General features: G+C 35.1%; 1 protein-coding gene across 3 annotated transcripts; it reads left to right on the top strand.

The window, feature by feature from the left end:
- Positions 1-65171: 65171 nt before the first annotated feature.
- LOC131035003 (very-long-chain aldehyde decarbonylase CER3) lies at positions 65172-113060 on the top strand. Of its 3 annotated transcripts, XM_057966638.1 has the most exons (11): positions 65172-65328; positions 65520-65737; positions 66713-66948; positions 67098-67317; positions 68186-68313; positions 68467-68729; positions 68925-69032; positions 70176-70382; positions 70475-70585; positions 112488-112661; positions 112744-113060. In XM_057966638.1, the coding sequence occupies exons 1-11, from the start codon at positions 65269-65271 to the stop codon at positions 112915-112917; spliced, it is 1899 nt and encodes a 632-aa protein (XP_057822621.1). In that variant the 5' UTR covers positions 65172-65268; the 3' UTR covers positions 112918-113060. The 3 variants fall into 3 exon arrangements, with proteins under 3 accessions (XP_057822621.1, XP_057822622.1, XP_059075930.1); XM_057966639.2 differs by lacking the exons at positions 112488-112661; positions 112744-113060 and adding an exon at positions 71182-71391 and having other exon boundaries at positions 65183-65328; XM_059219947.1 differs by lacking the exons at positions 65172-65328; positions 65520-65737 and adding an exon at positions 66339-66453.
- Positions 113061-144179: the final 31119 nt, after the last annotated feature.

Raw genomic sequence — 144179 nt, 5'->3', positions numbered from 1 at the left:
TCAACAAACTATCTTTATAGAGGGATGTACTACGCTGATAATATGACTATTTAAAATGACACTATAATGATCCTACTCAATGTACCCTTTTGGATTGCTCACTATCAGCCGGTTGAAACAAAACTTTCTCATCCACCATGTTCTCTAAATGTTGAAATAGGGTTTAATCTCTTGTCATAATCATCTATTTTTCTGTGCTCTTTGAAGGCTCCTCCTTACTCACTACTATATCCTCGTACTTATCATTTGTTGCTCTGTTTTGAATGGCCTTTACCAGTCAATCTTATATCTATCTATGCTTTTTTTTTTTTGCATTGAAATGACTATTCAAACTCCTCATTAGTTTAAATATAGTGAAAATACATTGAAATAATGTAGTGACTTCTTGATGAAAACACAGTAAAAATCTCTATGTAAGAATTTGTCAGAAGTAGCCAAGGTCAAGAGCTCAATGAATAGCACAATAAGAGAGACAAAATATTGATAAGAATACACTATATTCTAATCAAGATGCTAACATACAATGTAAGATTAGCCTGCTTATAAAGGAAAGGCCATATGGATATGTGAGCACATGAACATCACATGTGGCTCAATGACAAATAAGGGTATGTGAGGGTAGGTAGCAGAAATAATAAAATATTCCACAAGAGGTGGATCACCCATCGAAGGTGGAATGTAACAACAAAATAAGACCACAAAAGGTGGAATTTCTCCTGCATGCATCATCCCTATGTGCACACTTCCCTAAGTGTCTCATATGCAACCTACTATGAAATACATTATCCTAAGTCAACTTAAGTAAAATGTACTTATGAGATATAATTTACACCAACACCCCCCGTTAAGTTCAACTTAGGGGAATGTAGACTCAAGCTAATAATGCAAGATGGGTCTCAGATACGAGCCATGTTAGGTACCCATGTACAAATGTAATGCAATCTCTCACAAATGGAGAAAGAGAGAAAAATCCAATGAGAAAAAACTCCCCCCTAAAAGAGAGATGAAAATACAAAAGGACTCTCAAAGAAGAATGAGAAGGACAAAACCCCATGTGAGGAAAATGTCCCCCCCATAAGAGAGAAGAAGAGAGACCATAAAGTCCCTCCTCAATGTAGAATTTGCACCAATGGTAGATGTGTGAAAAAATATTTTGTTTAATCCATTTATAGGAATATATATCACACATACTTAATGAAACATTTGTTAGGAACCGGGAAGGACAACTGAGAGGAGGGGGGGGGGGGGTGTGAATCAGTTTTCAATAAATTATAACCCAAAACCAATTATTTCAACTTAAAACTTAGTGTCGATAAAATAGATTAATAGTTATAGTATTACTAGTACAACTTAATGCATGAAACAGAAAGCAAACATCCACACCACATGACACCGAGATTTTGACATGGAAACCCTGTAAGGGGAAAAACCATGGTGGGAAACCTTACCCACAATCAGATGATACTACTGCAGATAGTAAGTGAATACAATAATAGGGTCTGCAAATGTAAAAAGGCCAACCACCTAGAGCTTACTGCTCAATCACAAAATAGGAGTCACACTGACTACAATTGGATGGTTAAATCCAATAACATTGTACTGCTTCAGTATAGCATCTATAATGCTAGAATCAGTACCGGTTTAAGCTCTGATCATGAGTGTCAAACACCTTCATAACCTTTCCTTCAACCTTCAGATAATATCTGCGTGATTCGCACAAGGATCTGCTTAATTTCGCTCTTCACAATGATCTTCAATATTCACACGCACTCACACATACACTCATACCTCTTCCAGATAAGATCTTACAATTATTTATACAAAACCTAAGACCTCATGATTAGATCGGCTCCCTAAAGATATTACATTTAAAAAATAAGTCTTGATGCAATACAATATGTCGGCCTCAATACATTTACACATTATCCAATCAATAAATCATTTCCAAAATGTGTCATGCTGATCTAGAACATGATATCTTGTACCGGTTCATAACCTAGACCTATCTCTCGATTCAGGCAAATATGTGAACCTAGTCCAAGAAGAAAAACACCAAATGTAAACATCCAATCCATGTCTTTGACATAGCCAAATTATCTCCAAATGATAGCAATTCATCATCAACTTCCTGAGCTTCCAATGAAATATTTAAGTTGTCGGTGAAACAACAAACCAATATAACCAGAGTACCAAATCAACAATGTAGACCTCCAGAAAGATAAGTGTTGACATCAATGACAAAACCAATTCAACACATGATGAAGTCATCCAGAATATTGACTATCTCCCCCTTTGGCATTGATGGCAACACTAGATGGAAAAACATCTGAGCGCCAAAAACAGAATGCCAAATACCAACAATCTCCCAAAATAGATCAATACAAAGTTTTGTACCAAAAACAAAAACAATATAACCAAAACCAAAATATATCTCTCCAAGAACAATGTTTTTCCATAGACATCTCTCCCCCTTTGACATCAAATGCCAAAGTAGTCAAGAATCAAAATTAGAACATAACATACAACTAACTACTCCTCTTGAGCAATAGCTCTCCTTCATCAAAATAGGAAAAAGATTTTTCTGTTAGTCCCTACCGGTTTGATGCCAATCTTCATCATTCAAGTCTCTATCGGTGGGGTGATTACCCCAAGCTTCTCTCTGAGATATTCAAATGTTTCCTTAGGCAAAGGATTTGTAAAAATATTTGCAATTTGCTCTTTAATATTCACACAAACCAATCTCACTTCATTTGCTTCAACATTTTCTTTTAGAAAATTATACTTAATAGAAGCATGCTTTGTTTTACAATGAAATATCAGATTCTTTGATATATCTATTGTTGTTGAATTATCATAGTAAATAATTACTGGTTCTTTTCATTTTACCTTGATAACCTTCAACATTTGTTTGATCCATAATACTTGAGTGCAATTAGTTGTTGCTGCAATAATTCTGCTTCTTGTTGATCCATGAAGTTAATCTTCTGCCAAGAAAGAATGCACCGCTAGTGGTACTCTTTCTATCATCCACATCTCCTGCCCAATTTGCATCTGTATATGCACATAATTCAAAATTGTCATCCTTAGGATACCATAAACCAAGATTTGTTGTGCCTTGTAGGTACCGGAAAATCCTTTTTACTGCAGTTTTATGATTTTCTTTAGGATTGCTTTGAAATCTTGAAACAATACACACTGCATTTATTACATCAGGTCTGGTTTGTGTCAAATATAGTAACCCTCCAGTCATATATTTGTACCTTGTCAGATTTATAGGAGTTGAATCATCCTTTAATGTCAATTTATCAGTTGTAGTCATAGGAGTGCTTACCAGTTTGGAGTTTTCCATTCCAAATTTCTTCAAGAGTTCCTTTGAGTATTTTGTTTGACATATGAATATACCTTTATTTGTTTGAGAAATCTGCAAACCTAGAAATTTTTTTATCTCTCCAATCATGGACATTTCAAATTCTTCCTGCATCTTGTTAGCAAAGTCTTTACATAACCCTTCTTCTCCTCCAAAAATAATATCATCCACAAATACTTCAATAACCAAAATATCATCATTGGTGATTTTAAAATAAAAATTACTATCAGCATTACCTTTTGTGTATCCAAGCTTTAGAAGATATTTATCCAGTCTAGCATACCAAGCTCTGGGAGCTTGCTTCAATCCATATAAAGATTTCCTTAACCTGCAAACCATATCCTTATCATCTGTTAATGAAAATCCATCAGGTTGTTCAATGTAAACTTCCTCTTCAAGATCTCCATTCAAAAATGCACATTTTACATCCATCTCATAAACCTTATAATTTTTGTGAGTTGCAAATGCAAGAAATAGTCTTACTGCTTCAATTTTGGCTACCAGTGCAAAGGTTTCATTATAATAAATTCCTTCTTTCTGAGAATAACCTTTACAAACTAATCTTTCTTTGTCTTTGATTACTTCACCATCTTCATTAAGTTTATTTCTAAATACCCATTTAGTTCCAATTACATTTTTGTCTTTAGGTCAGGGAACTAATGTCCAAGTATTATTCTTTTCAATCTGTTCTAATTCATCTTCCATTGCTTTTATCCAATGTTTATCTTGACAGGCTTCAACAACTGATGCTGGTTCAACTTGAGAAATTAAACATACCTCTTCATTTGCCAATCTTCCTCTTGTCATAACACCTTGATTTTTATTTCCAATTATCTGAATGATTCAATCTTACATAATTGGGTTTATTCTGATTTCCACTTATAGGTTGTTGTTCTTCAGTCATAGTTGAGTTTTCTGATGATGTCGGTGTGACTGGTTCTTCATTATATTCTGGTGCAATCTGTCAGTTCATTTATAATCATTTCTATTGCCGGTTCAAAACCTATAGATCTTGAATCTCCTCTAAAATGTTCATCTATCTTCACATTAGTACTTCCAATGATTTTCTTTAATCTTTTATTATAACATCTATATTCCTTGCTTCTAGTTGAATAACCCATAAATATTCCTTCATCACTTCTAGGATCAAATTTTCCAATAGACTCATCTATCCTAATATAGTATTTGCTTCCAAATATTCTGAAATATTTAAGAGTAGGAATATGACTGAACCATAGTTCATAAGGGGTCTTACCAGTTTCACCTTTGATGTGAACTCTGTTGAAACTATAAACCATTGTATTCACTGCTTCTCTCTAGTACATATGAGGTAGATTTGCTTCCATCATCATGGTTCTTGTTGCATCCAGTATAGTTATGTTCTTCCTTTCCACAACTCCATTTTGTTGGGGTGTCTAGGGTGCTGATAGTTGTCTTTTGATTCCATTCTTTTCACAATATGCATTGAATTCCCTAGATGTAAATCCTCCTCAATCAGATCTTGAATATTTGATTTTCTTGTCAGTTTCATTCTCTGCCATTGCCTTGTATATCTTGAATCTCCCAAAAGCTTTTGATTTTCCCTTGAGAAAAGTAACCCAACACATTCTAGAATAATCATCAATTATTAGCATAAAGTATCTATCACCCTAAAGACTCCTTGTTCTTGCTGGACCAAATAAATCAGTATGAATTAAATCAAGAATATTATTGGATTTCTCATAAATTCTCTTAAATGTTGTTCTAACTTGCTTTCCCATTTGACATTCATTGCATACCGGGTTATGAGGTTTCACAATCTTTGGTAAATCCCTTACTTCCTTGGTTGAACTGATCTTTACAATGCAATCAAAATTCACATGATAGAGTCTTTTATGCCATAACCAACTTTCATGAATCTGAGCAATCAAACATGTCTTGTCACTGGTATTCAAATGAAAGATATTACCTTTAGTCTGATTACCGGTTGCAATCTCCAATCTAGTTTTGTTCATGATTTTACATTTTCCATTCTTGAATTGTAGTTGAAATCCTTTTTACACTAACTGACCAACACTCAAAATATTATTCTTTAAACCTTCAACATAATAAACATTTTCAGTATTGTGCTTACCATCCAAAGATATAGTGCCTCTTCCTTTGATTAAACAAGCTTTGTCATCTCCAAATCTTACTAGACCTCCATGACATTCCCAAAATGATAAGAATTTTCTTTTATCACCAGTCATATGATGCGAGTAACCACTATCAATGATCCATTCATCCTTTTCTTCAATTTTTTCTTCTAATGCCCGCTCTACTGGTTTGACAATAGGTGTCGGTTGATCTTCTTTTAATGCAAAAAATGCCCATCCACTATCTACTGGATATTCATTAGAGTCATCTGTAACACCTTCATTTGCATAGTAACATGACTTATCTCTATTTTTCTTAAATCTGTATCTCTGATATTCAGGGTTAGGTTTATATGTTATTTTGCCTCCTCTCTTAGTCTTGAATGTCTATTAGGACACCTAGACGCCATATGACCAACTTTATTGCAATTAAAATATTTGAAAGGTGATTTACCTTCATACTTACTTCCTATTGGACCTTTAGGCATCTTCCTTGCAAATAGTGCTTCAAGTTCTTCATTTTCTATTTTGATATCTTCAAGTTCTTTTGCATAAAGTGTTTTCCAATCAGATTTGTTAGATGATGATGATGATTCTTTGAAGGCTATATCAGTTTTGACTGTATCAATAAGATCAAATTCTTCAAGCTCAAATGCTGAAAGTTTTCCAACCAAAGTATCTCTAGATACTGATGTATTAGGAATTGTTCTCAACTCATTAATAGCTGTCACTTTCATTTTGTAAGCCAGTGGCAAAGCTCTTAAAACTTTAGAAACAATTTCATCTTCACTTAAAGATCCTCCACAACATTGTATTCCTAAAATAATTTCATTAACTCTTTCCATAAATGCAGAAATTCTTTCATCCTCTTCCATTTTTAAATTTTCATACCTGACCTGGTAACATTCCAATTTTGCAATTTTGACAATGGAATATCCTTCATTCAATGTTTCCAGTTTATCCCAAATAGATTTTGTAGTAGATCTTTCTTATAATCCCATGATTTTTTGATCTGATAATGCGCTTAGAAGTGCTTCTCTATTGCTTTGCAATCATTCTCCAAGTCTTTAGCCAAGGTCAGTGGATTAGGGTTATTCAGAGTAGGAGCAACATACCCATTCTTTGTAACATCCCATATATCTCTTCCAATTAAGTTCGGATGTGTTTCCATTCTGATCTTCCATATACCATAGTTAGTTCCATCAAGTTTGGGACTGTCCTTCCTAAAGATATTTGCTGCCATAGGATCTCCTCAAGTTGTTAGGCTTCTGCAAAAAGAGGACTAAGCTCTGATACCAATTGTTAGGAACTGGGAAGGACAACTGAGAGGGGGGGTGAATTAGTTGTCAATAAATTATAACCCAAAACTAATTATTTCAACTTAAAACTCAGTGTTGATAAAACAAATTAACAATTATAGTATTACCGGTACAACTTAATGCATGAAACACAAAGAAAAAAACATCCACAACACATGACATAGAGAATTTGATGTGGAAACCCTATAAGGGGAAAAACCACGGTAGGAAACCTTACCCACAATCAGATGATACTATTGCAAATAGTAAGTGAATACAATAATGGGGGACCTATACATGCAGAAAGGCCAACCGCTTAGAGCTCACTCCTCAATCACAAAATAGGAGTCACACTGACTACAATTGGATGGTTAAATCCAATAACATTTTACTGCTTCGGTATAGCATCTACAATTCTGGATTCAATACTGGTTTAAGCTTTGATCATGAGTGCCAAACACCTTCATAATCTTTCCTTCAACCTTCAGATAATATCTACGTGATTCGCACAAGGATCTGCTTAATTTCGCTCTTCACAATGATCTTCAATATTTGCACACACTCACACATACAATCATTCCTCTTCCAGATAATATCTTACAATTATTTATACAAAACCTAAGACCTCATGATTAGTTTGGCTCCCTAAAGATATTATATTTACAAAATAAGTCTTGATGCAGTACAATATGTCGGCCTCAATACATTTAGACATTATCCAATCAATAAACCATTTCCAAAATGTGTCGTGCTAATCTGGAACATGATATCTTGTACTGGTCCATAACCTAGACCTATCTGCTGGTTAAGGAAAATATGTGGACCCGATTATTCCAATAAGAAAAACACCAAATGTAAACATCCAATCCATGTCTTTGACATAGCCAAATGATCTCCAGATGATAACAAGTCATCATCAACTTCCTGAGCTGCTGGTGAAACAACAAACCAATATAACTAGAGTACCAAATCAATAATGTAGACCTCCAGAAAGATAAGCGTTGACATCAATGACAAAACCAATGCAACACATGATGAAGTCATCCATAATACCAACAACATTGTATTGAGGAAACAAAATAAAACTATCAAAACACTCCCAATGTCATCTCATCGCTCCCTAGTCTTGAGGACTTTGCCGGTTCAATTTGATGGCTCTCAGACGCATGATTTTAACAAAGTGACAACTCAAGAAATGGGAATAGATTATGCAAAGTATGATCTACAAGCTGATGCAATATCTATTTTAATGAAAATCTACATTATGATTTAAGCTACTATGAAAGCCATGTAATAACAATGATATTATGCTACTATGCTATGATGCAATGATACTAAGCTATGATTGAGAAAATGCAGGAAATGATTACTAGAATGCTAAATTTTTCAAATGCTAAGGGTCCCTCTCCTAGCCAAAAGAGGGGGTATTTATAGGATTTCCATGACCAAAGGTGAGGTGGCAAGAATCAACGGTGCAAATTAAGTCTAGAGAAATTGATGGTCAAGATCGAAGAAGTTGGAAATAGGTTAAGGAGATGGACACTTGTCATTCCTAAGGAGACAAGTGGCAAATAATATCCAACCATATGGGGCAATTGGCATGGAGATGAGAGACATGTGGTATAAGTGCCACATGTCTCTAAGAAAGGGTAGACACTCAAAAGATGATTAGGATAAGAGGTTGGAGGGGATAGGATTTGTTAAACCCTTAGTTGTATTGGGTGGGTTAGGTTAGCATGCAGTTAGGAGAAGGAGTCATGTGCTTAAATTCGAATTTTAAATTCAAATTTAATGAGAGGGAATTTAAATACACAAACTAATTAATTTGCAGATTAATTGGAAAATGGAAGAAGATTATCAAAGTGGGAAGAATAAGAATTAATATATAATATAAATAAATTATTGAATTTATTTATATAGCAGAGGAATAAAGGTCATTAATTAAATATTTTTCGTATTTAATTAATTCAATTCAGACCAATTTCTAGTGTATATAGTAGAAGCTTGAAACTAAATGAAGAACCTTCTCCATGATCGTCGAACAACGTTCCTCCCCTTAGGAAGAAACAAAACCAAAGGTGAATCCATGAAGTTTCCCCAATCATGAAGGGAAGATGTAGGAAAAAAACTCAAGATGTAGGGAGTCTCTGAAAATTTCTCAAGTTTCCCCATGTCAATGCTGAAAGTTACCCCCTCCAAATCAAGTGTAGAGATCCACACTGCTAAAAAAGGCAATCCAAGATCTAGTGGAGATGAATGTAGAACATGATATAAAGACTCACATGTTTCCTCTAAGGATAAAGAGACCTCCTCCAAGTGCTGTACATAAGAATCCACAATCATGTCAACCTCAAAAGAATGATCATGTAGAGAATGTGTTGGAAACAATGCATCAAACTGAGAGGGGGGTGAATTAGTTTACTAAAAAACTTACTGCAACTTAAACCACAAATAAGATCTCATAATTAACAGTTTAAAACATGAAACAACACCACATAAATAACACACATAACACCAAGATTTTTGATGTGGAAAACCCGGTTAAGGTAAAAACCATGATGGGGACCTACCCACAATGAGATAATATCCTATTAGGAATAAATGAAATATTACAATGTTGAATGCACGTGCATTTAGGCAAACTTCCTAGAGATCATTGCTCAACCAAGAAACCCAGAAAGGGCTACAACCCTTAGGGAAGGCTCGCTACCTTATAGAAAGTCTCATTCACTTACAAAAGCATTCAGACAACAATCTAGATTACATGAACTGTGAAAATAACATCTTCATATACCTAGGTACAGTTCTGGTTAAGCTCATTGTCAAATCTTCTCTACAATACACTTCTTCGCACAAATTTCCTGCTACTGAATGATTGATACAATATTCACAAATAACATGATATCTCTCAATGATTATTAGACTCATTTATACAAGTCATCAACTTGCATTTCAAGGTCGACTAAACCCTTAATACAAATTACAAAATAATAACCTCACATGCTACAACAATGCATGCGGACCAAAATAATGTCGGCTAAGACATAGTCTGGACCTAAGAAACCACCACAAATATGAAACACCTCCAAGAATTATGCCTCGATCATCCACAACATGTTACAACATCATGAATGTCTCATAACGTGAAGAACATAACCGGACAAGGAAAATATTCAATAACACACACAATAATCAATGCAAACCACCAATACACATAGAACACGATCAAGAAACATTCACAAGGAACATGAATTTCACCACATTAATAGCAACAACTTGGATCACTAGAATCATCATCATCTCACTACCGGAGCTCAAGATTACCAACATAACTGACTGTCAACCTTAAAGATTCGCTTGTGGATTTCTGAATCTTGAACCAATCAAACTGAGGACACACATCAACGTCCATAATACATCCCACACATCTACAACTGGAGCAATACAGAGCACAAACTAGAATACTGAATAACATAAACAACTGAATAACATCCTCAACATCGGACCTCATAACTTAATCAAAAAATCATACAGACCTTTGCAAATGGGAATGAACCATCTATAGACAACATACCAAAAACCCTTTAATCTACATCAGCTCATCTACAACACACAGGCTAAACCAACTCATTCAACCAAACTACAACACTTGAATACACAAAAGAATATGTTGACATCAATGACAACACATTATTACAACAAATTTCTCAACAATCTCCCCCTTTGGCATTGATGGAAACATATGAATGTGAAAAAGAATCAATGCAAACAAATAAATCAACTCACAACAATCTCCCTTAAAATCACAAGGATCAACTCCCCCTTTGACAAGCAACTCAAATCACAAATCCCAAAATGCTTCAGGGTTTTTCACATGCTCTTCTCCCCCTTTGACATCAATGACAAAGGCTAAGGAATTAGGATTCTCTCCACACAAATCTTTACATCCGAACCAACATTGACTACTTCCCCTGAGTAGTAGCCTCACTCATCAATCCGGATCACAAAATATCTCTATGAAGTTCACCGAACTGATGCAAATCCATGCATCTTAGTTCTCATCGAGAGGGGAAATCACCCCTAACTTTTCTCTGAGATACTCAAAAGTATCTTTAAGCAAAGGATTCGTAAAGATGTTTGTCATCCATTCCTTTGTAGATACATACTCCAATTTGACTACTTTCTCATTCACCTTCTCTCTCAAGAAATGAAACTTGATTGATATATGCTTTGTTTTGGAATGCAACACCAGAATCTTTGAAATATTAATAACACTTGAATTATCACAGTATATAGAAATACTCTCATCATAAATAACTTCGATATCCTTCAACATCTTCTTCATCCAAATCACCTGAGTACAATTGCTAGCAGCAACAATGTATTCAGCCTCTGCAGTAGATAAAGAAATAACATTATGCTTCTTACTTTTCCAAGAGACCAACTTTTTACAAAAAAATAATGCACCACCAATAGTACTCTTCTGGTCATCAACATCACCTACCCAATCAGTACCTATAAAAGTGCTCAAGGTAAAGTCATCATTCTTAGAATACCACAAACCAAAATCAACTATCCCTTTCAAATATTTGAATATCCTTTTTATAGAAGTAACATGAGATTCCTTAGGATCAACTTGAAATATAGCAACATGACACACAATATTCATTATATTAGGTCTATTCTGAGTCAAATACAACAATCCACTATTCATAGATCTATATTTGGTTTGGTTAGCTTTCAGAGAATCATCATCATTGTCAACTTACATCTGGTCACCATAGGTGTACCAACTAGTTTAGAGTCCTCAAAACCAAATTTCTTCAAGAATTCCTTCACATACTTGGACTGAGATATGAAAATACCTTTATCCAATTGATTAATTTGCAATCCCAGAAATAATGTCATTTCACCAATCATAGACATCTCAAATTCATTTTACATCTCCTTAGCAAATTTCTTACATAGCTAGTCATTTCCTCCAAAGATAATGTCATCAATAAAAATTTCAACAATCAAAATATCATTCTGATCAACCTTGAAATAAAAATTACTGTCATCAATACCTTTATTGAATCCAAGCTTCATCAAATACTTATCCAATCTGGCATACCAGGCTCTTGGGGCTTGCTTCAATCCATTCAATGCTTTCTTCAACTGGCAAACCATGTCCTTTTCATCTATTAGCTGAAATCTATCCAGTTGCTCAATGCAGACTCTTCTTCCAACTCACCATTAAGAAAGGCTGATTTGACATCCATCTGATATACCTTGAAATCTTTGTGAGCAACATAGACAAGAAATAATATATCAGCTTCAATTCTAGCTACCAAAGCAAAGGTCTCCTCATAATCAATTCCTTCCACCTGTGAGTAACCCTTACAAACAAGTCTTTCTTTATTCCTAATAACTTCACCCTGTTCATTCAAATTATTCCAGAATACTCATTTAGTTCCAATTACATTTTTATCCTTAGGTCTAGGAACAAGAATCCATGTATCATTTTTCTCAATCTAATTCAATTCTTCTTCCATATCTTTAATCCAGTTTTCATCTTTACATGCTTCATCAACATTTTTAAGCTCAATCTTAGAAATTAAACAAATTTCTTCAGCAAGTCTTCTCCTAGTTATCACACCTTTATTCTTATCACCAATAATCTGATTTTTTGAATGATTCAACCTCACATACTTGGGAGTTTCAGGATTTTCTTGAATTTTAGGCTCTTGAACTCTTTCTTCTGCACCTTTCTCTTCATTCTCTGACTTTTCAGAATCACTTTGAACTTGACTTTGGGTCTGTCCTTGTTTTCCTTTATCTGAATTGCCATCCTGATCATCAAAATCATATCCGCAAGATCTGATCTATCTTACATTACCTTCATCAACCTTCACAATAGCACTTTCAAATATCTTTCTCAATATTTTATTATAACACCAGTAGGCCTTACTTCTAGTAGAATAACCAAGAAAAATTCCTTCATCACATCTAGCATCAAACTTTCCAAGATCTTCATCTCTTTTGATATAGCATCTACTTCCAAAAAATTTGAAATATCTAATAGTAGGGGCATGACCAAACCACAACTCATAAGGAATCTTACTAATATCACCTTTGACATTTACCTAGTTAAGAGTGTATACTACATTACTCACAACTTCTCTCCAATACACATGCACAACATTTTCTTCAATCATCATGGTTCTAGCAGCTTCTTGAATTGTTCTATTCTTTCTCTCTACAACACCATTCTATTGTGGTTTGCTAGGAGCAGATAAATGTCTCTTCACTCCATACTCTTCACAATATGCATTAAACTCACCAGAAGTGAATTCTCCACCTCTGTCAGATCTCAGATGCTTCAGCTTCAATCTAGTCTCAGTTTCAACCATAGATTTTAAAATATTGAACTTGTCCAATGCTTGAGACTTCTCCCTTAAGAAGATAACCCACATCATTCTTGAATAATCAACAACATGAAATACCTGTCACCCTCCAAGCTTCTCACTCTACAAGGACCATACACATCAGTATGTACAAGATCCAACAATCTATTAAAATTATATTATTTTCTCTTATAAGTAACTCTTGTTCACTTACCTAATTAACATTCCTTACATACTGGATTAGAAGGATTTATTAGCTTCAGTAGATCTCTCATTTCTTGAGTAGAACCTATCTTAAACATGCAATCAAAATTTAAATGACACATTATTCTATGTCATAACCAACTTTCATCAATTTGAGCAATCAAACAACTTTTACCACCAGCATTGAAGTGAAAGATACTACCTTTAGTCTTTGTACTTGATGCAATCTCAGTTCTAGAGCTACTCAAGATCTTACATTTTCCATTGTTTAATTCCAAGTTATATCCCTTATCAACCATCTGACCGACACATCATCAGTATTGTTCTTACCATCAAGAGAAATAGAAACTCTACCATAGATTACACACGCTTTGTCATCACCAAATCTTACCATACCACCATCATACTTTTCCAAATTTACAAATTTACTCTTATCACCTGTCATATGATGAGAGAAACCACTGTCAATTACCCATTCATATTTCTCCTCATTAATGTAGCTTGTAGAATCTGTAGTTACAGGATCATCTTCCTTGAGAGAAATGAACACAAATTCATCTCCTGAAATTCCCTAATCTGACTCATCATTTGTCACACCTTCACTGGACACCTTGATGCAAAATGTCCTATCTTATTACATGAAAAGCATTTAAGAGGTAACTTTCCTTCATACTTACTGACACCTTTAGGCAATCTTCTAGAAATAAATGCTTCATACTCCTCAAGCTCTCTTTCTTCATCTTCCATCTCTTTCTCATATCTGGATACTCCGGTAGAAATTTCTCCCAGATCATATCTCTGCTTCCCAGAAACAATAGCTTTGAATGTAGATTCAGTCTTAGGAAGAGAGTCTCCAAACTCACTTAGCTCAAAAGTAACAAGTTTACCAATCAGCATGTCTCTTGTTACATTTGTCACAGTCTGGATCTCATCAATAGAAGCAACTTTATGTTTGTAAGAAGAGGCAAGGATCTCAATACTTTAGCAACAATCTTAGATTCTTCTAATACTCCACCAACACATCTGATTCCACACATAAACTCTTTCACATTCTGCATAAAAAGAAGTAATATTCTCATCTTCACTCATCTTCAAGTTCTCATATTTTCCCTTCAAGCTCTGCAACTTAGCAATCTTCACATTACTATCACATTCATGCAAGGTCTCCAATTTTATCTAGATCTCATGAGCAATCTCTAAGTCCCATCACATTAGTCATATTAGAATCTGACAAGACACTTAACAATGATTCCTTAGCTCTAATGTTGTGTTCTGATTCCTTTATTTCATCCGGAGTAGTAGGACCATTCTGATGAACAATATATACATTCTTAGTAATCTTCTAGTACTATTCTTTGATGCATCTCAAATGACATTGCATCTGGCTTTTCCAGGGAATGTAGTTCATTCCATCAAATCTCGGATTGTCCTTCTTGAAAGAAAAGTTTGGCATCCTGGATCTCCTTAAGCAGTCAAGATTCTTCTAGAGGATCTAGCTTTGATACCAATTGTTGGCAACAATGGGGAAAACTAAGAGGGGAGTGAATCAGTTTGCTCAAAAATTTACTGCAACTTAAACCACAAAGCAAATCTAATAATCAACAGTTTAAAGCCTGAAACAACACCACATCAGTAACACACATAACACCAAGATTTTTGACGTGGAAAACCCAGTTAAGGGAAAAACCATGGTGTGAACCTACCCACAATGAGATAATACCCTATTAGGAGTAAATGAAATAATACAATGGGGATTGCACATGCATTCAGGCACACTTCCTAGAGCTAATTGCTCAAACAAGAAACCCAAAAAGAGCTACAGCCCTTAGGGAACGCTCACTGCCTTACATGAAGTCTCACTCACTTACAAAAATATTCAAACAACAATCCGGATTACATGAACTATGAAAATAGCATCTCCATATGCCTCGGTATAGTTTCAGTTAAGCTCACTATTAAATCTTCTCTGCAACACACTTCTTCACACAACTTCCCTGCTACTCAATGATTGATACAATATTCACACATAGCATGATATCTCTCAATGATAATTACATTCATTTATACAAGTCATCAACCTATATTTCAAGGTCAACTAAACCCTTAATACAAATTACAAAATAATAACCTCACTCGCTACAACAATGCATGCAGACCAAAACAATGTTGGCTAAGACATAGTCTAGAACTAATAAACCACCACAAATATGAAACACCTCCAAGAATTATGCCTCGATCATCTACAACATGCTACAACATCATGAATGTTGCATAACATGAAGAACATCACCAGATGAAAAATCTTCAATAACGTGCACAATAATCAATGTGGACCACCAATACACATAGAACACGATCTAGAAACATTCACAAGGAGCATGAATTGCACCATATCAACCGCAACAACTTAGATCACTAAAATCATCATCATCTCACTACCAGAGCTCAAGAACACCAACATAATTTACTGTCAACCTAAAAGATTCACTTGTGGATTTCCAAATCATGAACTAATTGAACTGAGGACACACATCAATGCCTATAATACATACCACACATCCGCAACTAAAGATATTATAATTCCAAAGCAATATAGAACACAAACCAGAATACCAAATAACATGAACAACTGCATAACATCCTCAACACTAGACCTCATAACTTAATGAAAACATCATGCAACCCTCTCCAAATGAGAATGAACCATCTAAAAACATCATACCGGAAACCCTTTAATCCACATCAACTCATCTGCGACACACAGGCTAAACCAAGTCATTCAACCAAACCATAACACTAGAATACAAAGAAGAATATGTTGACACCAATGACAATACATAATTCCAGCAAACCAATTCATGCAGAGGATCTTGGAAAAGCAATCACAACTCTAGGATCATGCTGATCCATCTATATTTTTACCATTACGAAAATTCATTAGAGGCATATTCCATCATACTTCAACAATCAATCAATCAAGAAAACACAAACTTGATCCAGGTATCAAATTTGCCAACTTGCTGTGCCTTTGGATAGACCTGTACACAGAGGTATATAAATATCTAACCAGATATAAAAAACACAATCCCTTTAGACAGAACCTAAATAGCTTTCTTACAAACAACATATCCCAAATTTAACCAAATCCAACGGTTAGATTAAAAGTTATGGTCTTTTCACCGAGACCCATTTATGTTGTCCCCAAATAATACATGTGCATGCCCAATCCATCTAGGGCATCAAATATCTTTCACAAAACAAAATCAAATGATTCCAAAATAATAGAACATGAAATATTTATGGATCTAGTTTCATAATATGTAATCCATTAAATTTTCAAATGGTTAAATCATTATATAATCACAAACCCTTGTCTGCAACTCCATTGAATATAGTTTAAAAACAGTTTTCACCAAAATCTTCATAACTTACACAAATATGCATAAAATGACTCAGACCAAAATGAAATGAAAGGTGATTCATATATCTTTCCAATGAATCTATTTTTAAGTCATAATTCTTCCCAATGAGTCTGTACCAAATGCTGCAACATGACTGTTCTCAGAAAATCTCAAATCTGCAAACAACCACTTTCACCAAAACTTTCATAACTTATTCATTTATTCATTAAACTACACCAAACCAAAAGAATGAGAAAGAGGATTCATTCCACTATCTAACCATTATAAATATACAGGGTTTCCAGGCCATACATGGTCGTACAAGGCCTGGAAACAACAACTTAACACAAAAACACCAATCAAAATGCAAGTTTTAAACACACCAATTTGTTTCAAAACTTTATCCTCCTTCTCTATTCTTCCAATAATGATTTGGTTCAACCAATAAAAAATATTTATAGACTCTTCGGTAGTTATAAACCATCCAACTACCTTTATGATCCTTCATCTTCACTTTTACAACTTTATGTGCAATTTTTGAACTTTTACATTTTTGCAAATGTTGCACTTTTGCAATTTTCTTGCAACTTTGACACTTTTTCCTAATGACTCCCCAAATTGTAAAAAATCTTATAGACTATTTGAAATATTTTACGTTGATTTTACCCTTCCATGGGTTATTTCAACAATCTTGACCTTATAGACCAAACTGGGACCTAAAGAGCAACTTTTAACAACTTTATGCAAATAATTACAATAATTGATCTTGTCTTTACAAATGGATTCATCATGAATCAATACATCATAAAAATGACCAAAATGACTTAAAACATCACTTTTCTCCTAGTGACCTCATGTTCTTGGGTGCTCCTGCACCATACTACCGACCTTGAAAGTTTTCCAAGTCTCTTGGAAATGTGAATGCAACAACCTCTTTGTCTTCTTATCATGCCTCTACATCCTTCTCTTTCCTTCAATCAAGACTCCCATTTATGGAGTTCATACTAGCTTCTCCTCAAGGTGCTGCTCCAAACATAAGTCCACCCTCAATTCTGCACCAAACTCACCAACTATCTTGCCTCACCCAGGAGTCCTTTCCTTGCCTCTCTCCCTGGGACTTTTGGCAACCCACTGGACCTCCTTCTCAGGCCCTTTGGACCATCTCCTATGGCCCCCTCTGGTAGACCTTCCCATCCACCCACTTGCAGCTAAGTGAACCTGCACCAAACCTACAAATAAGAAACTTTAATCACAAGAATCAAATAAACAATCTCATGGGCTAGGTCCTAGTGTGGATTGCCTCCTTCAGCGCTCTACCCACACACTCAGGCTCTTCTAGCTCTGATACCAATTTGATGTAGAGGATCTTGGAAAAACAATCACAACTCTAGGATCATGCTAATCCATCTATATTTTTACCATTATAAAAATTCATTAGAGGCATATTCCATCATCCTTCAACAATCAATCAATCAAGAAAACACAAACTTGATCCAGGTATCAAATTTGCCAACTTGTTGTGCCTTTGGATAGACCTCTACACAGAGGTATATAAATATCTAACCAGATATAAAAAAACACAATCCCTTTGGACAGAACCTGAATAGATTTCTTACAAACAACATATCCCAAATTTAGACAAATCCAACGGTTAGATTAAAAGTTATGGTCTTTTCACCGAGACCCATTTCTGTTGTCCCCAAACAAGACATATGCATGCCCAGTCTGTCTAGGGCATCAAATATCTTTCACAAAACAAAACCAAATGATTCCAAAATAATAGAACATGAAATATTTATGTATCTAGTTTCATAATATGTAATCCATTAAATTTTCAAATGGTTAAATCATTAGATAATCACAAACCCTTGTCTGCAACTCCATTGAATATAGTTTAAAAATAGTTTTCACCAAAATCTTCATAACTTACACAAATGTGCATAAAAATGACTCAGACCAAAATGAAATGAAAGTTGATTCATATATCTTTCTAATGAATCTATTTTGAGGTCATAATTCCTCCCAATGAGTCTGTACCAAATGCTGCAACATGACTGTTCTCAGGAAATCTCAAATCTACAAACAACCACTTTCACCAAAACTTTCATAACTTATTCATTTATTCATTAAACTACACCAAACCAAAAAAATGAGAAAGATGATTCATTCCACTATCTAACCATTACAAATATACATGGTTTCCAGGCCATACATGGTCGTACAAGTCCTGGAAACAACAACTTAACACAAAAATACCAATCAAAATGCAAGTTTTAAACACACCAATTTGTTTCAAAACTTTATCCTCCTTCTCTATTCTTCCAATAATGATTTGGTTTGACCAATACAACATATTTATAGACTCTTCGGTAGTTATAAACCATCCAACTACCTTTATGACCCTTCATCTTCCCTTTTACAACTTTATGTGCAATTTTTGAACTTTTACATTTTTGCAAATGTTGCACTTTTGCAATTTTCTTGCAACTTTGACACTTTTTCCTAATGACTCCCCAAATTGTAAAAAATCTTATAGACTATTTGAAATATTTTACGTTGATTTTACCCTTCCATGGGTTATTTCAACAATCTTGACCTTATAGACCAAACTAGGACCTAAAGAGCAACTTTTAACAACTTTATGCAAATAATTACAATAATTGATCTTGTCTTTACAAATGGATTCATCATGAATCAATACATCATAAAAATGATCAAAATGACTTAAAACATCACTTTTCTCCTAGTGACCTCATGTTATTGGGTGCTACTGCACCACCAATCAATAGAATGAACAAGAGGGTTAGAGTGTTCCCTCACAAAAACTGAAGAAGGATCATCTTCATCAAAGAGAAGATGAATATAATCAATTATGTCTCCCAAATCTGCAATGTAGGACTCCACAAACAAACCTGTAATATATGTCAAGTAGTCATCCCAAGGAACTAAAGCTGAAAGACAAGGAATATCCTACTGCACTGAATCACAAGAAGGCAAAACTAGAGAAACATTTGCATCATCACGTGCAATAGTAGATGTGTGTTAGTGAATAGATTTTGTCTTTCTTTTAATTGAATTAATTCAAAGCTCTGTTACCCTCTTTGTAAAACAAAAGTTCAACTAAATAGTTCGGTAAGTGTGACATACATCACTTCCCTCTGAATTTTAGATAGGTACAACTCCCTACATTAGTTATTCAGGGAATAATCTAACTAAATAGAATTGATATGCTTTTAACCTGAAAGCACGTAAGGTTGCCTACTTCATTCTTAGATGAGAGGCCAGTAATATACAAACTTTCTTCAAGATGCTTCACCACGAAAATCACAAGTAATCAAAGCAAAGTTCAATAACACTGATTTCAGCACTTCATAAAAACAAACAAGAGAAACAAAGTCTCTTTTCAACCAAAAATCTTTGTAAACAACACAGAAAGAAGCTCCAGATTAATAATAACATTCACCATCAGAAAGATAATTACAGACAATTTAACTGAATTAATATTTGAAAAGAAACATTACTCCATGGATTCAAACTCAAATATTTAAAACCTCAAAATGCATATGATCTTTATATATATATATATATATATATATATATATATATATATATATATATATATATATATATATATATATATATATATATATATATATATATATATATATTCCATGCAACAAAGACATAAAGATACACACATAAGTTCCTTCCAATTTCAGATTCAAGAAAAAACTGATCACTTCCTTCAGACAAACAAAATTTTCTAATCTCTAAGTCTACTATTCCAACCCCTTCTAAATCCTTTTCATCTAACTTATAGTAGTCTTTTTGAAGAACAGAGGAGGTCTCCCTGAAAACCTGACCTCCTCTGAAACAGTTATAAAACTAACAGAGTATTTAGGGGACAGATGTCCCGAAGTAATTGCAAGGCTTTTGAAAATATTTTAAAAATAAAAACAAAGCATAAGCATCAAATTATGCTTCATCTCCAGCGTCATCTCCTCTTCCACTTTTCCAGGCATCATGGGCGGTTGTAAGCTCCTAAATCATAGATTGACTTGGATTCTTCATGGCATTAGTTTTCGCCTTTGCAGCTTCCTTTTCCCACCTGTGTTTTACCATTTTCTCAGCATGTTTACGTAACTGATCATTGCCAATGAACGCCATGGATTCAATTCAGGCAATATGTGTTATATCTTCAGAAGTAAAGTTTCCTTTGGCCCTAATTTTATCCATGTGCAATTTAAATGCCTTTACTGCGTCCTGTGTGTTAAGCCCATAAAGGCCTAGTTGTCAATCATGATCTAGGTTAACCACCTTATTATCATTGACCAAGCTATATTGGAGTTCCTGGAGCTCGTAAACTGAGGCTTTGGCATCAAAGATTACAGCCTTGAATGTAATTACCCGCCACGCTATGGTTTTCTTCAACACAAAAAGTTGGCACTCATCAGTTACCAATTTTATTGAGTTTTTTGTTAAAAACTCGGTGGCTCCATATTTTTCTATCTTGGTGAACATGGGTAATACATTTTCCCACTTATGCTCCTCATTTTCCCATTGCATAACCTGATTTTGGATCTCTGCAATGAGGTTTTGAATTTCATCACATAGCTTCTTGGAATCTGTAATATATTTTTCGCCATCCTTGATCACCCCTTCAATCCATTTATCTACGGCCCCTGCGATGCTCTTGGCTCGTTGAACTTGATTCATCAGTTTCTTGTTCTCCGGTGAAGTGGGATCAAATTTTTCTGAAGCTTGCGATATAGGGAGTGCTCCAAAACAACCTAGGCTATCAATGAATTGGGCTAGAACCATGATGTGCTATTTTAGTTCCTTTTTCTCTTGTCCGTCTTTCTCTGACCTGGTGAGAATTTTCTTAGCCATCACCTAGAAAAGGTGGTTATCAGAGTCTCTACTCATGTTTCCCAGATCTACTTTAGTGACTTCAAAATCTTTTGCATTAATTTCTTTACTTTCATCCTTGGGTTTATAGAAAGCAATTTCAGAAACCCATCTCTCGGTCTTCTCATCAGCGTCCAACCTGGTGGTTGTTTTGAACTTCTTCTATTTAGGAACTTTTTCCATATATTGAACCACCATGTCTTGAATTGGGATAGACACTAGGATCAAGCTCCGTTTCTTACTTACTGAAGTAGTTAACCATTTGAGAGTTGTGCTTGAACTAGTTGTTCTTCCAGTTGCTTTAGGTGGTGGTGTCATGGCTACAGTGATTGCATGGGAATCCATGGTGTTGACAATATCACTATCAAGGTCCTCGACCTCAAAAATCAGAGGGTCGAGGGTCTTGTCCTTCACCTCTGTGTCTCTGACTAGGTCCATTTTCTTCTATGCACCACTCCGTGACCTTGTAAATCGAGGAGCAGGACAATTCAAAGAAGGATTAGGCTCGTGATTTGTGTGAGATGACTTCATATTTTTACCTGCATGAACAGGCATAGAAGTGGGGTTAGAAAAGATTTTTGGAGAACGTAGAGAAACCACATTATCTCTTGCAGGACTGATCCTGCTTGATTTCATTGCTCTTTTCTTATTAACCCAATCTGCAGTTCTCTCCAAGACTCTTTTTGTTCTGAGTTGTATATCATCATCTTCTTCCACATCCCAATTAATAGAGAATGTTTTAGGTTCAGTTTGATCTAGATACCCAGGTTCAAATAGCTTTAGATTATCTTCTTTGATCCCACTTATATCAATTTTCACCTGCAGTGAAACTATCTGTCCCAGAACCATTCTCATATTTTCTCTCCTGAACACTTCAAGTTCATCACAACAATCTTCCCAAAAGTCTTCCAAGTGTGAGATAGGAAGGTGCACCATCAAACCAAGGCCCCATGAAAAACCTTTATTATCAAAGCCATTCCTTCCTTGATAGAGTTTGAAATTAAAATTCTTCAAGTCAGCTCCTATGCTCAACACATCTGACATTGAACTACAAGATAAAGCACCTAATTGAACAGGGAAATGATCTTCCCATTTATTTTTGGGTTGGGCTTTCTTAATTACAGTAGACAACTGTCTACAAATCTCAACAAGGACAAAGCAACCTGAAAAAAAATGAGCAAGTCTGAAAGTTTCTTCTTCGAAACCACCTACCCTTATCTAACAGAAACGAGGAAATTGAACAAAGAAGCTACCATATCTTTTCACCAAGGCCTGGGCGTCTTCAGACATTCTTTTTGATTTGATGTTCTTCAATTCATAGCACAGGTCCCCCAGGAAAGCATTATGCACTCTCTTGAAATCTTGTAATGCATTATCTCTTTCCAGCATGGGGTAAAAGTCATATACAGAAACATCCCCTTCAACAGGTTGCCTAGGAATTCCCATTATCTCTTTGGTACATGCCAAACAATATATCAAATAAGAAGACATGAAGAAATTTTGTTTGAACTTATTTGCCATGCTCAGTTGTTCTCTCATAGAGTTAGCAATAAGCTCTGCCCAGTCAAGGAACTGCTTTCCCTCCAACACCAGTTGCACATAACAGTAAATCCAATCATCAAAGTTGTAGGCTTTAGCTGAACCTCTAACTCGGTGTAACAACAACATAAAATCATGAATATGGGGAAGCATGTGATTTTTATTGGGGTGTTTAGGTAGCCTAGAGCCACCTTTCTGAGGAATTATCAACCAATGCTTCGCTATATTGTTCCGATGTCCATTGTTGTCTGCATTGAACTCAGTGATTGATTGGGCAGGGGAAAAATTTGAGAACTTGTAATCTGGCAATTTGAAAATAGAAGAAATGACTTCCCTATTTATCGTGAGGAGGGTTTCACCATTGTCCCTCTTGATAGTTTTAGAAATAGGGTCATATCGCACAATGCATTCCCTAACTAATTCTAGGCAAGGAATAGCAGGTGATAAAGTTGTCGCCTCTATCAAGCCACTACTTAGAATTTCTAGACCAAAAGAACCATCAATACCTTTAAACGTCCTTTCCTTCAAGGCTTCCAAATTATCCCCTTTTAGGTTTGTGTCACTAACAATAGGTTTTTTACAAGCAAGACTGAAAATATTTCCGAAATGATGCAGAGTGGACTTCATAATTTATGACCAACAACCCTTATCTCTCCAAGAAATTTTATTATGAGAGAGAAAAACAGCTAAAAATCACTGAAGAAGATAGGAATCAAAACTCACCTTCATGGCTGGAACCAATCGAACGACTACCAGCAGACAAACCTTTGACTAGACACTCTGCAACAATGAAGAATAGGTTTCAACAATAAATCACTTCATACCTTATAAGAAATGAAGCGCCAAAAGCTCATTTAGTGCATTAATTTTGGCCATCAACTAAAATGAGCCGAGCATTGGGATTTGACATCACACATGTATATTGAATGCATGATAGCGCTCGGTGGGGTAACTGCCAATTCCCAAAAATGATTACTTGCCTTCAGAAATTGGCTAGTTGACGTCACCCGAGATATGGCCAGATCTTCATCACACTTAGCAATAAATGCACCATCATGTCGTTTAGTCTTTTCTATGGGATCCACCTGATTTGAAAATTCATGAACCATTTGAACTGACTTCATGAGGGTTCAGGTAGTTCAAAGCATATACTACGCCAAAGACATTTTCCTTTGGAAAAGGTTAACTTTGTTGATTGTCGTTGGTCCTTTGAACACCACTGAACTATTTGAACTAGGTTCAAACAGTTCACAGTCTGGAGAAAGAGTATATGAAATACCATCTGCGACCATGAAATAGAGCTGCTGCAAAACACTTGATATGAATGTTAGCCTGAAAATGTCCTAGACACAACTTAAAACCTGCGATACCTAAATGGACACTATGAACTCTTTTCAGGATGGTTCGAGGGATTCATGGGGTTCAAACCAACCATTAAATTATAATGCTAAGGATTTAGAAATGATTTATAGGAGGATTAGGAATTGAACCAACGAACTTTTAACAAGATTTTGGAAAAAGAGGGAGAAAAGGACTCAACTAAAAATTTTGCAAGGCGACTCACTCTTGTTATGAGGATGAATGACAAGGTAACATTGGCTCTGACTGGGGATTACATTTTGTGAAAAGTGCAAAGAACTCTAAATCTTTGGTTTTGCATAGCAAAATAGAAAGAGGACGAAAGGACACACACCAAAAAGACAAAAAAAACAACTAATCTACTATGTATAGGTACTCTTGATCATAGTTTTCAAAGTTTATAGAGCTTCAGGTCTTGCCCATTATAGGTATAGGGCACAACCATTCCATCAGGATAATTTAGTCTGAATGCATTTGGTCCCACTACTTCATGGATCTTGAACAGACCTTTCCACAATGAATCAAATTTTCCATGAGCACCCTTTGGTTCTCTTCTCTTGTCCCACAACAGTCTTCATCATCTTTTAGGAACCCCCTTGGTCGAGCCTTCATATCGAATATTTTCTTCACCCTGTTCTGATGTTCAGTAATTTTGTCCACTATCATCTCCCTTTCCTCTTCCAACTTCGTCAAATACATGACTCTCTTTTCTAGAGCATTTTGGAAGGAGTCCTCAATTACAATTTGAAGCTTCGCTGCTGCCAATTCTAGAGGTAAAGAAACCTTTGCACCAATTCCATACACTAGTTCATAAGGTGCCATTCCAATTTATCTTTTAGGGGTAATTCTATCTGCCCATAAGGCTTCATATAACTTTTTATGCCAGTTCTGAGTATTATCATCAACTAACTTCTTCATGATTGCTACCAGGTTCTTGTTGCTCGATTCTGCCAACCCATTACCTTACGGGAAGTAATCAGAGGAGTGTGAAAGATTAACTTGATGTTCATAATAGAACATGGTCAATTCTTCAGAGGAGAAATATGATGCATTATCAACGACAATCTTCTGAGGAACCCCAAAATGAACTAAAATACAATCTTTGAGAAAATTACATACTACCTCTGAGTTCGCCTTCTTAGTGGGAATAGCCTCCACCCACTTAGTAAAATAATATGTTGCTGTCAGAATATACATATGGCCAGCACTGGAATGAGGATTTATTGGGCCAACGAAATCAATACCCCATTGTTTGAAAGGTTCATCCACAACCACAGGTTTTAAAAGTAGAGCCGCCAACTGTGGTTTTCCAGAAAAGAGTTGACATTTTTCACATCCCTTAACATAGGTATATGCATCATGGAACATACCAAGCCAATAAAAACAATTTCTTAAAATCTTAAAAGCGGTTACTGAGGATGAGAAATGTCCACTGCATGCTTCATCATGATAAACTTCTAGAAGCTTCTGATGTTATGGCTTATCTACACATCTCAAATAGGTATCATCCAAGCCTTTTTTATACAAAACATCTTGCCAGATAACATACTTAGCTGTTTTTAATTTGAGATTCCTTTGTTCTTTAGTTGAAAAATGACTTGAGCAACTACCATAGGTCAAGTAATAAGCTACGTCAGAAAACCATGTATCTTGCAACCCAACAAACAGAGTCAATGGTAGCTCTTCATCTGTTTCCACCTTATTCTCTGCTATCAATTTGCATAAAACCTGTCCTTTAACCATCTTTGTAGGACGACTATCCAGATCATATTCCTGAATTTTGGTTACCCATGTCACTCTTTTGTTGAGCCCAACTTCCTGCTGAGTCAAAATACTTTTCACAGCAGAATTTGGAACAAACACCACAGAGTGAGAATGCAGAATATAATATCTGAATTGTTTTACAACTTTAACCACAGTAAAGGCTTGTTTTTATGAGAGTGAATACTTAAGCTCATGTTTCTTAAGAGGGACACTCATGAATGCTATGGGTGCTTCAGTCCCAGATTCATCTACCTGTAATAATATTCTTGACATTGTATGTACTGAGGCATAACAGTATATGATAAAATCCTTTTTAAAATCTGGGTTGATGAGGGTTGGTGCACTAGGAACTGAACTTTTAATCTTTTCAAAAGCTTCTTTGGATTCATCAATCCATTTAAAAGGGTACCTCTCACTCAACAAGCCGATGATATGCTTATTAGTTTCTACAAATTTAGGTACAAACCTTCTTAGGAAATTTACCTGACCTAAAAATGACCTTACTCCAATCCGAATTGAAGGCAGGCTGAGGTGTTGGATTGCATTGACAATTTTAGGATCAATCTTGATGCCTTCCTTCGAAACAATGTGCAACACTGATTTTTTTGGATTCAAGGAGATACCATGTTCTCGACAACGTTGTAGAATTGCCCTCAGATCTTTGAGATGATTCTTCCTTTCTTTAGAGAACATGGTCAAGTCATCTAGGTAAATTACAATAATCCTGTCATGAAAATCCCTAAAAGGAGAATCCATGGCCCTTTGAAAAGTTGCTTTGGCATTAATCAAACCAAAAGGCATACGATTATATGCAAACATTCCCCAAGGGGTGATAAATGTTGTCTTATGATGTTCATTTTCTGCAACACTAATTTGATTATAGCCTGAAAAGCCATCCAACATTGAAATCATTTCTGATCTAGCTATTGTCTGCAAAATATGGTCCATCTTGGGTAAAGCATAATTATCCTTAAGACTTGCTTGGTTCAGATTGCGTAAATCTAGACAAATCCAGATTTCCCCATTTTTCTTCCTTTCAAGTACTATATTGGCTACCCATGTGGAGTGATGGATTGGGTATATAATTCTGGCTTTTAACATTTTATCTACCTCTTTGAAAATTGCCTTTGCCACCATGGGATTGAAATTTCTCAGTTTTTGTCTAAAAGGAGAAACACCAGGCTTCAATGGAATTTGATCTTGAAATTGACCATTCCTAAATTCCTTCAAATCGTCATAACACCAAGAAAACACGTCAATGTATTCTTTCAATAACTCAGTGAGCATTCGCTTCTCCTCAGAAGAACAACATCTTCCGATTGTCAACATTCTAGGATTAGATTCATCACCAAGATTGATCTTTTCGCAACCCACCTTATTGTCATCATTAGGAATTTTCTTGCCAGTGAACACATCATTACGGGTGAAAAACCTCTCTAGAGTCACCAAACCTTTCAGGATTTTGTTCCCCTTAAGTTGAATGAAATTCTTATCAAAATCAATACCAGGATCTAGACAAAATTCTTTACAAACATCCTCAGAACCCTCAAAATATGATTGGACAAAAGAATGGGCACACTCTAAAAAATCTGAGCATCTGAGCATCTGCATCAAATACTTTCCAATGATACACATTGTCAAAAACACTAGGTCTGTAAATCATTTCAATTTTATAAGAATCATTCTTAAAGTCTGGGTATGGCAACAAGAGAGAAGCTGAAACAACCAATGAATCCACCCTAGTGTTCTACTCTCTTGGTATAGCTTCGGTTGAGAAAGCATCAAAAAAATCTCTCATCCCAAATTATGTTTCTATAATGTTTCAATCTATCATTTTTAACAGATTAAACATTTCTTACCTGTTTAACAATCAGCTCAGCATCACCTTTCACCTTAAGCAAATTTTATGCCCTTACATTTGGCTTCATTCAACCCTAAAAGTAATGCCTCATATTTCATAGTGTTATTTGTATTCTTGAAATCTAATTTGAAAGAAAAAGGAAAAACATTACCATTAGGCGAAAGAAGAACTACCCCTACTCCTAAACCAGAGTTGGCACAACTTCCATCGAACTCCATTTGCCACAGTTTATCTTGTTCATCAACTGCTTCTTCTAACTCTTTTTTATCAGGTGCAAGAATGAGATAATTTCCAAATTCACATTCTTGAAACAAAATCTGGGCTTTGGGATTATTAGAAGGAAAAACAATATATTTATTTTTGAGTTCAGGTTCAAGTTTGATCTTTTGTTTTCCTAATGGAATGATAGCCTCTGACTAGTCCATCTTGATCTCACCCCCTAGATCTCTACAGAAAGTCGTACTTAAAAGCATCCCATAACTTGCAGGAATGTCAGCAACCAAAATGGTCAGCTTTACCCTTTTATCAAGACACGCTGCAAGTACTGCTTGAGAATCCTTTACTTGCCCAATGAGAGGGACCTGCTTCCCATCCATTGAGTAACATCTCCCAAATGTCTTGGTAAGTGTTAAACCCAAAGCTCTAGCAACAGATGATGGCATTATGTTATCTGACAGCCCTGAATCTATAATACAATTACTAAGCTTCTGACCATTCAAGAGGAGAGAGATATAAAAAGGTTTGGGTTTCAGAGCTTCAGTGTTAAGCTTATCTTTAGCACTATGAGAGGCACAGGGATTAATCGAATCAGTGGGAGGGCTAGAAGCATATGTAGGTTTTTCAGCAGCAAACAAACCATTATCAACCATACACTCATGCACTGAGGACTCTGAGGTAGGATCTCCTTTTACATATTTGACCAAATTGTCTAATTCCCTTGGGTTCAGTTTCAAATATTCTACAGTGGAAATTTGAACAGTTGAGGATTTGCAAAATTCAATTATGTCAAAAGAGGGAGAGGGAGAAGAATTGTATTTACTTTCACTATTTCTTTGCAAAATCTTAACTTCAGGAGTTTTTGCATGAAAGGAAGAATAATTACTTGCAGGACCCTTACCCTTTAAATTAGTTCCAGGAGTAGGCTGGGGGGTTCATTGATTCCTTGTAAGGATTGCACATGTAGGGTCTTCAAGAGTTACCAAAATATTACCACCTCTTTCTGAATCTGATTCGTATTCAAGGTAAAATGATCCAAAGTCACCAGGTACTTCTTGAATCTTCTCTGCTTCAGTGAACTCCCCGAGTTCATCCTTTGTGCTTCCCATTTGGACATGCCTTATCATGTCAGGACAATAATTACCATCATGATCTGAAGTAAGGTGAAAAGAGCACATAGCACCTTTATCAAGAGGACCTTCTATTTTCAATCTTTGCAGGGTAGTAAGGAGTTGCAAAGTTCGCCCATAATTGTCTTGGTTTGGTAGTTTCCTACTTATATCTTGATAGGGTTGTGGGTAAGAACCTCCAGTTTTTAGAATTTGCCTCTTCAAGGCAATCATATCATTAACTAATCAATCTTTGGACAACTGGATCAGTCAAAGAAGTGGAAGCTTGAGATTGACCTTGAGGGATTTGCACATCTTTCCTCCACTTCCCTGTTGTTATTAAATCATCTTCGAGCTCTATAGCTTGGTTCTGTGCAGAATCAAGATCAGCTGGCCTATTTCTTTTGAGATGGAAACCAACATCATGAGGCATAGAGTTGATAAAGAAACATTGTTGGTTATTAGCAGTTGGTCTTTTAGCAAAGGGAATTTTATGAATAATTTTATTATACCTAGCCACATAATCTCTCATTGGCTCATGAATCTCTTTCTTCATTTGTGTGAGCTAAGCCAAAAGTGAGTGCTCATCATCAGCGCTCTTGAACCACTTATCGAAAGCAGTTTTCATTGTTAGCCAATTAGTTATAGATCTTGCCTATAGATGACTGAACCAATTTGTTTCTCCCTCTGTAAGAGTTTGAGCGAATAGCCTAACAACCACATCTTCGTGTTGCACTGCCAGTATCTCAGTCGCTACATTAAAAGATTTCAAATGTTCTTCAACTGAGATTTTCCCGTCTCCATTGAACTTAGGTAAAACATCCCTAGCCGCTTTTGGGAGAGGATTATGAGCAACAAGAGCAAGAGGCCCGACTACAACGCCCCATGGTGAGCCATGATTGAAACAAGGAAAATAGTTACAAGAGGAGGAGCTTGAATTCCAGAAAGCGTTAACGCTTGCCAATTGTTAGAAGAGAGAGATACTTTGGGAGTAGTTTTAGTAGGGGAAGAAGGTCTACTTTTATCCTTCCTCTTGGGAGTGACATTTGTAGAGAGTGATAACCATTGCAGTTTTTCGAAAAAGTTATCAAAAAGTCTCTCTCTCCTGTGTGATATAGTATAAGAACAAGAATCCAATGTTATTTCTTCTAGGGCCTCTGAACAACTCTTTCAATCACAACAACTTCTTGGGATATGGGAATCCTTCTCAAAAATTCACCTATTTCTTCTTCTCTTTCCAGTACCAGGCGATCTTGTTGATACTTTTGGTTATGAGTTCTAACTTTCCAAGCAACTCGTTAAGGTCAGCAATAATATCTTCCTAGGTGTCTTCAAAATGTAAGCCAGGTTGAAGCACAGGTTGAAGTATGCATTGTCGAGAAATTCTATCAGCAGGTAAAACCATGACTTACTCAGTTTTAACAAATATATAACATACTGATCTATTGAATGTTGACTTTCCCCAGCAGAGTCGCCAAAAATCTGTTAGTGAACAAATTTTGTCTTTCTTTTAATTGAATTAATTCAAAGCTCTGTTACCCTCTTTGAAAAACAAAAGTTCAACTAAACAGTTGGGTAAGTGTGACATACATCACTTCCCTCTGAATTTTAGATAGGTACAGCTCCCTCCATTAGTCATTCAGGGAATAATCTAACTAAATAAAATTGATATGCTTTTAACTTGAAAGCACGTAAGGTTGCCTACTTCATTCTTAGATGAGAGGTCGGTAATATGCAAACTTTCTTCAAGATGCTTCACCACGAAAATTAGAAGTAATCAAAGCAAAGTTCAATAACACTAATTTCAGCACTTCATAAAAACAAACAAGAGAAACAAAGTCTCTTTTCAACCAAAAATCTTTGTAAACAACACAGAAAGAAGCTCCAAATTAATAATAACATTCACCATCAGAAAGATAATTACAGACAATTTGACTAGATTAATATTTGAAAAGAAACATTACTCCATGGATTCAAACTCAAATATTTAAAACCTCAAAATGCATATGATCTTTATATATATATTCCATGCAACAAAGACATAAAGATACACACATAAGTTCCTTCCAATTTCATATTCAAGAAAAAACTGATCACTTCCTTCAAACAAACCCCTTCTAAATCCTTTTCATCTACTATTCTAACCCCTTCTAAATCATTTTCATCTAACTTATAGTAGTCTTTTTGAAGAATAGAGGAGGTCTCCCTGAAAACCTGACCTCCTCTGAAACAGTTATAAAACTAACAGAGTATTTAGGGGACAAATGTCCCCAAGTAATTTCAAGGCTTTTGAAAAGATTTTAAAAATAAAAACAAAGCATAAGCATCAAATTATGCTTCATCTCCAGCATCATCTCCTCTTCCACTTTTCCAGGCATCATGGGTGGTTGTAAGCTCCTAAATCATAGACTGACTTGGATTCTTCATGGCATTAGTTTTCGCCTTTGCAGCTTCCTTTTCCCACCTGTGTTTTACCATTTTCTCGGCATGTTTACGTAACTGATCATTGCCAATGAACGCCATGGATTCAATTCAAGCAATATGTGTTATATCTTCAGAAGTAAAGTTTCCTCTGGCCCTAATTTTATCCATGTGCAATTTAAATGCCTTTACTACATCCTGTGTGTTCAACCCATAAAGGCCTAGTTGTCAACCATGATCTAGGTTAACCACCTTATTATCATTGACCAAGCTATATTGGAGTTCCTGGAGCTCGTAAACTAAGGCTTTGGCATCAAAGATTACAGCCTTGAATGTAATTACCCGCCACGCTATGGTTTTCTTCAACACAAAAAGTTGGCACTCATCAGTTACCAATTTTATTGAGTTTTTTGTTAAAAACTCGGTGGCTCCATATTTTTCTATCTTGGCGAACATGGGTAATACGTTTTCCCACTTATGCTCCTCATTTTCCCATTGCATAACCTGATTTTGGATCTCCGCAATGAGGTTTTGAATTTCATCACATAGCTTCTTGGAATCTGTAATATATTTTCCACCATCCTTGATCACCCCTTCAATCCATTTTTCTATGGCCCCTGCGATGCTCTTGGCTCGTTGAACTTGATTCATCAGTTTCTTGTTCTCTAGTGAAGTGGGATCAAATTTTTTTGAAGCTTGCGATATAGGGAGTGCTCCAAAACAACCTAGGCTATCAATGAATTGGGCTAAAACCATGATGTGTTGTTTTAGTTCCTTTTTCTCTTGTCCGTCTTTCTCTGACCTGGTGAGAATTTTCTTAGCCGTCACCTAGAAAAGGTGGTTATCAGAGTCTCTACTCATGTTTCCCAGATCTACTTTAGTGACTTCAAAATCATTTACATTAATTTCTTTACTTTCATCCTTGGGTTTATAGGAAGCAATTTCAACAACCCATCTCCCAGTCTTCTCATCAGCATCCAACCTGGTGGTTGTTTTGAACTTCTTCTATTTAGGACCTTTTTCCATATATTTAACCACTGTGTCTTGAATTGGGATAGACACTGGGATCAAGCTCCATTTCTCACTTACTGAAGTAGTTAACCATTTGGGAGTTGTGCTTGAACTAGCTATTACTCCAGTTACTTTAGGTGGCGGTGTCATGGCTACACTGATTGCATGGGAATCCATGGTGTTGACAATATCACTATCAAGGTCCTCGACCTCAAAAATCAGAGGGTCAAGGATCTTGTCCTTCACCTCTGTGTCTCTGACCAAGTCCATTTTCTTCTGTACACCACTTTCTGACCTTGTAAATCGAGGAGCAGGACAATTCAAAGCAGGATTAGGCTCGTGCTTGGTGTGAGATGACTTCTTATTTTTACCTGCATGAACATGCATAGAAGTGGGGTTAGAAAATATTTTTGGAGATCATAGAGAAATCACATTATCTCTTGCAGGATTGATCCTGACTGATTTCATTGCTCTTTTCTTATTAACCTAATCTGCAGTTCTCTCCAAGACTCTTTTTGTTCTGAGTTGTATATGATCTTCTTCTTCCACATCCCAATTAATAGAGAATGTTTCAAGTTCAATTTGATCCAGATACCCAGGTTCAAATAGCTCTATCTTATCTTCTTTGATCCCACTTATATCAATTTTCACCTGCAGTGAAACTATCTGTCCCAGAACCATTCTCATATTTTCTCTCCTGAACACTTCAAGTTCATCACAACAATCTTCCCAAAAGTCTTTCAAGTGTGAGATAGGAAGGTGCACCATCAAACCAAGGCCCCGTGAAAAGCCTTTATTATCAAAGCCATTCCTTCCTTGATATAGTTTGAAATTAAAATTCTTCAAGTCAACTCCTATGCTCAACGCATCTGACATTGAACTAAAAGATAAAGTGCCTAATTGAAGAAGGAAATGATCTTCCCATTTATCTTTGGGTTGAGCTTTCCTAATTACGACAGACAACTATCTACAAATCTCAGCAAGGACAAAGCAATCTGAACAAAAATGAGGAAGTCTGAAAGGTTCTTCTTCGAAACCACCTACCCTTATATAATAGAAATGAGGAAATTGAACAAAGAAGCTACCGTATCTTTTCACCAAGGCCTGGGCATCTTCAAGCATTCTTTTTGATTTGATGTTCTTCAATTCATAGCACAGGTAACCCAAGAAAGCATTATGCACTCTCCTAAAATCTTGTAATGCATTATCTCTTTGCAACATGGGGTAAAAGTCATATACAAAAACATCCCCTTCAGCAGGTTGCCTAGGAATCCCCATTATCTCTTTGGTACATGCCAAACAATATATCAAATAAGAAGACATGAAGAAATTTTGTTTGAACTTCTTTGCCATGCTCAGTTGTTCTCTCATACAGTCAGCAATAAGCTCTGCCCAGTCAAGGAACTACTTTCCCTCCAACACCAGTTGCACATAATAGTAAATCCAGGCCTCAAAGTTGTAGGCTTCAGCTGAACCTCTAACTCGATGTAACAACAACATAACATCATAAATATGGGGAAGCATGTGATTTTTATTGGGGTGTTTAGGTAGCCTAGAGCCACCTTTCTGAGGAATTATCAACCAATGCTTTGCTATATTGTTCTAGTGTCCATTGTTGTCTGCATTGAACTCGGTGATTGTTTGGGCAGGGGAAAAATTTGAGAACTTGTAATCTAGTAATTTGAAAATAGAAGAAATGGCTTCCCTATTTATCACAAGGAGGGTTTCACCATTGTCCCTCTTGATAGTTTCAGAAATAGGGTCATATCGCACAATGCATTCCCTAACTAATTCTGGGCAAGGAATAGCAGGTGGGAAAGCTGCCACCTCTATCAGGCCACTACTTGGAATTTCTAGACCAAAAGAACCATCAATACCTTTAAATGTCCTTTCCTTCAAGGCTTCCAAATTCTCCCCTTTGAGGTCTGTGTCACTGACAATGGGTTTAGTACAAGCAAGACTGAAAAATATTTCCGAAAATATGCAGAGTGGACTTCATAATTTATGACCAACAACCCTTATCTCTCCAAGCAATTTTATTATGAGAGAGAAAAAAAGCTAAAAAACACTGAAGAAGATAGGAATCAAAACTCACCTTCATGGCTAGAACCAATCAAACAACTACCAACAGACAAACCTTCAACCAGACACTCCGCAACAATGAAGAACCGGTTTCAAAAATAAATCACTTCATACCTTATAACAAGTGAAGCGCCAAAAGCTCATTTAGTGCATTAATTTTGGCCGTCAACTCAAATGAGCCGAGCATTGGGATTTGACAACACATGTGTGTATTGAATGCACGATAGCGCTCGGTGGCATAACTGCCAATTCCCAAAAATGATTACTTGCCTTCAAAAATCGGATGGTTGACGTCACCCGAGATATGGCCAGATCTCCATCACACTTAGCAATAAATGCACCATCATGTTGTTTACTCTTTTCTATGGGCCACCTGATTTAAACATTCATGAACCATTTGAACTGACTTCATGAGGGTTCAGGTAGTTCAAAGCATATACTATGCCAAAGAGATTTTCCTTTAGAAAAGGTTAACTTTGTTGATTGTCACCGGTCCTTTGAAATTCATCGAACATTTTAAACATCACTGAATTGTTTGTACTAGGTTCAAACGGTTCACAGTCTGGAGAAAGAGTATATGCAACACCATCCACGACCGTGAAATAGAGTTGCTGCAAAACACTTGATATGAATGTTAGCCTGAAAATGTCTTAGACACAACTTAGAACCTGCAGTACCTAAATAGACACTATGAACTCTTTTCAGGATGGTTTAAGGGGTTCATTGGGTTCAAACCAACCATTGAAATGTAATGCTAAGGATTTAGAAATGATTTATAGGAGGATTAGGAATTGAACCAACAAACTTTTATTAAGATTTCATAAAAAGAGGGAGAAAAGGACTCAACTAAAAATTTTGCAAGGCGACTCACTCTTGTTATGAGGACGAATGACAAGGTAACAATGTGATATCAATAGGAGAAGATGAAATGCAAGGCTCAAGAATGGGGTCACATGTGAGAACACCCAAGTTCAAGTAACCAAAATTCTCCTTGATATTTGAATCAATACAAGAAATGTGATCAACATATTAAGAATCAACCTCATCAATAGGAACAAAATCTACAAAGGACTACAATCGAGATGCATGATCCACCACCCCTATAGAAATAATAGCTAGATAGTCTCCAAGTCTAAAAATAACTGAATCAAGTGTGAACTCCACAGTTTTCCTTGTTGCTCCATGAGTGATCTGATAGATGGAAAGAAGATTGTTTTTCAAATGGGCTACACACAACACATCATTGAAGGAGTTATCCCCAATGATAATATATCCTTTCCCAATCACATTCATATATGTATGATTGTCCATGAAAAATGGTGGCATGTTGCAAGGCTCAAATGAAGAGAACATCGACTGTGTAGATGTCATATGATGAGAAGCTCCTAAATCTAGAAGCCATCTCCCTTTATCATGACTTGTAGTAGAAAAAAAATCTTGTCCCTTTCCTTTTAACTATGAGTAAGGGGAAGGAGATGAATCCTTCTTCTTGTAAACACATGGAAAATCAATGTTGTTCTTCTTGATGATGTTGGTCAACTCATTAATCTGCTTGGTGTGGCAATGATGCTCATCATGACAATTTTTCTTGCAATATGAACAAGAAAGCCTCTCCTTGTATGATTTTCCCTTAGGTGAGGATGTAGAATCCTTTTATCATGGAAAGAAATATTGTGCTCTATCTTGTTGTGTCTTAAGCTTGAATTTCATCTGCTTCTTGTTGCAATCCTTTCCTCGATTCTCATGATTCCCTTGATTAACCACCAAAGCCATAAACTTTGAAGGCTTGAAAATACCCATGCTCAACAACTTTGACTGCTCCAACATCAACATCTCTATGAATGCATCAAATGAGGGCATAGTGAAAGAACTACCCACTATTAGATGGGTTTGTGTAGCATCCTAAAATTGTACCCCTTGCACTTTCGACCACAATTTGAACATATAAAAGAGGGAAAAACACATCATAATCAATCAATCCACTTAGTATTCAGTCCTTATCTCATTTGTTATTGAATCTAGTGGATTCCTCCCCTCTTTTGAATGTAAAGGAAATCTCCCCATAAAAGTGAAAATTGATTTAGTGATTTCTTCTTCTATGTTGTAAATTGCCAAATCAAATTTTCCCCTTTACATTTTGGTGAACCCGACATGCCATATGCTTGCTTCTGATTTTTGTTTTTAGATCTAAGTGTGTATGCAATTTAAAATTCAAATTTTCATTTACATGTTTGATTTCCTTGCAAATTTGAAAAAAATAGAGCTTAATTTCATTAAAACCCTAATTTATACACTCTGCTCAATGATTGTCTCTCTTGAATATCTTGGTACTTAAAGTTAATTATCTTTTTCTTTGTAATTTTTGGTATTTCTCTTTTCATGACTCATAGGAAGAGAATCTTACTAGTTGCAGTCATGGTTCTCTCTTTCTCTCTCTCATGATCTTCCCTTTTACCTTGTCGTTGAAGTTGTGAGATCCTAAAGTCCACTGGCGCCTTGGTATATCTTTCCTCCTTGATGACTTGGTGAAAGTGTTTCAATGTGATACCTTTGTACTTTACCAAGAGTATGATTGACTTGATACTCCTGCTAAGTGGGGGCTAAATGTAGCGTCCTAAAATTGCACCCCTTGCAATTTTGATCACATTTGGGTCTTCACCTTAGTTTTTGCGCCCCTTAGCCTCATTGAAGACCTCATTATGCTCATACGCATCATAAATGCCAAAAACTTTGACTTTTCACTTATCCTGCACCTTGATCCTACCCTAAAATAGGGTAGGACCAGGGTGTGGCACCATGGTCCTCCCTAAAAGGGGCCCAATTTAAACCCTTTTTCCCACTTCAAATTTGAAAAGGATTTTCATCTTTGTGTCAGCTCATGTCAGAAAATTAGGCAAGTATATAAAGAAGATTTCCCCTCTCATTTGAACATCTATCACATTCATCAATCACATGAGCAAACATTCAAGCACACATGAGATCAAGCATTCAAGAATTCAAGAGAAATTGGGCATCTTCAGTCTTCCTTCAAGCCTTAGAGAAGCAATAAAGTCAGGGATCAAGCATTGAAGTGGACATCTACATCCTATTTCATGAAACCCTAATTCCATGTGGAGGCAAGCAAAACTTCACAAGGAGGTATAATCAGTTCATTTTCAGTCATAATTCAACATCGCCCTCAAAAGGAAAACATTTCCTTTCAGTCAATTTCAATTACATTTATCTTAATTTCATGGTTAATTCCAAAATCAGGGTTTGACCAAAGGCAAGCCCCTATTCCCAACCTATTTCCCTTTTCTTTCTATGTGTAGGAAAAAGGTGCACAACCGTACTTCTGGAAATAAGCTTTAGACATAGAGATGGAAAAACCCTTTTCGACGTGTGAAAAATTTGAAGGACCAAGAGGCAGCGGCACAATCCCTTCTTTTTCAGGGCATTTTTGTAGGGTAGATCCAAATTAGCTCATATTACTCAGATCCAAGTGCACAACAAAATCCCAAACCTGTAACCTTAGTATTTTCTTAGTTTTGTCTTCAATTTCAGCACTTTACCCTAAATCAACATTTCAACTTACAAAAGAGGGAAAAACACATCATAATCAATCAATCCACTTAGTATTCAATCCTTATCTGATTTGTGATTGAATCTAGTGGATTCCTCCCCTCTCTTGAATGTAAAGGAAATCTCCCCATAAAAGCAAAAACTGATTTCGAGATTTCTCCTTCTATGTTGCAAATTGCCAAATCAAATTTTTCCCTTTATAGTTTGGAAGTTAGAAACAAATGTTTCATATTCTTATAGAAGTTTTCCCAATAAGTTGTAGACCAACTACGCATCCTTCTTATTAGCACCACAATCCTTAAGTTGCGCTCTTAGCTCATTTGCCTTAGTGACATAGTCTTGGATTGTATCAAAGTTCTTGGGATCAAACATGGTAAGATCATTATCAAGTTTATAGCCACTAATCTCATCAGTTTGGTCATACAATTTTTCCAAGACATCCCATGCATCCTTAACTGTTTTACACTTTTCAATGTGAAAGATGAGATCCTTTGATATATACTTCCTCAATGTCCCTATTGCCATAACATTTTTATGTGAGCCATTCCATGTGAGAGTTAGGATCAACATTAGAATCAGATGGTGCAATGATAGTTCCATCAATATAATGAGTTAATCCCTTTTCTATTAGCTTACTCCATACATTAATTTTCCATGAAATATAGTTATGTGGACTTAAAAGTGGAAATTTAGGAGAACCCATAGCAACAAAATGAAGGAACACAAATAAAAGAGAGGCACAATCACACAAGACACCCCCCCAACCCAATTTCACTCAATCAAAGAAACCCCCCCCAAAAAAAAAAAAAAAATTGATGATTTGGCACTTTATACTTAGTGCGTGTATAATGGGCCACTTGCAAAAAATGGCAAAGTGGACTTCTGATTAAAAATATAAAAAATACCTCAAATAGGCTATAAGAGACTCAAACCAATAATGCAAAAGATCTAAACCAAGATCCAAGAAAATTACAAGTACCAAATAGGACAACAAAGACCAAATATTGAAAGTACAATTTCTACTCAAAATGGTGAAAATTGGATAGCACCACGTGAAAGTAGATGAAAAATTATGCACTTTAACCAAAAAAAAGACACCTAAAAAGGGGGTCATATGAGCCTGAATGAAGCCTCTGAAGTTACAAAATCAAGGATTGGACATGTACGATTGTGAAAAATTGGAAATTATGAAAAATATGGCCATCAAAATTAGAAAATAACCACACCACTACGGAGAGCATAAAAAATTATCCCAAATAAAAAAAAATGCACTAAAAAAGGCCTCAAAATGACCAAGTTATGAGCCTTCAAAGTTGGACTGCAAATTCAATAAGCTCATTAGAAAGGGGGTAAATTTTTTTTAAAGTATGATGACATAGTGTTGACGTCTCTATCAGTACTAATGTCCCCCATGCATATGGTATCCTCTTGTTAACTGCATCCATCACAATCTGGATCATTTTGAGCAACAAGGTTCATCCTCCTCTATCAGAAATAAAAAACCCACTTACCTGTGTGTGTGAAAAAGTGGAATAAGTCTATAAGATGCAAGACACAAAACTTCAATTAAGTCATTACATGTATGGTTGAATAATATAACCATAACAAATCGACCAATTGCCTTCTAAAAGATGCAAGTATAGACTTGCTCTCAGATTTTTATAAGCAATACCAGTGACTAGACTACACCAAGACGAAGGATTTAATCTATATGAGCATGATATTAAGCTAAATGGATGCAAGATTATGCTAGATGGATGAATAATAAGCTATATGAATTCAAGCAATCATAATTGAACTAAATATGCAAAAAGAAATTAAACTAAGATGCAATAATCTCAAAAAGAAAGCACAATATCTTCAATGACTCCAGAGCAAAAATTGCATAATAACAATAATTCTCCAGGGTGTTTTGAATGAGAGATGAAGGCTGAATTTATAGAGAATCACAAGAGAGATCAAGAAAAAGCACAATTTAGGATAATTGAAATAATTGAGAAATCAGATTCAGTTAACCTTGACATAGATTCCAATTATAGTTTAATTGAAATGCATTTAGATTGTAAGTTTGAGTTTGCATTGGAATAAAATTCAATTAATTCCATGCACTTGAGATGAAAATAGGTAATTCCATGCAATTTCTTTGATTTATTCAAGAAAAGAGTCTTTTCAATGCAACTGAACTTCTTTTCTCAAAAGCTTTGAGTTCCAATTTTAGAGAATGATTAATAATCCAATAAATTGCTTTTCTGATTTCAAGTTCTCAAATTAGAAGAAGAAATAATATCTCAAGTTTGATTTCTCTCTCAATTCAATTCTTTTATTTTATTTTCAATTTAACTCTTGCTTTGCATATTGATTCCTCTTTTGTAATAAATTAATTCTTTTTTTATGATTAAATGGCAAATTTATTAATTAATTAAATATGCTAAGATATTTAATAAATTAAATAGGATAATTGATCAAAATGATTTTCTTGGAATGATTTAATTAATTAAATATCTATTTAATTAATATAGAATAATTCACTTGCCATGTAACATTTAATGATTAAATAATTAATTAATTGTGTGCTCAAAGTTGATTTAATTGCCTTTGGTTAGGACCTTGGTGATGTTGTCGAAATTAGGGGCCCATGGTTTAGGTGACTAATTTTAGGGTATTACATTACCAAGATGCAAATGTACAAGTATAGGTACTTGTCCAGTGTGGCCATTGCACACGCTGTCTCCAATACCAGTTGCTCCCTATGTAGGGGCACATTGGTTCATCCTAACAAAATCTAAAGCATTACACAGGTGCCTAATCCCACATGACCATTCGTGGCCTCCTAATTAGGAATCGTAGAATCTTGTATACATCATTCACCGTCATAGTCATCTCTCCTGCTGGGAGATGGAATGTTGATGTTGTAATGTTTGCCAAAATACCCTAGAAAAAACTAACCAACTAACAAAGAATTAGAGATAAATTTTTTTTTGAAAAGATTCATAAGAACATATATAACTCCAATGTATATAAACATCATATAGCATGATCTCAAATAATACATACACTATCTAGCCATATGCATAATCAATTCTAAACATGATCATAAGAATCTAAGTACACGAGTGAAATTATTCATCATCACATAGTCTAATTTTCCCCAGGGTAACTCAGTGTTGTTACTTTACTTAACATTAAGATTATAACAACATCATACAACTCAATCATATCTTTTCCTATAGTAATCATAAGCATTTCATCTAAGATCATAGAAAACATCCATTTAAACCTGGCATTATGCATATACATTACCACCCATTCTACTTCTAAGCTCTAGGTTCATTTTAATGCACCAAATTCAAATGTTCCTATTCAATCAAGCCAACCACCTAAATATCCATAGCCAATCCTACAATAACAATTTGTTGTTGGCAACAAAAATGAAGGAAAACTGAGAGGGGGGTGGGGGGAGGGGGGATTAGTTTTCACTGGATTAACAAACTTAACCTCAAATACAAATCTGATTAACTACACCAACAACACAGATAAGCAAATTGATATCACAACACATAACACCAATATTTTGACGTGGAAAACCCGGTTAAGGGAAAAACCACGGTGGGAACCTACCCACAATAAGATGATACTCTATAGTAGTATGTGAAAATAATTACAATGGGGAATGCACATGCATTCAGGCTCACTACCGAGATTTCACTGCTCAAAATACAATAACTCAGAAGGCTACAACTTTTAGGGAAGGTTCACTACCTTACAAGGAAGTCTCACTAACTTACAAAATAATCAGACAACAATCTACAATCAAATGAACTGAAAGAATAGTATCTGCAAATGCCTGATGACAGTTCCAGTTAAGCACATTTGTTTTCTCTGAAACACTCCAATATCTTCTCAAAAACAATGTCGAAGAATGTATTCACTTGTTCACACCTTTACCATTCTCTGATAATGCATACACAACACTGATACCGAATTTACATGACTTTATCACCTATTTATACAATTAATCAACCACCAGACCAATTATAATGATACACATGACATAACATGGACCTAAACCAAATGCCCAAACACGCAACACCATCGGAATCAACTCCAAGATCAACCACAACACACCACACCACCAAATAGGTCTCATATAGCATGAAAAACACCACCAGATTAAAAAAACACCAAAACCATGCGCAATGATCAATGTAGATCATCAAAACAAATAGAACATAATTAAGAAACACCAGCAAGCACGTTAGAATCATCTATAATAGGTGTACCAACACCACTCATCAGAATCTTCATCGATCAACATTTGAAACTCAAGAACACTCAAACAAAATCAATTTTAATAAGAAAGATAACTTGCGGAGCACCAAATCATGATCCATCTGAAATAAAGATACACGTGAACATCCCAAACAATCTCCCAAAGTCTCAGCTCAAGATTTGATCACACCGGAGTATATCAGAGGAAATATCAAACTCTATAAAACATTGATCAGAAGAACCAACCTGTAAACCAGATCACTAAAACCAATACAAAAATATATAATGATACAATAAATACTCCATACATCTAACCATGATCCCAGTAGACCAATCTGCAACCACTGGAGCAATAAAATTAGAGGAATATGTTGACATCAATGACAACAACATATCCTAGCAGCAGCAATGACCAACATTTGCCTTATCATATTCCCATTCTCAAATAGAAGATTTCTCACAAGACTAAATCATAATTCTCATCTTAATAACATAAAATACATTAATCTAAATAATATCTTCTATTCCATCATGAATTTCAACCTCTAATTTCAAGAATAATGAATATCCAAGATACAAAGCATGTCTAATAAGGTTACTGATGCAGATCTAGGCAACAACTAGGTGAAAACCTTCTCTCACCCACAACTACTATGTCCAAAATAAGTTCTTTTGTTTTTTCAAGGTGTGAACAACACACCTACCAAATTCTCAACTTACACAACAATTTGTGAGACCGGATCCATACCGGTTTAGTATCTTCTAGTACCGGTATGATGAAAACACTCTACCCTTGTATGAATTGGTTTAGTATCTTTCAGTACTGGTGCAATGGATACCTATTGGATTTTGTCTATTGGTGGTCCAACCAACACAAAACACCCATACAATCTGGAAATCAGATGTGTTAGGGATTACTTGCCTCACAACTATCCAATTGTCTAGTAGCCCTACTGGTTGAGTTTTCCAAACACAAATTAACAAAGTTCCAAAGGAAAAGACAAAATAAAGGTGGATTTAGATACCCTTTATCTACTTACACAATTCCCCAAAAGATTAGGCTCTAACCACAAGTTGAAAGGTATGTACCCTTACTGTCCTTCCACACCTAATTAAGCCAATTAGGCCTAATTTACAAAGCAAGTACCCCTTGTATTAGTCCCCCGAATAAACCAACACTTCTAAAACTTTGGGTAAGGTGTAAAACCACCAAATACAAGGTTTCAAGACTTGTTCCCATCTTCTTTATCTTCTACAAGTGATTTCCACTTCTACAGTTCATGTAGTCAAATAGAGATGCCTGCCTAGGGTCAATTCAATCTCTCTGATCTTGGAGCCTCCTTGAAAACCAACACCAAAATCTTATGATAAAATGGCCCTTTTAACATTTTCCCCATAGGTTTTTGGGTCCTCCGATGAAAATGTCAGATTAAGGGCATCTTTACAGTGAAACCCTAGGTGTCGGTAGGGTTTGTGACCAATCTGGTTAGAATTGGACGGATCCCTACAACCCAATTGTTAAAAAACCTCACTATTGATTAAAATGAAAGGTAATAGACTTCCCTAACTCATCCAATTGGTTTTAGACATCCACCAATCCGTACTGATCAGAAATGAACAGCAAAAACAAAAAATTTCAGAAAACTCCAAGTATATTGTATTGCTCAAAACTCCAAAACATCATCAAATTTCATCAAATTCAACAACTAAGCCAAAAAAAACCTAGAATCGATCCAAGTGGGCATAATATAGCTTCCCTAATGGTTTCAAACCACTTTTCAAACTTTGGAACCATTGTAGGATTAGTTATCCCTTTTTACAACATTTTGCAATGACAACAAAAGTTGTCAACTTGCACTTTTCAAACTTGGCAACTCCAAGGTGTATTCGACCTATTCCAAGGATTGGTATGATGTTTCTAGGACCAATATTTATTTGCCTAACTCATGCCTGGAATCCTACTGACCCACATGGTCATTTATCCATGGTGGCTTATAAAATGCAACCATGACAATGCCTTACATCAATTGGGTCTTATTGACTCACAAAACTGCCAACCTATTACAGATGATCATTTTCACCTTATGGGTGATATTAATCTCTTTTAGAATTCATTTGTATCCTCCTTTGTGTCTTTGGGTGCTCCTGCACCATACTCCTCAGGTGATTGAATCTCAAGTCCACTTGAGATGAGTTTTGACAATGTAGTCCCATGTTTCTTCATCCAGTCTTCATCCATCCATACTGCATCTGCCTCAGGGAGTCCTTTCCACTTGACAAGGTATTATTTGTAGACATTATTCCTAGTTTTCTTCACAATCTTGGTGTCTGATATCCTTTCAAGTTTGGGTGGCCCTTAACTTGGAAAGTCTTTCATTATGTTTGTAGCATCATCCATCGTAAATGTACCATCTTCTTGCACTGTACCTTTGAATGGTGTCATATCTACAACATTAAAGATTGGGGATATACCTATATCTGAAGGTAATTAGATTTCATATGCATTGTTCCCAAACTTCTTGAGTATTGGACAAGGTCCAACCTTTCTCATCATGAGCTTTGTGTGTTTCCCTTTTGGCAATCTCTCCTTTTTCAGATTGGCCCATACCATGTCTCCAACTTGGAACTGCACATCTCCCTTTCTTCTATCAGCCTACTCCTTGTACTTCTTTGTACTTCTCTGCAATTGCATCCAGACTTGGTCATGAATCTCCTTTATCCCTTCAACAAATTATTCTCCACAAGCACTGATAAGTTCAGTTGAGGGTAGATTTCTCAATTCTAGCACACCTCTTGGATTCAGTCCATAGACCATTTGGAAAGGGCTCCTTCTGGTACTCCTATTGATAGAATCATTATAGGTATATTCTGCTTGGGAGATGATGGAATCCCACTTTTTACCATGCTTCTTGGTGAGGCACCTTAACAAAATTTTGAGTGACCTATTGACCACTTCTGTTTGGCCATCCATTTGGGGATGTTAAGTTGAACTAAAAAACAAGTTTGTGCCTAACTTCCTCCATAAAGTCCTCCAAAAATGTCCTACAAATTTCACATCTCTTTCCAACACAATGTTAAAGGGTAAACCATGTTTTCTCACAACTTCATTAAAGAAAAAGGTTTGCAACATATGTAGCATCATATGTGCTCTTGCATGGCAACAAATGTGCCATCTTGCTAAACCTATCAACAACCACAAAACCATCGTCAAAACCTTTTTGAGTTCTTGGCAAACCCATCAAAAAATCCATGCTCACACTTTCCCAAGGTCTTGAAGGAATGGACAATGGTTGGTATAGTCCTGCGTTTGTTGTTGTCCCTTTGGCCTTTTGACACACCACACATGAATCCACAAATTTTTTGACATATGTTTGCAATTTAGGCCAATGATAAAATCTTCTCACCAACTCAAGAGTTTTTTCTAATCCAAATTGTCCCCCCATACAACCACTATGCTTCTCCTTAATTATTTTATCCCTCATTGAACATTTAGGAATGCATAACTAGCATCCTTTGAAAAGAAGACCATCTTGAATCAAATAATTAGAATACTCTAAATGATACTGGCTACCAAACTCAGTGCATACCTTGTAAATGTCTTTGAAATCTTCATCTATAGCATACATACCCTTGATGGAATCAACTCCTACACTCTCCAACTGGATTTCTGAAAATGTTAGTGTCCTCCTACTAAGAGCATCTGCAACTTTGTTTGAGACACCTTTCTTGTGTTTGATTGTAAAGGTGTAGGCCTAAATGGACTCAATCCACTTCATATGCTTATGGCTCAATTTCTCCTGATTATATAGGAAGCTTAGTGCCTGATTATCTGTATACACAACAAAATATTTGGGAAGCAAATAATGCCTCCACTTCTTTAGTGCTTGAACTAATGCATACATCTACAAATCATAGGAAGAATATTTATTTTTAGCATCATTCAATTTTTCACTAAAGAATGCAATTGGCCTACCTTCCTGACTAAGTACTACTCCTATTAGCAAGTTACTTGCATCACATTCAATCTGAAAGATTTTGTCAAAATCCGATAAGGTAAGAACTATTTGCTGTGATACCTTTTTCTTCAACATTTGAAATGCTTCATCTGCCTCCTTGGTCCATGCAAATTTGTACTTCTATCCACCCCTGATGGTATCTAACATGGGAGCATAAATCTAGCTAAAATTCCTGGTAAAATTCCTATAAAAGGTAGCTAAGCCATGAAAAATCCTTACATCACCAATTGTTCTAGGAGTTGGTCATGTGAGAATGGCATTCACTTTATCAACATCCATTTTCAGATTTCCTCTAGAAATCACAAACCCAAGGTAAGTTAGTTCTTCCTGCAAAAACACACACTTTTCCATGTTTATCATTAGTTTCTCTTCGTTCAACCTTCTCAAGACCATATCCAAATGCTTTAGGTGCTCCTCCTTTGTCTTGCTAAACACTAGTATGTCATCTAGATACACTATGACAAACTTACTAATGAACTCCTTTAACACCTTATTCATGAGTCTCATGAAAGTGCTAGGGGCATTTGACAACCCAAATGGCATCACCCTCCATTCATATATAGAATCCTTCATTTATTTTAAAATCAGTTTTCCATTCATCACGGACTCTAATCCTTATTTGGTGATAACCACTTTTTAAATCAATCTTGGAATAATGCCTTGCACCTCCCAAACAATCAAGAAAATCTTCTATTCTAGGCATAGGGAATCTATACCAGATGGTTATCTTGTTAACGGTCTGGGAATTAGTGCACAATCTCCATGTTCCCTCCTTCTTTGGTGCTAAGACAACCGAGACTTCACAAGGGCTCAAGCTCTTCCCTATCAAACCTTTATCAAGCAACTCTTGGATCTGCCTTGCAACTTCCTCATTTTGTTGGGGAGTCATTTTGTAGGCTGGCTTGTTTGGTAAGGTGGCATTGAGAATGAGATCAATGCAATGGTTTATCTCCCTTATTGGTGGTAAGGTTCTTGGCAACTCTTCTGCAACTATGTCCTTTTATTTGATCAACATTTCCTCCACCTCCTCAGGGACTGTCACCCTTTTATTTTCTACTTTTTCATTTGAAATTGGCTCTTCTTCTTGCCTTGGTACTGACATCACTACAAAACAATGTGTTCCCTCTTCCTTTATTTACTTGAGGAACTCTTTTCCTTCCATGATCATGATCTTGGCCTCCTTCTCTTTCTGATCCTCACTGTTATCCTACAGGGGTATCAATTCAATCACCTTTTCATCTTTGGTGATGGAGTAGGTGTTCTTGTGTCCATCATGATGGGCCTTGAGGTCATATTGCCATGGTCTCCCAAAAAGAAGATGACAGGCATCCATCTCAACAATATCAAACATAATTTTGTCTTTGTATGCTCCTATCTGAAATTCAACCCATGATTGCTCTTCTACCAAGGTCTATTTTCCTTTAGTAAGCCAAGAAACTTTATATGGAAATGGATGAGGAATTCTTCTTAATTTTAGTTTCTCTACCATTTCTAAGGATACTAAATTTTCAGTTGAACCTAAATCTATAATAACCTCACATACCTTGCCTCATGCTTTGCATGTGGTCTGGAAGAGTGTCTTCCTTTGTGGAGGTTTAGTATTGCTCGGTACCTTCAACAATGTCCTCCTCATCATCAAGGCTTCTCCTCTCTCTAGAAGTCCGTAGGAATCAGGTGAATTGACACTTTGAAAATCAGTGTCTTGAACCAAATGTGATCTCCTCTCTTCTTGGGAGCTTGATCCGGTCTTCTCAAGGCACTTAGTTGTGGTATGACCTACTTGATTGTAGTTGTAGCATCTGAAAGGCTCCGAGCTTCTTCCACCAAATCTACCTCTATGGTTGGGTCTTCTTACTCTGAAACCCCCTCTTGTGTTACCATCTCCATGCTGAATTTCTTTATTAGCCTCTCCTTGTGGCCTAGGACTCTGTCCATTACCATTCATAGGACCTCTACCTCTGAAGTTTTTGCCCCCTCTACCTCTGTTATTCTGATCATTCTTTCTCTTTAGCTCTCCTCTTCTCTTAGTGCTAGTTGAAAGCACTTGTTCATTGTCTCTGGTGCTAGTATGTTGATCTCATCTTGAATACTATATTTCAATCTACTAAGATATCTTGCCACTTTCTCTAGTTCCTCCTCATGGTGTTTGGTCCTTAGACTCAACCTAAGGAACTCTTGGGTATATGTACTCACATCAAGGTCTTTTTGCCTCAAACCTTGCAACTTCTTGTAGACTTGGACTTTATAGTCTACCGGGATGAATTGCGCCTTCACTTTTGCCAACATTCTATCCCATGAGATTATCATACCTCTACCTTCCTTCACCCTCTCACCTTGGAGGTAATTCCACCAAGTGAGCATTGCTCCTTTCATCTTGGACTTAGCAAAGATAAGCTTCTTATTATCAGGGGTCTCTTTGCATTCAAAATGCTTTTTCAATGCCTCAATCCAATCCATCACTTCTTCTGCATTCATTTTCCCACTAAACATAGGGATTTCATCTTTACCTGATGAGGATTCTCTGCCAATGGACTTTAGGACCTCTGAAGAGAGGAAAACTTAGCAAGGTGAGATCAGACGGTTAGTATGCAAATAAAGCATTCAAACACATCAAAAAAATTAAACCTCAACAAACCATATGAAAACATAAACAAATTGTTTATACCTTGCAATATTATACCTTCTCCTTCGGATTGAGCTATTGGTGAAGCTAAGGATGCGCCCCTCCTTAGCTTGTTTGGATTATCTCCTTGATTGTGATGTGGAACGCTCTCCAAGTGCTCAACAAGATAGATTGGATTTGATAGGATTATTGGATGGATTTTGGATGGATTTGAATTGAAAGATTAAAGGAAGAAGAGAGAGGAGACAAGAGCAACATGACAATGCATGAGAAGTGGATCCTTTGTGAGGAGAACAGGCTCCAATTTATAGATTGGAGAAGGCCAATGGAGAGCCAAGATTGATTTGATTATGAAGGGTTGAGATTGATTTTAGATAGAAAGCATGGATCAAGGGTGTCTTGGGAAAATAAATAGGAATATAAAATTACTCAGGAAAAGGGGGGAGAAATTTGAATTTTAAATATGAGGAATTAAAAATTCCAAAATAAGGATGCATTGAGGGATTCAAAGAAATTTGAATTTCTTTGAGAGACTCAATATTGATGTGACATGAGAGGGAATTAAAAATTGGAGAATAATGATAAGCATGATTATGAGAGATTCTAGGAGGATTAATTAGGTTGAGTGGGATTAGGAAAAATGATTTGTAGGAATCACATGACTAGGTTAATTAATAAGAATTAATTAACTGAGTGGGTTTAGAGGAAATAATTATTGTAGACACTTAAAAATGATTATTTTAATTATTTTTAAATTCTTGACATAATTAATTTATTAATTATGCCAATTTTTAATTCTCCTCAATATTAATTAATTATAATTAATATTGTCACTATAGACTGTGATTGATTTAATAAATCAATCCCCTTTTATTCTTCTAAAAATCCTCAATATTAAATCTTCTCAAATTCCTCCTCTTAACTAATTAATTTCAATTAATTAGTTAACCTAAGTGATTCCTACAAATCACCTTTTCCTAATCCATCATTAACCTAATAAATTCTTCTAGAAACTCCCTAAGCTCACTTAACATTATTCTTCTAATTTTTAAATCACTCCACTCATTCTCTTTCCTAGTCAAATCCTCCTACAAATCTTATCTACCCTTATCCCTCTCCTAATGAGTTGCTAATGGCTAATCATCATGATTAGCCACAAAGTCAACTCCTTGTCCCTTCCATCCAACCACTCTCCCTAAATGCCCTTTTCCTAGGTGAATGTGAGATTTTAAAAATCTCACATTCCTCTAGGCATCTCATCTTCCAAGGAATTTTTAATTCCTCCTTATTCCTCCAATTCCCATGAGCATCCTTTTTGAAGAATTTTTAATTCTTCCTTTTCATTCCTCAAGAAATGTCCCATCCCTTGCTCTTCTCAAGGCACATTGGGAAGTCTTCCCAATGTACCTTGAGGAGTGTGGAGACAAGAAATACCTTTAAGACATATCTCTTGGTCTCCACACCTCCTCTTGGGCCTTGTGTGGGCTCACAAGGAATCCTGACCCTCCATCTTGGGTTAATCCTAGCCCTTCATTTCTCCTCCTCTCTCCCTATAAATTGAGGACTCCATCCTCTCACATTTCATCTCCAATTTTAGCAACTTCATGATGTTAGTTTGTGCCTAGAAAACCATCTTTGCACCCTCATCATGCCAAAGTTATCCTTCATCCATACTTAGTCATATTATCCATCTCATCCTTCAAATCCATCACATCCATTTGTGCACAATGTTGGAGAGCCAACCACATCAAGAAATCTAGGAGCAAAATCGACATCATGTTGGAGGCATTTGGGCGCACTTAGACTTCATCCAAGCTCCATCCGAGGGAGAAGGTAAAGGTTTGCAAGGTAAAAGCATTTGTCTTCATGTTTTTTATGTAATTTGATTTATGCTTCATGTTTTATATGTTTTAGTGTTTTTGATTTGTATGCTAACCATCCAAATCCACCTTGCTTGCTTTTCTCGTCTTCAATTATTGGAGGGAACTTTAGAAGAATAGGGGAATAATTAATTTATTTGATAAATTAATTATTGGACAATAGTGATAGGATTAATTAAATTAGATTTAATTGATTCTGTGAGGAATGAGGATAACACAATTAAGTCAATTAATTATGTTGATAGGTTTAAATTAATTAAATATTAATTTTAGGTGTCTACAACCTCAACAAATGCTCTCTAATCTATAGGTAACTCAACTGCCTACCTTGGGGTCTCTTCTTCTCCCCCTTCTTCTTCTTCTTCATCAGAGTCACATTCACCCTCCTTTCTTTTGCCTTTGGCCTTCTCTAACTCCCTCACTTTGTTTTCAAACATCTCTCCAAATAACTTCATTATGGAATCTTGAGACATACTCTTAGGAGGCATGTTGCTAGCCTCTCCCTCACTTATTTCCATGGACATACACCACAAATCACTTTTCCCAAGTGATCCAACTCGTGCTCTGATACCAATTTGATGCAGAGCCAAGCAACAAATAGATGAAAACCTTCTCTCACCCACAACTACTATGTCTATAATAAGTTATTTTGTTTGTTCAATGTGTGAACAACACACCTACCAAATGCTCAACACACACAACAATTTGTGTGACCGGATCCATACCGGTTTAGTATCTTCCGATACTGGTATGATTAAAACACTTCACCCTTGTATGAACTGATTGAGTATCTTCTGGTACTGGTGGGATGGAAACCTATTAGGTTTTGTCTATTGGTGGTTTAACAACACAAAACACCCATAACATCTAGCAATCAGATGTGTTAGGAATTACTTGCCTCGCAACTATCCAATTGTCTAGTAGCCCTATCGGTTGAGTTTTCCAAACACAACTTAGCAAAGTTCCAAAGGAAAAGACAAAATAAAGGTGGATTTAGATACCCTGTATCTAGTTACACAATTTCCCAAAATATTAGGCTCTAACCACAAGTTGAAAGGTCTATACCCTTACTGTCCTTCCAGACCTAATTAAGCCAATTAGGCCTAATTTACAAAGCACGTACCTTGTATATTAGTCCCCTAACTAAACCAACACTTCTACAACTTGGGGTAAGGTTTAAAACCACCAAATCCAAGGTTTCTAGACTTGATCCTATCTCCTTTATCTTTTGCAAGTGATTTCCACTTCTACAGTTCAGGCAATCACATAGAGATGCCCACCTAGGGTCAATTCAATCTCTCCAGTCTTGGAGCCTCCCTAAAAACCAACACCAAAATATTATGATACAATGGCCCTTCTAACATTTTCCCCATAGGTTGTTTAGTCCTTCGGTGAAAATGTTAGATTAAGGGCATCTTTACAGTGAAACCCTAGGTGTCGGTAGGGTTTGTGACCAATCTAGTTAGAATTGGATGGATCCCTACAACCTGATTGTTACAAAACCTCAAACTTGATTCAAATGAAAGGTAAGACACTTCCCTAACTCATCCAATTGGTTTTAGACATCCACCAATTCGTATTGATCATAAATGAACATTAAAAACACAAAATTTTAGAAAACTCCAAGTATATTGTATTGCTCAAAACTCCAAAACATCATCAAATTTAACAACTATGCCAACAACAACCTGGAATTGATCCAAGTGGGCATAATATAGCCTCCCTAATAGTTTCCAACCACTTTTCAAACTTTTGAACCGTTGGAGGATTAGTTATCCCTTTTTACAATAATTTATAATGACAACAAAAGTTGTCAACTTGCACTTTTCAAACTTGGTGACTCCAAGGTGTATTCAACCTATTTCAAGGATTGGTTTGATGTTTCTAGGACCAATATTTATTTTCCTAACTCATGCCTATACTCCTACTGACCCACATGGTCATTTATCCATGGTGACTTATAAAATGCAACCATGACAATGCCTTACATCAATTGGGTCTTATTGACTCACCAAACTATCAACTTATTATAGATGATCATTTTCACCTCATGGGTGATATTAAGCTCTTTTAAACTTCATTTGTCCTCCTTTGTGTCCTTGGGTGCTCCTGCACCAATTACAACAACATCTCTTATTACAAGAACCATAATCGTGCAACCTACTATATCAATATCCAAATTACATATGATGACAATGATGTCCTTCAATATAAAAATACATGATATTTTGCTCCAAGAATCCAAGAACAAGCTGGAGAGATACGAATCCATATCCATGCACACAAACATCCAACAAAGAGGAAATCCCAATGGAAGAAGGCATCCAACCACTTGGAACCATAAGGAACCACCATTCGTGCTTCAAAGAATGACACAAGATCCCACACACATTCTAGATCTAGGTTGACACCTAGCTACCAAAGGACATAACAACAACCACAACTGAAAAATAAATCACATGAGTATCACAAGGCTAATTCAAAACACAAGAATCCTAGAGGCTCCCAACAAACAAGGCATAAGAAACTAGGACCCACATGTAGGGAAGATTGTCATCGCATGCTATCACCACAAAAAAAAACAAAGGGAGTTCCTGGGATCTCTGTCCTGACCCCCATGATACTCATGCGGAACCGTCTCAACCTTTGAAAAAATCAAGGGAGTTTGGTTGCCTCTCCAAGGCCTTCCAAATCTCATCTCGAATCTATACTATCACTCCAAGGCCATGAGTGGGGGCACCACTAAACAATTTCCTATCTTATTAATGTGAAATCCTACTACCCATCCCATCTAGATTAAATTAATTAGGTTATCACTTGTTACAAAATAAACTCCCAATGAGATTTCTTGGCGGTCTAGACCCCAACACCTATCTCAAGGATTTCCTGGCAGTCTATTCCTCATGACCCTGACACTCACTTGGAAGCCCACTCCTCCTATCACGTTCCTAGATCTTAGAGTATAACAACATGCATACACAAATAAACAATGACTCTCAAGTATTCATAACATATCCATCCAAGATTCCTTTTTCCAAATAATATTTATTATAAATGCATATCAATAGGCTAATAATCACAACCTCGTGCACAAGCAAACATGGAACCATATAACATCCAATGACTGCAATAATCTCATGTATTCAACATGAGCCTAATAATTCACAACAAGGAACATCCATCTTGCTCAAAAGCCATAACAACATAAATATCCATCTTTGATCATAAAAATCAATCTTGGGTCAACACAAGAATTCACAAGGACACAAAAAACAACCTTTGGACAGGCAAAAATCACAACAGATAACAAAAATGACTTAGAAAATCCAATACAATAGTTCAATGAATTCAAGGAACAAATTTGTGCATATAAGATATAAAATAGCGCATACAAAAGACAAAACGGTGCATTCAAGCCTTAAAGTAGCACATATGTCTTCCAAACTAGTGCATTTACACATTACATCAACACATATATCAAAATGTCTAGCGCATATGCACACCATATTAGCACGTTTAAGATAGAGAGATAAAAAGTCTCAAAAATGAAACAAAAATAATCGACTAAGTCAAAAAATGAAATAAATACTTAAACCAAAGACAAATATGAAGATACAAGGTGAAATTTGGATAGAACGCAGTTATATAAATTGACAAATGAATCAAAACACCAAACATAGTACATTACTTCTGACCACCATACAGAAACTCTTCATAGAGCAGAATCTCCTGAACAATCAAGATCTCCAAATATCACATTCTCGGCAATACCAAACTACATCAAATCACCAGTCACAATACTAAAGGTATTCTCAAGGTGATGGAAGCTTAAAACTCCCACAGAATAACATAGGCCAATAACCCAAGCATACAACAAACACAAAGATAGACTCCATCCACGATAATGCACAACTATGGGAGTTCTAGAATACTAAAATGCCAATAATCAAAATCAAGGAATAATATCACAGTAAATGCACCAACCATAAAATCACCCTTTTTAGAATTTTCCCTAGAAATCGTTTTCCCACAAACACATTGAATACAATATTTTCGAATGAAATTGCATAAGAAGGTTTAAAAATCCCCAACTTGGAATTAGAAGTTATGGAAGATCAAGTTGCAGAAGAAACACAACCAAGCCCCAAATCCACAATCTGCTAGTGAAATCACAACTCCAAGCACTCCAAAGCCAAACTCAAGCCAATTCAATTCACAAGAAACGTTCATCAAAAAATAGGATTCAGAAAATTCTTCCACCAAGCAACCCCCGAAAATCTCAAATCTCCAAATAAATAAAAAATAATCAAAAACTATACAACCTTCCTAGCCAATCAAAATAAAACAAAATATTATAATTTCTACTAACCATCTTGAAAATCAATACAAAGATAATATAAATAATATTATCTCAACCTCCAAATCTCACAGCCAATAATAGAGGAGTGTAATTAAAGTAAATAATAGATAAATAAATGGGTAAAAGATTAAATAATAAGTAAAACCAATAATCAATAAATAAAATAGAAAGGCTTAACAATAAAATAAATAAATCAAATTAAAGGCTCAACTAAGTATAAAATCATAAAATAACATTAATAAATAATAACCCTCAATAATAAGATACACAATTATATAAAATATCAATGTCATCCATTAGTTTAATTTAATATTAATAAACTATGTAAATTGATTAATTAATAATTTAATTAATAACCACAACTCATCAAGGCAGCCCAACATAGGGTAACATAAAATACCATATGACACTAAATAATGCAACTATAACCAAGACACCAAAACTAACAAGATACCAGCTAAACCTAGAGTGTAGGATAGGATCTCTTGTCACCTCCAATCAACTTGCCATTGGGATAAAGACACACTCAAACCTGTGGAACCAGGTGGAGTCGATGTCTAGTACCTACAATCTTGCAAACACCAATATCCACAAAACAATGTATACAATTGCATATATCACAAAATAATCAGACAAGTGAAAGAGAATTATGATGCCATATCATGCTCATGATGAGTGGCATGACATCATCCCTTCCACAAATGCAGTAGTAAAACAAACATGAAAATCACATCATCATATCATCCAATATATCCATGAGGTGGGGTTAGCACTAGTAAAATGCCATCATATCATCATAAGCAAATATAAACCTTGCACATATAATGAGTGCATATAAATCACCAATCATAGATAATAATAATCCTGAATGTATCAAGTGTCAATATGAAATGTCTATGATCACTATAAGCATCCGAGATATAAATAAAGCCATAAGTACCAATCAAAACATCATAAAAGAGTAAGAAAGTCTATCGATGCACAAAAGAAAGATGAATCAGGGAGGGGAACTACATGTATTTGACCACCATTGCTCAACTAGTGTGGTCAATAATTCGATATGTGATCTAATGTGGCGCATCCTTGCCAAATATCCCAAGCCAATTCGATCCACCACTGCCCACTCTATGTCACCATAGTTGTCTGCTAATTGCAACACCACTGATCTTTGTTTCCATGAATTCAAAGAATTTATGCTCCACTGCAATTTTCACCACATGACCATCAACTTCCCTTTCTAGCCTAGTCAAATTTCTCCCTAAATTTTTCTTGGTCAATATTTTTCTTGCTCTTCTAATTTTGGCAATCCCACCATTTTGCAAGTCACTCATGCAAATCCCTTCATTTTTTACTATACCATTGCAAGATAATCAATCCCCTTGAATTTTTCTTGCTCTTTCCACTTTTCTTGTGGACTTGCTATTCTATGAGTGGACCCGCTAAACCATAGTATTTATTTTGATGGGATTGTCATTCTCGCCGATCCTCAAGTGATCTCACCCTTTTTATCTATCTACCCCTCAATTTTGGCAAGATCATCAATCCTAGCAATCCCTACATGAAGCCACCATATTTTTCATGGGATTGATAAAATCTAACCCATCCCACTACAACTAATCATTCGTACCATTTTATCAAAATCACAGGTTTGGAGGGATTGCAATCTTGCCCTTCCCCACACGAACCCATTGGGAACGATTTAGTGGGATCATTGATTTATAATATAAAAAAGCATTAAATGCATACAAAATCAAACAATGAGTTAGGGTTTTTGGTACTCACATGTGGCTCCAGTCTCCATGTTTGTCACATATCTCGAATGATGTCAATCCAATGCCTAGGATGCTCACTCTAGTAGTAATTGTGTCATGTACTCAATTTTCTCTAGATTTCCTTATTTTTTAACTTGTGTGGAAATGAGGGGTAAAATTCAAATTTCACTTATATAGGGGCCCCGTAACCTTAAAATTTTGCGTAATTTCCTCCTACGGGTGTCATTTTCAGCCTCATTTCTTCCAATGGTCTCCATTTTTTGTGTAGTTTTCTTCCGCTCACTCTGTTTTCCTCCACCTTTCTTCTTTTTTTTATCATCTTCTGCATTTTTCCTATTGAGAGGCCGCTCGAGCCCCTTTTTCCTGTCTGCCCTATCAAGAGGGTATCACTCATACCTATCAAATTAACTAGTATTACCTTTGTCTATGGCATTTTTTCACTCTATTTTCATCATCTCGTCCTCAGTTTAATTTTCTTCGAAATAATGTTATTTTAATGCCATTTCAAAGAGGGGCAAAATGTAGACACCTAATAAATTTAATCATTAACATTTGATCAAGTTAGTTGTCATTATTGTTCTAGTTACATCACATTATTAATTAAATAATTTATTATTATTTAATTAATGCTATCCTGCTAGGCCATTGTGCTCGCAAGGCCTTGTGCCTTCGCTGGGCCGTTGTGCTAGTGGATTTGAACAAGTGAAGTGTGGGGATGAGTTCCCCCATTTGTGGCCTCATTGGTTCATAGCTCTAGGTCAAAAGCGTTTACCCTTTAAAAAAAAATTAATGTTATTCCTCTACAATCTTGAGTTAATTTATTTATTTAAATTACCTATTGTCCTTATTCTCATTTAATTAAATAAATCCCCACATTTATTTAAGTAATTATGTTTTCCCCTTTTCATCCTATTTTTGAATTCAATTTAATTTAAAATACCCCTTTTTCCTCCACTTGGAATCAAAAGTAATATTTAATTCCTCCACTCATTCTCCCTCCAAATGTCAAATCCTCCTACAATTCCCACTTGTATCTTAATCTCTTTTCATTAATCTAATCTACTCTAATAATTTGCACACCCCTAATCATGGTAATTAGGGGGAAAATCAACCTATTCCTTAAACAACATTCTTCTTAAAGCCCACTTGACCTTCAATGCCATCCACTTTTGGAAGGTGCCCACATGGGTCCCCTTTCCACTTTTCCCTTTCAAGGAATTTAAAATTCCTTTATTCCTTAGCTCCAAGTACCTTGGAGTGTGAGGACATGAAGTGCCATCATGGAAAATCTTTCTTGCACTCTACCTCACTCCTTTCCCAACCATCTTGTCCTCTCATGCTCTCCTAGGTTGACACTTTTTAACCTCTCATAGAAGGTAAGAACCCTAACAATTCTCCACCCTTGATCTTCATCATTTCATCCTAGACCTCCATTCCATTCCTTCCAACACTAACGGGGGCTTCACTAGCTAGGCAATATTATATCACATGCATTCATATTGGGGGGTTTAATAAAATGAGGGTACAATATATTGCCTATCGTTGAAAATAGGGGGTTTTTCTATTCAGGCTATGAAAAAATATAATATATGGTGAAAATAGGGGAGATTTTAATTTAGGCTATGTATTAGGAGGGGGTGACAAAAAAGGAGTTTAGGGCAATATGTTTTGAAAAAAGGGGGATTCTTTAGTATGCCATGAACACGGGTGATATAACCCAGCTTCACTAAGTGAAGCCCCCCATTGCAACACTTAACAAAATCATCCATCCATTCTCTCATTATGCAACCAAGAATTATCAACTTCTACTTATGAGCTCTCACCATTTTTATGCAAGCTTGAGAATTTGGAGTACCATTATGATGCCAAAAATATGAGCACACATCCAATCTACCATCAAAGGACAAATTGTTGTATGAAGGAGGCCAACATACTCAACTTTGGTTTGATTTTATGTTCATTTTGGTTTCCTTCTTCCTATCTTGATTGTTGCTTTGATTTTGTGATTGAGTGTATTAATATGTTTAATGTATTCCTTTTCAGATTACATTTTTTCTACACACACTAATTATTCTAACAGCGAGAGTGTTATTTGTTTATCAAAGAATCCTACTTTTCATGCTAGAACAAAGCATATTGATGTGCAATTTTATTTTGTTCGGTATATGGTAGAGGATGAAAAGGTAAAGATGGAAAAAGTTGATACTCCGGTGAATGTTGTAGATGTACTGATAAAGCCAGTGAGCACTAAGAAGTTTAGATGGTGTGCAAGTTCTATGGGCCTTGGGGCCTTGAGTAGATAAGGAGGATTGACTCTTGACAAGTCTTCAATAAGTAGGAGAATGGGTGTCTCACCCTTCAAGTCCTAATATGTTTATTATTTAATTATTTTTTGCACCCACTTTGGAAGTCCTAAAATTTAGGGGACTATTGTCATAGGTTGCTATGTTGGGACTATGACCATTTATTTTATTTAATATGATGATAACTAGTTAAGTGGAAGAGTTGTGGAGAGTTATTTTTGGCAGATAGTATTTATGGTGGAGTTCATTTTTGACAAGTGGTGTGAGGTAGGTGTTTCATATGGAAAGATGACCATTATGGGTGAGTTGTGAGTTAGTGAATTGGAAATTTTCTATGTGTAACATGTCATGGAAATGACAACTTGTTTTTTTGTGACACCACTTCAACCTTATGCCCATATGAGTTGGTTTTGGAAACCATGGGTGTTTTCCACTTGTGTTGAGATCTATATATATGTGGCTTCTTAGTGTATTTTGTGTTATAGGTTGGGTAACTTCTAAGAAGCTATTATATAATGAAAGTTATTCATATTTATTTTTTGATGTAATTAATCTTGAAGAGAATTGTCCTTGTGCATTGTATTGCAACTATTGGATGTTGCTAAGAGTACAATCGAGGTCAAGCTTTTGGAGTGTGGGTTTTTTTCTAAAAGGGTTTTCCCAAGTAAATAAGGTGTTATGGTTTTATTTGTTTAAATATGAATTTGTAAGTATTTATCTAATCTATAACAATTAAAGGGTTCATAAGAAATTTTTGCATTCACTCTTCTATTAGATTTAACATTTGGAAGCATTTTTCCACACTATTCTTCCTTTCACAAATCTAGACGAACAATATCAAACTAGCTCAGATATGAGCAAATTTGATCAATCAAAAAAATTTGGGGTTAAAGTTGTCAAACTTAAAAGTATTAAAGTTGAGAAATTACTTAACCAATCCACCTTTGCATGGATCAAATCTATTTCTGTATGAGTGAATCTACCAAAACATGACCTAGAAATCTATTCCTGTTAGTTTAGACCAGTGGCATGGGTCCCATTGGGTGTCCTAGAATGTGTGTAATGAAATGTTATTTCAAAGGAATTGATTTAACAATAAAAACAATTTAGAAACACAAAATAAGGCAACATTAGAGATTAGGCTAAAAATATATCAAAACATTACAAAATTCATTGCAAACTAAGTATGATGATCTCCTCATCATGTATATTTGTCCAGGATTCTTGATTTTGATGTATGCTCACAAAAATTCAGAAACATAATGGTGCTCTTACGACTTGGATGGATGAGATGAGAAAAATTTCTAATTGCTAGTAGTATGAATGAGGGGAGAATGGAATGGAGAGGTAGGATGCAATCTTAGAGATCAAGAGTGGAGGATGAGAGGGTTCTCTCAAGCCATGAGATGTTTGCAAGTGGCAACATGGGAAATCTTGAGAGGGAGATGGTAGTTGGGGAAGCAACCTTAGGATATGGACAAGATTTGCGATAAAGGCATTTCTTGTCCCCCCATTTCAAAGGAATGGAGGAAAACAACTAAAGAATTTTTAGATTTCTTAATGTGGCCTTTTGGGAGAGGGCCCAAGTGGGCTTCCTTCCCAAAGGATAAAACCTTTAAGGTTGAGTTGACATATGGGTGGTCATTTATGGCAAAGAGTTGACCCCTCCCTAATCCAAGGGATTAGGAATGTGCAAATTTTTAGGAGGGTAATTAGGTGGTATTAAGAAGTGACATTTGGAGAGAAAGGGGGAGAGAATTAACTAATAAAATTAATTTCATTTAGAGAAAAATTGGAAATGTGAATAAATTTTAAATAAATTATAGAATTTATTTAATTTAATAGGTAGAAAGGCTAAGGGTATATTAGATTGTAAATTAATTAAATTAATTACCTTTGAGATAGGTCAAAAGATAGAAGAATGGGATAAATTAATTAATTAAATAATAAATTATTCAATTAATAGGGCTAGCTAGGAGAGATGAATAATGTAGGTAAATTGACCAAATGATAGTGATCGATTTTGGGTGCCTATAGTGATCACATACCTAATTTATATTATTTAACATAAATTTGAAAGCCATTTGCACTTGAAATTATTAATATATTTTTTTTGATCGGTAATGTTGTGATTTTTTTATTTATTAAGAATTCTTTTAACTGGAGCTACGAACCAGTGGGGGTCACAATGGGGGATCCCCTCCCCGAGGGATTACATGATGAGGTATTACCACCTCCTCAATGAATTGAATGCCACTCTTACATATATTTTTTTCCATACACCTTATCTCTCCATACATCTCCTTATCACTCCATTACAATTCTCCTTATCTCTCCAACACAAGCTTTGTCGGTCCTTAAATTGACACGGGGGCATCATGAATCATCGACATTTTTTGGCACAAGAGGGACCACAACACGAGGAAGAAGTGTCGGGGGCAGAGCAGAGTCAATGTAGGTCAAGGAAACCAAGATCGTCTAATGTGGCATGAACACCACAGTGAGAGTAGGCCAAGATCCACCACGAAAGGGAACAAAATAGCAACCGAAACTGCGAACACAGGTACACTGGCAAAGAAAGGGATATTAACACCCCCACGGTAGTCGGTGTTCAAAGTGCCAGATTTCCAAGTCAACCGCTCCTTGCACGAACAACTGCAGTGAAAACCACCTCACAACGGCAATGAGTTTGAAGAATCGGACTCAAGACCTCCATATTAACACGGAGTTTGCAACATCGTTGCACTGCGGGGTCATCCCCTTATTAATATTTAATAATATATAGTGATGTTATTTAATAATAAACATAACATTATGGAGACCTTATTAAATAAGAAAATGTCAAATAAAATAAATAAAAAATTTAAAACAATTAATAGGTATCTAATAAAATATGTCTTTGAATTATTTTTTCATTTAATTGTTTAATAAATATTTTTGTATGTTATTTTTTTCATAAAAAGTAAAGTAGATAATTTATTCTTAGATCAAACTTTACATATAAATTTAAAATAATTATTTAAATAAAAATAATTTATAGGTTAATTGAAATGAATTTATATTTCAATTTCTCATTTAAAGTTATTCACATTGTTGTATTATTTGTTTTATAAAAATTAAAGAAATAATTTATTAAATTTAAAATAAAAATAGTTATAGAATAAAAATAAGAAAAGTATAATTATAATGATACTTTTCTAATTATAAAAGGTCAAAAATATAATGGTGTATTTTAAAAAAAAAATATGTACTCTAAGTTAAATAGGATGTAATTATGATCCAAAATAATATGATACTCTCATCACACTACGACCATCAAGTGTTATGATTTAAAATCTGTATACATTTTTTTATGAATATTTTATTTGAAAATATTTTACATACAACAAAATTATTTTATTTGATTAAGAGTTATTTTAGTTTTAAAATATATGTAATTAAAGACTTATCCTAATTTAATAAAATCATCCAAGAGACAAGAACATTTAAATTTTGGTTTCAAGAGGATAAAATGGATTAGATCAACATTATCTCATTATTCTAAGAACATACTAAAATGCTTTCTTAATGCTTCCAATATGATAGATTATCTAATAGTGTTTGTAAATGTTGCCTATCCTTACATAAAGCTAGACACCAACAATCAAGGCAAACATTTTCTAGCATGTAGAATTATCTCTAATCAACTTTGTGGCTTACATGTTCCAATCTTTGTAGTTGGATCAAGTCCACACACATGGATATCATGAACTCACATAATGTGCACAATTAGATTTACGAGTCATGGTAGATTACAAATTTAAGAACCATGACGAATAACTTCCTTACTCTTAAACATAAATATCTACGTCAAAATCAAAGCTTAATATCCACATAATTTGTTGAGTTCTGAAATTTATTTAAACATCTAATTTAACATTTATCTTTTATTGATAATTTTTAATCTTATTTATATAATCTACTTATTTTCCATTTGATTACATTTGTTTAATTAGCCTCTAACATTATTTATGTGGTTGCTTTTTCCCTTTAATTCAATTTAAAAAATATATATATTAATAATCTTTTAAATTTATTAAAAGATAGTTAGGGAAAACATCATTAAAAGTTCATAAATTATTAAAAAGTAGTTAGGGAGAATGCCATTAAAAGCTTATTTAACTTAAATGTTATGCACCTTCTTGAGTCAAAAGTGTATTAAATTTATATTAGTTCAAAAATATAACTACTTTCTTAAATGTATTGGAAGTATAATGACAACTTTTTACATTGTATGTTCTTAAATTTATTTTGGTAGATAGTCATAAGAGTTGGGGGTTTAATAATGAATGTTGTAGATCTAACTTTAAGTATGTAGCTAATTTGTGAAATGCAAATTTGAAATAATAAACATAGATTCTCAAAACCATCTTGGACTTTAATGTCTCATAAACTTGCAATGACTATGGTGTTCACAATTTCATAAGAGTTGGAGGTTTAATAATGAATATGGTAGATCTAACTTTCTATGTGTAATTAATTTGTGACATGGGAAGTTGAACTAATAAACATAGATTCTCAAAGTAGGTCAACTTGGTCTTTAATGTCTCATAAGCTTGTAATGACTATGGTGTTCACAGTTTCAAATTTATTTTGGTAGATAGTCATAAGAGTCAGGGGTTTCATAATGAATGTTGTAGATCTAACTTTCAATGTGTAGTTAATTTGTGATATGAAAAGTGGTCTTTAATGTCTTATAAGCTTGTAATGACTATAGCGTTCACAATTTCATAAGAGTTGGTGGTTTAATAATGAATGTTTCAATTCATAGTTAATTTGTGATGTATGCAAATTGAAACTAATAAACATAGATTCTCAACATATGACCATCTTGATCATTAATGTCATATAATCTTGTAACAACTACAGTGTTCACAATTATTAAGATCAACTTTTCATAATCAACACATTGTCAAATTCACCTTACAATTATGAGCAATTAATAGAAATTAGCAATGTAGGACATTCAAACAACTTTTACAAATCAATTATAGATTTTGATGTAGATGTGTTCTTTAAATACCAAGAAATTATACAAAGAAATACCAAATTGACTCATGATGGTTGGGTCGGAAGTATAATGTAAAATTAAAAATTTTAAAGCCAATCTGCCAGCTCGCATTCTTCCTCATGAATATGCATCTAACTACTACATCTACCACCCCATTATACATTGATCTCACAAATGGACATTAACACCAATTTAAAGCTTACAACTATATATCCCCTGTTAGCTTTGATGTTGTTTTCACCATTAATAATACAAGTTTAGACAAATTCGTACTGACACCCACCATTCGGTTAATTTATTTCCTTTTATAAATGTTCTGTGGCTTCCTTCATCTCTCAAACTTGCACTGCTATCATTTCAACTTATTCAATCATTTTTCACTGTTAGACATATCATGGAGAAGACCAAAGGTCCTTTATTTGGATGGCCATGGGAGAGGCTTAACAACTTCAAGGTGAAACAGATTAACTGATAGTTTTGTTTGAGTTTTCTTTCCTTTTGTGGGTATGATAGTTTTTTTCTTTTTGGTTTTCTTGTTACATTCTGATGATGGAATATGGAATATGATCTATTGATACAGAAAAAGATCGTATACAATTAAATCCAAAAACTACACTCATTATTTTATTGTATTCTTGTGTGCAGTACTTTCTGTATGCACCATTACTGTTCAAGGCAGCAGAAGAAATATGGGAAAACAGTGGAGAAGGCTACTGGTTTGTACACATTCTTCTTATATCCTTCTTAAGGTGTTCTCTATACCAAGCTTGGCATTCTTATTCTCGAGCTGAGTTCCTTTCAAGAAGATATCAGATCCACTGGAATTCTGTAGAATTCGATCAGATTGACAGAGAATTTCACTGGTTAGTATGCTCATTCATTTCAAGATTTTAATCACCCAACAGTTCTAATTTCTATTTTTTAATTTAAAATTGTTGGTTTTTCAATGCTATACAATATTAATAGAAACGAATTGCTCTTGGAGGTTGGCTGTTTAATGCAGAGCTATATCAATTTAGAATGCTTTTAATTGGGCAATTACATTTTTTTTTGTGACTGTTATGAATTAATGTGATTGACTATTTCTTCTATTTATTGCCATGCGAGCCGTAGTGCCATGCGGTGGCAGTTGCACGTTATAATTAATGTCTTAACGAAATAGTTCAACATTTTAAAAGCTGTAGTTAATGTCTCATAAGTGCTTTTGGAGCTGAGTTGGATTGATGACGTTATGATAATTTATTAAGTTCAAGATGTGATGTTTATGGATTAATATTGTCTAATTATTTTTCAAACTAGGGTAGAGTATCATGGTTATTATAGTTAATTTCGAATATCTTAAGTTTCTAAATGGTATATTGGATTTGACGATTTTTTTTGTTGTTGTCTTCGTATGACACTTAAGTGTTCATAGTTATTGTTCTGGCTTCTGGGTAGTCGATGGACACTATGCGATTCGTTATGCACACAAGGGTAAAGAAGTGGTCATTTGAGTTGATGTCCCATACATATTCTCTATTGTCCTGTTAACCATTCCCTATGACTGCCACAACATTTGCACGATTGATTCAATACTTAGGTAGGAATACCCCAATAATCATGCACAGTTGATCCAATTACTAACTTTTTTCTACCTATTAGATATACCACTGGATGGCCATGCACCCACTAAATAATTTCTTAGTACGCTTTTAATCAGCAAAATTCAGAAAATGACAATTAAAATATAGACAAACTAGATCCCTTCCCTAACTGAAAGATCTAAAAACCAAATCCAAAAACATTTCAACTATTATTATGTACTATACTGTTTTAACCGTATGTTTGTACAATTGCAGGGACAACTATGTGATATTTCAAGCATGGCTGGCAACAATGGGGCACAAATGGGTTCCTGGGCTGGTGGGCATGCTTCCGATGTGGAATTCCAGAGGGATTTTAACAGTTTTGTTGTTGCATATGGGCCCAACAGAACTACTTTACTACTTTTCTCATAGAGCTTTTCACAAGGGCTATTTATTTCAAAATTATCATTATCTTCACCATGAATCCACCAGACCTGAACCCTCTACAAGTAAGTTTAGCTTAGTTTACTGATTCAGCATGTTAGACTAAATTACAGTTTACTAGTTTAGCATGTTAATATGGTAGGTTGCAGTGTTGAGCTTGTTAGACAAGGTGACTTTTATTTATGTGGGGCTGGGGTTGGTATGTTATTGGCAGGTGGGACAAGCAGTTTCTTGGAGCAGTTGGTAATGGTGACGTTGATGAGTATTCCCATTGGTGCAGCAGCTGCCATGGGAGAGGCATGCATTGGCATGTTTTATGTTTATTTTCTAGGATTTGATTTCCTCAAATTTATGCAACATTCAAATGTGGAGGTGGTTCCACTGTGGCTTTTTAACATGTTTCCATTCCTTAAATATCTTATCTCCACACCCTCGTAAGTACATTCATTCATCCATTAAGTTTGAGCTGATTTCAGTGAGTAACCAATTGGCATTGTTAATCAATTTTCATCTCAGAATTTTTTTCAAATGTCATTTTGTAAGTTTGACATTTGATTTACAAATTGTTATCTTTATGATTTTGGAGTCAAGAATTCAAAGGTATTCATTTTATTAAATTAAACTCGAATCTAATCTCATTATTTTAAAACTATGCTCTACGGTATTAAGGGGAAGGGGAAGGGGAAGGGGAAGGGGAAGGGACATCCCCTATCATATTGTCATATTGGAAATGTCATTGGGGCACAGCAGTTTGAAGGCTGGGGATGTGTCTTTGTGAAACATAACTTAAAAACTTTTCAAACAAGTTTTAAATAATACCAAGTGACCCTTCTATTCATTTAACACAAAAAAAGTTCTACCATTCCATCAGTCTCTCTTGATCTATACCAAATGTTATAATAAATATTACTGATGATTCAAAAATTGTTATAGTCGGTTTACATTTTGATTATAAATATAATAGTTGTCTTGATAGCTTTTGGATTTGACTGTGTGATCAGTTTTTTTCATCAATGTTTCAGAACATGCTCCATGATCCATTTTCTCTTTTCAAACTTATTTATCTTGATGATGGAACATGATTTGAAACGTTGAGAGAAAAAAATGATCACACAATCAAATCCAGAAGCTATCAAGACAATTTATCATGATATATGAAAATTTCATATATTTAATAAATATAATAATTATTATTTTAATCTTAATCATAAATTAAATTAATATGTAATATAAATCTAAATATTCATTTCAATATTCTCTGACCTTTTCATAGAAATTTTTATAACCTTTATCTCATCTCAGGTACCATTCTATCCATCACACCAAACTGGATTGCAACTATTGCCTCTTTATGCCTTTATATGACTATCTAGGAGGAACAGCCAACATCAAGGAGACCTCTGTTCTCCATTCAAAGCTGAGAACCCAAGGTGGGTGTGTGACTGAACTTTAAGTAACAGTCACTTAAGTTTATAATACTCAGAAAAATTAAAATGCTAAATTGGTTTTTTTTTTTTTTTTTTGTGGGTCAATTGCTGATTTTTTTGGATTGTTAAAACCTGAATATTTAATACTGGAAGCAGGGCAGGAGTGGAGAATTCCAAATACTGTATTTTTATGTCATGCGGTTCACTACATTCACACTCTTCATCTTCCTTATTTTGGGAGAACATTCGCTGCAAGGCCATGTACTTATGCAGCATGGTATCTCTGGATCTACTTGCCATTAATCTGGATTGGTTTCACAATTACATCGCCTTTGGTACCTGCACATACAATTTCCAAATACCATATAAATGAAAAATTTAACGTAGAGACATGGGGTTTACCACGACTTGGTTTTCAGGTAATGAAATATAATAGTATGATGATTTGAATTATCTAATTATAATTATTCTTCAACATCATCCAATTCAATAATCAAAATTATGTTACTATTAACAGATAATCAATTTCTCTTATCAACTTTCTTTTTACATAGTCTTCATGTAAAGGTTTGCTGCAAAAGAGATTTTATATTAAGATATATTGGGTGCTGCAGTTTTTCCTGCCATTTGGACAGAAGCAAATTAACAAGCTTATAGAGGATGCAATCCTGGAGGCAGATAGATTAGGAGTGAAAGTCTTTGCTCTGGGAGCTCTAACTAAGGTACTATATTAGTGAGCAGAACCCCAGAACCCCTTGTCTTTGTATTGTAATGATATTGGGTTCTTTAGAAAATGGATTTTTCCTCCTTGTTATTTTTAGACTGGATCGTGTATGTGTTTTTACATTAACATTGATCAGAAATAAATTTGAAATATCGAAAAAATATTTTTATATTTTTTCTAGTTTTTTTTACATGTTAGTAATTGGGTTTTTTGAAGGCCTTCGGGGCATTTTCAGTCCTTGAAACTTTGGCCGGTCCTTTAGAACATTGTCATAGGCTGTTCTTTTAAGACTTCGCCTTCAACTCTTGGAGACCTTTCCAATGAGTTAAACGGCTCGCAATTTCGAGTCCCGAATAGAAAGTTATGTCTAGTCAAAGTTATGACAAAATTTGATATAGTTTTTTTGAAAATTTCTTAGTTTTTTATTTTATTATGTAATAAACAAATATGACTATTGAGTTTCGATTCTCAAGGGATTTTGGTGACCCTTGGAATCTCATGAATTGTTATATGTTGGATTTTCGAGTAGAATGGATTACTTTTTGGCTTGCTTCAATTCTGTGTTTGCCTTGTTTGTGTAAGCAAATCCACAATACTGCAGGTTCTCACTCAAGTATTTTCATCCGAATTCATAATTCGGATCAAACATTTTGGATCACATTCTGTGATTCATCATCAAAATGTTAGAGAGTTTAATAAGTAGTAGAAAAATATTCTGATGATGGTTCAGACAGTGTGATCTGAAATGTTGATACAAAAAGACATACACAATCGAATCCAGAAACAATAACAATAAGTATTGTAGATTGTGAAAAACCGATATCATTATGTGGGTTCCATGTCATATAATGCAGAATGAGTTCTTCTTCTTTCTCAAAATTGAGTTTGTTGTTGTTGTTTTTAGATTTGATTGTGCATGTGTTTTTACATCAATATTTTGGATCACTTTTTGTGATCTATCATCAAGATTTTAAGAGAGTTCAAGAAGTAGAAAAACATTTTGATGATGGATTGAACAGAATGTGATCCAAAACATTGATGCAAAAACACATACACAATTGAATCTAGAAACAACAACAAGAAGCATTGTAGATTATGAAAAGCTAATATCATTACGTGGGTTCCTTGTCATTTAATGCAGAATGAGGTCCTGAATGGAGGAGGTGAATTGTTTGTGAGGAGGAATCCCAATCTTTCAATTAGGGTTGCCCATGGTAATACATTAACAGCATCTGTGCTTTTACATGAACTTCCAGAAAATGTTGAAGAAGTATTTCTCTCTGGATCAACATCCAAGATTGGCAAGGCCATTGCTCTTTACCTCTGCAGGAAGAGAGTCAGAGTTCTGGTGAGATCAGTTCTATATTGAAATCATTCTCTACTGAAGTATAGTTTACAACTGAATGATAAATATGATGACATTCTTTCACATTTTGGCAGATGCTGACTGCTTCTCTGGAACGCTTTAAATTAGTAAAAAATGAAGCTCCTGCTGAATATCGAAATTATCTGATTCATTCCTCCACATATGAAGCAGGCAGCCGATGCAAGGTAAGTCTTGTAAACTCTATCAAATGATTATATCACCCTTAATCTGTATTTAGAAAAATTATTATTTGTGATTGTGTTAATAAAAAATTATTTAAATTTGATGTTTATTTTTATTTTTTAAATTATTCTATATTATATTTATTTGATTTGTATATAACTTTTAATTTATACTTTTTTCAAAAGCTACCATTCATTATTTTCATATTTTTTTTGTTTTGTTTTTACTTCAAAAAAATATTGAATATTTTGTATCATAAATTAATATCTTATAAAATTTTGATATAATATGGGTCACAAATTGATATTCAAATTGGTGAAATTTAATATAAGATTTAACAATCGAGGTTATAGGGATCTCGAGAGGGTTATGTGTTCTTTAGAATATAACTTCTCTCCACTTAGAGCTTCTTGCTAAATTTTTGAATTGGGTATGTTGCTCTTTCAACTCTTTTTGTTTTTATTTTTTGGGTGTATTCACAAATATTTTTGGTCCTACTATTAAGGTCAAGAATCAAAAGTTAGATGATAATCTGTTTGGTTGGTTGGAGTTATTGCAATACAAGGTGTTCTTATTTGTGTTGATTTTGATATTATAGCTAAAGAATCCAACAAGAGAAGTGGCACCTTTTCAATTTGAGTTAGATTTCAGGTCCTTTTGGAAGCCAACAATCTTCTTGATATCATTCCAAAAATAGGGACTCATACTTGGAACAACTATAGAAAGGATTTCTACTATGCTATTGAAAACTTATATTGGTTCTTGGTCTCTCCAAATTGACTACAATAGAGGCTCACTATGGAGACAATTATTCTTTTTATGGTTGGCTATTAAGATTATCCTCTTATCATTAAAATCTTCTTGGATGTTTCTCTAGCTAATTATTCTTTTATGTTTGAATTTACACATGGCTTTCTCATCCAAATATCAACCTACTTTCAATCATTGGAGATGATCTAGCCTAAAAGTAGCAAGTTGTTCAATGTTCTAGTTTGCATCTAAGTTGAAGTATATCAATCAATAGTTATCTTTAATGTTTACCATTGATAGGCCTCCTAAACGTTTTTTGATATGGAGCTTGATTTAAAATTAAAGGATATTATCAAAGATAAGAGCACCTAATATTTATGGGTGAATGTTGAAAGCTATGTTCAACTTCAAGCCAACTTCCCTTCACAAATAAATTGAACTTTGGTAAAATATGTATTCAAGATAGATTCAGTATACCTAAATTATATTTGGTCCATAGTTTTTCCAACTAAAAGTATTCAATAAATACATATGTAGCATCACTTTAGAGAAAATTTACCAAAAAATAAATAAAATAAATAACTTGATGTTCTCGCAATTCCTACTCACATAAATAACATTTAAAAAATTTAAATATACCCTTTTGTAGATTTATACATGTAGTTTGCATAAATATATTTTATAATATTTTAATAAGTGTTTATATTTTTAAACTTTTCTTAAAAGTAAGTCATCAACATCAAAATATAAGGTCAATTGTCTTCTCAAGAAAAAATACCATTTTTTAAAAAAATGATGCAATAGAGAAGAGACTCCATGTTTTTTATTAAGGTAAAACACTCGACAACCAACTATCAACAAAACAACAATGACCAAAATAGGGACATAGACCTAGATTGAGTTACTATAATTCAATTGGAATTATAAAAGCTTCAAAATCCTTCTTAATAAGATGATCATCTAAATCCATTACCTCTTGGATGACTTGGGAAAGGTCACACACTAGTTTAGACTAACTCCCATCCTAGTCGATGGCCCCTACACCTTAACAACCTTTGTACCTTGATCAAGAAAATTACCAGCATTTGGACCAGCCCTAGCAGCATCTACACTAATTGTAGAGAGGTTTCCTTTTTCTCTTTCTCCCTAATCTTCAATTCCTTACACCTTGTTATTAAGTATACGAAGAACAACATCATTGTTCTGGACAATAGTTTGGTTGGTGTTCACCATAGTATCCAAATTCTTGTGAATCTTTATGATAGTATTCTCTAGCATATTAACCCTTTTGTCATGATCAGTTTTCATGACCTTCACATCCCTAGCTACCTCTTCAATTAATGCCAATATTTTCTTTCGATCATCCTTGCTCTTCCCCCAATCAACCCCCCTTTCAAATTGTCAACCCTGCTACAAAGGGTTTATAGGCTCTCTTTAATGAGGTTAATTTCTAAAATAAACCAATTAGATAGCTTGAGCTACCCCAAAGCACCATTCCTCACAAGTCTCATGACATCCTCTATGTGTTCCAAGGAATTAAGATCCGGAAAGACCTCCTCAACACCCCCAATATTCTCATAAGAAGATGAAATATCCTTGTCCACCTTCTCAAAGTCTTTGTCTAAAACAACATCTTGAAAGCTTAGATCATCCCTAACAATATTTTCCCCCTTTCTCCTAGCACCTTTCTTCCCCTTGTCCACATCCCCTCTCTTGGTTTTTTTATCCAATATACCTTTTTTAGCTACATAGGGCCTAGTAAAATCCCTTTCCTTAATGCTTTATTCTTCCCATATCTCCTTCCCCTTCTCCTCAACCCCAAAATATTAGGTTTAGCTTTGTGAACAATAGAAGAAACATACTCATCATCATTTTTAGAGGAGAATCTATTAGACCAAGAAGTATTGGGTTTGGGGTGTTTCTTAAAATTCTTCTTAAAGGCTAACTCCCCTTATTATCCTATATCGAACCATTCTTCCTCATCCTCTTTAATGCCATGTCCTCGGAGTCAGTGGACATATCCGAGTAATTGACCCAGACATTTGTGGCATACTCTAACTTAGGTTTAGACTAAGAAGGCTTTTGGGGAATGGAAACAAATTTGGCATACTCCATAATAAGCAAGATAAGATTCTCATCAAGAATAGGGGAATTAGAATTTTTCTTAATATAATCCTTGAGCCTAGTAGTAAAAGAAGACGAGAGATAAAAAGGGAATGAAACCAACCATTTATGGTGGAAATGGTTAAGTAAAATGAAATGGTGACCAACGAACTAGAAAAACTACCATTTAAGAACCTCAACAATCTCAACCTAGATGAGTTTGATAGTCGCATGATTTTAGCCACCAAATTTATTTCTCTCCTCCTTATCCTTTTCCTCATATTTTAGAAACAAGGAAATGACACCATTTAACACTTTGCAGTATCTAAAGATATTTCTACCATATGCAAGGAGACTAATAATTTGTACCAAACCGTCTAACAAAATATTTGGTAGCCTATGGGTCAAAGCCGTGGAGATTTTCCAAATAAGGGGTGACACCTCCCGTAAAAATTTTACCCTAAGTATTTGGGTCCTTTCACCATTTTTCATAGGAGCTAGGATCCACTCATTTTTTGTCCCCACTTATGATCTTAGAGGGACCAGCCAACTTGCAACAAAGAAAAGCAAGGGCACTATGGATTGAGGATAATCCACAAACACACAATGAGAGACAAAGGATAATTAAGATATATAAATAATTTCTCTCAAAAACACTCATAATCTTTGTGAGTTCAATGTGAAAGTGAGAAGGGGTCATAATGAAGCCATAAGGAAGCACCACCTTAGCAAGTGATGATTTCTTAGTTTAAGATATTAATGACTTCAAAGGGAAAGGGATCATTTGAATCCCATCCATGACTAACCCCTAAGGACATGCCAAGGTTTGCAAATAAGTACACAACTGAATTTCCCTCTCGATAGACATGGGAAATAATGCATACATCAAAGGTGTTGATAATATTAATGAAATGTAGGATCACCCCATGAATAGTCCAACTAGGTTTTTGTGTTTGCTTCAAACAAATGATAATATTGAGGGAATCACCCTCAAGCCAGACCTTTTTGAAGCCTTTGGATTGAGCCAAATTCAAAGCAATGTAGGTTGCCTTCGAAGAGATTTCATTTTGATAAAATATAAATTATTTATATTTTGGATAAATAGTTAAGACAAAAAGTATGTCATACCATAATTTAGTTGTATTTTAGTACATATAAATTTCAAGATTTATTTATAAAATAAATTTATCAAAATGAAAAAAATCCATGCACTAAAGTTTTAAGTAATTAATACAAAATAAAATTGTAAGAAAAAATAAAATTTTACTATGTAAAAAGTTTTGTCCCACATAACCTCATTTTTTATCATGTTATCCATAGCAAACTTAGACAATTTACATTTCATTACTTTACATCATTTCTAAAATTCAAAACATATTTTCCACTATTTAATGGTTCAAGTTAAAAACTTGGACCAATGTTGATCATTTTATTTATCAAAGTGGGAGATAACTTTCAATTTTCAACCTCAAACAATGGTGAATGTGTAAACTTCTAAAATAATTTATGGATGGGTTGTGTCTCGCTAAATTCTATTCCAAAGTTAGTGGAGAATAAGTGAATTTATTTTTCATCTTTTGGGTTCAAATTTGTGTGATTATTAGAAGGAAGAGATTTGAAATGGTGAGAAAATGAAGGGATTGAAGAACCTTTTAGAAATACCCATTTTTGGAGGACTACAAGGTTATTGTCTTTTCTATCAATTATTTATAAAGTATCATCTAGGTACATTTTTCTTCAACATGGACACTTTTTAAAACCAAAGTAGTGGTATAGTGAGCTTATTTGGTGTAGATATTTCGAACCCAAGTGTAATTCTTTTGTTTGGCTAATAATACTAAATAAAATTCTAAGTTATGGCAACTTGATAAAAAAGGGTTCTTCGGACATTCCATGTTATGGCTTGTGAAGAATAGAGGAGGAAACAATGGATCTCATCTTCACTATTCATAAAAAAGTCAAATATTTTTGGTTAATCCTAAATGATCTTCTAAGGTTTAGTTAGATTTCTAATTTATATTGGCCTCATGGCTCAATAAATTTTCTCAATTTATTGAATATTGTTCTCATGCAAACTCTTTGGGGTATATGGATGAAGAATAATTTGATGATATTTAGAGAAGAGAAAAAATTTGTATATCATTGTAGGAACCAAATCTGCACTTCAAGAAAAGATTTATTCTTCTCCTAATAGTCAAAAGGTTAAAAACCCCTTTCTAATTTATGAGGTCCTAGTATTTCATTTAATAGGGGGATACTAGTATCTTTTCCCATTCAATCTTGAGATAAGGGAGAAAAACAATAAAGGTATAGACAATATGAGACGAGGAATATAAATAAAACATAGAGATTTAGGTGTTTCGTGTTGAACACTATCTTAAAATTAACTTTGATAGGGCTACTAGAGTACACATGTGTAGTGGGGTGTTGTTTTTTAATTGACTGTAAAGGTAATTTGGTCTATGAGGTTTATTTATTTTTTTGGTACAAAGATGATTATCAAATTTCAGTGATAATTCTTGCTAGCTAGGTTGGGTATAGTTCTACGATGGATGAAAATCCTAGGGTTCGGAAGTTTAGCTATGTAACAAGGAATTAAGCCTATTTCACAAATATTAAATTAAAAGAAGAATGAGATAAATAGATTCAACCTCAATTCTATTAGGAAAAGGGTTGAATGCTAATTGGATTCTATTCCTTTTGACTGAGTTGAAGATGCAATTTAAAGGGTGTGAATTGAGTGGCAAATCTAGGGTAAGAGGTTACATGCATGAACTACCAACTTGGACTGATTATTCTACTTGCTATTGAAATAAAACTTCAGGACATGTGCATAAATGAGCATAAAATACAAAGGTGCACCTATGACTAAAATCCAGGGCTGAATTCACTAGATCGAGTCACCCAGAGCACCTTGGTCTTCCAACTATTGTACACCAATCAAGATTTGGCTTCCTAAGACTCAAAATTATCTTCTTGTGAAATTTGGAAAGGTTTTTTGTGGACCAAGATGCCTAGGGAACCTTGTTCCTAGATAAGGGCACCCAAAGAACTTTGGTCTAGGGTTTTCCAGTCTTTGTTCCAAATACTAGTTTGTATCTACTGTTGAATATCTCTTGTTCTTCATGTCTCCACTAGAAACATGTAGCTTCAATATGTGATGCATTGCTCTTATGATAAGTCCTATATGTGTTGATGCAATAACATGATAAATCATATAAAATCCATCATGAAATCATAACTTGAAACATAAATGAAGATGACTTGATGTAGTTTTCTACTCCTTGAATCAAATCTACTCTTGAAGTGTTGCTCTTGAATTGGATTGATAGCATAACAATGAGATAATGATAAATTGATAGAATGAATTGAGATGGATGCCTTATATAGGGATTTCCTAATAAAATCACCTTTAGGGTGACTTAGAGTTACCATATTTTCACACAAAGCTAGATTTGAATAGGATAGGAATTCCTTATTACCCTCCCAAAACTTAGGCCAAAAAGTGTGCGACCATTCTGGTGTTTGGTGACTTGGTACCAACAATTTTAGCTTGACTTTCTAGTAATGCAAGATAATAAGGTTCTAATGCTGAAATTAAGTTTGTGTGACAATATATAATTTTTAGGTAAGGGAAATGTGTCTTGAGATTTAAAATGGGGTAGGATATATGATAAATAAGGGCCCAAATAAGAGTGTGATGATGTATTAAAGTGGAATAAGACTCAATATTAAATTAAATATTAATTAATTACAATAAAGGTCTTATGATGTATAGAGGAATGGGAAATACTAAAATGGGTGCTAGGAGAGTGTGAAATTGGACACTCCAGTTAAATGTGTACAATTTATGATGGTACAAGTTCTTTTACAAAGATAGGAAATTGTAATACCTAAAGGTGATTATAATTCTGATTATTAAATTTCCACTAATAAATGTTGCGATATAAATTAGAGGATTAGTAGATATGTAGAATAATTATCAAAATTAAAGAATAAATTTGAGTCAAAAAGTTTTTTTTATACTGTAATGTAATCACAACTTTGTAGTAAACTATTTTACATATATGTGAAGTTGATAAAGAATTGATAATAATAATACTTAGTCATAACTTGTCATAGAATCCCACAAAAGAGAGTAAATCCAAATCTACCATATTTATCCACCTTATGATGATTTAAAACTCATAAATAAATTTTATGACACTTATCATTAGATACATTATAAAAATTCCAACACCCCATAAATATAATAAAAAATGATGTGTACTCACATGAAAATTCTTAACAATAAAATAATTAAATGGGGTACTTTCAAAGGTTGAGAGACCTTAATTCCCAATATTGTCCCACTTTCTAATTACCTTTCAAGAGATCTAGGTATCATAATATCATGAAATCAATTTCTAGGAGCCAAGAGGCCCATAGACTTTGAACATTGGCTAAAATGTTTCTCACAAGTTTGGTCAATGCATCTACAATATTCATCAAATTTTCTTCCTTTCCTAGCTTCATCCTACCATTCTTGACCATGTCTTTGACAAAGTGATACTAAAAATATATATGCTTGGTATTTTCTTAAGTATTTGGGTTCTTCATTAGATGTAATACACTCTAACTACCACAATAAATTATAATTTCTCTATATTTTAATCCAATGTCTAAACATGTCTCTTAATCCATATGGCTCATTTATAGGAATAATTGGCCACCATATTCTTGTCCTACATACTAGAAAAGTGACCATAACATATCACTTTCTCATCTAACTTATAACACCATAAAATAAAGAAAATATAAGCACTTGTGGATCTTAAACTATTAATTTACTTATCTATGTGCTCAATGAAAAAATAGTCTTATCACTAGAAGGGGGAATCTATTGATAAGAGACACTATTCCAATGAATATCGATGCATGAGAGATGATTAGGAGTTGTCATTGATGGCGACCTAGCTTGTAAATCACATCTAGTGTACATAGATTTGATTTACCGAAAGTCATATTGTTCATAAGGCATAAGTCTGGAAGGTGGAACACAGTAACCGGTAGAGCATGAGATCATTGTGCACATCTTGATTTTGGTGGTGTAATTTTGGTTATGGTGATTAAGGAAGATGATTTGAGGTTCGAGGCATCTTATTTTGTAATCATAATATCTGGTATTGATTCTAATGAATAAATGATGAACAGTTAGTACCAAACCTGTACTGAGAGGGGGGGGGTGAATCAGTACAGGCAAAAACACTTTTCCTCAACCGGTTTGACTGCACACAGTGCACTTTGACTGGCAAGCACTAACACCGGTCTAAACTAGATTACTACCGGTAAATCACAGTAAGAATGTTAAAGACATGAACCGGTAACCCTTAGCTTTTCATACAATCTAATACCTCATTTCCACTTCACCCTTATGCATAAACAAGTAATCTATCATCTGAAATATAATGACTGCTTAGTTCAACATATTTTACCAGTTTGACATAAAGCACTAAACCATCACATGAAAGGCATCACACATGACACACTGATTTTTCACGTGGAACCCAACTGGGAAAAACCACGGTGGGGATGAATACCCATAAGCTATTCTTGAACTCTTTTGAAGTCCGCTCTGTTAGGAGCCTAGTCCAGTTAGAGACTATTACAATAGGTTCTGCTAGGAACCGATCTTGCTAGGGATCACCTGGTTAAGGGATGGCTAAATACCTGGTTAAAGGTTAGAACCCTGTTAAAGGTTACCTCGCAAGAGCATTTGAAGAACTCATTGAATTGAGTCACCCTGTTAAAGCTACCCAGTTAAGGCATTTTCCAACTGTTGAAATGGTTAGAAGTCAACAAGTAATACATTGATCTGATAACAACACTCAATGCCAAGGGAGATCCACTTAAGCTCCTTTTCTTTTGCAATCACACTCTGCAAGTATCAACACACTTCTCCGGTCTGGCAAGAATCAAGTATCACTCACTGGGATACACACATACCATTTTCCAACAACTTCAAAATGAAAAACATCATTGACCTTATAGGAAATTGATAGGTCGGTAGCATAAACCCTAAACCCTAAACATTTAGGTTTTACAATCCAGCCGATTCAATCCTGACCGTTAATCACACTGCATTGAGTACAACAATCTTGAACAGATCTCAAGACGTTTTCCAACCTTCATTCTTTGCTGCTCCAGGAAGCTGATAACTCATCACGCGCTCTCCACTGTTTACAGAGACTTTACGCATTCCCGAGGTAGATAGGATCAATCTCCATGCAAGATCCTCAAGGAAATCCTTCACGCGCACAAGACTGACATGGCAACACTTATCTGGTCTTCATACAATGCTAACCCATCACAAGATGTCATCGATTGAATCACACAGGCTTGGAATTCATCAACCAGAAACCCTGAAGCTGAGAATACCAACCGGTAGTCATGCCAAATGAAACCCCAATACAAAACTTTCATTTACCGGTTCTCACTCCAACATACCGGTTCACCTTGAACAAACATACTGCTTCTCTTTTTCACAAATACCGGTTTACATCATCATACCGATTCTCTTGCCAATTTGCTTACTACACCATACCAGTTCATACTTCAGCATATTGACATCAATGACAACATACAATATCATCATGTCATCATGCTCTGCACATATGCCAACAATCTCCCCCTTTGGCATTGATGACAATATACAAAGATATATTTCTACTTCTGCTTCACATCTTCTCCGCTTCACATCTTCTCCCCCTTTGACAACAATGCCAAAGTGGAGGCATACACATCTATGTTCCACTATGTTGCTCCCCCTAAGGAGTAGCATCCTTCAACACACCAATCCTAAAAAAGATATATCAATGTAAGACCTGACTGATGTGGAGCACACACCTTTAGTTCATCTCTTGAAGGGGCAGAACCCCTAATTCACCTCTCAAATAGGTAAAGGTAGCCTTTGGTAGAGGCTTGGTGAATATGTCTGCTAACTACTCCTTACTGGAAACATGTTCCAATACAACTTCTTTGTTCTAAACCTTTTCCCTAAAGAAATGATACTTGAGCTCGAAGTGCTTGGTTCTAGCATGTAAAACCAGATTCTTGGAGATGTTAATTGCACTTGTGTTGTCACAAAATATACTTACCGGTTTAGATATAGGAACTTTGAAGCCATTTAATACATGTTTCATTCAAATTGTCTGGGTGCAATTCATAAATGCTGCAACATACTCCACTTCTGTTGGAGACTGAGAGATACAACTCTACTTCTTACTCATCCATGAGACTAGTCTACCACCAAGAAAGAATGCGCCACCGGTTGTGCTCTTCCGGTCGTCCACATTACCAGCCCAGTCAGCATCTATAAACACTTTCAAGTTGAAATCATTACTATATGGATACCATAATCCATAGTCAATAGTTCCCTTCAGATATCTAAGAATCCGCTTGACTGCTACTAAGTGGGATTCTCTTGGGCTTTTCTGGAACCGTGCAGTTATGCCCACTGCATGTGCAATGTCCGGTCTGCTATGTACTACATAGTGTAATTCACCAATCATTGATCGGTATTCTTTCTCATTTACCAACCCTGAGTCATCCTCTTTTGATAATTTACAACCGGTCACCATTGGTGTACCAACCGGTTTGTTGTCTTCCATGCCAAAAGTCTTCAACACCTCTTTGACATACTTGGACTGAGTGATAAAGATTCCATCTTTCATTTGTTGAATTTGTAGTCCAATGAAGAACTTAATCTCCCCTATAAGTGACATCTCAAACTCCTTTTTCATCTCATCTTCAAAATCATGACTCATCTTGTCATCTCCTCCAAAAATTATGTCATCAACAAATACTTCACAAATTATAATCTGATCTCCTTCTAACTTCAGATAGATATTGCTATCTTCACTTGTTCTCTCAAATCCAATCTTCAAAAGATGGGAATGCAAGCGTTCATACCATGCTCTAGGTGCCTGCCTTAGTCCATACAACGCTTTATGTAGCCTACACACCATGTCACTGTCTTCTGATAGGGAAAACCCATCTAGTTGCTCTATATACACCTCCTCTTTTAGTATTCCATTCAGGAATGCAGATTTTACATCCATTTGGTATACTTTGAATCCCTTGAAGGCTGCATATGCAAGAAGCATACGAACTCCTTCTAATCTGGCTACTGGAGCAAAGGTTTCTCCATAGTCTTCTCCTTCTTCTTGAGCATATCCTTTGCACACTAATCTAGCTTTGTTTCTTACCACTGTGCCATCTTCATTCAGCTTATTTTTGAAAACCCATTTGGTGCCTATGACATTTTTATGCTTAGGTCTGGGTACCAAAGACCATGTTCCATTCTTTTCTATCTAGTCAAGTTCCTCTTCCATTGCCTTGATCCAGTCTTCATCTTTATGTGCCTCTTTGAATGTTTTAGGCTCAAATTCAGAGATCATGCAAGAGTTTTCTCTGACCTTTCTTCTTGTAAGAATTCCTGCATCCTTGTCTCCTATGATCTACTTTGGATCATGATTAGCTTTACATACCTAGGAATGATCTTGGTTGTTTCCTCTTGCTTTTCTTCTTCATCCTCATCTTCATCAGCATCAACATCTACCGGTGTAGGAGCACTATTACTGGTGCTAGGCTGTTTTGTAACCGGTTCCCAAAAGGTTACTACCGGTTCATCTCCTACTTTCTCACTGTCGATTTCCTCATGTTTCTCATAGGTTTCATCAACTCTAACATTGATTCTTTCAACAATTCTCTGAGTCCTATTGTTGAAACATTTGAGAGCTTTTCTCTTTGTGGAATACCCTAGGAATATTCCCTCATCACATTTAGCATCAAACTTGCTCCGATGTTCACTCCTCTTGATATAACATTTTCTACCAAACACTCTAAAGTAGCTTACCATTGGTGTCTTACTAGTCCAATACTCATAAGGTGTTTTATCCTTACCTTTCTTGATGAGTACCTGGTTCATTGTGTAGACTGCAGTGCTCACTGCTTCTCTCCAAAAAGTGTGAGCAACTTTTCCTTGGATCAACATAGTTCTGGCTGCTTCAACTATAGTCAGGGTGTTTCTCTCTACTAGACCATTCTATTGTGGAGTCCGAAGGGCAGACAATTGCCTCTTGATGTCTTTCTCTTCATAGTACTTGTTGAATTCACTAGAAGTGAATTCTCCTCCTTGATCAGTTCTTAAGCACTTGATCCTCTTACCGCTTTCTTTTTCAACCAGTGCTCTAAAGGCTTTGCACTTTCCAAAGGCTTCAGACTTATCCATCAAGAATGTGACCCACATCATTCTTGAGCAATCATCAGTAAGAATCATAAAATACCTATCTCCCTGCACACTCCTAGTTTTCATAGGACCACACAAATCAGTATGCACAAGATCAAGTAAATTGTTTGCAATAAAAGATTTACCTTTGAAGGTTGAGGAAGACATTTTCCCCAGTTGACACTCTCTGCACAAAGGATTTTCTGATTTTCTCAGCATAGGCAATCCTCTAACTGCCTTGATCTTACTGGCCTTCACAATATTATCAAAGTTTACATGACAGAATCTTCTATGCCATATGCAGCTATCATCAAACTTAGCCATTAGACATGTACTAATATTTGCATTCAACTGAAATAGGTTACCTTTGGTCTGCATACCAGTGGCCATCAGTTCACCACTCTTACCTTTTATTATACACACTCCATTTCTGAATTCTAGAGTGAGTCCATTGTCATTCAGCTAGGCAACACTCAAAAGGTTGTGTCTGAGACCTTCTACCCAATACACATTGTCAGCACTACTTTTTCCATTCAGAGAGATGGACCCTCTACCTTTTACCATACATGGTGCATCATTACCAAAATGAACCACACCACCATCAAACTCTTTCCGAGATAGAAACTTACTCCTGTCACCAGTCATATGGTGAGAACAGCCACTATCAATAATCCACTTATTGGAATTATCAAAGCGGGAGACAATAGCCTTCTTGTCTGACACATCTTCCTTAACTGCCACAAACACAATGTCTTCACTTTCTTCATCTTCTGATTCCTCATTAGTGACACCATCATCAACTACTACAAAACAGTTTCTCTGGTTTCCTCCTTTGAACTTCTTGAACCTCTCTGGTTTGTCCTTGTTATCACCATTAGGATAGTTTAGAACAATGTGTCCTATTCTATTGCAAGAAAAGCATTTCAAAGGGAGCTTACCTCTGTATTTACCAGTTCCCTTAGGAAGTCTCTTGGCAAGAAGAGCTTCAAATTCCATCAGGATCTCCTCATCATCCATTTATCTACTTTGTCTTGGTTCACCATTGGTACTAGCTTCTTTGCCCTTTCTAGACGGTGCAACAGATGCTCTAAAGGTTGATTCAGTCTTCTAAATACTACCATCATAATTATTTAGCTCATAAGCTATCAACTTAGCAATGATGGAGTCTAGGGATACCTTTGTCTTGTCTATAGACCTCAACTCCTTATCGCAGCAACCCTTATTGCATAGACTGGTAATAAGAATCTCAAGACTTTGCTAACAACAGTGGAATCATCTATTATACCACCTGCACTCTTTATGTCTCCAACAATAGTTTTGATTCTTATTCCATATTGTTGAATGGTCTCTCCTTCAACAATCCACATGTCTTCAAAATTTCCCCTAAGGCTCTCTTCCTTAGCTCATTTCACATGCTCATCACCACCATAGATATTCTCAAGAGCATCCCATACTTCTTTGGGATTGTCTTTATCCTGAACATGAATAAACTCAATGTCAGATAGACTGTTGATTAGGGCTTCCATGACTTGCCCATTCTCCTGAATCTCTCTCTTTTGATCATCAATGAGAGTACTGGTAGGGATAAAATAAGCATTCTCAACATAGCTCCAGTGTTGAGCACCCATGCTTTTGATGTATATCTTCATTTTGTCCTTCCATATTTTAAAGTTGTCTCTGTTGAACTTTGGACCTTCCCTCTTCATCATTAGAGTAGGATCTTTTCCTCAAGCAGTTAAGCTTACAACATAGAGGACCTAGTAGACGCTTTGATACCAATTGATGAATAAATGATGAACAGTTAGTACCAAACCGGTTCTGAGAGGGGGGGGGTGAATCAGTATAGGAAAAAACTCTTTTCCTCAACCGGTTTGACTGCACACAGTGCACTTTGACTAGCAAGCACTAACACCGGTCTAAACTAGATTACTACCGGTAAATCATAGTAAGAATGTCAAAGACATGAACCGGTAACCCTTATCTTTTCATACAATCTAATACCTCATTTCCACTTCACCCTTATGCATAAACAAGTAATCTATCATTAGAAATATAATGACTGCTTAGTTCAACATATTTTACCAGTTTGATATAAAGCACTAAACCATCACATGAAAGGCATCACATATGACACACTAATTTTTCACGTGGAAACCCAACTAGGAAAAACCACGGTGGGGATGAATACCCACAAGTTGTTCTTGAACTCTTTTGAAGTTCGCTCTGTTAGGAGCCTAGTCTAGTTAGAGACTATTACTATAGGTTCTACTAGGAACCGATCCTATTAGGGATCACTCGGTTAAGGGATGGCTAAATACCCGGTTAAAGGTTACCTCGCAAGAGGATTTGAAGAACTCATTGAATTGAGTCACCCTGTTAAAGCTACCCGATTAAGGGATTTTCCAACTGGTGAAATGGTTAGAAGTCAACAAGTAATACACTGATCTGATAACAACACTCAATGCCAAGGTAGATCCACTTAAGCTCCTTTTCTTCTGCAATCACACTCTGCAGGTATCAACACACTTCTCTAGTCTGGCAAGAATCAAGTATCACTCACTGGGATACACACATACCATTTGCCAACAACTTCAAAATGAAAACATCATCGACCTTATAGGAAACTGATAGGTCAGTACCATAAACCCTAAACCCTAAACATTTAGGTTTTACAATCCAGTCGGTTCAATCCTGACCATTAATCACACTGCATCGAGTACAACAGTCTTGAACAGATCTCAAGACGTTCTCCAATGTTCATTCTTTGCCGCTTCAGGAAGCTAATAACTCATCACGTGCTCTCCATCATTTACAGAGACTTCACGCATTCCCAAGGTAGATAGGATCAATCTCCATGCAAGATCCTCAAGGAAATCCTTCACATGCACAAGACTGACGTGGCAACACTTATCTGGTCTTCATACAATGCTAACCCATCACAAGATGTCATCGGTTGAATCACACAAGCTTGGAATCCATCAACTGGAAACCCTGAAGCTGAGACTACCAACTGATAGTCATGCCAAATGAAACCCCAATACAAAACTTTCATTTACCGGTTCTCACTCCAACATACCAGTTCACCTTTAACAAACATACCGCTTCTCTTTTTCACAAATACTGGTTTACATCATCATACCGGTTCTCTTGCCAGTTTAATGTGTGTTGTGGAATTGTTGGGTTGATTTTGGTGATTGGTTTCATGTTCGATGAGTTTGAGATGACTTGTATGAATATCTTTATCATTCTATTTGGGTCCGCATATGGATTTATGGGCGGATTGAGCCAACCTAGGGTTACATGTTTCATGTTGTGTGTTATGCATTTTTTGTGAAGCCGACATGTTTGAGATATTATTAGGTTGTGCGGATATATAATGTCAATCCAGATGATCATTTTATGTATGGAATATGTGAATGTGGATGTGTGGTAGGTGAGTGAGAATCAAAATGCTGAATTGGTGCTCTGGTAGTTGACTATGCAGCATAATAGGGCAAAAAGGAAGAGTAGAATTTGACAGTCAAATTGTGCTTAACCGGAACTGATCTTTGGCATTTGTAGATGCTATATTCTAGTTCAGACATTGTAATTACTCTTGTATCTCATTTTTAGGACAGTGTGTCCTCTGGGGTTGTTGCCTTCTTATTTAATTGAGCAGTGAGCTCTAGGCGGTGTGCCTGAATGCAAGTGCATTCCCCTTATGTAATATTATCATACTTCTAGCTATAGTATAATAATATTGTGGTTTCAAATACCACCGTGGTTTTTCTCTTTCCATGTTTCCATGTAAAAATCTTGTTGTTATGGTTGTGTGGTTGATTGCTTTAGGTTTTTGCACTTTTCTTTCATTCTTATGTATCTGGTGGTTTAAGAATCAGCTTAGTAAGTTTGTAAATTGTAGAACACTGATTCACCCCCCCTCTCAGTGTTTATTGATTCCAACAATTGGTATTAGAGCTTAGTTCCCTGAAAGAATCCTAACAACTTGAGGAGGATCCAGAAGATTGAATCAATGAACTCTGGTTTGCAGAAGAAGCTTATTGTGGCACTTGAATATCTTGATGCAACTATGAAAGAGAAGAGTAGCCTATGGATAAATTTGGAAGCAGCTGAAAATTTCATTGAAACTCTGAAGGAACAAGTGAGCACATCAAGAGAGAAGAGAAAGGAACTGATGGATAAACTGAAGGAGAAAGAAGAACAAAGCATTGAAAATCAAGCCCTACAAGACAAGACAGATGAATGTGAGAAGCTATCTAGAGAGAATACAGTCCTAAAGAATGAGATGCAATCCATTGTGATGAAGTTGACCAAGGAGATCGAAGGTAGGAAGAAGAATGAATAATATCTGACTCGGCCATTGAAAGATAGATTAGATGAATGTTGCAGGTTGAACTATGAGAATGATCAGTTGAAACTTGAATTGGTGCAATGTAAGAATGATGGACAAGAACTTGAAAGGAAGATCATAATTATGAGAGATGAGAATTCAGTATTTGGTACTACAATTTATGTAGCCTATCAGACACTCAAAGAGGACAAGAAATATGACTTGTGTGGAGTGCTTCTTAGTGATTTGATGAGCAACATAAAGAAGATAAACCAGGACAAGAAGCATGTTTTCAATTTTGGTTCTCTGATTATTTGTTTAGCACTTTATTTCTTAAATGAGATCCCTAGTATCCAAATAAAGGAAGGTTTACAAGGATTGGGTGACATAGTAGCTAATAAATGTGCTATGTGGGGTTACTTTAAATCATTTCAAGTAATGATGCAAAGCAGAGAGAGGATTCCGAAAGATATAGTTGAAAAAGATGAGAAAACAATTTGCTTCATGGTTGACAAGGATCAATGTCATATGGAAGCAGTTGAATTGAAGACTGTTTGGATCATGCTCATGGGGTATGAGGTGGATGCAAATACACTTGACACATATGTTCAAAACCTGTTTAGTCGGTTGGTAGATGAGAAAGAAGAAAGGTTTGGTGCATACAAAGAGAAGGATCTTAACTTACACAATAAACTTACTAAACCGACAAGGAAGAGAAAAGTTAGAAAGGAAGTTGAAAAACTTGTAGAGCAGATGGGTATATCTAAAGAAGTTGTGCAAAGGGTAAGGGAGAAGAACATATTGAAGGAGGAAGACATGGTGAAGTCCAAGACTAAACCGATATCCACTCCTCCCAAGAAGACCAAGCCAAGATAAAGTAAGTCTGCACCTACCTCCGGTGTGTAGAAGCTTGTTCCTCCACCCAAGCCACAAACAAAATCAACCGGTGGAGTAGAGAAAAGAAAGAAAGAGAAGATAGCAAGAAAATATGTAGCTACACAGGAAGAAACAGAATCTGATGAAGAGGTCAGAGAAGTAAAGAAGATGGCCACTTATGCCAGAGTAGTGAAGAAGCCACAATTTGATGGATCCCAGCTGACAAAGAAGCCAAGAGTTGAAGATGAGCTATCTGATAGATCCAGAGTGAGAAAAAAGAAGAAGTCAGAATTGGATGAAGCTCTAAAATATGGAAAATTTGAAGGTACATATGAAGTTGTGCCCCCAATAACTTTGAAAGAAATAATTGATGAAGTACTCAAGGATGGTAACTTGAAAAATGTGCTTGTATACTATGAAATTTTTTTATGATAAAGATCAAAGAGCCATAGAGGAAGCAGTTGTTCAGTACATGGATATTTATAGTAGGGCATTAATAGAATTTTCATCCATGATCCCCAAAAGCATGTATGACATTTTGGATGCAAGGAGGCATACAACTAGTTTAGAGGATGAAAGAATAAAGGAGTATATATTAGTAAACTTATCCTCTGTCATTTCTAAAGAGGAAGTTGTTAGATTGTTAAAGCTTGAAAAGGAGAGATTCTGAAGCAAGAAGAGGGTCAATAAACTTATGCTCAAGAAAATAGATGAGCTGACCAAAGAGACTAAGACAATTTTGACACAAATTTTGATAGATCATAGAATTGATGTGAATCTGGGAGAGGAATCACAAAACACATCTGTTCTGGAAGTGCATGTAGCCATTCCTAATAAGAAGGAAGATCAATCATATAATAAGGCTATTCCGACAGGGTGACAAAATGAATAGACTACAATAGTAGATAATCCTGATAATGCTAATGTTGATGACTTTGGTGAGGCTGAACAAGACCCTCTGATGATAGAAGTTGTTTTAGAGAAGGTAGCTGAGGAGACAGATGATATGGAGAAGGATGATGGTAAAGATGCAAGTGTAGAGGTAGTAGGAGAGGAGAAGAAAGATCAGGCTCCGGTGATAGTGGCAAGAGACATTGTTGTTGATAAAGGAAAACATATTGCTATTGATTTAGATAATTTTGGTCAAGGTCCTATTGATCTGAGTTCATTATCTCTGATTCAAGAATAAAATTTAACAACTCTCACACAAGATAAAGCCAGTGAGGACTTCCTTAAGTCCCATACCGTAGACAAAGAGTTAATAACATTGGCAGGACATGTATTGGAGAAATTTTTGCAATCTTTCAAACCAGACACAGTTGATAATCCATCTAGTAAGCCTAAGAGTATGTTGAATGCTATAGAATCTCATTTTATGTCCTTGGAGAAGGCAATATATATTAGAGTTTTGAATAAATTTAATGCCATGCGATTGAAAATACTTTTGAAGATGACTGAGGATGATAGAGTAAGCTTGGTAACTACATTAAAGGGTATTCAATGCATTAGACGAAGTTGGTCATATATACAAGTAATGTCTAATTTTTCCTAAGTTTAGACATTGACAAGAAAATAAAAGAATGTGAAGGGCATCTTGCTAGCAATTTTGAACCACAAGTTTTGAGTATTTTGAATAAGATTAAGAGTCTAAATCAGGAGAAGGACATAATTTTGGGTAGAGTTGGAGAAGTAAGTGTAGACACTATAAATTAAATACTTTATTTATTTAATTGATCCCATTTCCTCTATTAATTAAATTAATCTTTATTTATTTAATTAATTCATTAGCCTTTTCTACCCATGACACGTGTCATTCATCTCTTAATTCCTACACCACCTACCCCCTTTATCATTTTATTATTTCTTCTACCTACCCTCTAATCCTATCTGACCATTTATCTTTACACCTCTTAATCTTATCCCTTCATTCTCTAAAGTGTCTTCTATATAAGGAGATGCTTCTTCCATTATCAACCCTAAGCATTGTATTCAACTAATGAGCATTCTAATCAATGTTATGCAATCAAGCCTTCTATCAACCACATTTTTTGTTCTTTGTTGAGCTCTTGTGCACACATAAAATCTGAGAGCAAACATATCAAGCAAGATAAATGGAGATAGGAAGAATGAAGATTCAAACCCTAGTGGACATTTGATGGTATATTTTTTATTTTGTTGATTTGCATTGTCTTAGGTAATCTTCATATGTTATGGTAGATCTTTGTTGTTGTTAGGCTAGGGTTTTGTGGTTGAATTCATTTAATCTTTCAATACTATTGTTTCCATTATTCACTTTTCACCATACACAATAAGGAGTCTTATCACTCTCGGGATAGATTGTCCAATGAGCAGTATGAAGGATGCTAAGGATGCTCTGAATAAGAGTGTTCCGGTAGACAGACGAGGAGAAGAGATGCATGCCTATCTCTTCAATCAGATGATCAACATTTTGGAGAGTCTAAATAAGGCATGGGATAATCACTTTCTATCCCTTAGGACAATCTTTGTTGATATTTTCAAGTTTTTGTGAGCAACTGTACATATCCTTGTATATAGATTTTGGCGGATTCCTATCTTTGGCATTGTTGTCAAAGGGGGAGAGAGAAGAGTGAAAAATGGTGTAAATTCTCAGGGGGAGATTGTAGAAATTGGGTCACAATACCTTCAACATACTCTCATCAAATACAATAAGGCATTATATAAATTGGGTCACAATACCTTCCAAGAAGATATGCCAAACCGCTTCATCCTCTTTAAACTCATCACAAGTACTAGGTTGAATACAAACTCTATCACCTCCCATTCTCAAACTAGTAGCTAAGAACACAAACTTAACATCTCTCAAAAAACACACTAGAGACCAACAAGATGATAATAAAAGAGGAAATATCTAAAGGTTAAATGATTGGGATGCATGTCGTAGTAATAAGAATTATTACTAGGAACCATCCCCATAAATTTCCAAACATCCCACACAAAGTAAGACTCATTTTTTTTCATTAAGGTAAAATAGGTTTTGAGGGGGTCTTGAAACCTTGAACAACAAAAACCTACCTAAACTAGAAAACAACAAAGCACCAAGAAAAAACCATCCACAAAATGATAGACAACAAAATAGGGGCTAAACCCTGACACAACTACTATAATTAATTCAAGATCCTTCTGAATCAAGTGATCATGCAGGTTAATCATGTTGAACATACTTTAGGACTAAGAGGGGGGGGGGGGGTTGAATTAGTCTAGAACAAATACTTAAAACTTTATTTTACAATCCACCATCAATTTAACCTTATTCTTATCACTAGAAATGAAAGATAAAACAATGAATCACCATGCACAAGAGAACACTAGATTTATGTGGAAAACCCAAATAGGAAAAAACCACAGTCAAAGTTAACTCACAATATATGGAATAATTACAATATTGTTTTAGGCTCACTACCAAGGAAGCACACTACTCCCTAAAGGACTTGCAGGCTGAGATGCACAATTCCAGGGCAAGATATAAAGGACTTGTAGATTGAGACAAACTACCTTAAGGAAAGACAAAAATTGTAGAGAAGACTCGCTATCTCCAAGAAAGGTACATGAATATATGAATCAGGAATTAATAGGCCTTCAACAACACTACCTTAGATAATCTCCAAGTATGAAGTTGTCCTTGAATCTTTGTCTCAAGCAACCAACTTCACAACAATCACCACAAACTTTCTCTATCACATTTTTGTAGCACTAAGTTCTGCAAATGATATAATCATGTAAGTGTAACACACATATTGATCCACACACCCATCCAGACAATGAACATCAATTTGATCTTCTATATATACCATATTCTTCATCACAAACATCAATTTGGTCAATTGAATCAAAGGTTAAACATAAGTCCTATCAAGTCGGCCACCAAAACATAATTATGGTAAAAGTGGTCCAATCTAGGAGATAGAGAGGACCTAAAAACATCATATCACTTATTTCTAAACAGATTGAATCAATTCACATGCTACAGGTCACATCCTCCAAAGTCAGAAACAAGGTAACTTGTAGATAAACCAAGCAACACATCATTAGTCGGTCCAAAACATATCTTCTAGATGAACAAGCTCAATGTGGATACCCACATGCCAATGTAGGACCCAAAATAAATGCAAAACAATCTTGAAAGAAATAAGAGACATCCAAGGATTCACCATAAGAAAAAGAAAAACTTTTGTCTGTCGAGTCAGAGTAGTTACCTTGAAACACATATTCCAATTACAATGCACAAGCACATAGACCTTTTAGCATCATCTGGAGCACAAAAGGACATTCCCTAAACATCCAACAACATTCTCAAATCCTTCTTTCATCAAAGATCATACCGTCACAACATAATTGATACTTAACACTTTATTTTGGAGAGCCAGACAAATAGAGAACAACATAATCACTACTTGCAAACAACACTAGATCCTAAAAATTGAACTAAGACACATCACAAACATTATAAACATGTCCTCCAAGACACAACACCTAAAACATCAATATAGAGAAGTGTAGAGAATTTTCCAGACCAATTCTAATAGACAACTAGACTGGTAGCCAAATTCAATCACCAACCATATTAGTTGTAACACCAAGGACCTGAAAAGATAGAAGTGAAATGTCCATTGAACATAAACATTAAGTACAATTCTACAAGATTGAACATCATCAAATGTGGAGGAATGTGGATCATTCTTCTAGACTAGCACCTGAATATCATTTTGCACCAACTCATTTCATGAGAATTCCAAGAATCGAGATGTCCACATGCTTCTAATCCTCATTAGCATCTACTCCTCATCTTAAGATGATATCATTATTATATTGCCACTAATCTTATTCATGACCATTAACATCATTGTTGTCACAACAAAACATGTTCATTATCACTGACCTTCAACACAAAATAACCATCATCATCAACATTAACATATTAAAATTAAGTGTAGACATCATACACAAAACTGATGGTAGATATCATACATCTCTACACAACTGCATATCTAACAATACATTTGTCACCAAGAAAAAATATATGTACCAATTATCTCCATAGCACACAAGTGACAAAACAACTTTCAATTATCATTATTAGCATCAATACAGTCAATCATGACACCATATCATGTTGGATATCAACACCAAATATTTGCTCAACTCTCTTTTGAGACCCTTCATTAATTTCAGCACAATCTGCAATAACCTTCTACATAAGAACATAAACCATCTATACATTCATTTAAACTCGCCATATTAGTCTACACCATCCAATACTTATAGTATCATTTCTAACAAGGAGTAACATATATTTCATCAGCAAAGCAATAGACATAATAATCATGAATATCAACATCAATAATGACAATATCTAACAATTCCTTTAATCTCCAATGTCATATCTTTGCACTTAATTGCACCATGTGACATGAATGAAAACACCAAAAAACCAGTAATAGCATATGTGATACTCTCCATGACAAAACATATTAAATGCAACAATCTCTAACCAACCAATCACCATATCATCAAAGACATCAACTTGGTATAAATGACACAACAGACAACATATATTATCAAACATTAGGTTGACATAAATGACAACACATATTGCCAACACATCACCTCTTTAATAACCTTCATCTAATCCTTTGCAGGCTTGGAATAGTTCGAAGTCTAGCTAACATACCCTACATCATTGCAGCAAACTTATTTCCCTAATATTTTTCTACAACCTTACCAACAACATCACCTTTCTAAACATTGCTAGTAGCTCCAAAACTAGTCCCAATAGTCTTACCTTTCTTCTCCTTCTCCACAATATTTAGATCCTTGACCTTGTCATTAAGCATCTAGAGGCCAAGAAAGCTATTTTGAATGGCAAAATAACTAACACTCACCATAGCCTTGAGTTTATTGTGGACATTATTGATAGTTTCCTCTAGCATACTAATTTTTCTCCCATTATTATTTCTAATAACATTGACATCCTTAGCAACCTCCTCTTATAAGGATAACATTTTAGTTTTGTCTTTCATTTGCTTCCAAAAACCACCCCCACCATCAACATTATCCAACCTACTATGAAGGATCTGAATTTTCTCTATTATGAGGGAAATCTCATTAAAGAACCAATGGGATAGCCTAACATGGCCACTAGCTCCACTCCTAGCAAGACCCATGACATCCTAAATTCACTCCATAGAGTTGTGACTAGAAATATCCTCCTTAGTGCGGCCAATATGCTCACCAACATAAGGCATATCTATCTCACCTTTGTCTTCTTCCTTATCGAGGTTGTCCTCCTCCTTAGCGTTATGTTCTTCCCTTAAAATTTGCTTCCCCTTTTCTCCTGACCCTTTCCTGACTTTTTCACCAAACCTTCTATTTTTGTCTACAAAATCATCCTCCTCATTGCCAGTGGAAGAACCATGCAACCAAGAAAATTTGGGTTTGGTTCTTCTCTTAGATCTCTTAGAAGTTGATCTCCCTTCATAATCATAAACATCCCATTCCTCTTCGTCCTTCAAGGAAATGTCTTTAGTGACAATGGGCGTGCCCGAGAAGTGGATTTTGATATGTTTATTGTTGGGCTTAGTGTGTTTAGGCTCTTGCTTCATTGAGATAGTTTTTGCATGATCCATAACTAGTAGAATTAAGCCTTCATGGAGAACTAGGAGCCTAGCATTTTTCTTGTGATCCCTAATCCTGACCTCCAATGAAGACAAAAAGTAAAAGGGAAAATATATAGCTAATTTATGATGAAATTGATTCAAAAAACTAAAATGGTGTCCAAAGAAACTAGTAAATCTACCATCCAAAGTGATATACCTCATATTAGCCTTTGTGATCTTTGCCTGAAAGGGTTTAATAGAATCATGAACATAGCCACTAGACTTGGTCTTCATGAGCTTATCTATTTCTTGGTCTTTGAAGAAAATATTCAAGGCATCATCTGATGTCTTCTAGTCCCTAAATGTTTTCCTCCCTTTAGATGGAAGGCCTATAATTTGAGTTATAAACTCTTTAGAGATCACTAATTCGATCTTATAGACAATTAAAGTCCCATTATTCTAGCCTTTAACAAAATCCTTGGTAGAATGTGGGTCAACACCATGCGGTTTCTCCATTGATGGTGTGACACCACCTTCAATAAGCTTTTCTCAAATATTTGCCTCTTTCTTCCATATGTCACAGGAGCTGGGCACCATGTGACTTCTATCCCCACCCATGGAAAAGGTGTTGGCAAGAGACATTACATTGATGTTTAGATTGTTAGGTCCCGGAGACAACTGAGAATTGGGGGGGGTGAATCAGTTGTCAAATAAATTCAAACCAAAACAACTTAACCAACTTTTATGCTTAATACCAATAAACCAAACTTTTATGTCGGTAGACAGTTTTATCAGTTAATTACAATACCGGTAAAGATTAATGCATGAAATAGAAAGACAATAACATCCACAACACATAACACCAATATTTGTACGTGGAAACCCTGCAAGGGGAAAAACCATGGCGGGAAACCTTACCCACAATCAGATGATACTACTGCAGATAGTATGTGTATACAAATGGGGTCTGCACATGCAGAAAGGCCAAGCGCCTAGAGCTCACTACTCAAACACAAATAGGAGTCACACTGACTACAATTGGATGGTTAAATCCAATAAGGATGTACTGCTCAAAATAGCATCTTACTATGTTGGATTCAGTACCAGTGTAGTTCTGATTTTCTTCACAAAAACCTTGCTTCACCTTCAAATGATGTCTGCATGTAAAGCTCTTCTTATTATCACATATACTGAATTATTTCTTCCTTCGCATTCCACACTTGATCTTACAAATAAGATCTTACATTTATATCATAACCTGAGACCAATTTTAGTAGGTCAGCTCTAAAGGATATTACAATAAAAACAATTTACAAATAAAACAATATCCGATGCAATAATCGATTCAACATGTCGGCTTGATGCATTTACAACAATAATAAAACATCTCCATAGTTTGTCGTGCTAATATGGAATAGATAAGCCTTTCGGTGTATAACCTAGACCTATTTGCCGGGAACAGCGAATATGCAAACACGAATATGCCAATGAACAAATCTCCAAGACAAAGTGTCCAAACGATGTCTTCGACATAACTAGGTGTTTTTCATGCCATTCCAAGTGCTGGTGAACATTATATCCTGCCTGTGTACCAGATACCGGTGATTGTGCATAAGTCACTTGCTTTCCGGTGAACATTTCCGATTCTTCAAAGTGCCAAAGTTGATAAGTGATAGTAGGTGTTAACATCAATGACAAAACCATACCAAAATACCAACATAGATGTTGTCATTGATGCAACTAGAGTCAGATATCCAATTTGCACTTTATAATTCATTCATATCGGAAGATTGATTGAGGTCTAGTGAGATTCGGTGAGAAGAATAGGTCATCCGATAGAGTGTACAGTGTTTTGATTGGCGATTCATTTGTGTTGAGTATTTTGTGTTACATATCTCGGAGATGCATTGTGGACGTGTAATATGCCTTATTCTAGGATTATGGCCTCTAGTGATATGTCTTGTGTAAATTGGAAGATCGGGTAGATAGGTTTTTTGTTAGAACAATGTTTATCAGTTGTAATGTGTGGAGATTCTTTGTGCAGATCGTGCGGAGTGATTTTGGCGATTATTTGTGTGTTCAAGGATATTAAGCTGACATGTGGGAAGAATATGGACATTGTTTTTTGGTCTGCATGGTTGTTTTTGGATCAGATTGAGCTGACTTGGGTAACATGTTTCATTTGTGTGTGATGCGGTTTTTGGGCCGACATGATAAAGACCTAAAATCTTGATGCGGATATATAAGATTGATTTATTTGATCATTTTGTGATCAATGGTTATGTGTGATGTGTGTATGAGTGATTATGCGCAATTTCATATGCGTAGTTGAAAGATTTGTGCTTCGGTATAATGCATAATATCATAACTAAGTAGAGTAGTATAGCAGAGAAAGATTATGTGTTTTGTGCTTAACCAGAACTATACTTAGGCATTTTTTGATGCTATTCAATAGTTCAAACCTTCTTGTATCTCTTGTAATCATTTTGTAAGCTAGTGAGCATTTTGTGTTTTAGCCCTTATTGTAATTTTGAGTAGTGAGCTCTAGGCAATGTGTCTGAATGCATGTGCATTCCCATTGTAATATTTCACTTACTTCTAACAGGGTATTATCTCAATGTGGGTATGTTCCCATCGTGGTTTTTCCCTTGACTGGTTTTTCCACGTATAAATTTGGTGTTGTGGTGTTATGGATGTTTGTCTTATGTGTTTACATATTTCTTTTATTTATTTTCATTAGATGGTTGAAGAATAAAATTAATAATGTTAAAGATTGCAGAACACTAATTCATCCCCCTCTCAATGTTTCTTGATTCCAACAATTGGTATTAGAGCCTAGTTTCTCGGAAGGAGCCTAACAACTTGAGGAAGATCTGGGAAGCTGTTTTAATGGATTCCAGCAGTCTTAGACAACAGCTACTTGTTGCACTTGATGATCTTGATCACTCCAAAGCCAAAGTTCGGGAATTAAAATCAAATCTCAAGGATGCCGACAACTTCATTTAGTCATTAAAGGAGCAATTGAGTAAGTCCAAGGAAAAGAGAAAGGAGCTTGTTGATCAGCTTAAGTAGAAAAAAAAGTCTAAGCATCGATGATGAAGCCCTGAAGGAAAAGACAGAAGAATGTGAGAATCTTGCTAGAGATAATGCAGTTCAGAAGAATGAGAACATGAGGAAGATCTTGGAAAGCAGGTCCTACTTCTTAAGTTTGATCTTGAAGTTGCAAATGAGTACAAGGAGAAATTTCGAATCAGCTTAGCTAGACTAGATGGGATGTTTGCAAGTCAGAAGAATCCTAATGATACTCAAGGTCTTGGATTTGAGAAAGATAATTGTTTTGTTTCCAATAAATTTGGTCATATGGCTAGTCAATGTAGAAATGGGATGATCAATAATGGTCCATCTATATTTGGTCAATGTTTCAAATGCAATAAGTATGGTCATAAAGAAAATGAATGCAAAAGTGTGATGAACAAAATTCAAAATAGTTGAAATGTCAAATGTTATGCATGTAGTAGGTTTGGACATGTTGCTAACCAGTGTAGATCAAGAGGAAATAAGGAGAACTTCAAGCCTAGACAAGAAAATGTTGTTTTCTATGCTTGCAAAAAATCCGATCACATTGCTAAGTATTGCAGAAGTAAAACTGTGGATAGGAGAGGTCTGAAAGACAAGAACAAGAATGTAAAGCCAGATGAGAAGGGAATTGAGGACATCAGAGATCAGATGAAGAAGACTTGGGTAAAAAAGAGTGATGATAATGTAGTTAATGGGTCCCCACCTAATTCTGGTGCTAGAGCCTCATCCAGTAACTAAGCTAAGGCATTCGGCCTTAGGGGGAGATTTTCATTAAAAACTTACAAACCCCCTGTTGGAGATTTGTACCTAGTTCCGACAGGTTGCAGAGATGTGTGTGATGGTTATAGATGGATTTCCAGAATTTTTTTATCAAACTAGATGATTCGTAGATGATCTTTTGGGAGAACTCTGTGAATGCAGGATGTTTGAAAGAGTTAGGGTAAACAGCATTTATTATACCTAAAAGTTAGGTATGCGGAGGATAAAAAGAAAATTAACCTTTCATCTTTCAATTTTCATTCAAAGCAAGAGAGAAGAAGAGCGCTCTGAAGTAGAATTTCCAGAGATTCGAAGCGAAAAGAAGATTTGTAGCACGATCTTACATCTGGTTGAAAGGTATTTATCGATTAACACTATTTCAATTTGAAGCTTAAAATTTTAGATATGGCATCTTCTGGTATTGCGACACCGTTGGTAGTTGATTTCACTAAAAGGGCTAGACCTAATTTCAAGAAGCATCCATATAAGTCAATGGAGGATGATCCAAGCGACACTTTTTCATCAGCCCCTTATGGAGTATTGCAGTGTAGGATATTAGGGCTTATATTCACTATAATATTGAGGAGCTCGGGAGTTCCCAAATGATGAAACTATACACTCAACACATGATTGATGGAATGGGAAGCCTAAAGCCTGAATTTAAGTCGATTGAGAAGGGTTTTGCGCAGTTTATAAACTTTGTGGTGTTTGATGAGCCTGAGTGGGTATAGTACATTATGAGCAGAATGCATGATGAATTCATGTGGTTTGATAAACCATACAAGATTACCAAGAGTGCAATTAAGGTGGTAACATGTTTGATCTCAGTCAGTGAGGTGTTTGCATTGAGAAATGTTAAGAACCAGACCATAACAGAAGCTACTAATTCTCAATTTGACAAAAGGTCAATGACAATCAATGACATTATTGAATATGATGTTAGATTTGCATCAATGGTGATGGGATACAAAATATATCATTCTAGCTAGGATAATTCAGTATCAGATACAACCATCTATGTTGCTTATCAGATATTGAAGGAAGATAAGAAGTATGATTTATGCGAGGTACTCTAGAATGAGCTATTAAGCCATTTGAAGAATATCAAATAGGATAAGAAGCATGTATTTAAATTTGGAACCTTGATCATATGTTTGTACTTCTACTTTATGAATGAGATTCTAGGAGTTGGAAAAGTTCAATGGGCCTATGGTAGGCATGTGGCGGTTCAAATAAATGAAACTCTTCATGGCCTCGGAGATTCTACAGTCTGAAATGGCATTGTTTGGGGATACTTCAAAACCTTGCAGAGCAAAGAGAGAATTCCTAAGGAGATAGTGGAAAAGTATGAGGATACAAACTACTTTATGGTTGACACTGATCAATGCCTTATAGAAGCTGTGGAACCAAGAACTTCATGGATCATGCCCATGGGGTATGACATGGAAGGACACATTCTTGATGCATATGCTCAACACTTATTGAGGAAAGGTTTGGAACTTACAAGGAGAAGATCTTGGACTTACACTCTAAGTTCAAGAAGCCTGAAATTCAAAAGAAGGTGAGGAAGGAAGTAGAATAGCTGGTGGATAGCATGCAGATTACCAAAGAGGCAGTCCAGAGAGCTAGAGAGAAAAACATTTTGAAAGAAGAAGATATGGTCAAGACAAAGAAGGATAAACCAAAAGCTCCTACCCCTAAGCCGAAGCAACCAAAGAGTTCAACACCCTCCTTCGTTGCTCAAAAACCTATGAGTTAACCTAAGCCTCAAGACAAACCATCTAGTGAAGGAAAGAGGAATAGAGGACAAGCCAGAGTATTCATTCCTATTGATGAACATGAGACAGAGTCAGATGAAGCAGTCAAGGAAGTTAAAGCCAAACATGATAAGGTCACCAAGTTCTCAAAGGAGAAACCATCCGGTGGACCTAAATCTGGTAAGAAATCAAAATCTGAACTTGATGAGGCATTAAAGAAAGGTAAACTTAAAGCTAATCCTCCTGTGTCCTTGAATGAGATTGTTAATGAGGTTGTTAAGAATGAGAATTTAAAACCATTAGCAGAATGATATGAAAATTTTGATGAATCTGGTAAGAGAACATTAGAGGAAGCAACTATAGAATACCTAAATGTATATAGTAAGGCTCTAATTGAGTTAATGACAATTATACCCAAGAGCTTGTATTACATTTTGGATGCTAGGAGACAAACTACAAATAAAGAAGGGGAGAACTTGAAAGAATATGTATTAGTCAATCTTTGTTTAGTTATTTCTAAGGAAGAGATAGATATATTACTTTAGTTAGCAAAGAATGAGTTCAGAAGTAAGCACAAAGTAAATAAGATCATGTTTGGTAAAATTGATGAAATGGATAAGGAAACAGAGAAGATTTTGACAAAAAAATTGTTAGATAACTGGTATCAAGTCAATCAAGTAAAAGGACAAGGTGACACTAATCCTAAAGTGTAGACAATGGATGATACTTTTGTCTCGGAAGTCCAAACTCTTGAGCAAGCAGAGGCTAATATTGAGGATATAGATGCAGGGAAAGAAGATGAGGGTAAAGAAAAGAGTGGCAACCCTCTGGTTCTTGGAAAGGAAGAAGATATAGAGGAGACTACTAAAAAGGAAAAGGTGGAGATGAAGGTTGAAGTTGAGGTTGAGGCAAGAGACATTGAGAAATCAGTGAAGGGGAAGCAAATTTATGTGGATCTAGAATTCACTCAAGGCCTTATCAACCTAGCTTCTTTGTCCCTCATCTAGGTGCCAAAGCCAATGAAGATCTTCTAAAATCTCACATAGAGAATAGTGAGTTGCTTACTATAAAATCTGGTGTTCTAGAGAATCTCATGCCATCATTTTAGAAGAACTCATCAAACACGCCATCCGAGAAATTGAGAAGCTTAATCAACTATGTGGATAGTCACTTTCAATCCTTTGAAAAATATGTTGAAGAGAAGGTCTGGAATGAGTTCAATGCAAGAAGGCTCTAGACACTAAAGAATATGATCATTGATGATAGAGTCATTCTGGATACGTGTGTAAAGGATATTCAGGATAGTCTATCCAAAGGGGAAACATTTATAAGTCATGTTTATCATTATCTAAATTCACTGTGGATATTTAGAAAAAGGCTAAAGAGTATGAGGATCAAATTGCATAGATGTCTCAGTCATTTGATCCCTTATTAGTCTCCTTGAGCAGTCACGAAGACTAAGTGATATCTTTGCTAGAGAAAATCAGGAGTTTGAGTCAGGAAAAAGAGAAAATAATTGGCAGTCTGTGAACTTAGGAGTCTCATTACTCCCAAGTTGGATATCATGATTAGTGGTTTGGAAGATGCCCAAAGTGCCATAAAATCCATGGATCTGACAGATCTCAAGTCAGCAGAGGCACTTGCATACTTTCTCAATGGGCTTATAACTATGTTGGAGAGTCTTAAGAAGGGTTGGGATAGCCACGTAAATTCATTGAAGAATTCTTTTGCAGACATCTTCAAATTATTGTGAGTATAAAAGGATTGTGTGTACATATGTGAATATCATTTTTGGTTTCTAGAACCCTACCTTTTCCATTTATGTCAAAGGGGGAGAGTAGATGAGTGAAAAATGTTGATCTTAAGGGGATTTTTTTATTTTTGGAATCTGGTAGTCAGATTTTCAATTGTAGTGTATATATCTTGGTTTTGGTCTGACACTTAGTCATTTTTCACTAAGTGTTGCCATCAATACCAAAGGGGGAGATTGTTGGCAAGAAACACTGCATTGATCTTTATATGTTGTCATTGATGTTAACTAGAGTCATATATCCAATCCATAGCTCATAATTCATTCATAGCGGAAGATTAATTGATGTCCACTGAGAAGAACAGGTCATTCGGTAGAGTGTATAGTGTTTTGATTGGCGAATCATTTGTGTTGAGTATTTTATGTTATGGATCTCTAAGATGTATTGTTGACATGTAACATGCCTTATTCCAAGATTATGGCCTCTACTGATATGTCTTGTGTGAATTGGAAGATCGGGTAGACAAGTTTTCTGTTAGAACAATGTTTATGAGTTGTAACGTGTGGAGATTCTTTGTGTGGATCGTGTAGAGTGATTTTGGTGGTTATTTGTGTGTTTGAGGATATTAAGCCAACATGTGGGAAGTGTGTGGACATTTTGTTTTTGTCTGCATGGTTGTTTTTGGATCAGATTGAGCTGACTTGGGTAACATGTTTCATATGTGTGTTATGTAGTTTCTGGGCTGACATGATGAAGACCTAAAATGTTGATGCGGATATATAAGACCGAATGATTTGATCATTTTTGTGATTGATTGTTATGTGTGATGTGTGTATGATACATTTTGCACAATTTCACATGCACAGTTGAAAGATTTGTGCTCTGGTATAATGCAGAATATCAGAACTGAGCAGAGTAGCAGAGCAGAGCAAGATTATGTGTTTTGTACTTAACTAGAACTATACTTAGGCATTTGTTGATTCTATTCAATAGTTCAAACATTCTTGTATCTCTTGTAATCATTTTTTAAGGTAGTGAGCCTTCCAAGTTGTATCCCTTATTGTAATTTTGAGCAGTGTGCCTGAATGCATGTGCATTCCCATTGTAATATTTCACTTACTCCTAATAGGGTATCATCTCATTGTGGGTATGTTCTCGCTATGGTTTTTCCCTTAACTAGGTTTTCCATGTATAAATCTGGTGTTGTGGTGTTATGGATGTCTATCTTATGTGTTTATATCTTTCTTTTATTGATTTGCATTAGATGGTGGAAGAATCAGATTAATAATGTTAAAGATTGTAGAACACTGATGCACCCCCCTCTCAATTTTCCTTGATTCCAACAAAAGGAGGCTCCACAAAGACCCCAAAATGTAGGATGAGAGAAACTGTATACCAAATCGATGCTCAAACTAGACGTATTAATCCAAAAAAATCAAGGTAGATGCAAGCGAACCAAATCAATGCTCAAACTAGAAGTAATCCAAAAAAATCAAGGCAGATGCAAGCAATAGAGTAGAAAGAGGCCCCCAAATGCCCTAGAATCCATGGTAAATTAATGGTGACATGGGAAGGGGTAATAATGAATGTGTAAGGAGACACCACTTTAGCTATTAATAAGTTCATGATTAATGATTGAACAAGCCTCAAGGGGTTGAGGGTTATTAGAATCCCACAATTGAATTGACCCTACTATATTTGCAAATAGGTCAATAACCATATTACCTTCATAGTATATGTGAGTTATATGACACTCATCAAAGGTATCTATGATAGAAATAAAATCTAGTATCAAAACTTGTATAAACCAACTAGGGTAAAGAGTTTCATTTAAACAATAAATAATATTTAGTGAATCCTCCTCGATTCAAACTATTTTGAACTTTCCAGTGTGATCCAGATTTCCTTGGCCACTCTATAAAAATAAACCTGGATATAATCCCTTGGAGGACCTTTCTACAAAATTTTATCCCTAGGCTTCTTAGCATTTTGAATGAGAATAGAGATGTAAAAGGGGAGATTTCAATTAGAAATGACCTATTTGACATAATCAGACACAAACACCTTGAAGCCTTCTTGGACCATATTAGCAATTCCAACAAGAAAATTATCTTTAATTGAAATGAAAATTTTGAAAGAAAGATTATGAACAAAGTGAAAAGAATCCCTAAAAATCCTATTGTTTTGTTCCTTCTAGGTACCCCAAGAAACATGAGGTAAAATAAGAGACCAAATAAATGCCAAGGATTCTTATAAGTAGTGATCCATTAAGACTGGCCTTCAAGGAAAGAGCGTAGAAACACCCAATTGAGATTCCAAAGTGAGATAATGTGAGACCAAATCTCCATAACAAAGTCGCAACCAAAAAGAAGGTGGAATGAGCTCTCCAAGTCCCTCTCACAAGGACAACATCCATTTAGCAATGAGAATCTCCTTTTACAAAAATGGTCAACACTTTATTTTGAGCAAGAAGACAAAAAAATATACTGATTTAGGTGCTACCTTTGGGTCCACTACAAAGCCCAGAAAGGGGGAGGAGGCTACATATCAAGCTACTAGAATGGAGATTGAGAACTACCCTTTAAATGAAAAATTCCAGACCATTTGGTCCTACAATCTAGAGGAAGGAATATTAACAAAAGAGTGAAAACTCTATAGGATTGAAAGAGTTGGATTGACACAAGATAAATCTTTCCACTTACCATTAGCAATTTAATCAACCAAATAGTTGCCAAACCTCCTGATGCACTCTTCCATGAAGGGTGCTACCCAATGGATGTACTTGAGAGGGAAGATCCCAAACCACCAATCATTTCAAAAGAGAATATTGTGACCATTGCCAAGGAACCATCTTAATCCTTTATGAAGCAAAAATATAGGCCTCAATATATAATTCTAGAGGGCATAACTAGAAGGGGCACCAAACTGATCATGTACCAATTCCTATAAATTTTAAAATATAGGCCTCAATATATAATTCTAGAGGACATAACTAGAAGGGGAACCAAACTGATCATGTATCAATTCCTGTAAATTATCATAATTGCTAAGATAGTAAGACTCATTTGTTAATTCACTTCGATCGATTAATTAAATTTGGGTGATGATAAATATTTATTTTAATTGATATATGTGCATAGACTCATTAAGAGATAATTAATTAAGTAATAATGATTAGTAAATTAATTATAGATTTTTATAAAATAATTAATTTGATTATTTAATTAATATAATATAATCAATTAACCAAGAAGGAAAATTAACATGATTAAGTTGATAAATCGATGGTGAAATGTAGGTGTCTACTATTGATATTCTCTATTATTTTTATAGCAATATTGGGACAATATTAATTGGTTTATAATACTTTCATATGCATAAAATATTACAAGTGGGTAATGATAATACAAAATATATGTTTTGTAGAGCCTTAGTTCATATAGCTCATCATATGAAAGAATTTTGTTTTATGATGTACACTTATACTTGCTATTAAGGAAAAACTAGGGGAGAAAATCTTTTGCGGTGGTGAATTGGTTGGAAGAAATTATTGATGTTCAACATGGGGTAAATGGTATCCATGAGCACTAGGGAGTAGGTGGTTATGTGTCTATATATCTTTGGTGCAAGATTATGGGTAATGTTTTTATCATAACATGTATTTAGGCTATGGTTATGCGTATTGATCGTAAGGGTATTACTACCTATAATGCTTAATTTTAGAATAACTTTCTAGCATGAGAAATATTATCTCAAATATCTATACTCAATACTTTCATGGATAAGGCCCTATCAACTCAAATTATGAAATAATGTGCAAGATTTGTTGTTGGTCTAACCTAGAATAGTACAGAATGTATTATTTATATATATATATACATATACATATATATATATATGTATATGTATATATATATATATGTATATGTATATACACATATATATATATATGTATATGTATATACACATATATATACATATACATATATATATGTATATACACATATATATGTATATACACATATATATGTATGTATATACACACACATATATATATATATATGTGTGTGTATATACATATATATAGATATGTATATACATATATATATGTGTATATACATATATATATGTGTATATATATATATACACACATATATATATATATGTATATACACATATATATATGTATATACACATATATATATGTATATACATATCTATATATATGTATATACACACACACATATATATATGTGTGTGTGTATATACATATATATAGATATGTATATACATATATATATGTGTATATACATATATATATGTATATGTATATATATATGTGTATATACATATATATATATATACATATCTATATGTATATACATATCTATATATATATATATATACATATGTATATATATATATATATACATATGTATATATACATACATATGTATATGTATACATATGTATGTATATTTACATACATATGTATGTATATATATAGATACATATGTATGTATATATACATATGTATACATATGTATGTATATATACATATGTATACATATATATATACATATGTATACATATGTATATATATATATATAGGCTATATCCCTTTACCTAAATAAAAAAAAGACCCTAATATAACTCCTAAATTATCTTTAAAAATATTCTTTTAGAATAGTTTTTTAACTATGAATATTGTGAGAATTTGTTGAAGATAGCCAAGATCTAGGGCACAATGAATAGCATAATAGAAAGACAAAAGAGATTGATAAGAATAAACTATATTCCAATCAAGATGAAAATACTGATCAACTGGATCATCAAAAGTTGTTACATACAACATAGATGAGCCCTCTTATAAAGGCAAGGCTAAGAGACGAGAGAGCACACAATGCTAACATGTGACTTAATGAGATGCAAGGGTAGGTAGGAGAAAGGGTAAAATATTCCACATGAGGTGGATCACCCATTGAAGGTGGAATTATCACTCCACAATAAGTGGATGTGATAAAGTAATAACACGATCACACCATAAAAGGTGGAAATTCTCTTGCATGCACACTCCCAATGTAGTACATCTCCCTAAGTGTCTCATATGCAATCTACAATGATATGCATGTACCTAAGAAAACTTAAGTGAAGTGTAATTATATCCTATATGAATAAATAATTGCACCAACACCCCCCCTTAAGTGCAACTTAGGCAAATGCACTTAAGTCTACTATGCAACTAAGCAATGCAAGATGGGTCCCAGCTACATGGCCATGTTAGGTACCCATGTACAAATGCAAATGCAATCTCCCATAAAGCAAGGAAAGAGAGGAAAACCCAATGAGAAAAAACCCTCCCCCAAAAGAGAGATGAAAACTATATACAAAGGAACTCTCAAACAAGTATGAGAAGGACCAAACCCCATGTGAGGAAAAAGTCCCCCCCATATGAGAGAAGAAGAGAGACCAAGTAGCCCCCCCTCAATGTAGAATCTACACCAATGGTAGAAGCTCGAAGTTGAATGAAGAAACTGCTCCATGAACATCAAACAATGTTCCTCCCCTTGAGAAGAAACAAAACCAAAGGTGTATAAATGAAGTCTCCCCAATCATGAAGGGAAGATGTAAGAAAAAAACTCATGATGAATGAAGTCTCTGAAAACTGCTCAAGTGTCCCCATGTTGATGCTGAAAGTTACCCCCTCCAAAGGTGGTGTACTGATCCACACTGCTAAAAAAGAAACTCCAAGATCTAGTGGAGATGAATGTGGAACAATATCCAAAGACTCACATGTCTCCTCTAAGGATAAGGAGACCTCCTCCAACTGCTGTACAAAAGTATCCATAATCATGTCAACCTTGAAAGAAGGATCATGTAGAGAATGCATAAGAGGGTCAGAGTGTTCCCTCACAACAATCAAAGAAGGATCATCTTCATCAAAGAGAAGATGAATGTCATCAATGATGTCTCCCAAATCTGCAATGTAGGACTCCACAAACAAACTTGCAATGTCTATCAAGTAGTCATCCTAATGAACTGAATCTGGAAGACAAGAAATATCCTGTTGCACTGAATCACAAGAAGGTAAAACTATTGCACTACCTGTATCATCAAGTGCAATAGGTGGTGTGATATCAATAGGAGGAGATGAAATGCAAGGCCAAGAATGGGGTCACATGTGAGAATCCCCAAGTTCAAGTACCCAAAGTTCTCCTCAAAATCTGAATCATCATGTGAAGAATCAACCTCATCAATAGAACCAAAATGTGAAAAGGAGAACAACCGAGATGTATGATCAACCACCTCAGTCGCAATGATAGCTCTAGTCTCCAAGTCTCTAATAATGACTGAATCAGGTGTGAACTCTGCAATTTTTCTCGTTGCGCCATGTGTGATCTGATAGATGGAAAGAAGATTGTTTGTCAAATGGGGTACACACAACACATCATTGAAGGAGTTATCCTCAGTGGCAATAGATCCTTTCCCAATCACATCCATGTATGTATGATTGCCCATCAAAATATGTGGCATGTGGCAAGGCTCAAATGAAGAGAATGTAGACTATGAAGATGCCATATGATGAGAAGCCCCTGAATCTAGAAGTCATCTCCCTAAATCATGAATTGTAGTAGCACAAAGAGCTTGTCCCTTTCCTTTATCTGTCCCAAAAGAGTGATCCTTTCCTTTAACCTTTTCTTTGAAAGAAGAAGCCGAAGTAAACATTCTAGAAGGTAAATTGATTTTGTTCTTCTCAAGAAGATGTTTCAATTCATTAATATCCTTCTTGTAACAACATTGTTCATCATGTTCGGACTTCTTGCAATATGCACAAAAAATATTGTCCTTATATGATTTCCTCTTAGGTGAGGATGTAGAATCACCTTGTTGTGGAGAGGAGGATTGTGCTCCATCTTGTTGTGGCTTAGGCTTAGGTTGCTTTTGGTTCTTTCATTTTCCTTGATTTCTTTGATTCCCTTTATTAGCCACCAAATCTTGTGACTTTGAAGATTTGAGAATCCCCATCTTAGTCAACTTAGATTGCTCAAGTATCAACATCTTCGTGAATGCATCAAAGGATGGTGGAGTGTAGGAGGCACCTTGACCCAATCGATGGGTGTGAAATCTAGAGACAAAGGCTTCATACTTTGATGGAAGCTTGTCCAACAAGTTGTAAACCAATTGAGCATCCTTTTTGTCAAAGCCACAATCCTTTAGCTTTGCTCTTAGCTCATTTGCTTTCATGACATAATCCTGGATTTTATCAAAATCCTTGGGATCCAATGTTGTGAGTTCACTATCAAGCTTGTAGCCCTTAATGTCATCAACTTGACCATACAATTTCTCATAAATATCCCAAGCCTCTTTAACTATAGTACACTTATCAATGTGAAAAATGAGGTCATCTAATACATACTTTCTCAATGTTCCAAGTGCCATACAATTTTTAGTGAGCCATTCAACTTGAGCATTAGGATCAGCCGTAGGATTATGTGGTTCTTTTATTGTTCTATTTACATAATGAATGAGTCATTTTTCCATTAGTTTACTCCATGCCTTAATCTTCCATGATGCATAATAATGTGGAGTTAAAAGCGGAAATTAAGGAGAACCCATAGAACCAAAATGAAAAAACACAAGATAGAGAGAGACACAATCACACAAGACACCCCCCCAAATTACTCAATCAAGAAACCCCCCCCCAAAAAAAATAAATAAATAAATAAATGATGATTTGGCACTTTATACTTAGTGCATGTACAATGTCCACTTGCAAAACAAGGCAAGGTGGACTTCTTATTTCAACTTTACAAATGCCTCAAATAGGCTATAAGAGACCTCAAAAAATACTGCAAGTGATCTAGACTGAGATCCAAGCAAAATACAAGTACCAAATAGGCAAAAAATGACCAAATACTAAAAGTTCAATTTCTACTCAAAATCACTACAAATGGATGGAAAATTATGCACTTTCAAAAAAAATGACACCTGAAAAGGAGGTTGTATGACCCCAAATGAAGCCTCTGAAGTTGCAAAATTGAGGATTAGATAGGTACAGTCATCAAAAACTGCAAATTGTGAAAAATTTGTCCTTCAAAATTAGAAAATTCCTCCACTACTGCGAAGAGCATGAAAAATTAGCCCAAATAAAAAAAATTGCACCAAAAAAGGAGCAAAAATGAGCAAGATATGGCCTCTTGAATTTGAACTGCAAAATCAAAAAGCTCAATGAGAGGGGGTGAAAAAAATTCAAAAATTTTCTGATGCAGTGCTGACGTTAGCATTTAACTATGCTAAATTTGACGATTGTATGACCGTCATCAGGTTGTCACACCCCCCTGGCTGGTTGTCTGTACAGTACAGACTTGATGACATGGCATGCAATAATTGGTCTATACAGCCTATGTGGCACTGACGGGTCCGTACAGATAGTGATGTGGCAGGTACATGTGGCTTGTACAGTCTGCTGATGTGGTTTACATATGGTGAATGACATGGAAAATAATGTGTCAATCCGTACAGATGACTGTATATACGAATTGCAGAGTTGGACACTGACTAAGCAACTATGGTGTGTCAGGTGACTGGGCAACAGACTAGGAGTTTGTACTACTGACTAAGCATTGTGAAGGCCAGTCTGGTGGTGCCACATGGTGAGTTGACTATTTACTAGGGTCTGCATGGCGTGGCACAAGGAAGCCACGTGGACGACAAAAAGACGGTTGTGAAAGGCAGAGGTTAGTCAGTGGCCAAGATGGAGGCAACGTCGACCGACAGAGGTTGGAGACAAGGTGACTAGTACAGGTGTGGAGGCCGCCAGTGCTGAGGTCCTGACAATTTAAGGTCACCAGAAAGTAAGCCATTGTCGGTAGGAAGACACATAGACCCAAGCAGGGAACGGGCTGCAGCAGGTGGAGGTCGGTGGCAGGGAGCAGGGAGCGGACGCCGGTGGTCGCAGTGATCGGGAGTGGCCCGTGAAGGAGGAAGAGTGTTGGCTGGGAAAAATCAATGGTCGCCGAGAAAGTACAGGGTCCTACGGATACGGTGAACCCAAACAAAATATAGTTCCTACAGACAATAAATGCGAATACGGGGCGGTATGGTGGTGGCGGGGTTACTAACCCCCCCCAAAAAATATATATATATAATTTTTGATTTTTCAAAAAATTTAAAAACTAAAAAATAAAACTACGAAAAATTTAAAAAATATTTTTCACAAATTTTTTTTTTTTTTTTGAAAAATCCATACCGCTCAGTCAAAAAGGCTAAATTTTTTCTCCAAAATAGGCCAAGTTTATACTTAAATTTCATGGAAATGGCCTCCCGAACTCAACCATGATATCCAAATCGTCATAGGATGCACCTATAATGAGAATCTTTCTAGATCCGAAAATGAAAGCCTACAAAAGCTCTCCAAAATGACTAATCAATGAAGCCCTATAGGCTCTGATACCATGTGAGAATTTGTTGAAGATAGCGAAGATCTAGGGTACAATGAATAGTACAATAGACAGACAAAATAGATTGATAAGAAGTATTCTAATCAAGATGAAAATACTTCAACTGGATCATCAAGAGTTGTTACATACAACGTAGATGAACTCGCTTATAAAGGCAAGGCTAAGAGACAAGAGAGCACACAATGATGACATGTGGCTCAATGAGATGCAAGGGTAGGTAGGAGAAATGGTAAAATATTCCACATGAGGTGGATCACCCACCAAAGGTGGAATTATCACTCCACAATAAGTGGATATGATAAATTAATAACAAGTTCACCCCATAAAAGGTGGAAATTCTCCTACATACACACTCCCAATGTAGCACATCTCCCTAAGTGTCTCATATGCAAACTACAATGATATGCATGTATCTAAGTAAACTTAAGTAAAGTGTAATTATGTCCTATATGAATAAATAATTGCACCAACAAATATTAATATTAATCAAACTAAATATACCTTTAAATATATTATTAATATATACGATTAGAAAATTTCAATATTGTAATTTCAAATCATAAATTCTAAAATAAAAACTAATATTTTTAATGTCTTCTATTAAATGAACCTAATTAGATTTTTTGACTTCATAAATAAAATTATAAATATCGATATACTACATATTTGTAAATTTATATTTTTCCAAACATTTTATTTTTGTATTAATATCCTTTTATCTCTACTTAAAGTTCTAAAATGAAGAAGCTTTATTTGGATCAATATTTGTAGGTCTAGTTAACTAAATTCTAAAATACTACCCAATGCATTTTTTATAGAGCATTTAGATATTATTGTTCTATAGAAACTAAGAATAAAATAGCTTAAGTTTTATGTGTTTTATAAATCTAAATGTTTTTATAATGTAAATTTATTTTTAAAATATTTTTTATTACATTATATGTAGAAAACAAAATATGAGGAGTCTAACAATGCATTTTGATGTCAATATTTTATTTATTATTTATTATTTATTATTTATTAAAAGGCCTCTCACAATACACTTTATGATAAATGTGTATGAGATATATCTTTTATGAAAAGTAATGAACTAATTTGTTTTATACGAGTATTATAATATGTAAAGTTTTGTGCAGACTTGGATTGTAGGAAAATGGGCAGGTTATAGAGATCAAAAGTGTGCACCAAAAGGAACTCAATTTTATCAATTTACATTGCCAAAGATCGTTGAATTCAGGAGTGATTGCACATATAGAGATTCAGTATCACTTGTGCTTCCACAAGAAGTTAAAGGACTCAATTGTTGTGAGGTAAAATAAATATATTTTATCTTATAAGTAATGGTTGTTTATAAAAGAAGATATGTTTAAATTATCTCACTTGTGATTGTAGTACACAATGCCTAGAAGAGTAGTACACGCTTGCCATGCAGGAGGAGTTGTTCATGCACTTGAAGGTTACAAGAATCATGAAGTTGGAGCAATTAATGTTGATCACATTGATCTTGTATGGAATGCAGCCATAAAATATGGATTTACTCTTGTTCCACAACCTCCAGCTAAATGATTTTCTTGCATGTATACATGCCTTTGTTTTCTTTCTTAAAATATTAATTTGTTGCAACTCTTTGAATAAGATATTCAAATAGTTTGTCACATTATGTATTATTATCATCAATTATGTTATCAAGAAATAACTTTCCATTGAAATTATAATCTTATAGAAAATTCTTTAGCATAAGAATTCACTGCTTTGAGTTTCTCAATCATAGAATGTTTAATTATAAAACATATACAATATAACTACTATTTCCATAATTTCAATGTTATTGAGGTTGTAAATAAATAATACCGTCAAAGATCTTAACATTCCAAAATGATAATTAGTATATAATATCTTAAGGAAATGTTTGAATTTGATTATCCTAACTACTTAAAAAAATCTCAACTTAAGAATGTTTTTTTATTAATTTAATATTATATAAAAAAATATTTTTAAATTTATAATTTAATTATATTCCCAATAGTTAAAAAATTCATATTATAGAATAAAACTATTGTCAAAGCATCATTTATCTATATGTAATTTCATATCATCCAATAAAGATTGTATTTCTTTTCATTGTTTTCTTTGTATAGTACATGTTTTCACATGTTTGGATTTATATGTTGCACTTTCATCCACAAATTTTTAAAAGCTTTAAGATGCTAAAATAGGATTGTGTTCTGTCACTCTTATCATACCTACTCACATAGGGTCCTATCATATTTTTCTCACACTATTGAATATTCTAAGTTGAGTTGTATAGACTTGATCAAGTTATTAGTTTCAAATGTCTATAAGAAATTTCTCCACATATATTTACATATTTTATATTTTGTATTTTATTATTTTTAAATATTATTTATTTAATTTAAATTTTATCAATAACAGAATATTTACTTGTATCTATATTTTTTAATATAAATTAATTTTATTTCGTATTGATATTTCATAATATTATATTATAAGTAAAGAAGTTGGATAATTGGATTTTTGTATTGTTGGCACAATTTATTTTAGAATCTTTGTCAACCTATCTAAATTAATTAGGAGACAAAGAAAGCTTAGAACCACTAAGAAAATTATATTATTCTATTTGAAACTTTGTGTGTTCTTTATTGGTCCAATCAAGTAAATAAGATAAAATTATAACAAGACATCTAAATTGAGTTTGTATCATGATTCTTAAGAATTGAAATGAAACATGTATACAAATATGTATCCTTTTTCATTGAAAATCATTTCTTGGATGGTTCATTAGATAATAGAATTTAACATAATCAATATTATAATTGTTTATCCATATAGCCTATATAATGAATTGAATTTTATGGATTAATATGTGATATTGTCTTTAATTCATTTATTTCTATATGTTTATGATTTTTGAGTGTGTTTGTTGTTGTGATGGTTAGTTTAATATTCTTTAATTAAATTAATGGACCTTGACCGTCATCACATTTATTAGAATGAGGAGTGCTACTATGTACAAAAATCAAATGCAAATACCCATTTTTTGAGTGCTCAATAAATGCATGTAGCTTTTCATTAATTTTGTAAATGATCTTAAACTTATAGTTGAAAATGCAAGCTAAAAGGTTTGTTATTCTCAATGCTAAGTACGAGTTACCAACAAGAAGAGAGATTTAGTGCTAGAAATTGCATACTCTCTAAATTTTTATCTATAAATTACATACATTTTAGTATCTACTCTCATAGTATGTCTTTGGTTGCACCCAACCAATTGCATTAGACATGTATCTAATTCAAAATATCAAATTTTATTAATTTTGATAATTCTATCAAATCTTAAGATATTTAAGCATTTCATCTCCTTTTCTAATTGTGTAACTCTTGAAATCTGACACCCTCATGTTAGTATCCACACACACAAAAAAAATGAAAAAAAAAATGATTAAAATGTCATGAAAACTTATTTTGATGGCTATCAAATAATCTATTAGGTACTTTCCATGGACATTTTTGTTGGCTCCCATATTGGCACAAAACCTCCTCTAATATTTTTTTTCCTTCTCAAGGTTCTTCTTTCTATCTCTTTATAATAATTTTGTACTAGTTTCTCTTGGGGTTTCTATGGTTATTTTTGTATGTAATATATCTTCTAAAAAAGTTATCTAATACTTTTCTCTCAATATTTTTCATGCTCTCAATCTCACTAATGATCTCATTGTTTTTTTATATTATTATTAAAGGTAAAAGGAATATTTTTAAAGGAAATCCAACCTTTTACAAGATAAAAATATAAAAACAATACAACATCAATCAAGAAAATATAAAACTACAGTAAGATAACAATAATATGGATCAATAAAGAGATAGTGTTGACAAAAACAAGAACACTAAAAATGAACAACAAACATGATTAGTAAAAGATCCCCACAAATATTAGAGTTTATTGATAGTCACTATCACTTCTCATTCCTACTAGAGGAATTAATGTGCCTTTCCATGAACTTTACATTCTCTTGTATTATAACTTCAATATTTATCTATAGGGATCCTAATTTTAGAGCTATGTTATCTTTCCCATTAGTAAAATAAGATCTCATTATTTTTTATAACAATTTGATACAATAAAAAGAGGTTTTAAAATTGCTCTCTACACTTTATGGCCTAGCCCTAGTTTTAATCTTGTTCACACATGATTTTGTACAGTTAGGAGGGACCCATACCCCCACCACCTCTTTCCACTCATGCTTCTAGGGAATAAGATATTATTGATTCTACCTCAAAAGAACCTCAGGTCCACTTTATGATTCATTCTACTATTGAGTCTTCTTTGGATGACTCTCTACATCTCGAGAATTCTTCAGGGGTTCTCAATCTCAAGGTTTGGAAAAGTGTTGTTGTGGGTGAGGCTCGAGGTGAGCATGTGGTTGGAACAAATAACCATGAGTTCCTCAAGTTTGAATAAGGTATTTTTATAAATATTCCAAACTCTACAATGGAAATGATTATCTCTTCAATGGATAATTCCTTGCTTAAGATTTTTTTCTCTTTCTGCCCCATAATTTTATTTTAAGAACTATAATCTTGAGAATAAGATAGATATTATTCTCCTTGAAGAACTTAAAAAAATTTAAAAGAACAAATATTAATCTATTGCTAAACATATATGGCCCAATGCTAAGTTTTTCATTTGTGAAGTTCATGGGGCTTCTAGGGGTATAGTCACTATGTCAAACCCAAACAAGTTTTTTGAAGATCTTCTTTCAAACTCCAAAAGTAGCCTAGTCATTAAGTTCATATCCACTACTTTTTCTTTGAATCTTTTCAACATTTATGCCCCTAATATGAGGAATGTTATAAAAAAGGTGTGGGATTATTTGGCTTCCAACATTCTTGCCAATAAGGAGTCTTTGTGGATGGTGGTAGGAGATTTTAATTTCCCCTCTTTTCCTTCTTAAAAACTTGAGGGATTAATCAACTACACTCGTACCATGATAAATTTTGTAGGCTTCCTTAATTCTATTGGCCATATGGATATTTATCTATAGGAAAACCTATTTACTTGGACTAACTGGAGAAAAGGAACCATGTCATCTAGGTAAAGTTAGAAATTTTTTGGGTTTCTTCCTACTGGAACATTACCACCAACTCTAATCTTATTGTTTTGCCAAGAACTACTTCTAATCAAAACCCCTTCCTTTTGTCATGGAGGGATAACCTTGATTCTATACCTTTCTCATTTAGATATTCAATATTATGCGCTCAATACATCCTAATTTTTGTAATTATATCTCCAAATGGTGTAATATGCCTATTCATGGAAATGCTATGGATAGGTTGGCTCAAAACCTCACTATTATAGAAAAAAAAGTCAAGGGATGGAATAAGTTCACTTTTGGGAATGTTTTAGAAGAAAAAAATAATAATGTCACAAGATAGCTAAAATCCAATCAAAATGGATCAAAGAGACATGGATTTAAGGTTACTTGTCTAATTGAAATCTCACTATACCAATACTGAAGGGATATCTTGAAAAAATAAGAGATTTTATATAAGAAGAAATCCAAAATTATATGGTTGAAAGAGGGGGACAAGAACTCTTCTTCTTTCCACCTATTTGTTATGAGACATAGGTAAAGGAACATTATCTAAAGACTTCTTGATGAGCATGGACATCATTTTTCTTTTGATGTTGAGTTAGGTCATATTACTTCTAGTTTTTTTTATATGTGTTGACTGAACAAGCCTCTAACCATTCAAGTGTGGTGGAAGAACATATGTTGGGTAGCATCCCCTTAGCTTTATCCTATGATAAAAATTATGTACTCTCCTTTATAGGCATTATCCTATGATAAAAATTCTCTAATCTCCTTTATAATTTTTCAGGGGAAGGTTAGGGTTGCAACTTTCTCTTCAGGGGCCTATAAGGCCCCAAGACCTGATTAATTTCCCTCTAGCCTTCTTCCAAGATTTTTTGGATAATGTGGGTTTTGATGTCATCATGATGGATAAGTATTTCTTTAGAACTGATAAAACTTTGAAACAAATAAATAATACTTTATTCTAGGGTACTTAAGAGAATCAAATTTTCTACCCCTCTTGACCCCTCTATCATTTGACAATTTTCAGACAATTTGGCTTAGCTTTAGAAGTAGAATCTAGGATATGTAAGACCTATTTAAACAATCATGCTATTTTTTTAGCCAATTTATCACTTATGATAAGAGTAATATCTACTTTTTTAGTACTAACTTGGAGTTACAACAAAAATTTAAAACCATCCCATGCTATTGGTGTGCTTCTCTTCTTGGTGTGTACCTTGGGCTCCTTCTAACTATCAAAAAAATCACTCCCACATTTTGGAACTCAATTCTAGAATACTCCAAAACAAGTTGGCTAGTTTGAAAGGTAAACTCTTTGAGTCATGTGGGAAAATATAACTTCATGCATAATCCTTATGGGGGTATTCTTGTCTACTTTTTATCTCTTATCAAGATCCCCAAATTTGTAGTTGACAAATTTGATAAAATTTAGATGAATTTTCTCTATTTTAGTATGAAAGAAAGGAAATAAATTTCTTTCACAAGTTGGATTGAGTTTTGTCTACCTAAGGATCATAGGGGCCTAGAGGCAATTGAAAGATCCACCTCACTAATAAAGGTCTCATGTCTAAGGTGGGTTGGGATCTCATTTTTAATATAAGTTACTAGTTTTCCATAATGAAAGAAAAATACTTAAACAACACCCAATTCAATAAGGCTCTCACTGAACCCGAAATTCCTAAAGGTTCTCTAATCTAGAATAATGTTCAAATCTTGAAATATCTTCCACTTTGACCTCAAGAGAAAATTCCAAAATAGAAAATGAATTCACTTTTTGGAGGACACCTAGATTATATATCAACCTCTAAATATAAATCAAACTTCCAAGGGTTTGGATGGCCAACCTACGACTATATTTCGTAGACTAATCTTTAATTACCTTTTTGCAACTAACATTATAAAACACTAGAAGAACCTTGAGGCCTACTATAACAACCAAGATGCTCTTATAGATGAAGAACATACTTTACAATAGGAACTTGAGTTTATCAATATCCCTTTGTTTTGAAAGGGTTATGGGTTTATTTAGGATAGGGATAAAAGATGAAAATTTTCAACGAAGACTTCCTATAGACTGTTGCTAAAAATGACAACTCCAACAAGATATGAAAAAGGTTTTAAATCATCATTTGATCTCAAAAATAAGATTATTTTGATGGATAACTACCCACAATATAATATTTAATTAAGACAAATTGAAAAGAAGAGGTGTCAAAATACCTAATAGATGTGTCTTATGTCATAATAAACAAGAAATGGTTCCCCACCTACTTCTACATTGTGTCTTATCTAAGAAAATGTGGGGTTTGTCCATACAAATTTTGGTTTTTAGTTGGGTCATGAATGATATTTTAATGGAACTTGTGAAGAGATGGACCTATCCCTTCTTCCATGTGGTGATCAAAGACCTATGGAGCTAGATTCCCTCATATTTGTTGGGGGATCTAGAAGGAAAGGAAGAATCAAATTTTCAAAATTTTAAAATAAATTCTGAGGTATTTTTTGATTCCTCCAAGATTTTGGTAGAAAATGTCTATGTTAGCAAATGGAAAACTCTAGATTCCCTGTAATGCCTCGCCAGGAAACCCTGAAGGGATAAAGCTAAAACACACAAACGGAGTGCAAATATATATTTTTTTAAATAAGACACAACGTAAAGATACAATGAGTTATCAAAAGCTTCAATAACACAGCGGAAGACTGAACAAAACCTAAGGAGTTTCCCAATGTTATTACGTAACTTAAAATCTAACTCAACTCATGACATCTGACCCAATAAAACAGGTTAACTTAATTTCACATTATTACTTTAAACAAGGATATAATTGTTCAGTAATTTAAAGTTATAGATAAATAAAACACGTTCATCCATTATGGTTGAAGATGAGTCTAACATGAGGAAATCTACCCATTGAAGTTAAAACATAGATAACATATGAATTCATCCATTAAGGTTAGAATATAGTTTACTTGATGAAGTTCATTTATTAAGGTTAAAATGTAGGTAACAAAATGAAGTTCATCCATTAGAATTACAATTTAGGTAATACGATGAGTTCATCCAACAATTGTTATCCATTCATATCGTTCAATTTTATATTAAACACATGCGATGCATCTTGTTCCAAAACGCACTATAATTTCATCATAACTAATGAGAACTTTTCATGCATACTTATTTTTATTAACAATAATAGATTTCATTATGCTAATCAAACTACACTCTTTCATGAACCACTTATTGCATTAAGAGACGACTGCATACATGCATTTACAATAAATCTCATATAATCCACTTACACATTCTATCAAAATGCCACCCATACATGCTAACACTAAAACATGAAACATAAGAACAAAAGCAACACATAACACCAAATTGATATCAGAGTTCACCCCTAAAGGGCTACATCTCCGGATTTGCTCAACTGCAAGACCCCTCTGATCATTTAAATAAGTTAAGGGTACATAAGTTTCACATCATTTACATTCCTGCCATGCACACAAATCATACCAATAAGCAACCGACCACATCGGTCAATAAGTACATAAATGATCCCTACATAGAAATGGACCCAACTAAACATATTAAAAGCTAATACAAGGTCCATTGCCCGACAGTACTCTAACTAGAGACCTGACCCGCTATGGTCAACCACAAATCAACACTCGACAACCGCATAAAGGACAAGACCAGTTATAACACCATCACAAGGAAACAACCAAACTAGAGACCGAAGACATAAACAAGTACCCCAAATCAACCAAACGACAAGGTCCAAACAAACTTATCAAAGCCTTGCCATTACTTTAAACAAAAGCGAATACAAAAATTAAACTTGCATAGGCAATAACCGAAAAAGGACAATCTTCTTTCCTATTGGTTTAAACAATAAAAGTCAATCAAGTTTCCTAAATGATCTAAGTTTGATTGCAGTTATCCACCTCATCTAAGTACATGTTGTTCTTGATTTTCTAACTCACAAAGTTTGTTTTCATCAAAACATAACATAAGAACATCATTACGAGTTTTTAAACCAAATACACATTAACATAAATGTTCTATATGCCGAATACTCAATGATATAAAATCAAAGATTCATATTAATTAACTAACATAAGATATTAATTTTTTGACATAAAACATCATTTCATCCTGGGTCAAAAGCCATAATCTAATCTGCTCTCTAGCAACATAATTATACACTTACCAAAAATGGAAGTATACATAAAGAGAAAATATAAAGAAAGATAGCTCAACATTTCTCAAAGAATATATAGTTCCCTTGCATATATTTAAAACAAGTACTCCATCTAAAAATATTAATTAACATATATATATATATATATATATATATATACCTAACTTAATAAAATTACAAATTGTATAATATTTATTGTTCATTGACAATATACACTAAAAGGAACCGAAAATTAATATATATTTAAAAATATATATTAATATATAAATTATCTTAATTAACATATATTTAAGATATACATTAACTAAAAATTAATAATTAATATATAATAATAAAATATATTAATTGAAGTTTAATAATAATAAAACAAATTAAAACTTAATATATATATATATATATATTTAAACTTTTAAAAAATAATAAGAAAACAAACCCTAGGGTTGTCGCGGGCCCACCTCCCATCCCCAAGAGTGGGGAGGTCGTGCCCTAGCCGTAGGGTTGTGGCCACCATGATGGACGGAGGGAAACCTACAACCATTGGCCTGGTCGTAAACCCCCGCGGGCTGCAATCCGCGCTGGGGAGGAGACGTGGGTTGAGCCCTCGGCTCCCTGCCCTTCAACCTAGAAAGATTAATTTCGCCCAATAAATTTAAATTTTGATTTTTATATTAAATCAAATTGATTCAAAATAAATCAAAAACTCCTTGAAATAAAACAAAAATAAACTAAAACAAATTTCTAATAAACATAAACCCCAATGTTGATAAAATTCACAGTTTTATAGAGAGGCTAAAATGTTTTTTTTTTTTTTGTATCACAGGTTATTAAATACTCAAGAAATTGAGGAATACCCAGACCCACAAGCAATTTTCTTCAAACCAAGTCCATATTTGGCAAAATAAATCATTCCTCACCCATGATTTAACAAACTTTGCAAGAACACAAGCTATTATGCATGGATTTAAAAACCCAAATCCAACCAAGAAATCAATTGGGGAGATTTAAACCAAAACAAAATAGGGAGAATACCAAACACAAATGTTTGATTAAGCAAATAATCAAAATGATACACAGATTCCTACCTCATTTAGCCATCCTGGATGAGATTTGTTTCAGAACCCCAACCTCCAAGCTCCGGATCAAAACTTCTCTTCCAAAAAATATTTTTCCCAAAAATTCCTCTAGAGCTTTTTCCAAAATGTCTCTCCAAAAAAATAATCCCCCCCAAAAAAATATTTCCAAACCTAGGGTTAAATAGAAGAATCCCCTGACCTAATCCCTTATTTTAGAATTTAAACAACTTTTCCATTAAAAAAAAAAATCATTCTTTTTTTAACTATTCAAATAATCTAAACTTGATTTTCTAATTTAAAAAAATCAAAATGATTCCCTCCCTCATTTAATTTTAATTTTCTCAATATTAACAAAGCTAATATTTGTATTTCACAATATTAATGAGGGTAAAATATTTTTAATTAAATTAAATTCTCAAAATCAATCTTTCACACTATATCAAATATATAGGAATAAAACTTACTTTTCTAATCAAAATTGATTTTCTTAAATAATTAAAATTAAGCTTTCTATTCCAAAAAGTAAAAGAGATTAAATTATTTCTATTTCAAATAAATTTAAATCTTCCCTTTCAAAATGCATAAACTGAATAACTTTATTATTTAAAATTAACCATTAAATTAAACTTGCTACAAACATGAATAGAGAAATTTTTAATTAATGATTAGTTATATGAAAGAAACCTATTTACTTTAGTTTCTTAATTACTAATGCATAAATGAACACATTAAATCAAAATAACTACTTAGGATTAAATACTCAGTTTAACCACATGCCAAGCACGCAACCCAAGAAAGCCAACCAAATACCCGACCCACAAACCCATATGAAAAGAAACTGATGAACCACATGCAATGCTCACTTGAGTATGACTAGGGTAAACTGAGGTTTTTACGACCACCTAACCCAAATTCTAAGGATGAAAGAGGTATACTCAACCCTGTGAATCCAGGTGAAGACGAACCTCGCACCTGTTGGCATTTTTGATGTTTATGTTGTGATTGTCATTGATGGACACACACTTGCATTGAGATCCTCTTTATATGTATAAGTTAGAGCACAACCGGTATTTGTTCCAACTGGTATGTTGTATTATAGTCTTTAGACTATTGGTGTTTTGCAGAATGTGTTTCCTGGTCTGAAGCGGCATTTTGACCCCAAGTGGTACGAGGGATTAAAGCGGCATAAGACATTTTTACCAGTCTTCATTTCTGTCAAACCGGCAACCGGCATTTGTATGAACCAGTAATACTCTGTGATGAGTTACCAACAAGCATTTTGTGATGAGTTACCATCCATTGATTGTTTGACGGTGCCGACACTATAATGGTGCTTTTTGTGTCGTGGTACCAAGTATGTCCAGGTTCATTGAACCTAGGAAATTGTAATGTAATCCTATTGGACCGACATGAAATCAGATTCCTTTATAAGGACATCATGTCTAGGGTTTTAGGTTGTTGATGAGGTCGCAGCAAAAAAGTTTATGTTGTTGCTAGGGTTTAAGGTGGTTGAGGAGTTGGAAAGAATATGAATGTGTAAAAGACTAAAGTAATGCAGGAGTGCATTAAGAATGAGCTATCAAGGATCTAACCGAGCAGTCTGTGCTATTAGATAGATCAAACACTTGTTGATTACTCACATCTTTGACAAGTCTGTAGCCCTTAACCGGGTAGGCCCAAAAGCCTTTTTGTAAATCCTCTAACAAGGTGGTTCACATCTATGGATCTAAAATCCTCTAGCAAGGTAGTCTTTAATCGGACTTATCTCCTAACAAAGATTGAGATTCCTAACAGGATCTGTTCTGGTAAAGAACATTGTAAGACCTTAACCGTTCTGGTTCCTATTCTGCAAATAGTGACTTGTGAGTTCCATCTCACCATGGTTTTTCCCATTTGGGTTTCCACATCAAAATCTATTGTGTTATGGTGTTTGTGCTTCTATGGGTGAATGCATTATTAGCTATTTGGTTTGCATGTTTGTTAACTGGTTTGTTTGTTAAACTATTTTACCAGTTTACTATTAGTCTTGCAAAGTGTTTACGTGCAAAGATTTTTGGCATACTAATTCACCCCCCCCCCTCTTAGTATTCATCAATTGGTATCAGATCCAACCTTTCTATAAGTTTAACCACTTGGAAAGAGATATGGGGGAATACACTTTGAGGGAACTTACCCACTGGCTCACTCAGTCTGAGCAAGCCTATGATGATCTTATGGTCAAATACAAGGCATCTCAAGCAAAAAGAAGAGAACATGTAGAAAAGATGATGGAGCTATCTAAAAATAGTTCTTCAGATGAAGCAGACATGGAAGCCCTAATTGCTGAAGTAAAGAAGTTGAATGAATCAAACTCCAACCTGAGAAAGGAGTTGGAAGGACTGACTATCCAAATGTGTCAAGAGCTTGAGAATTGAAGGAAAGCTGAAGATCTGGTGAAAGAAAGAGATCATGAGATCTCTAAGCTAAAACAAGAGTTCAGTGCCCTAAATGCTCAACTCCATGCAAGCAAAGTGGAAGAGGAAGACATGCAAAGAGAACCAAACACTGCCATCTCTGAGAATGAAAACCTGTTGGAAACAAATGCTACTATTTCCAAAGAACTCTCTGAGTCAAAGGAAATAGTTGCTAAGTTCAAGAAGAGTACTGTCAAGCTAGAGAAAAAGCTTGAATCTGCCAAACCGGTCAAGAATACCAATGGACTTGGTTATTCTAGTCATGAGGAAGGTGAGACCTCTGGTACAAATGCTGGAACATCAAAGAAACAACCGACATCAAAGGATAAAGGTAAGCAAAAGTTTGAACCTGTTTGTTTCAACTGTCTTAAAGAAGGACATATTGTAAATGTGTGTAGGAGTAAGGCTTACAACAATTTTCCTTATTTCTTAAATGATAAGCCTAGATCCTATAGATTCAATGGTAACTGTTATGCATGCAATAAGTATGGGCATAGAGCATCTGAATGCAGGTCAATTATGAACAATAGTGATAGATATCCTCAGAGGACCCAAGGAGCTGGTCCTAAACCTTTGGTGAACCGGAATCACAACCGGTTTAATGCATTCAGTCATCAACAAAGAAGCGGTGGCTATCAAGCGGCAACCAGATGGAGAGAAAACTCTATGGTCTGTCATGGTCATGGTCACACTGCTGCAACATGCAGAAGAAAAAATGGAAACATGAACAATGGACCTTGGAGAGCACCTGGATTGGTCTGCTATCACTACAACAAACCGGGTCACATTGCCAGATTCTGTAGATCAAGAAAGAACATATCTGATGATATACTGGTCACTCCAGAAGGAAACATTGATGTTGACACTGTTCAAGCGGACATGAACAAAACTTGGAAGAAGAAACTAGCGGTGTTACAAGAGGAACCTGTTTCTGCACCTAGTATGGAAATCATGGAACCCATAAACAAAGCTTCAGAAAAGCTTAGGGGGAGAAAACGGTGAAATGTTTCGAACCCCCAGTTTACATCAGTAAACAACCTTAACCGATATGTGATACCTGTCATTTGGCAAAAGATCGGAAATGGTAAACAGGCAAATTAGGGTTTACGCCCTAATGGAGGAGCATTAATGATGGTAGGTGAGGAATATGTTTAAAAGCATTTTTCAAATCATTTCTCACTATCAGTTTTCGAGAGAAGAAAAGTTTTTCAAAGAGCAGAGCAATGATAAGGTGATTTGAGTAGAGATTTTGAGAAGTTGAGAAACTATGAAGAAGATTCAAATTCAAACTAGAAATGATCAAGTGGAGAACACAAAGCGATGATTCAGCAACCGACGGAGTGTGAAGTGAAGGAGAATTAGCAAGCCCTAATTTCATGTGTTTCAAAAGGTATTTCTTGAGTTCTTAAGATTTCTATCATGGCTTCTGCATCTCATACCAGTTCTAGTGCATCTGTCGAGTCTGCAAGTTTTATTCAATGGAAGTCCAAGTATAATGCACTATCACAAGTTCCGACTGGTGTGATAGTAGAAGAGGGAATTTATGACTACATAGATTGCAAGATAGAAGATCTAGGGTCTCTAGCTATCCACACCTAGTTAGGTTTATTATGTGGAAAAAATAAGAAGATCAAACCGGAGTTTAATATTTTGGAGAAGAAAAAGCTCCACAATGTTGTTTACTTCCTAGAAGATTTCACAGAGGATCATATAAGGATCATTCTGAGCAGAGTCCATGGTGACAAGATGTACCTGGAGAGAACACATGATATCATGTCGTAGGCAATTCATGCTATCACCGGCTTCTGGAACACAGGGGAAGTGCCAACCCTAAGGACGGTAAGCAAAACTAAAATGACCAAGCTCACCAGTTCAGTGAGCGACTCACGAGGCATGACAGTCAATTCTATCAAGGATGATCTGGTTAAGTATGCCTGCATGGTGATAGGCTACCGGACATTCTCTGTTGCAACGGTAAATGTTGCTTACCAGATGATAAAGGAGGATGCATCATTTGATCTGTGCACCGGTATGCAGAGATAACTCATGTTGAATTTGAAGTCGATCAAACAGGATAATGCACTAAGGTTCAAGTTTGGACAACTACTGGTTGGGTTGTTCTTCTATTTCCAAGGCTACTTTCTAGGAGTAGGAGATGTCCAATGGTCTGGTGACCAACCGGTGACCAAGCAAATCAAGGAAAGCATTGAAGCAATTGGAACCGGCTACCCTGATATTCTGAACAAGTATTTTGATGAGTTCAGAAGGAAAATGAGCCAAAGAATGAGGATATTAGGTGACATCGTCAAGAAATATGAAGATGATATCTACTTCACCATCCAAGTAGATAAATGCATAATGGAAGTTGTTGAGCCTAGACATGAAAAAGTGGAGCCAGTGGGCTATGAGGTGATGTACGATATGCTGGAAGGGTATGCCTCTATCCTTATTGTCTCACCACTTGATCCTAAGGCAAACAGAACGAGTACCTACCTAAAGAGGATAGCACCGGTTGAGGAAAAACCAGCAATGAAAGAAAAAGAACTGGCAGTAAAGAAGGCAAAGGCAATGCCTGCAGCATCAGCACCGGTTACTACTGCAACTCCAAAAGTGACCAAGTGGTCACCAACCAAGAAGAAACTGGAAGTAGCACCGGCTAAAGTGTTCGAGAGAAAGAGGAAGACAAGGAATACCTCTCCAGACTCAGAAGAAACTGTGTCTGAGGAAAAGCCAAAGAAAACACGTCAAGCAAAGAGGAAGACAAAGAATGAACCGGCATCATGGGCACTGGTAAATATTGAAATCTCCTCCTATAAACCTTTGACACATTGTCAAAGAACTATCAAAAACATTAGGAGAAAAGTATTGAATGATTTAATTGATTATTTTGATGACTTTAATGATGATGAAAAGGAGGCGATGGAAAAAGAAATAATTTAGTATTTATGTGTTAATGACCGGTCCCCTTCAGAAATTAGATCTGAAACACCAGATTCTTTGTATAAGTCCTTAGACAATAAATGGCACATTGCCATAGAGTAGGAACAGGAAACGAGAGAAAAAGTTTATGCTGAACATTTTCTTGATGTATCAAATTCGGAACTGTTCGATGTAATGAACAAATACAAAGGTCTTTTCTTCATGAGAAGAAGAAGACTCCTGTTACTGGAAGGAAAGGGTAAGGAAGTGCTCAAGGATACACACACTCATGCTCTAGATGCTCTGAAGATGCATCGAGTGGCTGAAACCAACTAGCAAGCTGAGAAAGAACCGGTTATATCCAAACCGGATGAAGTACTTGATGATGAAGGAAATCCGGTTGATGAACTAGTCGACACTATTGATGTCGATGCCCGAGACGTAGAAGATGTTACTCAGGAAACACCATCTAAGGTAACAGGACAAGAGCAACAGGCTAAACAGGTTAATAAGCAAGTCGAGGACAGACAGGAAGCGACAAAGGAACAGGCAGAGCAGAGGAAAATGGATGAAGAAGAGCAGAAGAAAAAGGATGAAGAAGAGAAGAAGAAGAAAGATGAATAAGAGAAGAAGAAGAAAGATGAAGAGGATAAGAAGAAAAAGGAGGAAGAGGAGAAAAGAAAAGAAGATGAAGAGAAAAAGAAGCAAGAAGATGAAAGGAAAAAGAAGGAAGAGGAAGATAAGGAACAAGAGAAGAAGAAGGAAGCAGAGCGAAAGAAGAAGGAAGAGGAAGATAAGGAAGAAGAGAAAAGGAGAGAAGTAGAGAAAAAGAAGAAGGAAGAGGAAGAGAAAGAAGAGGAGAAGTGGAAGGAAGCAGAAAGGAAAAAGGCAGAGGAAGACAAAGCAGAGGAAAAGAGAAGAGAAGCGGCAAGGAAGAAAGAAGAAGAGGATAAGGAAAGAGAAGCGACAAAGAGAACCTAGATGGAGACTTTGAAGGCAACTAGTAGTCAAGCCAAACCGGCTGACCTCACCAGTCCTATCGATCTTCAGTCTACAAGTGAAACAGAGCTAATGCAGAGCATCAAGGTTGCTCAAGAGTGCCTTGAAATTCTTCGAAGGAAGAAGGAGCAGGATGTAATTCAAGTGGTTGTGGACACTCTTACCAGTTTGATACCCGGTACAAATCTTCCCAAGACTGGTTCATCACTAGCTAAACTTAAGCTCCTATGCACAGTAGTGGATGATGAGGTGCAGAGCCTTGAAGAGGCAGCATAGGCTAATGTCAAGAAGGAGCATCAAAAAGCTCTTAATATAGCTCTGGTGAAGAAGTTGAATGAGCTCTGATCTGAACTAAAGAAAGAACAAAAGGATATAAGGGACGCTCTAGATGAGGGAAATCTACTACTCAGCAAGATCTGCCAACCCCATTTGTTCTATGATGATGTGCTAGCTCAAAAGCAAAAACTTGAAATGGACTTGCAGTCCTACTTGAGCACATTCAAGCTGCCTTATGATTCCTTTACAACTTATGGGCAAACCATTCACCAGTTTCACATCCAGTCAGCAAAAATGGAGCAAAAGATCAGCACTCGATCTAGAGATTTGCAGGAGCTACAACTGGTTCTACTCCCACGATTGCAAATTCTTCAAAAGTGCTATCTGAACCTGGATGCCTTAACAGTTACACAGGAGATGAGCACAATTGATGCCATGGAAGACAGGTCTCCCAGATGCAGACAGAGCAAGAAGTAGCCACCTCCCTACTTGAGTCCTGGTCTTTGTCGATGAAACAATTCTTGCAAGACTTTAAATCTGTTTTTGACAAGTATCATTCCTTGTTGTCATAAACTTTTATTATTTTTTAATATCAAATGAAAATAGGGTTGTTCAGCTGTACTTTGTCATTGTTGGTAAAGGGAAAGAATAATTCTATTTGAAAAAGTATCTGGTAATCAAAATTTTGATTATATGCTCTGAATATCTCAATGTTTATGCTCTATATGCAAAAGTGCTATACATTGTATTGTTAAAGGGATAGTGTATATGCTTAGGGGGAGCAATTTTGCTAATGGCATGATTTTGTTGTAAACCACTTAGATGTCAAAATTTTATTTTCCTAAGTGTTGCCATCAATCCCAAAGGGCGAGATTGTTGGCATTTTTTATGTTTATGTTGTGATTGTCATTGATGGACACACACTTGCATTGAGATCCTCTTTATATGTATAAGTTAGAGCATAACCAGTATTTGTTCCAACCGTATGTTGTATTATAGTCTTTAGAATATTGGTGTTTTGCAGAATGTGTTTCCTAGTCTGAAGCGGCATGTTGACCCCAAGCGGTTCGTGGATCCCCAGTGGTACGAGGGATTAAAGCGGCATAACACATTTTTACCAATCTTCATTTATGTCAAACCAGCAACTGACATTTTGTATGAACTGGTAATACTCTGTGATGAGTTACCAACTGGCATTTTGTGATGAGTTACCATCCACCGATTGTTTGACGGTGTCGATACTATAATGGTTCTTTTTGTGTCATGGTACCAAGTATGTCCAGGTTCATTGAACCTAGGAAATTGTAATGTAATCCTATTGGACCGACATGAAATCAGATTCCTTTATAAGGACATCATGTCTAGGGTTTTAGGTTGTTGATGAGGTCGCAACAAAAAAGTTTATGTTGTTGCTAGGGTTTAAGGTGGTTGAGGAGTTGGAAAGAATATGAATGTGTAAAAGACTAAAGTAATGCAGGAGTGCATTAAGAACGAGCTATCAAGGATCTAACCGAGCAGTCTGTGCTATTAGATAGATCAAACACTTGTTGATTACTCACATCTTTGACAAGTATGTAGCCCTTAACCGGGTAGGCCCAAAAGCCTTTTTGTAAATCCTCTAACAAGGTGGTTCACATCTGTGGATCTAAAATCCTCTAGCAAGGTAGTCTTTATTCAGACTTATCTCCTAATAGAGATTGAGATTCCTAACAGGATCTGTTCTGGTAAAGAACATTGTAAGACCTTAACCGATCTGGTTCCTATTCTGCAAATAGTGACTTGTTTGTTCCATCTCAGCGTGGTTTTTCCCATTTGGGTTTCCACGTCAAAATCTATTATGTTATGGTGTTTGTGCTTCTGTGGGTGAATGCATTATTAGCTATTTGGTTTGCATGTTTGTTAACCGGTTTGTCTATTAAATTGTTTTATTGGTTTACTGTTAGTCTTGCAAAGTGTTTAAGTGCAAAGATTTTTGGCATACTAATTCACCCCCACCTCTTAGTATTCATCAACACCTAGGTGATACTTTACCTGCAATCTCCTGCAACCAAGAGTCACACAAGCATACACACACACACACACACACACACACACACACACACACACACACACACACACACACACACACACACACACACACACACACACACACACACACACACATATAATGAAGGTGTTAGCTCGAGATTAATAACAAGAATCAGGAGGACAATTAAACTTACATAAGAATCAACGTGAAATCACATTAATAGGTATGCACAATAATCATAATATCTGACTACAACATTACCTCATGGTAATTCAACCATTCAAGAATGCCACATAAAAAGTCAACCAAGGCCAAACCGGTTTTACAAAGCTGGCTAGGGTAGGGGCACGACATGCCCTCCCAAACCCCTTGTAAATTAAAGTTTTAAATATGTGGGGCTTCTCTTTGGGAACCTTTAGGGTTAAAAAAACTAAAGAATATCGCTCACCAAAGAATGAAATAGATGGCTCCCCAAATGATTGGGGATAATAAAATTTTGATGGGACTACAAAAGGTGATTTTGGTTTGGCTAGTGTTCAAGGAATTTTATGATCTCCCAGGGGTGAATTCATTGTTGGCTACTCAAGGGGAATAAAAATCTATGGGGAACTAAATTTGATCTCTCCTTGGGAATAATAAAGCTTCAAGTTGAAGGTGATTATAAGCTCATATTAGTCTCAATGAAGAGAATGATTATATTTAGATAGTGCATGGATGATATCATTCATGAAATACGAAGTATTTTTTGGGGGTTTTGACAATTATGATCTATCTCTTATAGACATAGAGGTAAATAGAGTTGTGGATTCCTTGGTTAATAAGAATTATTTTAAATTCAATGAGATTTTGGAGGAGCATGGAGAGTCTACCGGAGAACATAATCCTTCTTTTAAAGGAGATACAAAACATCATTCCTTAATATGATGATAGATAGTATAAGAAATTATAGTTTAAAATATATAACTATATATATTCTAATAATATCTAACTTGATTTGAAATACCCATTTTATTTTGTATTTAGAGGTGATGTGGATAAAAATTTGAAATTTGTTGAGGTGGCGGTGACTAGGATGAGTGGTAGTGGTAAACGTATTTTCATGATTGCATGGAACTCGGTTTCTTATGATGGGGGTTGTCTTCAAAAGGACCTACCAGTGGTCCATTTTGATAATTACTCATTATATCTCCCACTAAAACTTTTAATTTGTGATTTTGAAAAGGACAACTAACACAGATTTATTTATAAATCCATATGGTATGAATAAGAAAAGGACTTTAAAAATGTGAAGGATGGATATTTTAATGAATTCAATGGTGCCAAGTAATAATGTTTATTAATTTGGCACATATTGTCATTTATATGATTATCCTTGGAATATTTCACCTTGTGAAGTGATAATTATGTCAAGTTCTTATGATTCCTAATTTCATTTGTGAAATAAAAGACTTCTTTATTTAGGCTTTCGCATTGACATGTGGTGTTTATAGAAACTCTAATTTACAGATCTATCACTCTATGACTACTATTATGGGAGGTGTTAGAGTTATAATGGAAGTAAAATCCTTTGATTAATTCAAAGGTGATGCCATTGTTTGGCACATTTTCAATGAAGGTGGGATCACCCCTTTTCTTGAATTCTTGAATGGGCATGATAAAAATCTCACCATACAATTTTTGAGTGCCTAGAATAATTGTTAAGTATCAATGGGAGGTATTTACTTTAAATTAGGGAGGATATTATCAAAAATTATATGGAGATGACATGTAAAGGGAAAAATATAACGAGGCACAATAAAGTCCCTGATAATGACAACATGACCCTCTTCTTCAAGGAGGGCAAGGTTTTGGTATAAAACAAGGAAGCTTCAACAGAGCGAAGATACAATAGCTATGGGGTAAGGTGTGCTACTTTCTCATGAATTATTTTACATTTTAAGGTAGGTTTAAGTGTTAATACCTCTACCATTTTTTCCTTTTAAACCACTTTATCAATAAAACCCTCACTCTCTTTCCTTTCTACCTACTCTTCTCTTTGGAATTTTCTATGAAGGAAGCAAATGACTTGTCCGCTAAAAATATAAATAAACCCCCCATCCCACTCCACTAGGATCTTATATATTGTGTCTATAATTTCCACCTTTCCCTTTTCCCCCTAAACCCATCAAGGATTGCTTCATTGAAGACTCCTCACCAATGAGGCCTCCTAAAAAAATATTTCTTATCTCATGGGGAAATTTTTTTGGAATAATAAGATCTTTGTTGATGTTACTAAAGGTAAGAAAAATATTGTCATCTCACAAAATGAAATTGTTGATTCTTATCTAAATCCTACTACTAAACCTAGTCCTCCCTTGAGTGTGTTAAAAATTAAATCCCCAAAATTCCTTAACTACTTATCTTAGAAGATTGTTGTGTAAGTATTTGTAACCTCACCTTCAAGTAAGTAGCTTCATTCTAGAAAATTATAAAACCTAAAAAATAAGAAGCCTAAAAAAGTCTATCAAATTTTTTTTGGAGGAGGTTCATTCAAAAGGGGAGGAGGAGTCTACCAAATTTATGAATGAAAGGGAAGAGGTTGATAGAATTACTGTTGTGTCAATCATTGTTAATGAGATGGAGAGATCTAGGCCAAGAATCGGGCTTTCAAATTAGACTTTCTTGTTTATTGAACCCCAATCCTAGTGTTGATGTGTAATTGGTGAAAAAATTAGGGTTTCCACCATAGAAGGAAGAAACCACTAATTTGTGACTTAAATACCATTACATTCAAAAGAGGGTTACAATCCAATAGATCTAGCCATGAACCAACAAGGATTAGGACTAAGAATTATGATTGGATTGGGGGTTTTCAATGATGTGAAATAATAAACCCTGTTTTGTGAGTTAAATTATTGAAATTAAGGTAAAAGTGTTGGAAATTGAAGTAGAAATGCATAAATAGAAAGCTATAGTCGCGAGATTGAGCCATAAACCTAGATCTGAGCAATGTAAGCATATTTAGACATATTCCCAAAAAGAGCTCCTAAAATGTCAGGACTATTTGTATGTGGTGATTGATCATGCAAGTCTATACACTTGTTGGGTAGACGTGTTAGCCCAAAGGGCCAGAGTAATGGGGAGTTGAAGGCTCCCCCCAAAATTCTCGTATGTGTACAAGAATATGAGAATATGATTATAAGAATACGAGTACGAGTACGATAATACGAGTATGAGGAAAAGATTACAAGAATATTCCTTTAGGGTTAGGTTTATTCTTTGTTAGCCAACTTTGTATGTTGCCCTAAAATTGCATGTTATAAGCGGCTGGAATGTTTAAGGAATTGTAATTGTTTTGTACTAATTTACTGGATAATAAAAAAAGATTGGACGACTATGTTCTATGGATGTAGCCCATCTTGGGTGAGCCACGTTAAATCTCTGTGTTATTTTGTGTTGTGTTTTTATTCATCTTTATGTATTCAAATCTTCATATAATTGTTAATTTGTATTTTCTCTAAATCTGCCTAAACCTTAACAATTGGTATTAGAGCTGTGCATTTCTATAAATTGGCAAGGACTTTTAGATTTAAGTGGGAGCAATGGAAGAAACCAAATTCAAGGTCGAGATGTTTAACAGTCAGAATTATCAGTTATGGAAAATGCATATGGAGGATTACCTATATCAAAAGGATCTGTGGCGGCCATTGGAAGGAAAGACAAAGAAATCGGTTGCAATGTCTATATTCTAAACAGAAAGGCACTGGGAACCATTTGGTTGTGCCTTGCACCATCTGTAGAATTCAATATATCTGAAGCAACAACTACTACAGAATTGATGCAAGCACTAGCTAAATTGTATGAGAAACCCTCTTCTTCGAATAAGGTATTTCTTATGAAGCGTTTATTTAATATGAAAATGAGTGAAGGAGGATTTGTAGTAGATCATTTAAATGAGTTTAATACAGTTACCAGCCAATTGACTTTTGTAAAAAATTAACTTTGATGAAGAGGTTAGGGCTCTCTCAATTTTATGTTCTTTGCCAAAAAGTTGGAATAGCTTGGTTATGGCTATAAGTAACTCTGTCTTTGGTAGAAACACCTTAAAATTTGATGATGTTGTTGGTGTTATCTTGAGTGAGGAAATGTGACAGAAAAGCACAGGTGAGACTTCAACATCATTGGGTACTATTTTGAATGTAGAGATCAGAGGAAGATCAAAGGAAAGAGGAAAATGCCCTGGGAGCGAGAAGTTAGGGGGGAAGTCAAAGAAAGGATGCGCTCAATCTAGAGGTAGAAAGGATTGTTGGTACTGTGGAAATCCAGGACATTTAAAGAAAGATTGTTGGTCTTGGAAAAACAAACAAAGAGATGGAAATGAATATGACAATAAGGAAGCTAATGTCATAAATAATACTTTACAACATGCCTTGATTCTATGTTAAGATAATGTTAAAATGATTCTTGGGTAATAGATTTGGGGCTTCATTTCATGCCACACCCCATAGAAAATATTTTCTAGATTATGTTCAAGGCGAATTTGGACAAGTATACTTGGGTGATGATGAGCCCAATCAGATTGTTGGAAAAGGCAAGATAAAAATCAAGTTGCAGAATGGAAATGATTGGTTGTTGAAGGAGGTAAGGCATGTCCCTAATTTAAGAAATTTAATTTTTGTAGGACAACTAGGCAGTAAAGATTGCATAGTTATCTTTACAGACAATGTCTAGAAGGTCACTAAAGGTGCATTAGTCATAGCTAAAGGTCCAAAGGTAGGCACATTCTATTTGTGTACTAGTAATAATTATTCTACCTTAGTTGCTACAGAAAATGTTGTTGCACGAACAACTACAATAGATGTTTCAAGGACATTCAAAATTGTGGCACCATAGAATTGGGCACATGATTGAGAAAGAGATGAAAATTCTTCACTCTAAAAATTTGTTGCTAGGATTGAAGCAAATTGATTTAGAGTTTTGTCAAAACTATGTTTATGGTAAATAGAAGAGAGTCAGATATATCAAGGTTGGGAAAGAGAAGAAGAGTGAGAAATTAGAGCTTGTGCATTTAGATGTATGGGGACCGGCTCAAGAATCATCTCTTGGTGGCTCTTGTTATTATGTTATTTTTATAGATGATGCAACTAGGAAGACATGGGTGTATTTCCTAAAATAGAAATCAGATGTTTTTTGAAACTTTTAAGAAATGGAAAGATTTGGTTGAAGTGTCTTAGATCTGATAATGGAAGTGAGTATTGCAGCAAATCATTTGAATATTATTGTTTTTTCAATGGAATCCAAAGGCAGAAGACGGTTCCAAGAAAATGGTGTCTGAGAGAATGAATAGGACTATCATGGAGCATGCTAGGAGAATGAGATTGCAAGTTGGATTGCCCCTACATTTCTAGGCAGATGTTGTGCATACAACTATTTATTTGATAAATGGAGGACCTTCAAACCATTTGGATGGTGGCATTCTAGAGGATTCATGGACTGGTAAAAAGGTAAATTATTCTTTTCTAAAAACCTTTGGTTGTGAGGCTTTTGTCCATGTTGATAAAGAAAATAAAACCAAGCTTGATGCTAAATCTCAAAAATGTACCTTCATTGGATATGGAATGGATGACTTTGGTTATCGATTATGGGATTTTGAAAATCAAAAAATAATTAGAAATAGAGATATAATATTCAATAAGAAGGTCATGTATAAAGAGCAGATGCAGGAAAAGAAGCATAAACGGGTCAAAAAGGAATATGTGGTGTTGGATGAGATTCCTAAAAAATAAAATGCTATTGGTACCTGATGCTCAGCAACAACAAAATATCCCACAAACTCTTGCAAGTGTTAGACATTCTACAAGGTTACGTAGACCTCCTAAAATATTTTCTCCTTCTTTGTATTATATTCGATTAACTCATCCTGGTGAACCAGAAGGATATGAAGAAGCAATGCAATTGGATGCCAAACAACAGTGGGAGCTAGGAATGAAAGAGGACATGGATTTCTTGATGCAAAATTGGACTTGGGACTTACTCATATTACCTGCAGAAAAAAGAGCCCTGCCAAATAAATGGGTGTATAGGTTGAAGGAGGAGGATGGAGGACAAAAAAGATATAAGGCCAGACTCGTGGTAAAACGTTTTGCACAGAAAAAGGGTATAGATTTTGATGAAATATTTTCTCCAGTTGTAAAAATAACTTCAATTAGAACTGTTATAAGTCTTGTGACTACAGAAGAATTGCATCTTGAACAACTAGATGTTAAAACCACTTTTCTCCAAGGGGATTTGGAGGAGGAAATATACATGCAGTAACTACAGGGATATGAGGTCAAAGGTAAGGAGGATTTAGTGTGCAGGTTGAAGAAGAGTCTGTATGGCCTAAAGCAAACACCCCGACAATGGTATTTGAAATTTAATAGTTCCATGGTTGAACAACGTTACCATAGATGCCATTCTAATCATTGTGTTTATTTTAAGAGATTGGATAATGATAATTATATTATCCTATTACTTTATGTTGATGGCGTGCTTGTTGTTGGGTCTAGCATGCAGCATATAAATGAACTTAAACACAAATTAGCAAGTTCATTTTCTATGAAGGATTTGGTTGTAGCTAAGCGAATTCTTGGTATGAGTATTTCATGGGATAGGAAAAATAATGTTAGGATAACCGATGGACAACTCAGAAGGGGGGGGTGAATCAATTGTCAACAGATTATATTAATCAAACCATTTTATAACCTTTAACCGAAGCACATAAACATTGAATACCGAAATAGAAGAAACAAATATCGGTAAGCAATAAAACTTAAGAATGAAACAAAGAATTAACACAATGCAACCATACCGCATAACACCATGATTTGTATGTGGAAAACCCGCTAAAGGGAAAAAACATGGTGGGAAGCCTACCCACAGTCAGATGATACTTCTGCAGAAGTATGTGATACAATAAGGGGCCTGCACATGCAAGAAGACACACTGCCTAGAGCGTATTTCTCATTACAAAAGAGTCTCACTAAATACAAAGAGGTTATAACCACCTCAAGATAATTGGACAACAATCCAGAAGAATGAACTACCAGAGATAGCATCTATTATGCATGATTACAGTCTCGGTTAAGCTCAATATCGGAGGCCTCTGACCTCTTACTTAAACCCAACTCAATCACCTATGATCAACCAAATCTCCTTCACATATGATATTTCATTCCATGATCATGACACATGATCTACAATGAGATCTTACATCAATTTATACAAACCCTAAGACCTAAACAAATTAGGTCAGCCACCTAAAAGTTATTACAATAAGATCATTACATACATCCATATTACAATGATATGTCATGTCATCTTTAGACCAAAACAATAATAACTAATCCATAGAACATCTCGGTAACGTGTAGAGAACACACTAACATGATATCGGTCCATAACCTAGATAGGTACCAGACCTAATCTAGGTCCACCACGCCAAAGAGATGTTTGTAATCAGTCGAGACACGATCAAGAATCACCTTCTGCATCCTAAATTCCATCTAGAAGCTGGACCAACACCACTTGCACATCCTGTCAAAGATTCTCAGTGAAAGCTCTGCTGCTAAAACCTTAAACCCTTATTGGTAACACTAGATCTTCTACCGGTAACCAAAACATGTCTGTTGGTATCCAACCATAACAGCTAGTGTTGACATCAATGAAAAAACATCAATGCAACACATAATCAATTCATCCATATTTCCAACAATCTCCCCCTTTGGCATTGATGGCAACACTAGATGTGAAAAACATATAAGTACCAAGAAATGCCAAACAAGTCTCCCCCCGTGGAAGACAACCAACAAACTCCTGCATATAGCTCTGAATATCAATAACTCTCCCCCCGTGAACAATATCTCTGTAAATTTTTGAATTTATTTTTCAGATCACTATCTCTCCCCCTTTAACATCAATGCCAAAAATTTGACAAAAATATCAAAGCAAGAATATAAGCCTCTAAATCTCAAAGCTGACTACTCCCCCTAAGTAGTAGCACCACTACATCAACCCGAAGCAAAGAATAAAGCTAATGATGCATACTGGACCAATGGTCTACTCCATCAATTAAGTTTTTGTCAGAGGGGTAGATACCCCTAACCTGTCTCTCAAATAATCAAATGATTCCTTAGACAATGGTTTAGTGAATATATCTGCAATCTGCTCTTTAGTGTTCACATAAACCAATTTGACTTTCTTTTCTTGCACCTTGTCTTTTAGAAAGCTATATTTTATTGATATATGTTTAGTCTTAGAGTGAAATATCGGATTCTTAGATATGTTAATAGCAACAGAGTTATCACAATAGATAACTACTGGTTCACTACAATTTACCTTGATATTCTTCAACATTTGCTTCATCCATAAGACTTGAGTGCCATTAGTTGGTACTGCAACATATTCAGCTTTTGCAGTAGATAAAGAAATGCATGACTGTTTTTTGTTGATCCATGAAACCAATTTCTTTCCAAGAAAGAAAGCTCCACCATAAGTTCTCTTCCTGTCATCAGTATCTCCTGCCCAATCTGAATCTGTATATGCACATAAAGTGAAGTTATCATCTCTAGAATACCATAAGCCATATTTTGTTGTTCCTTGCAAATACTAGAATATCCTCTTTACTACACATTCATGATTTTCTTTAGGATTAATTTGATATCTTGAATTAATGCTTACTGCATTCATAAAATCTAGTCTAGTCTGAGTTAGATATAACAAGCCACCAATCATAGACTTATACCTTGTTGAATTTACCAATGCAGATGTGTCTTTGATAGATAATTTCTCACTTGTCACCATAGGAGTACTTACCAGTTTGGAATTATCCATACCAAACTTCTTCAACAATTCCCTTAGATACTTAGTTTGACAGATAAAAATGCCTTTGTCAGTTTGAGTAATCTGCAAACCTAAGAAAAATCTCATCTCACCAATCATGGACATTTCAAATTCATTCTTCATATTTTTAGAGAATTACATGCACAGTTTATCTTCACCTCTAAAAATGATATCATCAATAAATACTTCAATAATCATAATATCATCATCAGTGATCTTATAATATAAATTACTGTCAGCACTGCCTTTAGTAAAACCAAGCTTCAAAAAATATGTATCCAACCTTGCATACCAAGCTCTAGGAGCTTGTTTCAATCCATATAATGTTTTCCTTAACCTACAAATCATATCTTTATCATCTTTCAGTGAGAATCCATCAGGCTTCTCAATGTATACCTCTTCCTCAAGTTCACCATTCAAGAATGGATATTTAACATCCATTTGATAGACCTTATAGTTCTTATAAGCTGCATAGGCAAGACATAGTCTAACAGCTTCAATTCTAGCTATAGGTGCAAATGTCTCACCATAATCAATTCCTTCCATTTGAGAATATCCTTTACAAACCAATCTAGCCTTGTTTCTTACAACTTGACTATCCTCATTTAATTTATTTCTAAAAACCCATTTAGTTCTAATAACATTCTTATTTTTAGGTCGGGGAACTAAATTCCAAGTCTCATTCTTCTCTATCTGATCTAATTCATCTTCCATGGCCTTTAACCAATGTTTATCTTTACAAGCTTCAATAACAGATTCTGATTCCATTTGAGAAATAAGACATACCTCTTCATTTGTCAGTCTTCTTCTTGTCATTACTCCCTTGTTCCTATCTCCAATGATTTGATCTTCAGAATGATTTAACTTTACATACCTTGGTGTCTTCTGAACTTCAGTTTCATTGTTCTAATCATCAGTCACAGTTGAATTTTCTGATTGTACTGGTGTAACTATCTTAGTGTCTTGTGTTGGTTGAGGCATTGCCAGTTCAGTTATGATCATTTCCACTTTCAGTTCATTGTCATATGATATAGATTGATTTATGTATTGCTCATCCAACCCTTTCACATTAGTGCTCTCCACAATTTTTTGCAATCTTTTGTTATAACATCTATATGCTTTTCTTTGAATTGAATATCCAAGAAATATCCCTTCATCACATCTAGGATCAAACTTCCCAATTGAATCATCCCTTTTGATATAACATTTACTTCCAAAAATTCTAAAATACTTAACAGTAGGTGTATGTCCAAACCATAATTCATAAGGGGTCTTACCAGTTTCACCTTTTATGTGAACTCTGTTGAATGTGTAGATTGTTGTACTCACTGCTTCTCTCCAGTAAATGTGAGGCAATTTGGCTTCCATCATCATAGTTCTTGTTGCATCCAAAATGGTTCTATTCTTCCTTTCCACTACTCCATTCTACTGAGGAGTCCAAGGTGCAGATAATTGTCTCCTAATTCCATTTGTCTCACAATAACTATTAAATTCATGAGAAGTGAAGTCACCACCTTGATCTGATCTCAGACATTTGATTTTCAATCGATTTTTTGTTTCCACCTTTTCTTTAAAGATCTTGGATTTCTCAAAAGCTTCAAACTTCTCCCTAAGAAAAGTCACCCACATCATTCTAGAATAGTCATCAATTATCAGCACGAAATACCTATCACCTTGAAAGCTTCTAGTTCTTGTTGGACCACATAAGTTAGTGTGAATCAAATCAAGCACATCATTAGATTTATCATGTATGCTCTTAAAATAATTTCTAACTTTCTTTCCCAATTGGCATTCCTTACATATTGGATTATGAGGATTTATAATATTAGGTATATCTCTAACTGCTTTTGTTGAACTGATCTTAACAATATAATCAAAATTAACATGACACAACCTCTTATGCCATAACCAACTCTCATCAATATGAGCAATCAAATATGTCTTATTACTAGTGTTCAAGTGAAAGATATTACCTCTAGTCTAAGTACCAATTGCAATCTCCAAACCGGTTTTGTTAATGGTTTTGCATTTTCTATCTTTAAACTGAATTTGGAATCCCTTGTCCACCAATTGACCAACACTTAAAATATTATGCTTTAAACCTTCTACATAATAGACATTATCAGTATTATGCTTGCCATCCAGAGAAATAATACCTCTACCTTTGATCATACATGCTTTGTCATCTCCAAATCTGACTTGACTGCCATTGTATACTTGCAAGGACAAAAATTTTCTTTTATCTCCAGTAATATGATGTGAGCATCCACTATCAATTACCCATTCATCCTTGTCTTCAAAATTTGCTGCCAGGGCCTTTTCTTCATTCATGATAGCCGGTTCCGGTTCATCTTCTATTAAAGCATAGAACACCCATTACTTTCCATTGTCGGATCCACTAGCAGAGTTTGCTATCGGTTCATCCTCAAAGTAATCACTTATTCCTTCCTCATCTGATATGTAGCATTGTTTACTTTTATTGAACCTATATCTGTTCTAATTAGGCTTAAATGATTTCTTAACTCTTTCTTCAAATCTTTCATTCCTTTCAGGACATCTAGATGTAAAATGACCAATCTTATTACATGCAAAACATTTAAAAGGTGTTTTTCCTTCATACTTACTTCCTGTCGATTCTTTATGTACTCTTCTAGCAAATAAGGCTTCAAGTTGCTCAAATTATTCATCCTCTTTCCTCATATCTTCCAATTCTTTTGCATGTAAGGCTTTCCAATCACTTTTGTCGGTAGATGATGATGCATGAAAAGCAGGTTCAGACTTTGCAGCTCCAGAAGGTCCAAATTCTTCAAGCTCAAAAGCAAATAATTTCCCAATCAGAATGTCTCTGTTAATTGTAGTGTTTGCCATTGTTCTCGGTTCATTAATTGCAGTTGCCTTCATCTTGTAAGCCGGTGGAAGGGCTCTCAAGACTTTGGAAACTATTTCATCTTCACTCAGAGATCCTCCACAACATTGAATTCCCATGACAATCTCATTTACTCTTTCCATAAATTTAGCAATTCTTTCATTATCTTCCATCTTCAAGTTCTCATACCTTACCCAGTAACCATCAAGTTTAGCAATTTTGACAGTAGGATCACCTTCATTCAAAGTTTGCAATTTATCCCACATAACCATTGTCGATGATTTATCAGTCAATCCCATGATTTGTTGATCAGTAAGTGCACACAAGAGGGCTTCTCTAGCTCTGCAATCATTTTCAATATTCTTGTCCAGGTCTGCAGGAGAAGGATTGCTAGATGTTGTATCATAAGGTGTATATCCTTTCTCAGTGATCTCCCAAATATCCTTGCCAAGACATCTAAGATGACTCTCCATTCAGATTTTCCATATCCCATAATTTGTTCCATCAAGCTTAGGGATTTCTCTTCTGAAAATAGTTGCCAGTGGATTTGAAGTATTAGCTGCCATAGGATCTACCTCAAGCGGTTAAGCGTCAGTAAAAGAGGACCAAAGCTCTGATACCAATTGTTAGGATAACCGGTGGACAAATGAGAGGGGGGGGGGGGGTGGGGGGGTTGAATCAATTGTCAACAAATTATATTAATCAAACCACTTTATAACCTTTAACAGGAGCACATAAACATTGAATACCAGAATAGCAAAAATAGATATCGGTAAGCAATAAAACTTAAGAATGAAACAGAGAATTTACACAATGCAACCATACCACATAACACCATGATTTGTATGTGGAAAACCCGACAAAGGGAAAAACCATGGTGGGAAGCCTACCCACACTCAGATGATACTTCTGCAGAAAGTATGTAATACAATAAGGGGCTTGCACATGCAGGAAGGCACACTTCCTAGAGCGTACTGCTCATTACAAAAGATTTTCATTGACTACAGAGAGGTTATAACCACCTCAAGATAATTGGACAATAATCCAGAAGAATGAACTGCCAGAGATAGCATCTACTATGACGGATTACAATCTTAGTTAAGCTCAATACCAAAGGCCTCTGACCTCTTACTTAAACCCAATTTGATCACCTATGATCAACCAAAACTCCTTCGCATATGATATTTCATTCCACGACCATGACACATGATCTACAATGAGATCTTACATCAATTTATACAAACCCTAAGGCCTAAATCAATTAGGTCGGCCACCTAAAAGATATTACAATAATATCCTTACATACATTCATATTACAATGATATTCTATGTCATCTTTATGCCAAAACAATGATAACCAATCCATAGAACATCCCGGTAATGTGTAGAGAACACGTTAACATGATATCGGTCCATAACCTAGATAGGTACAGGACCTAATCTGGGTCCACCATGCCAAAGAGATGTCTTCAATCAATCAAGGCATGATCAAGGATCACCTTCTACATCCTGAATTCCATCTATCGCACCAACACCATTTGCACATCCTGTCAAAGATTCTTAGTGAAATCTCTATCGGTAAAACTTTAAACCCTTACCAATAACACTAGATCTTCTACCGGTAACCAAAACCTGTCTGCTAGTATCCAACCATAACATCTAGTGTTGACATCAATGCAACACATAATCAATTCATCCATATTTCCAACAAATATAACATTAACTTTGTCCCAGAGTGAGTATATAAAGAAGGTGTTGAAAACATTTAACATGCAGAATTCCAAAGCAGTTAGTACACCTTTGGCTAGTCATTTCAAATTGACTAAGGAGATGTGTCCAAAGACATAGGAAGAGGTTAAAAAAATGTCTAACATTCCATATACATTAGTTGGTGGCAGTCTGATGTATGTGATGGTATGCACATGACCAGATATTGCACATGCAGTGGGAGTTGTGAGTAGGTATATGAGCAATCTGGGAATAGAACATTAGAATGTTGTCAAATGGATTCTCGGGTATTTGAGAGGTACTACTACTA

The sequence above is a fragment of the Cryptomeria japonica genome, chromosome 4 (assembly GCF_030272615.1).
Source record: "Cryptomeria japonica chromosome 4, Sugi_1.0, whole genome shotgun sequence".
In the NCBI taxonomy this organism is placed as follows: Eukaryota; Viridiplantae; Streptophyta; class Pinopsida; order Cupressales; family Cupressaceae; genus Cryptomeria; species Cryptomeria japonica.
Note: the sequence above shows the minus strand (reverse complement) of the source record. Positions and strands in the feature narration are given on the sequence as shown.

Coding starts and splice junctions, on each gene's coding strand:
- LOC131035003 (XM_057966638.1), top strand. CDS start 65,269: ATGGAGAAGACCAAAGGTCCTTTATTTGGATGGCCATGGGAGAGGCTT. Junction 68,314..68,466: donor TTCAAAGCTGAGAACCCAAG/GTGGGTGTGTGA, acceptor TACTGGAAGCAG/GGCAGGAGTGGAGAATTCCA. Junction 70,586..112,487: donor AAGCAGGCAGCCGATGCAAG/GTAAGTCTTGTA, acceptor AGTTTTGTGCAG/ACTTGGATTGTAGGAAAATG.